The 144179-nt window shown below is 39.7% G+C and overlaps 3 protein-coding genes and 2 long non-coding RNA genes across 11 annotated transcripts; 3 read left to right on the forward strand and 2 right to left on the reverse strand.

Moving 5' to 3' along the window:
• Positions 1 to 2317: 2317 nt before the first annotated feature.
• On the reverse strand, positions 2318 to 26579 carry TRA2A (transformer 2 alpha homolog). 3 transcript variants are annotated; one of them, XM_063153212.1, is made up of 8 exons: positions 26371 to 26579; positions 17355 to 17488; positions 15652 to 15811; positions 12986 to 13174; positions 4781 to 4896; positions 4240 to 4347; positions 3476 to 3543; positions 2318 to 3297 (listed from the first exon to the last, which is right to left on the reverse strand). In XM_063153212.1, the coding sequence occupies exons 1-8, from the start codon at positions 26404 to 26406 to the stop codon at positions 3287 to 3289; spliced, it is 822 nt and encodes a 273-aa protein (XP_063009282.1). In that variant the 5' UTR covers positions 26407 to 26579; the 3' UTR covers positions 2318 to 3286. The 3 variants fall into 3 exon arrangements, with proteins under 3 accessions (XP_063009282.1, XP_063009274.1, XP_063009265.1); XM_063153204.1 differs by having other exon boundaries at positions 4240 to 4344; positions 15652 to 15817; positions 26371 to 26577; XM_063153195.1 differs by having other exon boundaries at positions 15652 to 15817; positions 26371 to 26577.
• On the reverse strand, positions 18192 to 26362 carry LOC134416511 (uncharacterized). Its single transcript, XR_010027287.1, has 2 exons — positions 24668 to 26362; positions 18192 to 23758 (listed from the first exon to the last, which is right to left on the reverse strand). It is a non-coding gene; the product is annotated as an uncharacterized LOC134416511 (long non-coding RNA).
• A 132-nt stretch (positions 26580 to 26711) lies between the features above and the next one.
• On the forward strand, positions 26712 to 28668 carry LOC134429528 (uncharacterized). Its single transcript, XR_010030599.1, has 2 exons — positions 26712 to 27687; positions 28185 to 28668. It is a non-coding gene; the product is annotated as an uncharacterized LOC134429528 (long non-coding RNA).
• Positions 28669 to 31965: 3297 nt separating this feature from the next.
• On the forward strand, positions 31966 to 47615 carry CCDC126 (coiled-coil domain containing 126). 4 transcript variants are annotated; one of them, XM_063153237.1, is made up of 4 exons: positions 31966 to 32043; positions 42684 to 42809; positions 43434 to 43834; positions 46018 to 47615. In XM_063153237.1, exons 3-4 carry the CDS (start codon positions 43597 to 43599, stop codon positions 46197 to 46199), a joined length of 420 nt encoding a protein of 139 aa, XP_063009307.1. In that variant the 5' UTR covers positions 31966 to 32043; positions 42684 to 42809; positions 43434 to 43596; the 3' UTR covers positions 46200 to 47615. The 4 variants fall into 4 exon arrangements, with proteins under 4 accessions (XP_063009307.1, XP_063009315.1, XP_063009323.1 ...); XM_063153245.1 differs by having other exon boundaries at positions 31968 to 32043; positions 42679 to 42809; XM_063153253.1 differs by lacking the exon at positions 31966 to 32043 and adding an exon at positions 32345 to 32559 and having other exon boundaries at positions 42679 to 42809.
• A 6578-nt stretch (positions 47616 to 54193) lies between these two features.
• FAM221A (family with sequence similarity 221 member A) lies at positions 54194 to 63122 on the forward strand. Of its 2 annotated transcripts, none has more exons than XM_063153266.1 (7): positions 54194 to 54293; positions 55815 to 55988; positions 56506 to 56696; positions 59287 to 59493; positions 60300 to 60410; positions 61245 to 61333; positions 63030 to 63122. In XM_063153266.1, the coding sequence occupies exons 1-7, from the start codon at positions 54238 to 54240 to the stop codon at positions 63087 to 63089; spliced, it is 888 nt and encodes a 295-aa protein (XP_063009336.1). In that variant the 5' UTR covers positions 54194 to 54237; the 3' UTR covers positions 63090 to 63122. The 2 variants fall into 2 exon arrangements, with proteins under 2 accessions (XP_063009336.1, XP_063009343.1); XM_063153273.1 differs by lacking the exon at positions 54194 to 54293 and adding an exon at positions 54592 to 54733.
• The last annotated feature ends 81057 nt before the right edge of the window (positions 63123 to 144179 follow it).

Raw genomic sequence — 144179 nt, forward strand, 5'->3', positions numbered from 1 at the left:
AGCTCAGTATTGCAACCCTCCTTCAGCTTCCAGGCAGCATATGTGCTGAGCTGCTCCCTGGCTGGCAAAACTTCCCAAGCCTGGACAACTACAGGCCACAAACGCCATACACTGCAGAAAGTAGCCACCTCTCGCTCTCACTTCCTGTTATCCTGATTCCCTGAGCCCGAATGCCTCCCTCAACCCACACTGCAGCCACTTCCCATGCTTTTGCATCTGGCTGCCTCACTGCTTCTGCACACTGCTTTCCATAATCCACACAGAATGATCCAGGCTGGAAAAGACCTCTGAGACCAAGTGCAACCTTTGACCAATCAGGGATGGTGACTCCACAACCTCCCTGGGCAGGGAATCCATTCCAACATTTAACCCTTTCTGTCAAGAGATCAGAATGCCTGACCTGAATTTCCAGAGGCACAGTTTGGGGCCACAGTCCTCTTGATGTATCACTTACAGCCTAGAACAGACCAACCTCCAGTTCTCTACAGCCTCATTCAGGCACTTGTAGAGTGATGCAGTCACCCCCGAGCCTCCTTTTGTCCAGGCTAAACCCCCTCAGCTCCCTCCGACACTCCACACAAGATTTGTGCTCCAGACCTGTCCCCAGCTCCATTGCCCTTCTCTGAACACACTCCAGCACCTCAATGTCTTTCTTGAACTCACAAGCCCAAAAATGAACACAAGATTTGAGGTGTGGCTCTCCAGGGCTGAGTAGAGCAGAACAATCACTGATAAATCTTACTGGCCACACTGTCCTTGATCCAAGCCAGGCTGCTGCTGGCCCTCTTGGCCACCTGGGCTCACTCCTGGCTCACTCTCAGCCAGCTTGTGGACCAGCATGTCCAGGTCCTTTTCTGCCAGGCAGCTTTCCAGCCACTCTGGCCCCAGCCTGCAGCACTGTCTGGGGCTGCTGTGACCCAAGTGCAGGACTTGGCACTTTACCTTATTGAACATCAGCCTGTCCAGATCCTCCTGCAGAATCTTCCTACCCTCCTGCAGATCAGTGCTCCCACCCATCTTGCCATAATCTGTGAGCTTGCTGAGGGTGCACTCAATCCCCTCATCCACCTCCTGAGACTGGCCAACAGCTGGATGTGGCACTATTCCCCTCCACCCTCTGGGGCCAGATATCCAGACAGGCTTTTTATTCAGTGAAGAGTGAGCCAGTCCAAACCATGGGACTACCAGCTTTTCCAGGAGAATGCCATGGGAGACAGTATCTATAAATGGCCTTGCTACAGTCCAGGTAGACAAGATAAACAGCCTTGCCCTCTCCCACTCAGTGGGTCACTGGGTCATGGGATGAGATCAGGTTAGTCAGGCAGGACCTGCCTTTCCTAAACCCACACTGGCAGGGCCTGATCCCTCAGTTGTCCTGTATGTGTGATGGCACTCAAGACAGCTGCTCCATAACCATCCTGGGCACCAAGGTCAGACCAATAGGCCTGTAAGCTCCCTGGATCCTCCTTGCAGTCCTTGTGCCTAGGTGTCACACTGGCTAACTCACTGTTTCTGCACACTGCTTTCCATGGTTTGGAAGAACAAAACCAAAATTAAATATACCAAAAGTTCTTTATCTTGAGATATTGGGACTTTGGTTTACAGAGAAAAATTTTCTTAACATTTCCTAATTTGTCTGGATCACCAATTAATACAGGTAAATTCATCAGAGTTGAAAGATTTGGCTTCAGTGTTTCAGTTACTCTGCTTTCAATTTACTAAGAATTTCCAACTGAAATTTATGGTAAGACATCATGGATTCAAAGGTATTGAGCAATAACCAGTTAGAACTTGTTTTGTCACCAATTTTTCTGGCATATTCCATCAAGCTTTAAAGATGTGTGCTGGTGTTTCTTTTAACTACTTCTTAATAGTTCCTGGCACCAACACAGAAACAGCAAATGCAATTACATTTCATACACTTATACTCCTAGAATCATGATAAACTCTTTTGGTGGCCTTCCCTGACAATCAGGATGAAAATTTGCTGCAAGGGCTTTTTGGTTGTATTCCTTTTGGCGTGGCAATATCAACATTCAACCAGCCACTTGTCAGAAAACTAAACAAAGTCAACAGGGTTTCTCTTATTCCACCACCTCACCACAACTCCAGCAAGTGACAAGGATGGCACAAGAGAAAGCTGGACTACCCACCCAGCTTAGCCATCCCAAATAAACACATACTGATTCTCAGGGAAGACAAGGCTCCTGAAAAGACAGGTAAAAGCCGACTTTATCATCCACACCCCAGTATCAAGTACTGTTTAATCGACGTTCCAAAGTGACACAAGACACAGAATGAAAGACAAGAAACCACATTATCAGTGGACTTAACTTTTATTGAGGGGAAAAAAAAAGCTTTACACATAGCTGTAGGTTTTTCCATCCATACTTCCAAAAGTTCAAAAAGGACTGGAAACAAAACTTGCTCCATCATTATTTCAATACCAAAAAATTGGCCATTTTTTCTTTCATGAACAGCAAATTATATAACTAATTGCTATGTTCAATAAATATTTTTCTCTTGCACCAATTAAGAGGAAATATTCAATGAAATACCACAAAGACCCCAGGAATTTAACAATTTCAATTTCAACTGTTACCCACTGTGTAGCAATCCAGAAACTTTTTTCTATAAAACACACAGCCTTAATTTTGAGTGTACAAGGATCTATTCTCCCAGTCAGTCAAATACCAAACTCTGATCTAGCTCAAATAGTCTACTTTCAAAGCAACTACTTGACAAAAAAAAATTTTAAAAATCCTCTGGTTCATGACTATCTAAGCAAATTTATCATTACAGAAAAGACTCAAAGTCATTACTTGTTTATCAAAGTAATAGGTAAACATTTTAACAGAAAGATTAACAAGTTACTTGGAAATGCAGGTTTATGTTAAAGTATCCGAGTGTGTATACTACATATGACATGCAAGCTTTAAAAATATCAATGCTCTCTTCTGATTAGTCAGGAGTCCAACTGTTTTAGAAATAAAATAGGAATGACTTCCAAAATGTATCAGCACTTTGGGGTTTTCTATTTTTTTGCTCAAGATATTTTACTACACAAAAACTACAACAATTACAATATTTAAGAGTATTACAATAAGAAGGGGTGGAAAATAGGAATACTTCAACTGAAAATATGTATATTCTAAATGAACCAAAGACTTGTGAAAGAGCTGGAAGGAGGACAAGAAAGGGAAGATGGAAGGGAAAGCAGTAGGGAAGCTAAAGATCTGAACTTTGTATTTAAAAATCAAGTCCTCAACTGTAACTCTTCTGATCTTCAATAGCGCCCTGGAAAAAACAAAAGGTGACACAATTACTAATTACACAATCATAAACTAACTGTACACATTTTCTCAACTTAACTGTGCCCAACTTTTTTTGCTTTCACATTCAGAACTCCCATTGACAATTCATGTAACAACGTTTATGTCAGCCAGATCCTGTTTATTCACTTGTATTTACTTACTTGGACTATAGGAACGGGATCTTGATCGCGATCGGTATCGACTATAATAGGGCGATGGTGATCGTCTCCTTTAAAGGAAATTAAAAAAGAAACCAAACAACATCCATTATGAAAGGAGCCTTATTCACATCACTTCTACAGAACAGAACCACTTCCTTAGCACTGAAAGACTTGGCCTGCATGAATGATTTCTGCTTTATTTGGCTGTGGCTTATGGTCATTTAACAAATGCTTTTATATTTCTCTATTTGATGTGTTTAAACTCTAAGATATTCCCAGACAAAGAATTTAATAAACTCTCACTAGCCTTACAAACACAAAGTGCTTTTCCAGATGCCTACAATTCTTGTTGAACAACATTCTCTGAAACCAGATAACTTTCAAAACAGCAAGATGGTTATGAAATGTCAAGCATTAAAAATCCCATCTACAAATAATCCCTTTTTAAACAGCAGTGTGTATCAGCTGTCCCTGGTTCTATATACAGCATAGAAAAATTAGTTCCCTTTTTATCTGTCCACTTGATTCCTGGGATACATAGTCTACACCTCCTTAACACAGCAAAATTAACCCCTTGCCCAACAGAAAAACCAAATTACATAAACACTGAATATTCTGACTACTTCAGTCCCATAAAACCTAAGGGAATGAGGCTCTAACACATAACAGACTTGTATGCAGAATATTGCTACAAACTGAGTACGTTTTGTCATCTGACTTTCCAACAAATCCACTGTTACAGAAATGAAATAAAGATAAGGTACCTGTATCTGTAGTCATATTCTTCATATCTGTCATATCCTCTGTCATACCCCCTATCATAGTATGAGTCCCGGCGACGACCCGCTCCACCGCCACCACCTCCTCCACTGCTATTAGGGGAAAAGAAAAAACAAAAACAAAACCCCCTTCATATATCTAGTCTTCATCTTGAGTTAAATTATTAGGTAGATAAATATAAATGATTTAAAATATTTATAAGTGGTCTTGTAGTAAATCAGACACTTAAGACTGTATCACAAAAATATACAGACAAAGTAGTTACATAAAAACACGTTCAAAATCTCCCAGAAAAACGAGGGATTTGATGGTAATTCCCATCAAAATCAAAGGCAAATGGGCACCTTAGTATTTCAGCAGGCTAAGGATACATTAATTGATCATGCTGGACATTATTTTTTATTAACAGGTCCTTCAATATTTCTACAAATCAAGATACAATAAACAACAGTAGGATTTAAGAGGTGTGTGTTAGTAATTTCTTGAAACAGAATCTAGCATTCAGTTTAAATCCACCAAACTCACTGTGTTGGCCTGCCCATGTAGATGCCTGGGGTGGGTGTATGTGCTCTTTTGGTGATTGAATAATCCACTCGAATCCTTCTGCCATCCAGCTCCATTCCATTTGCATGCTCCATTGCCTGCAGGAGAGACAAGGAACAGGGATGTGACATCTGCAACCTACTGGTAACTATGGAAGGCTATGCACAAACACATTTTCCACCAGAAAAACAAGCCCGGAACTGGTCTTGTTTAGACTGGTTACTAGTGCCCCACTGTGGCGACTGGCTCATCTCTTGTCCCCATGCCTGTGTGCCGGTGGTGTTACAGGGCTGCACTGGGGGGCCGAACTAATGCGACTCTCAATCCTGCTTAAGGGAGCACAGGCTAACCACTAACACAGCCACTCTCCCTAGACTTTATCTTCTACCCATCTGAAAGGCAAACTGAAAGTCAAACCAGCTTTTTTCTGAAAGCTGCATCTTTCCCAGCGCCGTCTCTGCCCCAGAGGGGACGGGCGGATTCAAAAGCTGTGCAAAACAGTGGCTTCCTGTAGGGTGCATATGGCCGGATTACTGCTCGTCGGCTGCCATTTCATGCTCTCCCAGCCTCCTGCCATCTCCCTTACAAGGACCTACTTCAGCAGAGCTTAGTAAAATGGCGGGTTCAGCCTACATGGATACCTAATTACAACCTTCCTCCCCACTCCCTCTCACAATAGCAGCTCGCTTAAGTGATACACACAAGGCTCTGCGCTCAGACGCCCGTGCCTTCAGAGCTGCCCGCAGCCCCTGCACGCACTCGCTGGGTGTTCCAGCCCCAGCTCCTCCACTCTGAGAATCAATACAATGGCCTTTAAACTCAAACCATCAAAGTAAGCTATTCAAAGGAGCACAGTGAACTTTTGAGATTTACATTCATGCAAAAATAACCTAAAAACCCAAACCCCAACAAATCCACAACAATTAATTTTAAAAGCTAATGATGGACTTGAAATGGTTTTTTTTAAATTTGCTTTTTGAATTTTAATAGCTTTTGTTATCTGCTCCCTGAAATACCAATACACACCACTTACTTCTCAACACTAAGCACAGCACTTAGTCCAATACATATTATTTCAATTTTTCATGTCTGGAGAAGAGACGCTGTTACAATCTTGAGTTAAAGAACATAACCACTTTGCTATTTTTTTATCTACAAAAAACAAGACACAACCTCAAAACATGAAGGTGGCTCTAAACAGAGAACTTTTTTTCTTCTTTTTAATAATAAAGCATTTATTCAAAAATCTCAACTCTAACAAGAGCCTCACTGAACTTAAATACAAATTGTAAAGGAGATACAGAAACCTGATATCCATATGATTTAACTGCTGTGTCCAGACTGGAGGTGACTGATGATCACTGATGTATTTATTGAGAGTTAGTATTTTAGTAATGCTGTTTGTGTCCATACTATATCGCCACCTAGTGATTTGTATTCCTGTACAAAACTAACTACATTTAGCCAACTGCAAGGCACAGCAAAGAGCATTTCAAGTCTTTCAATATACACTCAGGTATATTTTGTGACTAAAACACATTCCTCAGCTTTAGTCTTCTAGCCTTAACACTTTTTTTTCCCCAAAAGGATGATATAAATGAAAATAAATCTGTGTGTGCATCCTAGGAAAGTGTGTGCGCACAAGCCTAACAATGAAGGCTGCAAATATCTGGCTGAAAAATTACCTCTGTGATGAAACACATCTTTCTGGAAATGCAGTAAGTTAAACTGTAAGAAATTTTCTGCAGCATGGCATTTTCAAGTCCAGTCAACAACTTTCAGAATAATAAGCTTAGCTGACAAGCCACCTCAAATACAGAACATCTGGCGTGTTTGTCTTATTCAGTTAAGCCAACAAACACCTCTTCCAGAGGAAGAATTCTTTGACAGAGGGAGCAGCATAGAGAAGACCAACATACCAGCAAGAGAAATGAAGAATTAATTTTGAGAGCTGGCTGTTTGTTTTAGAAATACCAGGAAATGTGTTACATTTCAGTGTATAAAGATCATGGTTACCAGACTGCACAGAACTCCTGACACCCTAGTCATAATATCTAATGTCCTACCAAATATTAAAACATTTTCCTTTTACAGCTGTTAGCAATAATTGCCAACTAAAAAATTTTAAATAGAGAAAATCTTTAATAGATAGACAAAACCAATAAAGCCTCATAGTTCTGACTGCAGCCCCAAACAGGAAGGCCAAAACCTACAATTAATAGTATAGATCACTCATATTCAGTAATTAGCAACTGGAAATTGCTTCTAAAGAGAAGATTCTCTGCACCACTCTTAACTGCACACCTCTGGGTCTCTGAAGTGCTTATGCTGGCATTATTAGGTAAGGACTGCTGCAAGATGACAAAAAGCCCTCTCTGAAAACCTGAGTTCATGTAACTGATACAACAGTATTTATTTTGTATGAAGGCTGTAAAAATATGCAAGTGATCCTAATCACTGCTGCTTCTGCGCTTTATTGAAAGTTAAAGTAGTTTACAAGAAAGCTTTGGGGTTTCACAAAATTTTCTTACTGCATGTCATATTCAAAACAAATTTCACTTTCCTTTTCTTGATGGTTTTGGGTGTGCATGACAGCCATGTTAAGAATATTTCAGTGTCAAAGAGAAAAAATTACATATTATCTCTAAAAACGCCAGATTCTCAAATACTGTTCAATAAATTCTCAAATACTGTTTAAGATGATGAAATGAAACTTTAAAAAGAAAGAAATCAAATAATATTGGATTTTAAGACACACAATACCCTCTTAGAAACAGTCAACAATCTATTTTTATTACAACCGAGATTATTTTCCAAATATCTGAATGTTGTTAAAAGACTTGCATGGCCTTTGCAAGAGGGCAGTACGCAAGAACATAGCATTCCTATAAACATATAATAATAATTCTAGTTGCAAATTCTATGGAAAACTTGATTTTTGTAGGCTAGAATACACACCTACATGTTTGCAGTCAGAACACAGAACTAGGACTGGGAATGGCATAGGTTCAATCTTGGATCACATTTTTAAAGTTTTGGAGTTTTAAACCTTCAGCAGACTATCCATAAGAAGAAAACTGATTATCTATAAGGTGTTATTTTTACCAAATGGGCAGTTCCCGAACTACAGTATCATCTCCAGTCGCTCAAAAAAGTCAGAAAGCAATAAATTTAAGAAAGATTTCAAGGTCATTTGATATTTAATGCAATATGTACTGTTTTCTATATGTATGACCAATTAGGTAGATAGAGTAAAACAAGTTTGGAAACACAACTTTTAATTAAATGCGCAAACTTACATGGGTGGCTGGTATTAGTTAACCAAGAATTCACTAAAAAAATTAAGATAACTATTTCAATAACTTTCAATCACTACAAAGTTAACAACATACAGACTGAATATGCTTAAATAGCCAAACACAAGCAGTTTATATTGTGACTTATTTTGAAAATATGTTCTCACAACTTAAAAATAACCTCCCAAAGTACTGCCTTTTTTTTTCCTCACTGTAGTTTTGGGGGTTTCTTTGTTTGTTTTTTACTCGAAGTTCTTGTCTATTGCATTTAATGACACTGAAAAAAACATCATCTCCATTCCATCACAGGTACAGCAAGGGATGAAAGACACAATGGATTAGATTCTCCCCTCCAGTAACTGATTACTCATTCACTTCTGGATTTACTGAGAACAACTGAAAAAAATTCTGAAAAAACAATCTGATGGAATTAACAAAGAAACTTATCTTTTTACACTTGCTGCAGTCTGCCAAGTTCAATTCGAGTATCCATTTCACTTTCAAACAACATTCAATTTACATTCTCTAGTTTGAGATTTCAATGACAACTTTTAAACATATACAATTATGAGCTTCAGCATTGATGGATTCAATGTATTATTTTTAAAGCATACTGTAGAGCTTCACAGTCAAGAAACACAGGATTTTAGAGAACCAGAATGAAGAACTGGATGTTTCTACAAGTATTAGCAACTTCATGGTATTTCAGAGTCTCCAGAAGTCTGTAACTTGTAATTCCAAACATCTGAGACCTTCTAGTGCTCTTTTCTGTCTGGTATATCAAGGGGTTTTTTTGATACCATGAACAATACTTAAACCATTTTTTCAACAAGCCATGGGAGTTTTGTTCAATAACATTGGTTCTAAGCTAGTCTGCTTGCACCACACATTTTATGTTTTTCAAGTTGAACTGATAAATTCCATTATTATTCTGGTTTTTGGCAACTGAATGATGTTACTGGTTTGTGTTGATCGTTAATGAACAGCACTTCAGAAAATGGTTCTGAAAAGATGCTCAAAACTTTCTGAAGAACACCTAACTAGCATTAGAAAATTCCATATTGCCAACAGCTGCTGTAGCTGATGCTTCTTAGATGAGTTCCTCCTACAGACAGTACATTCATAGTAGCCTCAGTTGAAACAACTAACACTTCACAGTCTGAGCTACTGAAAAGTTGGTTTAGCAGCATATGACATCCCTGGTAACTGTAGTAAGAACCACGTCCCTAGAACAGCCAGCACTTTTCACTCATGATTTTCTCAACTTACTGTTAAGTAAAACCCTGACACAATCAATTCCTCCTCCATCAACCTAATTTTTTTCTCATCCTAGTACACAGAAGTTAGTAATCCTCTTAAACACAGAAGGAAAGTCCTTACGTGATGGGCAGATGAATATTCTCTATAATTTAGTGAAAACATTGCAAAACAATATTACAACACTGAAGACTACCTAAGAGAGTGTGAGAAACAAGTCTTGAACAGATGTTTACAGATACTGCCCTTTGCATGGTGCACACACAAAGGACTTGCACATTCTGAGGACTTGGAAAAGGGTGGCCAAGACAAGACACTGCACCACCTAAGGCAAAAAAGCAATACTAAATATTTTTAAAAAACCAACAACTTCTTGAAATAAAATAACTTTACAATAAATTACACCCACTATATACCCATTCTAAAAACAGGCACATAATGACAGAAGCTTTTCAAACAGGCTTTGAACAAGCTGACAGACAAGAACATTGGCAGAGCAAATCCTCAGGTTCCCATACAATCATTAGACACTCATCAGTTGTTTCCTAGACATCCATCAGTCCTTGACATGTACTGTCTGCTATCACACTTTGAACTCAAGACAGTGTCCACAGCATCTTCAATATGGATCAAACCCTAAGAATCCAGTAGAGTGTTATTTTGCAAACACTATGCAATAAAAGACATCTGATGGAAAAGGAACCTTCTGTCTGATCATGAAGTTTCATCTTAACCTTGGCAGGGTTTCAAAGAGAATAGAACATATTCTACAAGAAATCTCCTGGACTGGACACATGCTTTGAAAACTTCTTTCTCAGTCCTGTTGTAGTGGAATGTCTGAAGCTACTGTGATGCTTTGGCAGCTTCTCTGTGTAGTAGTTATCAAAAGCGAAGCTTCTGTTCCTCTTTATAATCAAGATGCTCATGAACAGCTAACAACAAGGCTGCTATGGTGTCATAATCTGAAATTTTAGAACAGTTAAAGTAAAAATACACTTTAAAACTGCCCCTTCTGTATTTTTAGGACACTGAGAAGTATCACCTTTAAGAAATGCTATTTTACATTGTCTTTGGAGTTCCAATACATCGATCTAGTTGACAACTTAAAATATCTTTACCACCATATGGCCACTGCACAACTTGGTTTCAGAATCACCACTCACAGCAACACTTTACTTCAATAACTGATCCAGTTTGTAAAAGTGGTAGGATGACAAAGATCCTGAGGGATTTTTAGCTGCACGAGAATCCATGCACAACTGACAGTAATTAATCTTTAAATTATGAAAGCTTAAACATACCTACTCACAATTAATTTGATGTAAAATTTTAGTATTACCTGTATTTCAGAGCAGGTCTGCTGAGAAGCTTCCCTATGCTAGCCTTTCTGAAGGGCAATAGTAGAGACTATGAAAAATCCAACTTTTTCTCTAGAGTTCTACTCTCATTTAATCCATCTATCTTTATATGGGGTTGTAATTTAGTTCAATATATCATCTCTTTATTTACATGTTTTGGATGTTGAAGGTTTGGGATTCTGGTTATGGTTCTTGGTTGGTTGGAGTTTTAAAAATTATTATTATTTTTAAGAGGAGTTAGTTACTCAGAACAGAAGTAATTCAAGTGTCATTACCTTTAGTCTGAAAAGTTGAGTATGCATATCTTCCAAACACAGAATGCTACATTTCTTTCAGTGTTCTTCTACAGAAGAAGAACACTGCAAAATTTCACACCTACAGCTGTCTAGCTATATGTCTGTATATACCTACTTTATATATCTCCCCTTTTTCTACACCAGCTGCCACTTACTGTCATCTTCAAATTTGTCCTCAAGGTTCATGAAATAAGTCAAATAAACAAGTTTTGCTTCTGTCCTTTTTGCCAAAATATTTCAGTTATTTAAATTCCAGGTATTGGGAGAGTTTGCATCCTTTCCCCCTTTTCAGGCACCAATCCGTTGGAGAAAAGAAAAATGGGTTTAATTACATTCCAAATTATTTTGGTTCCTGCTTAAGGCCCTAATCTTTACATCTGTATTTCTGAATGGAAGTAACATCTCTTTTTGATTTCCTTTGCATTCCAATTTCATAGCATCTGCCAAAACAGCTTTATGCTAAACAAATTACTTCATGCTATTTACATGGAACATTTTCAGAAATGCATGGTATCACGCATGACCATTGCCCATGGCAACCAGGGAAAAAAACCTACCTCTAAGGACATATGAAGCTTTTTAAAAAAAAAAGAAAAGAAAAAAAAAAAAGAAAAAAAGCTGTACCAGCAGACAAGACTGGTACATGGATGTGCCAAGGAATACTGTGCAAATATTTCAGATGCAAAATGTTTTAGAAAATAGCCACTTTTTCAAAATCCCAACAAATTCAGTGTGCAAAGAAATACAAGTCTAGAAGTGAGAACAGAGCAGGCCATCAAAGACAGCTGGATATACAGCTATCCATCCCATTAGTCTCTCGATCAACCTCTCCAACTGAGACTGCAGGAGAATACAGAAGGGACACTAAAGGAAGCTTTGTGTCCTTTTACTTACCTCTGTAACTTGCAACAAGCACACATATATACATCTACAAGACTACTCTTTCCATAAACTGATTCTGGATCATACCAGAAGTCAAACACAAGAACTTAGTTCAATCAAGTAATCCAAGTTTTTTTTTCATTTAATTATCATCAAGTAGCAGCAGCATTCTTATTTGTCAGCTCCTGATAGGTTCCAGAGCTGTCATTCTCCCTGCCTTCAATACTAAATGATCTATAAAGAGAGGAGTCGTATTTAATATCTCCTTATAAATAAAACCTGGCAAATGCACACAGAATCAAACAGCACATCTGCCCAAACCTATTAATCCATGAACAAGATGAAGTCTGTCCCAAAGAAAGAGATGCACACAACGCAGACCTTAAGTAGTTTTTAGAGGGTGTATTTACTTTTAATAGCAACTTTATCTAGGAATTTCAGTAAACGTGGTAAAGTTCACGGTATCATTATAGGGACAAAAAAACTACTGCTTAATGTAAATTGTGGTGGATCATAACACAGGCTGCTGTTCATATTCTTTGATTCTTTCCTTACAGATCTATTATACTAACAACTCTGTCTGGCTATTAACAGCTACCTGTTAAACAAAAGGAAAGCAACTGGCCAAGGCACAAATTGAGACAAACCCCACTGTTTTTCAAATGTACAATAACATGCCTAAAAGGAGAAAATACACAAGGAATCACCAGAATTTTACTTCAGAAAACAACTTAAAACTTTAACTTCCAAAATATCTCAAAAATACTTGGGATATAGAAGCCTTAAAGATTTATTTGCATTTTGAAGTAACAGACTAAAATCAAAGTCCAGAGCTCATTGGTGATTTAATATGATATTTAATATATTTAAGATATTGAGCATAAGCTTATGCTCAGTATCTGCCCATGTACCTGAACTCAAATGCTTCATTTGTTTAGAACTGCCACATTGCTTGAACAAAAAGATTTAAAATTAATCTCAGTGTGAGAATGTGCTAGTGAATACACACTCAAAAGCTTGTTGTCTTTTTTTACAGACAGTTAATGAAGATAATGCATAAAGAGCACACCTGAAAAAAGTAGCAAAGCATGCATTTACCTCTTTAGAGTCATCAATTCTCTCAAAATAAACAAAAGCAAATCCTCTTGACCGTCCAGTCCGCTGATCATAAACCACATTGACACCAGTGAGAGGTCCGTAACGGGAGAAGACTTCACGTAAATCTCTCTCAGTAGTGTACAAACTGAGACCAAACACTCCAAGACAGGTATTGGGATCTGGATTAGCCTGGTAACACAAATGTTCAACTCAATTAGTTTTATTAAACCCATTAAGCTTTCTCTACCTTGCACACCTAAAGATTGCATGGATCTCCAATAAACAATTAGTTTTCGTCTCTAAAAAATTATTAAAATTTGAATATTCTTATATCAAAAATTATAAATTATAAAAAATTTAATCTGAAGAAAACTAAACAGGTAATACACAGTTTAACACATTAACAGTTATCATTCTAATTGTAAGATTGTTTCAAAAAGCAACTACTTTCAATGGTTTTAATTTTAGAAAAAAGACCACCAAGACAAGTTTCTCATGTTGGTAAAAAGCAGTCGATAAAAATTAACATTCTGATATACAGAAAAGCTACAGAAGAAGAGGAACCCATGTTACTAGTATTCATATTTAAACTACCAAGGGGCAGACAGCACACACAAATCCGTGCTGCAGACAGGTCAGCCAGCCTGAACTCCCACCTTCAGCCCTCTTGCATGGTCATCACAGGCACTGTGAGCGCACACTGCCTCCAGCTGCCCACACTGCATGGGAGCACCTGAGCGCCTAAGCACAGGCAACTGAACTATCATCTAGCTCCTACTGAAACTTCCTCCACCTCAGCATTTCCTATCCAGTATACTGAAAGTCAATATTTACACTTGTAAGTTAATCTTTCCACTTGTAAACTGGATGAAAGGCACCCGATTCTTTCATCTAGAGAGCAACAAGTGTTGAAGGCCAGTTCTGTGAAACTGTAATCCAACAGCATGCATGTTTCTTTAGCACAAAACTTCACTCTCTATCATGATGTGGGATACTTAAAAAAATTCACTTCATCTAGACAAAGTCAAATATGTAATAGTACAAGGTACAAGTTGTCTTTTAGGTTCAAAATTTCTTTACATGCCAGAGAATTTGTATCTAATGCCAAATCCCCTGTAAGATTATTTTGGTCAAAATGTTTTTCATGTTTTTCAGTTAGGTGTCTGGCACCTGTACTACCAGATGCGGCAATTTAAAACACCAGCAACAAGCACAGAGATTTATTGTTTCTGCCAAAATAACAACTAGAAGCTGACACAACTGAAAGTTGTATTTCAGTTTCAGTAAGTCATCTATGAATTATAATTTATGCCTCAGTGCCTGCTTTTCAGCCTGATTCAAAGACTGAAAAGGTTTAGATCTTCTGTCATATTTTTTTCAGCACATTTGCTCAGGAACCTATTCTGAAAATAAGATGCCTGCACTATTCATATATTTGAAATTCCTTTCTTTCCATTTGTCAAAGTTCAAACTTCTGTTTTAAGACATGAATATTCTGCAACTCCACATTATAGCTAAAGAGCACAAGACTTGGCAGTTTGTAACTCAAAAGTTTGAACTATACACATCAAGATTTGTATTTTTTACTCCATATTTCAATGGCACTGGCAACTATACTAATTTTATTACTAAAATCCTCTAAGTATAATGAAATCTGTCATTTAAACAATTGTTCAGGTAAATTCCTCCCCACATCCATACCTGTTGCATGTTTTTAACATCCCTCTTACACTTAAACCCCATGAATTCTTCCAAGGCAAGAGACTACTGAGATCAGTCTGCAGACCCTAAGTGCCAAGTGACAACTGCATCACCACCACTGGAAGGCCTAAAATGATTGTGGATGACTAAAGGGCAACTTCTGTATTAGGTTCTTGTACTGCCTCCCATCAACCCAGTATGCAAGCTCTCTCTACAACAAAAGAAGTGGCAAAATTGCTTTCCAATTCTCAACCCCAACCACTCTGCTGTTACAAAGAAGGACACAAGGAGAAATCTCGGAATGACAGGATTAGTATTTTAGATTTTGGTTGGTGTAGCTATACTTCCTCCTGCTCATACAGAGACACCTCTCATCTATATTTTGAAAGACTTACTGCACGTCCTTTCCACAAATGTAAATTTTTCTAGTCTACTATAAAGATTTACTTATTACCTAATAACACAAGGCTTTACTTCAAGGTAAATCAAATGAAACAATCAGAAGCCTAAAATCACAAGCAACCTCCAACATATGCTCTATAAGCAAATAAACACATGGGAATTTCCTTCTATGGATCCCTATGTCAATCTTATCAATACTTTCAGGTTGCCAGCATACACAGATGTGGTCTCATTTTTGTAAAGGTTAAATAATTTTTAACAACAACAAAAAAAATCAGAACAGCTTAACTTCTAGAGCTGACTGAAGCCAAATGTCACCATACGTGCACATACTGACTTTCAATAGAATGTTTTTCAATTAAATTCTACAACTTCCCTGCCAGTTAGTTGCAGGTCCAGGAAGTAAGGACAGAGATTGCACCACACATACCCCCACTCCCATCCAATCCCTGTATCCTCCAGCGACAAACCAGCAGGTCAAACTCAGCCTGCAGTAACCTGGGCTACCCTGATACAAGGAGCAATTGTTGTGTCGATACTCAGCATTTCTGAACATGACATACTCTGCTGCCAGTGTGCCTTCTCCTGTTGGACATTGGCGAGTGACTGCGGCTCCTGCGCCGCCGGTACTCTGGCGTGTACGATCTGCTTCGAGAGCGTCGCCTATGGGAATGAGAATGGGATCTGGAACGGGTGTAACGTCTGTGCGAATGTCTTCTGGACCTGGATCTTCGACAAACAGAGAGCCTCCAGTCAGGGCAAATGTGTATGGCCATCATTTATTGAACTCTAAACAGTACATCTTCTAGAGAAAAATCTTTTCTTAGATGGTGTCTACAATATTAAACCCATTAAGCTTTTTCTACCTTGCATACCTAAAGATTGCATGGATCTCTAATAACCTGCTCAGTAGCACCATTTTTAACTCTTTGAGAGTACTTCTGACATACACTGAGGATTATATTCACAACAGCTTTCAGCAATTTCAGAGTTTAAACTTACATCAGCTTGGCTGTAACAACTGCACAGTGGCACAGAAACTAGATATGCCACACTATAAAGTACTATTTTGACTGAAAAATTGAAATATCTGGCAGGACTACAGTGCTGCAATATCTACAAGTAAAGTTTGTCTAGGCATGAAAATTACTCCAGACCAAAAAAAAAGCAAACCCCAAACATCTGCTCTAATCCTCAAACACTTCTTTGCAAATGCCTTGCTGATAATAAGCTGTTTAAAACAGGTAGGTAATCACCTGGCTAAACACTGCAAGAAACTGTAACATGAGTTGAACTTCGGCAATTCAGAGCACAGCAACTCTTTCAGTTGCTCTGGTATAAAGTGTATAGATGGAGAAGATGTATTACTGATCTCTCCCAAGAACTGGGAAGGAGAGACAGCGTTAAGACTATTCCTCTTTCCCTTCTAGTGCTACAAATGCTGTTTCCTGTTTTCTCTCATGGTTGGTAAAAGAAAGATTCAGCAGCTTTCCCCATTTTCATCAATATGTTGCTAAAAGGGAATAGAGAAGATAGGTAACATAAACCAGGTAATATTTATGGCATATTTAGAGAAAAAAGCCTAAGACATTTCTCTTCCGATCCATGCAAGCTCCATCAGACCTGAAAGCTATAAAGCTTTACCTCCACACATCCATACTTGGGGTAGAGAAGGACAGAGAAGACATGTGCAGCATTGAAAAATGAATTTAAATCTTAAAACTCTCATAAATTAAGACTGCACTCAATGCAAGACATAGTTTTTGATTATTTTTTTAAAGCCTCCAATGAAAGAATGTCCAGAACATTCACAAACACTGTTTTCCAGTATTTCCAATAGTTAGACAGCTTACTCTTTTTATGTAACCCTGATGCCTTTGCACCAGGTCGCACTTGACTTTTTTTACTTCCCCCCTAAAGGAAAGGTCCACACAAGAATTCCCCCATAAACAATTTCAGGAGAAGGAAGCAGCTTCACAAAATTGAAATGCAATCCATTTTCTATCTTCTGGAAGAGAGAAACCTACATATTTCAGCTGTGATTTCTACATTGCTACTTTTAATTATAGTATTTTCTCTATTTGTACCCATGAAATCATTTCCCAACTTTGTCCGCCTGTATGAGCACAAACAGGCAAATTAACATATCCCTGTTGATACGTCCCAAAAAATTTGTAATTTTTACAACAGAGGAAAAGAAACTTCACCAACCTACCAAAACAACAGCAGTAACACTGAGCTGACATGAATAACTTTCTGAACTTACCTTGATTTTGATCTTGACCTAGAGTGCGACTCAGAGTGTTTGGAAGCCCTCGATGGACTGCGAGATCCTGACCTGCTCTCTGATTTTACACGAGCAGGACTCCCAGCTGGAGATTTTGACTGGGAGCGAGACTCCTAACAAAAAAGACAGTATTAAAAATGGTATTGGTTGTGTAAATGCCTAACTCCTAACATTTAAAGTACAGTAATTCTATTATATTGATTGCTCCTGAAAAACAAATGGTTAGGCAATACCCTCCAAAACAAATTTCGTTTTGCTAACCCACTGTTAATATTGTATGCTTGCCTCAAATAGGTCCCTGCTTGAACCAGATCACCAATTCTCTATTAACTAAGTAATCATGCAAATTCATCTACAACTTGATCATACAGACACTGGAACATAAACCATACATTTACTTAACCTAGGACCCATTCATTCTTCCAGATTCTTTTAATTCTACTTCACTCTTGCTTTCTACTTTTCTTCATTCTTCATTGAGTTTTTCATTTTTCATACTTCGTGTATTCTTCCCCAATTCAAACAATTCATTATAGCCTTAAAAAAATATTCAAGTGCTTCTATCTGACCAATCTTCTGTTCAATTTTTTCCCCCATTCAATTTTAATTTTCTGATCTTTAATACTTTTCATTAGCCTTCTTTTATCTTGATTTATCTTCCACATTCTTGGAAAAAACTCTTCAATTTCTTCACGAACATTAACCTTAATGGAAAAAGAACATTTAGTATATTTAAGCACGTGGGGATTATAAAACTCTGCTGGAGTTCAGATGTTATCTACCAAATTGAAAAGCCAGCAGGTAAAGTGCAAGAAACTATTTTATAAAACAACTTTTTAAAAAAATTATCTTTAAAACTGTATAAGTGTCTATGTTCTAACAATAAGCTTACTGAGTTCTCAGTGTTTTACTGCATTTGCAAAGCTACCCTCCTCCCCTCTGAGATTTTTTTGTAAGATACATAGATACACTAAAAACTAATTAGCACAAATATATTGAAGCGTTGATATCAGTGATTCCCCCCCCTAAAATAATAACTATGTGCTTCTCAGTATTAAATATCCCAAATTTTACTCCTACAGATTACTAAGACATTCAATTCAACAGAATGGCCAAAGATTTCCAGTCAAAACCTATCTATGCACATACTTACTCACAAAACACATGCATATAGGTATAAGCAAAATAAATTATTATTCTTGCTACTTTTTCTTCCTCATTGTTATCCTGTTTTCCTTATATAATCCATATAAACTAAGATGTAGAACCGTATAGTTAAAGCAATCCAACAGAAGTAAAAACAGGAGGGGTTTTTTTCTTGCATGGTAAGGCACACAAGAGAAAAACTAGGAAAACAAGCAAACAAAGAGCAGGTTAGGATTTCCTCACATTTTATAGTGTACAGCATTTCTAGGGAGCTTAGCTATAGAAACCCCTACAGAACAGTATGCTATATACATTTGTAACTTCACAAAACACTTAATGAAAAATGCATACCAAGTTCCCCTCCCACAGGTGTCACATTTCAGGTTTATTTGCACGATTTCTCCGTCTGACTGTCTTCATAATTTTTTCTCTTTCTTACTCTATCCCCTTTGTCCACATTTGCAGTTTCTTTTGCAGTTAAAATTCTTCACTACCTTGGGCTGGGTTCTTTTTCAAAGATGCTGTCTTCATATTTCCAGACAGTAAATTCACCAGAAATAGAACCTGAGAAGCTCCTTACTAACAATTATTGCAGCCACACTACCATTCCCCTTTACCTCAATAAAAAGGACAAAGGACACATGGAGAATGTCACCTACTAGGATGACAGGCATTGCCAAACTTTAATAATGAAGGCAAAATTCAAAGCTTGGCTGTGAATGGCAGCCCATACAAGCCTTACGAGGATAGCTATGTACTGAGCTAACTACAGGACTTCACTGAAATAAATTATGTACATGCCTGTAAATATTACCAAATTCGGTGGCTTGACATTTGGAATTCACTGTTTGCAATAAACAAAAATTTCTCTTATAACCACTAACATTACTTTTTTATCACCTCGCCTCTTTGTACTCTTCAATGTCTGACAGCCTCCTAAATTCTTCTCTTTATAACTCATCACTTGCAACAACTGCCAATTTCTCTGGGAACTATTTGTATTTCTCTCCCTAGTAAAAAATGATCAGTAATAAAGAAACACATTCAAAGTTACATCAGATTTTAAAAAACACCCTTGAATATAAAAGACAAAGAATTCACCCTCCTCAGACACTCCTTCTTCATAAGGATACTGCATTGTCCATACTTTTTACATCTGAAAGATCAATTCTTGAACGGGAACTCTGGAAACTAGAACAAAAATACAACCCCCACCCCATCCCCAGATCCTGCACAATCTATAAGTGTTGGGAGGTGCCAAAAGTACCATGGACACAATTGCTCAAGTCAGCTTAGTGTTCTTAGCTGTTCAACTGAAGCATCTTACAATACCACCCATAGAGTCTTTAATAATATCAGCTATGACACCAAATCTATATAAAGTTGACAAAAGCAAATATTACATACTTCCAAATTAACCTATATGAAATTACCTGGTTTAGTCCCTTATGGGTTATATTCACAAATACACAACTTGAAAACTGCTGTGACAGAGGGGACCATGTAAATTCTCAGAGATTCTGACCTTCCTCAACCAAGTAACTGTGGATATAAGCTGCAGCTGAAGAGAGATTACCTGAGAGCAGTTGCACACTGTCACTGGGAAGCAATTACATCTCATCTTCTAATGCAACATAGTTCACCTAGTTACAATTCCTACAATGCTTCTAAAGGAGACTGAGAGAATCACAATAACTTGCAAAAGTTTAAGGACTTAAGGATGATGCTGAGAAAGTGCCTAGTAATATTTATATCAGCAAAACTACAGGCAGGGATTAAGGGATTCAGAGCTTCAAGGAATCACCAAGAGAGATTTTAGAGAATTTTTCTTCTCTACTTACCACTATAATCAAACAATTAGCAAGCTGTATATTAGTCTACACCACAGAACAACCCAATTGTTCTTCATGAACCACTTATATCCATTCTGCAATATGTATGACAAAAGTACTCAACACTCTTAGTATGTCATCTTTAACATAAGAAAGCAGACAACTCTATTACCCCAATGCACTGAAATACCTCAATTTTGTACCAGCTTAAAGCAACCTATGCATTCTCATCTTAGCTCTGTTATTACCACAGAAACTAAATATTGTGTAGGAGAGAAAACACTAGAGTTGCACTTTGGATCGTCAGCACCACTTTCTCATCTTTCTGTCCTAAAGACCCTTAGTCATTCAAGGGCCACAGATGAGACTCAGTGTAAACTCAGCTCCTCATCCCACCACCTTCCTACAGACAGTACCTATCTTAAAGCCTTGGGCTTCCTTATGCAGCTGTCCAGTCACTACTTTCACCCTTGCAAACTTGTAGGCAGATAATTCACTATCCCCATGTCAAACTATCTAAGTTTGCTGCCACTAGAGTCTGCAGGAAAAGAAATAGAACTTCATAATACTCTTCAGATCAGACTTGTCTTTCAAAATAAACCCTGCATCTGCCACTAACACTTTTCCAGGAAACACCTCTCCCCAAAACACCAAAAACCCACCCACACAAAAAACCCCAAACACCCTCCCCCCTGCCAAAAGTAATTACAAAAAACTGAACTCAGTTGTAAGAGTGTGCTTCTTCAGAGTAAGATGTAGTGGTTTCCTCAAATACACACCAGGAAATGGGACTAATGATTCACCAAGAATTGGAACTTGGAGCCAAAATTGTAGACAAACACAAAAATAAAAAAAATTTGCAGATTCAGTTACTGATTCTCTGGATTAAATGCTTCTAGCTGCGCATTTTAAGAGAGTACTGAGGAGTATTTTAATCCTTGTTATCTTCCTTCATTCCCAGGAAGTAACAAACCAAAGTGATGTCTCCTCCACCCCCACTACTCCATGATCACATAAACCCCAACACTGAGCAACTACCAACAACTTCAGATGATCCATCTGAGCCAGGCATCAGTCAGTCCATGTATTTCATCCATACTGATAAAACTGCTTAACTGATCAAAAAGTTCTATCTACCACTTAAATTCCTTGAGTCTTTCAAAAGAAATCCCACTTTCCAATGTCATTACTGTTTTAAAAGCATTTAAACACTTCTATACAGAGGAGAACTGCAGAAGTCTTGAAGAAGTACTTTCCATTTACCACCCATCAAAAGAAGGTATGATAAAGAACACGGGGGGGGGGGGGGGGGCACCCACAACAAACAAAACAAACAAGTGACCAACCAACCAACCCCTTTGTCAAACCAACCAACCAAAACAATCTCATGTTCTTTCACACTACTCTTCTGTCCTGAACTTGTCATTCCTTACCCTAACTCTCACCTTACAATTTCAGAGTATGATGAAAGGCTATTAAAATTTAGAGTGAGATGCTAACTAAAAATAATGACATAAGTTTAAACTAAGCTTTCTATAGCAAAGCATGGGAAAAAACCCCCAAAATATTAAATCCCACAGAAATTTCAGGTGAAATTCAATTGACCTGGAGTGAAAAGAAAAGGATAGGACAAGTGGTCGAGCAATACCATTTCCAAAAATCTTGTTAAAAACTCCTGCCCAAACTAAAAAAAATAAATGAAGTCAAACTCTATTAAAAAGGGACAGAAAAATATAAGCAGTCAAAAAAGAAACATGAATTTAGCAGCAGCCCACATTCACCAGATAAAAGTGTTAAGCTAGTGACATCCCATTTATGAGGACAAGATTATATTTTGGCAGGAATCTACCAACCTTCTTTGAAACTCAGAAGTTAAATCCTTTTTGTTTCATACTGTGATCTGTCATTATACTAAAAAAAAAAAATGGATCCCTTAATTAGCTAATCTTCTATGACTATGTCAATAGTACACATAATAAGCTTCTGTATAAAAAGCATCTTTTAAGTTGCTACCTAGAAGACATGGATATTTTAAAAGTTACTAACATAAGCAAACTTTATGTATTTCTCAATGATCCCACTTATGAAAAGAAAGAAAAGGCTTCAGCAATAAACTTTTTGAAATTACAAGCTCATCTTCTCACTGAGGCTTGAAAGTCACCTCTTAAGGGAGGGTTCTGTAGTCATTCCTCTACCAGACACGGAAGACAGCAAAAAAAACGTGTTCAAAAGGAGCGGTTTTCCTAGCTGGCAAGGTCCAGAACAATGCAAAATTTATGAAGCTTGATTAAAACAATAACAATGAAAAATCAGGCTTGCAGAAGAAAAGCCTCACACACACTGTCATCAGCCGCTGCAGGGCGATCACAGCACTCTCCAAGGGAATGCACAAGGCCTGAGCACCAGCAGTCCATTGTGCTGGTGTTTGAAAAGGTGTGGGAAGCAACATTCCTTCCTTTCCACAGAGGTGGCAGGCTGCCACTGCAGGAGAGGTGTAACACAATAGCTAAGCAAGCCCTTGGGGCTTTTTTTGCCAAAGAAATAATCTCAAAGTTGATCAGTTGGGTAATTCGTAGGTATCTAGGTATTTTGCATCCAAACTTCAGGAAGCAAACACAAGGCACTCTCCCAGCTGAACTAACCCAAAAGCCACTTGTGTACCTGTGAAATCTGCACCCTCCCTTCAGCAGGATGGGCCACGTGCAAACCGCTGCATTTCTTGAAGTGGTTTATTGCATTACACTATTTATTCCACTGTAAGACCCTGCACACAGCAGCACCATTAGAAGGAAGCCAATCAATACAGAGTTGTAAAATGGAATTTTACCTTTGTGGTGATAAAAGGTTTTGCCTATGTAGACAAACAACACATTAATACTGGAGAAAACTACTAAACGGTTAAGATTACAGAAATTAAATGTTACCAGAAGCTCAACAGAAAAAACTGATCAAAGTTTCAAGTGGAGCTACTCAAGTGCAGGTTTGTTCAGACTCCCTTCTGTTCATTGCTCTGGGAAACATCTAAAGTTGCACCACGGATTGAACACCAAATAAACAATAGCCTAATAAAAAAATAACAAAAAATATGAAAGGAAGTAAGAGTTACCTGCCATCTGACAGAAATAAAAGATAAAAAAACCTCATTTGTCTAATCTGCTCACAAAAAACATTCAATGGTGATAAAATACTTTGATGTTTCCAAAGCCAAGTCACTGGATAAGAAACACAATTTAAAATATTTTATTATTCTTAATGTCCATAAACTTAGCTCTAGCACATCCACTGTATTTTTAATTCCTCTGTAAATTTCTTTCTATTAAATCACCTTGCTTGAGGAGGGGGCTTTCTTCTGTTCAACCAGGCACAGTCTTAACACAGAACTTGCTTGAAACAAAGTTGAACTTGCTTGAAACAAGTTGAAACAAAATGACAGAAAACCAGAGCAGATGTTGATTAGTCTGAGCATATTTGATAAACATGTGCTTTAAAAAAAAAAAAAGTCAATAAAGGAGTCAGTTCAAGAAGGAAAAGCTCTACAATGATTTCACACACAATACTTTAGAAATGGAAGTTTTAAAGAGTACAAACTAAGCAATTTAATTGAAAGTTATTTCCATCATTATTAATAGCCTATTCAGACAAGTTAATATGATTTTAAAATCATAAATTAGAGGCAAAGCACATACAGTATCTTACTGTTGATAAAATTAGCATTTAAAACAATTCTGCTGATACTCAACTTTCACTGAAGTGCTTTTGGGACAACATGCATTTACACAGATGAAATATAAAAGACCTTAAACTAAACTTAAAACACCCTTCCTCTCTCGCATTCAGTTTTTAAAAACACATCACACTAATTAGCACTTAAACTGACAGGGGGTGGAAGAATTGAAAGGGTACTCAGAATTCTTATTCGTGCCAAATTCCATGAAAACAGGTTCTTTACAAACTTCCTTGCAGTTTCTGCAGTTCTCTCTCTCAATGAAAGCTTCTGCTTTCCTCTCAGTGCCCAGTGCCTGGATGCAGCAAACTGAAGCAGCAGGACATTCAGTGTCTGACAGTCCTGTCTGACTGGGAATAGCAGACTAAACACTACAGCCTCAAAGTTCTAGCTGCTTCATTTTATGCCTGTGAGCACTTCCAATGGAAATAAAAAACAAAGCATTACTCTGAAATAGAGTTCCTTATTTCAAGAATGTTAGTACCATCACAACAAAGCAGTATTACTGAAGAAAAAAAAAAAAAACAGAAAGGCTTACAAATGTTCTTCAGTAGAACCACAAAACTCCCAACTAGAAATCAATCAAGTACCTGCCATTATGCTCAGGCATGCCTTATTGATTGCGAATTTCAGTGTAGGGAGCAAAAACAAACGAAGTTTTCCAAATGAACACTCAACAGAGTCAGCAGTTCTTTCCAACAGGTAAATTTTCCATCACAAAAAACAAAAAAAACAGAACAACTGATAAGCAGAAGTCACAGAAACTGCTACTGTAGGACTTTTCAGACTTCATGCTCTCTCACAACATTTTACTTCTACATCTGGAAGGAGGTGGTGTGCAGAAATGCTGAAAGTCCAGAGCTGTAACAGCTTTGTAACAAAAACAACAGACCCATCAAAGAGCCCAATACCGATGTTCTGACAACTAACCTAACTCAATTTCTTTCCTCACAATAACCCACACTAGGCATACAGACAAGAAAATAACCCTTAAAGTTACAAATCTTGACTGTAAAATGGGAGATTACTGTCATCTTAAAAAAGAGAAAAAAAGCAACCAAGCACGCTCACTGCTCAAGTTTCTGAAACTTAGCTGTTTCCCCTTCAAAGATCTGTTTATTTACCCCAATACTGCTTAGCTACCCAGCCACCTTTTGTCCAAGCAATCAACACAAGGCAAGGTTTTGTTTACCTCACGCGAGGAAGCAGCAGCAGTTATTGCATAGCTAGGTAAAGAACTTGCAGTCTATAGATTGTTTTTTAATCACCACAAAAATGGCAACAATAGTAATGCAAAAATAATTTGTGGAAGGTAATGCCGTTTTTCCAAGATTTTATTGCTTGTTTCCCCAGACAGCAGCTATGTATGTAACTGCAAGGCTGCTGTCGCTGGATCATCAGAGTCACCAAGGGGATGCTCAGGTGTTCTTCTAAAAAAATCTCTTAAAAGAACAAACAAAAAGAAAACCTCTGCAAAATTAAAAAAAAAAAAGTAAATTGTGATGGAGGAGCACACATTTTGTTCCTGTTTCAAGCAGCTTCTAATCCCTGCTTGCCTTGATCATCACTAAAAAAAAACCCCAAAACCACAAAAACAATAAAAATGGAAGGGACCTGTCACACGTGTACGTGAAAACCCGCAGCCATCAGAGGGAAGACACAGGCCTAACGAGGTTACAAAGCCACAGCAGCTCGCTGGAAGCCTTCAGCTGCACGATCGATGACTTTCAATGGTTTAATAACGACGGCCGGAGCTCCCCAGTGGCGGAGGGGGCCCGGCCCGAGGCAGCTCCCAGCCAGGAGACACCGCTCCCCTCGCACAAAAGGACGCGCGGCTCCCTCCTCTTTCGGGCGGGAGGAGGCCCCGGCGGCCCGGCCGGGGAGCGGGAACGGGCAGGACAGCGACCCCCGGGCCCGGCGGCAAGCAGGCGGCTCCGGACCGCGGGAAGGGAGCAGAGCAGCGGGGAGGAACCCCGGGGCTCCAGCAGCGCTGTCTGCACAGGCTCAGCCTGCGCTGGCTGGGCAGGGGCCGGCCCGCAGCACCGGGAGCCGGCGCCCTCAGCCCGCCGGGGCGATGGGAGCAGGGACCGTGTGAGGAGAGACGCGGGCAGCGGAGAGGGACCCGGGTCGTCACCCACGGCCCAGGCAAGCCTCGGGCGCCCGAAGGAGCCATTTTAGAGCCAAGATGCGCTGCCCCCACCCCCGCTAGGCCCGAGGACGCCGAGTGCCGCCACCCACCGCCCCCGGGTCCGATCCCCCCCGCGACACGGCCCGCGCAGGGGAGGCCACTCACCCTCCCCTCGAAGTTGTTCTCCTCCACGTCGCTCATGTCGGCAGAGTCCTGGCCAAGGGGCTGGGGCGAAAGGGGGACGCTAGTCCCGATTAGCAACAACACCCACGGCCGCTGTTACCGCCACCGTTACCGCTATTGCCGCTATTACGGGCACTACCACCACAACCACCTCCCGCCCGCGCCTCCCGCACCGCCGCAAAATGGCGCCGCCGCGGCCGCTCCGTCTGCGCCCGGCACCGCGCTCGGGGCGGGGCCGCGCCCGCCCATCACAAAGGAGGCGACGAGCGCTGCGGGGAGACCCGCCGCGCATGCGTGCTCCGCCGGCGCGGGAGCGAGCGCGCTGCCCCGCGGCCCCGCCCCGGCCGCCAGGTAAGCGGGTGTTGCTGCCGAAATGCGGAATTTGTAAACAAATGTTCTTAAGAAAGGATGTTCTTTGATGTCTGATATTCGTGAGCTTTCAGGCCTAATGAGTAAGAAGGGAGATTTAATCCCTGAAACAGGCAGCTGTCAAGCAAGCGGTGAGTGATGTGCCGGCGTTAGAAGGACAAATTAGCTGTCGGTAGAATTGCCTTGTCAAGGTTCAGGGCTGGATATGTTTCAATGATATCCGACCTCGGGGGAGGCTAACTAAGCCTGGGAAGAAGGAGTTACCACTGATAGTGGACACAAAGAACGCAGAATTCACGGGCCACAAGAACATGCGTCAGAACTCCCGAGATAAGGAAGAAACTGCTCAAGAGAACTTGGCGACAGGCTAGAAGGTAATTCCGGCAGGGGGAGATGTGTGACCGACTCACGGACCACCGACTCAAGGGAAGAGAAGCACTGAGCATGCGGGCTCATTAGCATGAGAAGCAAGAGAGTAATTAACCAATGGAAGATAGACTACTAATTAGTAAGAGAAGGAGGGAACTTGTAGTCGATGAACATTAGCGCTTTTGTTGCTAAAATGTATGGTATGATAGAGAGAAGTTTTGGGAGTCGTCGTGAAGGCTTTGTGGATTTCTCACCCAGCAGCGCTCTCTGTGCAGAGCTGTCAATAAATCAAATACCTCGACTCTGTGTGTGGACTGGCCTCTTGCACACCGGCTGAAAGGACCTTATTTGGGGACAAGGCGGGGCACCCCTCCTGCACTCCACGCACCAAGGCCTTCTCTCTGCTACGAGGACTGCTCCTTCACGCCATGAAAATTATCACCCTGTTCCTCTGCCCCTCATCTTTCACCTCCCCCAGCAAGTTCTCCGGGGTTCTGCTCCCGCGGTGCAAGGAAGAACATTTATATGAATGTGTTTATGCAACCATATGAATTTCTGTGGGTCTGTGTCATCAGGGATGCTATGTTATCACAAGAGGATATTTAATATGCAAGGCTGGGGGGCTGCTTTTGTTGTACACACATGGAGGTAAAGTCACAGGATCCAGTCTTGCGTGCTTCTACGAAACCAAGGCCTAAATTCTGACTTGCAGTCATGAGAATTGCATTTTAACCATGGTTTTATTAAAAGCTGTATCCTTTCTGCTCAGTCACCTCAGAAAGGTTTCCCTGATCCTGTACCCTGTACAGTTTTGGTGCCTCCTCCTCCGGCATGCACCAATAGCTGGTACCTTGCAGGCATTTGAGACCAGGTATGCAGTTCCTTAAGTCAGAAAATGTCCCAAGATGATGAAACATCTAAACTTGCTCTGTCAGTGCAGGAAAGCACTGGGTTCCCAACAGGTGCTTTGTCCCAGTGGAGACATCACACGAACAGTAGCCAGTGGTCACCACAGCTTGAGGTTTTAACAGAGCCTTGACATGCACTCTTCTTTACAGGAATGGTTCTGCTTCTTCCTGCCTGGACCATAAATGGTGTTGGTTGTTTTGTGCTTCTGTTGTCAATGGAAGGCTGGAACGGTATATACCAACCATTGCTCTTTTTCCTTGGTGATTCAGAAGCAAATAATCGACTGAAGAGTAAATTATCTCACAATGGAAAAGAAGGCAGTATTGAGGAAAAGTCTTCCTTGTCATCTAGGTCTGCAAAATATTTAATTTTGGGTAAAAGTTTCTTGCACATCACTTACTTAAAAAGTTGCAGTCAATTCCTTAGTCAGTTCCTGTTCAATTACAAATAAATCTTCATTCCTAGGAGGTTGGCCTGAGTTTTAGCCTCTGCTGATGTAAAAAATAATTCTGAATCCATGTCATAATGTATTTTATAGCAGCTCTACTCTGTTCAGCTCTGGTACATAGATTTGTTCATCTCCCTTTTCAACTGTAACTTTACTAATAAAGTACTTATTCTACTGCAAGATCACTTACTGTTCTGGCATATTCTGATCCTGTCTGATGTTGCCTATATTCTAACTACAGGAACAAAAAGGAATGAGCATGAAGGACATGCTTAAATTGTGAGGTGAAAATACTAATCGGTTTTCTACCATAGAATGGATCACCAAAAAAAATGGAATATGAAGGACCCACTGAAAATACATAATGGTTACACTAAAAAAAACCAAAACCAAGCAGGGGAGAGAGGAAAAGGTCAGGAGAATAGAGAACAGGAATACAATTTTTGTTAACATGTACATGTATGAGATCTAGTTACAGTCTATAGTAGGAGTCCTAGTAAAATATATGTATTGTATAAGTGGCCTTGCCCCAGTCCAAGTTGTTCTAAATGGGCTGCAGCTGTGATGTCCTTAATTGGGTGGCAGCTGTGGCTAATGAAGATAACTGGCATAAAAGGGGGTGGGTTGGCCCGTCAGGGAGAGCCTTGGAGGAGCCCTGATGAAAAAGCAGGAACAACACTGCTATGAATAGCTGCTTGTGAGAAAACCAGCCAGAAGGTATGGTATGATAACAGCAATAGAAGATAGGACAGCTGAGAGCTGTGGCAGCCTGAGCGCTGGCGCTCTAGAAATATAATACAACAACAGTCCACATTGTGATTTCAGTTCCTGAGGGTTAGACTAGACCTGATGCACACATTGAAGACATTTGCATTATTCCAGCAGAATTTTTCATTCCTGTTATCTTAAAATGTTCTGGCAATTGAACCTAAAATAAAAATGGTGGTTGCTGATACCAATACCTATTTTTCAAAAGTCTCAGAAATTTTACATTTTGAATTGAAAACTACATGCTGCCTTCACCATTTTTTCCTGTAACTTATCTGCCTTCATTGTTCTTTACAATGACTTTATAATGACTTCACCTGAGTTTCCTGGACCTTAGAGACAATTATTATTTTATACTATATTTTAGCTTTCACTATTTATTAGTTAGACTCCAAGGTTGGTCTGGGTCTTTGGGAGTGTCTCTCCTAAATGGAAGATGGTTTGGACCAGAAAACATCTAGAGCTGGCCTAAAGGATACCCTAATATGACATAATTATATGTTCTTCCAGCATGCCTTATAGAGGTTTTTCAAGAAATATTAATGCACTGGTTTAATACAGTAGTAGCTTTAATGCAGTAGTAAGTATAGAGTATTTGTGATTTTGGAAAAAAATACGGTTTTGGGGGAAAGATAAACCCAGATCAGGCCCATTCCCTGAAGGGAAAGGATATAAACAACTGATAAGGGATCAGGAAGAGGGAAAAATAGTGGTAGTAAAGCAAGTATAAAGTTGCATGTATTCTTATCTGCACATACAGATTATAGGATTGTCCTGGTTTAGGACAAATTAGGGGAAATCTCCAAAAGGGAGCCCCCTAAAACAAAACAAACCTCCAACCACCCCTCCCCCAACACCGGGTTCGGGAAGGAATTTCTCGGAGGAGCAAAGTGGAAAACAAAACCTATTTATTTACAAGTAACAAAAGAACACTCCCCAACACAAGAAAAGGAAAGAAACAGACTGTGTGTGGTGAGGGCGTCAAGCTTCTCTTGCAAGCTCCAGGTGTCCTGGACGTCTCAGGTCAGGTCCGGAACCGGTCCAGTATCTTCAGGGGAGGGTAAGAAAGAGGGAACAAAAGAAAAGAAAAAAAAACAGCGCAAAAAGCAGAAAGCAAGCAAGCAAAGCGGCTAGCCAAGCCAAGCAGCAAAAAGCCAAAAGCCAAAAAGGCCTGGTCAAACACTCCCCCCCTCTCTTCCCCGCCACAGCAAGACGGCCGGGGGGGGGAGGAAGAGAGAAAAGGCACAGCTGCCAGACACAACACACGATATTGGGATAAAGGCTGTCAACCCACGACAAGGATTAACTAGTTAAACCAGAAGGCAGAAACTATGCTAATCTCGGAGCATAATGACTACTGTGCTGTTCTCTAGCCATTACCATTTAGCAGTTTAAACATGTTAGGAGAGGAAATTCTTAACTCCTATTTGAAAAGGACAGGGCAATAGCTATGCAAATTAAATTTGAAAGGGCTGTCTACAGATAATGATTGGCAGGAGAGGAATGAAATAACATTGCAGCAGCAACCTAATTCTGGTGGGGTTTTTTTACTTATTATTATTTTGACAAATAATACAGGACACTGTAACATACCTGCAATCCTGGGCTTTTATCTACCCCTTGAAACAATACCAAGAGTATTATTACCCACAAATATAAGAACTATATAAACACTTTTAAGGTTCGATTTTTGTATGCCACTGAAAAGAAACACTGTGCTTGGTATTGTTTTGTCATATAGTTTTTATCATACATCTCAGATTCATCACCTGCCAAGAATTTTGTCTGTATCCTTAGGTCGAGGCCCCTCTGATGTATCACTATTCCTTTTTCTAGAATAGCATCACATTTAAATGCTGACTTTTCCTGCAGCTAACGTGTACAGAATATGCAGGTTGAAAAGCAGAGAGAAGCCGTGTGGCCTCTGACGCATGCTGAAGGGATGGAGATAAGGTGACCAACAGGTACTTCTGAATGCTATCAACTCTGTCCAACGTGTTCTTTACTTTGCCCTTAGGTTCACCTTTCCTTAACTGGTACCAGCTTCCTTTAAACAGCACCTTGCAGGAAGAGCCTGGGGTGACTCTAGCGCAGTCCTATCCTCACAATGAATTTTATTTAGATGATTATCACGGTGAGGGTGGGAGGCAGGGGAGGGGTTTATGTACCACGCCACTCACGAACAATCAGAGAACCCTTGGGGTTGGAAGGGACCTCTGGAGATGCCCTAGTCCACTCCCCTGACAAGGCAGGGTCACCTAGAGCAGGTGACACAGGAGTGTGTCCAGGCGCCTTTTGAATGTCTCCAGGGCCGGAGACTCCATGACCTCCCTGTGCAGCCTGTTCCAGTGCTTTAACACCCTCAACGTGAAGAGTTTCTTCCTCATGTTGAGGTGGAACTTGTGTTTTAGTTCACGGCCTTTGCTCGCCGTCCTGTCGCCGAGCACCACCAAAAACTCGGGCACCATCCTCTTGGCCGATAACTCGCCAAGAGTTATTTTGAGATATTTAAAAACACTGATGAGAACCCCTCTCAGTTTTCTCCAGACTAGACATGCCCACCCCCGTTCCGCAGCCCAGGGCACGGACGAGCACAAACTCCCCGCAGAGCCGCGGGGCGCGGAGCCCGGCCCCTCACGCCGCTGCCGCCGCTCCCTCCCGCCGCTGGGGGGCGCCCGCGGCGCCGGGCGGGTGGGGGGCGCGTCCTGCGGAGGGGCGGAGCTTGGGGCGCGGGCGGAAGCGGCGCGCGGGTGCGGGCCGGGAGGAGGCGACGGTGGAGGCGGCGAGCGGAGGTAGCGCGGGGCGGCCGGCGGGGGGCGCTGCACGGGGGTGAGGCAGAGGGGGCGCCCCGGCAGAGCCCCAGAGCTGCGCATTGGGCCGGGGCGGCGGGACTGTGTGTGTTGGGAAGGCCCGCCCGCCCGTGTGTGTTTTCCCGGGGGAAGGGCTGGGGGTGGCTGCAGGCTCGGGCGGCACCGGGATGGCGCAGGGCGGCTGCGGCTCTCCCGCGCCCGCGGGTGCGCACCGCGCCTGAGCGGCCGCCTTGGTCCGCCCCTCCTGCGGGAGCTGCGGGACGGGCTCGGCTGCCTTGGGGCGTCCTGCGCGGCTGTCGGGGCGGTGAGCTGTGCCTGGGCGCTCCGTGACCCAGGGCGGTGATGCAGTGTCCTTGGGTGGGCAGGAAGCGGCGGAGCACACGAGGGTTTGCTCGTTTCCTTCGCCGCCCTTAGCCGCGGTCTGCCAGGCTTAGGCTGTGGCTGCAGTGACTCTGCAAGATCGATGCCTTCTGCTGTAAAGACGTAACTCCCAGACAGGTAAAGCATGGTTAGAGTGATGTGATGGAACTCACGGGAGGGAAAAAAGTCATATTCAGGCAAAGGCAGGGTCCTTTACAATGTCAGGTTAAGTGATTTTCCGGCACTAGCAAGTCTGCGTAAAAAAGCCCAAAACAAACGGGTAAATATTTCGCCGGAATTGGTCTCGTTGGTACTATTGAAGAAATAGGAAAAAGTAATACTGAATGAAGGCTGCAAAATTTGAAACATGCCGTTTTAGGAGATTATAATATATGGAATTTTTTGACGGTAAGAGTTGCAGAACAGCGCTTCCTTCTTACAATATAATAAAATTGGTTTTATTTGTAATCTCTGATGTTTTGACTGCACTTACCTTAGATTTTGGTAAACATGTATAGCGTACTATTATCTCTGCCTTATTTCGGTAGATCTGTTCATCATTCATTATTAATAAACTCTCTTTTCGGTTCCCTAACCTAACATGGTAGCATTCTGTAAATTTTCTTTTATGTCTCTTGTCATCTAAAAGATACTGACAACTAGAGTGCAGTGTAATTTCTGTGTTTGTGTGCCACAAAACAAGCATAGATAATTTTTGTTTATACTATGACATGATGTGGAGTTTCCTTAGAACAGTTCAGATTGGGTTAACTAGTTTTTTTTGGTTCCTGTTTTGGGGGCTTTTTTTGTAGTTCCCCCCGCCCCCCCCCAGGTGGGTGAACTGGGGTCAGATGGATGGATGTGTTTTTTCACTGTGAAAAGTGATCTTTGTAAGAATTGCAACTTTTTATTTTAAGAGAGCCCTGAGAATGTGAACATGATGTACATCCTTGTGTGCATGTGTTTTGTCCTGACTGTAACGTAGTATTGATTTTGGAACAAATGTAATGAATTGCTGCTTTACTCTCATGAGACTATCAGAGAAAGGAGACAATATGAAGATGATATTAGACTGTGAGTAGAGTAGTGCCACAAGCAGTGTGATTGCAGTTTTAGACCAAATGTAGAAATTTATTGTTATCTTTGTTCCTGTTTTGACTGTAGATACCCATATGTATAAAGCCTAGAGTCATTCTGACCTCTTTTTGGTATTTTAGGTGTTAAAATCTGTAGCTGTTTAATAGGTACTTGGGAGCTCTAGAGTATTAAGCAATTATGCTGGAATTCCTTTGGTCCTTTTCCTAAAGATTTTTAGTGTTGGAAATAAAAGTACTTTCTTTCCTCCTCCTCCTCACCCCCCGCAGCTTTTTCTTTTTAAAGCTTTTGTAGTATCTGCTTTTAGAGACTCCTTTTGGCTGTTATCGCCTTGAAGGAGGCATTGGTATCAGCTAATCACAAATTGTGATGTATCCTGGGGGACTGGATGTCATTTAGCTGCTAAAAGTAAGATATTTCCCCTGGAGTTCGTGATCACTTGTACCTTTTCCAAGAATAGTAAAGGGGAGTAGTTCTTGCATCTTGCATAAACTGTAAGTAGGATAAATGCATGCTGTCAGCTGAAATTGTCAGCTGTGTAGTCAGTGTATCTGAAAACTAGTCAAGTGTCAAAAATAGCCATTTTCCAGTTGCTGTCAAAAATCTGTGAGGCTCAGTCACTCAGATGAGTCTGTTTTTCCCGGTACAGGTTTACTGATAAAATGTACTTTGTATGCTGTTTGTTTATTAACAACCTCTTTCACCTGCGATTTTTAATTTGTGCCATTTTATGAGCTGAGTTTTCTCAACTGAACATTATTAACAGCCTCTTATGTTTTCTTCTATGGTTTACTAAAAAAACTTTATGAACTTTACGTAAAATAGGTATGTTAGTATTTGCTTATGTAATTTAAAAGATTAATTTTGGATTGCTCAGAACTGAATGGATGCTTTGCCCATGTAAAATGGGGCCTAAACTGGAGTTGTAGACAAGGGAATGTAAAACTTATTCCAATGAAATTGGTTTCTTCAGTAATACTGAAGAAATAGCAGGCTACCATGCTGTAAATAATTCAGTTAAATTTCTGGGTACCTTTCCCTTGATGTTAAGAATAAAGTATTTTGCAGTGTGCACCACTGAGGTGTTACAGTTAACTAATGTCTGTCATAATTCATTGCAAGCTACATTGAGCTGCAAGTCAATCCAAAAATAAGATTGTAGAAGAAAAGAAATCACTTTTCTTTAATATTTCCTCCAGTGTTATTTTTCTGAAATCTTCACCTGGGTCAGCCTTCTGGGTAAGAGCATGAATCCAAAGCCTTGTCTGTATTGCAGTTTTGCCATAGAGACATAATTTTCGTGGACAAATTCATAGGCAGTTTGAATTGTACAGATTTCTCGAAAGAAAATCAGGCAAGTTAAATTCTCCCCAGTGGAACAAGTGCTTTTTTTGTTGCCATTCTACAGGAATAGTGTTTGTGTGGTGCGCTGTGTGTGCATGTGTGAGCAGTGGCAATCTCTCCCCCACTGCAGCTGTCACTTTGTTAGCTGTCTCTCTCCTCTTTATTCTATTTAATGACTCTTGCCTTCCTTTTAGGTCTCTTTAAAACGTTCAGTGAAAATCCCTCTCTTACAGTAACCTACGTGCATCATCTTGTGGGCTTGGCTCGCTGTAAAACTAGTCAAAATTAGCTAAACATGTCAGGAGGAAGTTTTGGAGTCTCAGGGGCTTTGGAAAGAGGGATACGAGGACAGCTGTGAAATTTCACAAGGGAGTACTATGGGGTACTTGTCGTAACCTGCAATTAATAAATCGTGGCAGTGTTACTGGGAAGTGAGAAGCCAAGAAAGAGCCTTGTGCTCTGTCATAAGTGACTCTTCTCAAGGAGCAAGGGTCCTACAGTGACCTCAGTGGTGGCAAAAAAGCATGAAGAGAAAACAGAGAAAAGTGTGCCAGGGAAAATTAAGCTGAGATTTTTTTTTTTATTATTCTTTTCACTATTATTATTTTAAAAAATCTGATACAGAGATGTAGAAATGTTTTGGGGCCCAGATGGGCCCAGTGGGAGGAGGGCAAGTTCAGCAAGTGTAGCATACTGTCCCTATTGATATACTGTCCCTATTGATATCTGCTTGCTTTAATTTTCTTGCCAAGCCATTTCCCCTCTCAAAATCTTGAATGTTGGCTGACTGCCCACAGGCGAGGAACAAAGAATTTCTGTTTTTAAATGGTTGGTTTATTTTAGAAGCATTCAGTGGCAGTAGTAGGAAAAATAAAGGGGGAAGGTGTTGAAAAAAAAAAAAGATACTCTAAGGTACTTAAGAAGACTTCTTAGACACAATGCAAAATGAAAATAATTATTGGTAGAAAGTGTGAAACAAAAGCAATTAAAATAGGAATGAATACATTTAAATGGAAACAGCTTTCCAGTATTTCTAAAATACTGACAAAAGGTGGTCTAGTGTTTGGGCTCTCAGATAATTTCATACCAGAGCTGCTGTAAGCTTGCTGTGTGGGTTTTCAAGTCAAAAGCAGTATGTTTGTGCTCTCAACTCAAAGTTCATCTACAAGACAGATTGGCGCTGTTCTTAGAAGCCTGTAGGAGGTAAAACCTTTCCTGGTGTAAGATATGTTTGAGGTAGTCCCAGCAGCTCGTCAGCAGCACTGTGCTTGTTGAGCTGTGACTTTTTTTGCCCCATATTTCCTTTGGCTGTGTTGAGAGACAGGAACTGTTAGGAATATGCAAGATTTTTCTTCTTTCTTTGTAGAAGAGTAGGTATTTTTGGTAGTTACCCATTTTTGCTATTGCCTTAAACTTCATGTTTCTTTCACTTGGAATATCCATTAAAGATGTTTCCTAGGAGGCTGGTAGCAATAAGGCAAAAGGGGTTTTTTTGCGTTGTTTTTTTTTTTTCAGTATGCCAAGATACTTGCAAGTCTTGGGCATGTAGAAGCAGGGAATGAAGGAACACATGCTCTAGGAGAAGCTATAGAGATACATGTCCTGGAAAAGACAAAGGCACACTCCTTTGTGGCATGCTCTGAAAGTGGTATCAAGCTGCTAAAACCTACAGCCCAGCAGCCTTCATAGTGATAGGGCAGCCTTTTTTGTGCTCAGAGGTATGCCTTCTTACCTGTTCTTAAGATAGCAGCATGTTTTATAGTATTGATATTTTCACATGTGTCTAGCAGCTATTAATAGCAATGGGTGCTTCTATCTACTCATCTGTGATGCAGTCTGGAAAGACCCTTGAGTTTCATCACTTTTGGTGGGCTGTGTTATGTCAGGCATTGCTGATGTTTTGTCAGTACAGATCCTCTTTTCCCTCTCTGCTGTGATATTTTTCTATTGACCAAATTTTACAGCAGCAATAATAGGAATACTTGAAGTGCTGAGAGTAAATTTTACCAAAAGACAGCTAAATGTGGTTTCACTTGTCTGGGAACTGGCATTGCTGTTAATGGTTGGTTCCAAGTGGAATATCCTGCTCTTTTATGGCACTGTGCAGCTGTCTGAGTGAACCTGATTAATGAACCTGGGAACCAAAGGACAGTCACCAGGAATATGGATGTGCCAGTACAGGACAGTAGTCTCATTGGTCTCTTCTCAAGAACTCCTGTACTCATGAAAAAATGAGGAATGTGCTTCTTCCTTACACACCAGTTTTAATCAGAGCTGTGTGTAAACACTTCACTTCTCTGGGCTCCTCTTGGCCAGCTGCACCTCATGTAGATTTTTCATCTGCTGCTAAACCAACAACCATCTAAGACTGCAAATTACCAGAATACAAACATCATTTTTGGCATTCCAAAAAGTCTCAGCATGTGAGCTCCTGGGCTTCTAGGTGCTTACTTCATTGTCTCAGTCTTTTACAATTAATTGTCTAGTGTGTATTTTCTGTACTGTTCTGCTGTATGTCAGTCATTCTTTAGACTTCCCATTTGCATTGCTTCACAGAACTGGCTGGGGGTTTTCCAAATAACATAGAGCCAGCTCTCAGAATGGTCAGCACAATTGATTCCTGTCAGCTGAGTAATGCTCAAAGTTTTCTGTGGGAAAATTAGAAAACAAAATACTTTGGAGGTCACAGAGGTACGTGGGTCAGAGGGTGCGCTCTGTAAATAGATGCAAAAAAGGGGAAAATAGTAGAATGGAGTTTGATGCTACTGTGGAATTTTTTTTCCTGGTATTCTGTAATGCCCAGTGATTCTTGTCTTCCTGAAATGTTTGCTGGAATAGCAATGCAATGCTATTGCAATGAGGTATCACTGCATATTTAGAGGCAGTTTTTTGCTTACTGATACAGTACTCTCTCTGTACTGAGGGATGTTTGTTGCCATGAATTTAATAGTAATTTCTTGTACAGATGTAATTCTACTATGGTAATTTAAAATTGTTAACAATTTCATAAACTTTTTGTACTTCCACTGAGACAGTAATAAATTCTAACTTTGTACTGCATAATTATTTTATAGCTATTATTAATGTCAGCTTTTATTTTTACTGTCCTGATTTCTGTCTGCTCTATTGCGAGATTTTTTTTCTGCTTACTCTTTAATTGGATGTGTGCCTCAAGGACTATGTATGGCTTTTTTTTTAAGCTCTGGGTAAATCACTTATTTTTATGCAGTTTCTCTGATTGCCAAACCAGACCTGCTCTTGAATGCACAGTGCCATGTTGTTGTTTATCATAATTTGAAAGCGAGGAACTGATAAATATTGTGGTAGTAAGTAATAGATGGAGTAAATTCCCACTTATCAGACCTGCCTTCCTAATATATGAGTGCATTAGAGACTAGGTCTCTAGAGTGTCACTGAGGAACTACTGCCTTAGTATTTGAGATTCTGTCTTTCAAAATATATGACCAAAGAGGTGACTTTATTGGACTGTATCTTAGTAATATTCTTTTCATTGCATTTTTCTTGGCTTTATTCTTAAAAGTATTTTTGGTCTTTGAATCAAGTGGGTTTCTCTTAGGCTTTGCTTTTCTGTATTCTTTGCATCTGCAAACTGCTTATTAATAACAACCAAAAATACCTGATGGACCTGCTGCTTTCTTTTTCTCTTACAAATAATTACCATCATCTGTCCTGTACATTTTTCAAAACTAGAAGGTACACAGATAATCTCTGCAGGATAGGTTTAAATTTGCCCTGCAATTGTTTCTAGTGGTCTAGGAGGCTGGAGTCTCTTGGGCAGGCTAGAAAAATGCTGATGAATATGTGCCAGTCTTTCATGGGCCAGTTGACTGGCAGAAGTGGCAGGGCTGTGAACTGAAATAAGCTTTTAAGGATTTAGGTATGCCTTGTTTTCCTGATAACCTGAGGTTGTTTCAGAGCACGTACAAGGTGTTCCTTTGCATTATAGGCCATTTAATTTTTGCATTGTATGTTAGTACAATCTCTTGTTTTTTCTGGGAATGAGTAAAGAGGAGAACTTTGCAACAAAATTCAAGGATATTTTGTAATAGTTTCCATGGAGAAGGATCAGTAGTCAAACTGAAGTCTGATGCCAGTTAAGTATAACTTTGCTATATTGTGGAACATATAATGCATTTTCTGTAGCTCTTTTTTAATCTTTGCTCGTTTTATTTTGTGCAGTCAATAATATAATTTATATATGCCTGATTTTGAAATACAGGTGTACAGGATAGAGATGTGATTTTATTTTGGGGTGGATGAGTGCTTTAGTTCATTGTTTTGTTGCCAGATGGATGTCAGTGTTGTGGTACCACTGGACAAAGTTGTATCCACATTGGTAGGTTTTTGGCAGTATTTTCCTTAGACAATCAACAGTGAAAAAAGCCAAGCTGTTTATATGTCTGTGAAAGGCAGACCTAGTGTCAGATCCTCATTCAGGAATTGGTTGTAGCTCCAAGTTCTAATGCTGCTCCTGGCTTGGGCTTGCAAATTTCAGGATAATTAAAATATGCATGCTGATTTAAAGTACTTTGGGAAACTGGCACTTGAATTGGTTACTTTAGGCTGCTAATTGAAAGGATTATCTGGAAGACATTATTTTCTTTGTGGATTCTTGGATTGCCATTTTGCCTGCAGTTAATTCAGGGGGTTTATTTGATTTGGGTTTGTTTTTTTTTTTTTTGGGGGGATTTTGTTTCTTTTCTTTCTCTCCTCAGATTTTCAAATTTTGTTCTGGTTGTACTGCTTCATCTTCATGGTTGTCTGCCTTTTGTCTCAGTCTCTGTGATTGGAGATGGATTGGAATTGCAGAAAAGTGTGGCTCTGATGCATCCTTTTTCCTGTTGCTCTCTGCAGTGCTTTGCCTTTGCCACAAAAGTCCCTCAGCTGTGGTTGGAAGAGTGGTATGCCAGCATTTCTAACCAGGATAAATCAGTGTGAAAAAGGAAGTCTCAGCTTCTTTTCCTGCTCAGGGAGTATTTCCAACTCAGCATATTGTGTGCTTTGAGAATATGAGGGAGAATAAAGGTCACAAAGTACACTTACTTTCTTTCATGTGTGCTGTTATCTTTTGGGATACTACCTCTAAATTACTGAAAACAGAGGTCCATTCTGAGGCCAAGTTTTGTTGAAACTATAAGTACACTTCTTGTACAGAAGTGCTGACCTTTCAGGGCAACAAGAGGTACAAGAATATCCCAGTCCATCCATCTTAATGTGCTGATTCCGTCTTAATATGTGCTCCAATACTCTTTTTTTTCCTACTTCCAAATCATTGGGGCATAAGCTTACTTTTTAAATATTTTTTTTAACCCCAAGAGTGTTGCAGGGAGTGTCTTATGAGTCACTAGAAGTGCATGCACTTCAGGGGGAAAGAGGAGACCAGATCTCCAGAACTTTGAGATTACACTGGAATTCATGAAGAGGGAATGGCCTTTAAAAATGTGTAGGAAAAGTGGCAAGTACAAATAGTTCCCTTCATTCTGGTAAACTTTGCTCTGAGTTCCTTTGCCTTGTGTCAGTATATGGGTGTTATGCAATTTCCCAGCAGGTGAAGTCCTTAATTTCCATTAGTTTCAGTAGTCAGCGTGTGCACTGTGAATCAGATATACATGGTCATGGCCCAGACTGCAATTCCTGCTGCTGCTTGGCAGGAGTTTATTCAATCTGTTCCTCTTGGCTAGACCTCTTATCCTGGCTTGTGGTCTTATTTACAGTGTGATGGCAGAGTTATTTCTACTCCAAAGGACTGCAGTGATACTGTCTAAATGCTTCAGGGTGAGATATGGCTGGAGATCTGCAGAGAGGTGAACTCAATTTAAGTTTTGCAAGAGCTATCTGTTCTTTTCAGTGTTTTTGGTTTTTTTTAATAGAAGTAGAGACTGTTGGGAATGGGGTTTGGAACTCATGGTGTCTTCTTGAGAGATACTGTTTGGTCTTCTGAGCCATCACTTGAATACTCTTCTCCTGGACCTCATAATGTTTTCCATCATTTTTGATACTGTTCAGAGATTATATAGATACATAATTATGTGGGTGCAGTTTATCCTTTAAAGTCTGAGTGCAGAGCTGTGGATTTGGCAAAGAGCTAGGGAAAAGAAAATTTGGTTAGTGCATGTTAGGGAAGATCTGTTTCAGGAAATCTTAAGCCACACAATTCCAGATATTTATGCTATGGAATGTAAATTTTTATTGTTTTCCCACTTATTTTATGTACTTAAGACAAATTAGTATCTTAAAACCAGTTTTAGGGGGATTAAGCACATTCCTTGAAGAAAGTATGTCCCACTGCATTTACAGTGGTGTCATTGTCATATTTTCTGAAAAGTCTCTTCACCAGGATTTCTTCTCTCTGATAAGCCTCAGAGAAAAAGGAAAAGAATATTATCTCATTTGCTTCTCCCTGTTTAGCTGCTTTGGAATGTGGTTGGAGATTGTTTAATTTAATGACCAATCACCATCTGGCTGTGTTGGGATTCTGGAAGCAGTCAAGAATTTTCAGTTAGTATCTTGTTAAGCCTTCTGTATGTATCCTTTCTCTATTCTTTAGTATAGTTTTAGTATAGTATTCTTTAATATAATATAGTAACATAATAAATAAACCTTCTAAGAACATGGAGTCAGATTCATCTTTCCTCCCCACAACAGGGGACCCTGAAAATACCACACAGTGAGCTCAAATTACTGTGTGTTGGCTGTCTGTCCTTGTGCACAGTCACACCCCACGGTGGAGGGTGAGCTGTTCCTCATTCCGTGGCTTGGGATTGCCACTTGCACTGGTGCACCCAGCAGTCAGTCTGTGTACTGGCAGTGGCTGCCATATGGCATTTCACACACAGCTGGCTGTTACTTTACAGCAAGTAACCTGATGTCGTCCCTGCCTTGGGTTAATCATTTTCAGAATAATTTAGATATGCATGTTGATTTTAGAGCACTTGAAAAATTTGCCACTTGAATCAGGCACACTGGCCGGCCTGTTGAGGGGATTATGTGAAGGGTAGGGACAGGCAGGGCTGGCGGTGCCACAGACAGGGGGTGTTGGCACAGGGCCGATGGAACTGGTCAGTGCAGGGCATGACAAGTGCCATGGAGGCAGAGTTAGGGTTAGATGAGAGCTCAGCAGCATGAGAAACTTGGTCTCAATATTCTGATACAAACTGGGGTGTAAGTGCCACTACAGGAAATCTGGTGAGGAACTCTATTACATGGGTAATTTCAGTCCAAAAAGTGCGTGTGTCAGGTAGTACATGGGGAAGAGCTGGGAATAGCGAGGAAAAATGTAACTACTGTGTAAAATGAGTAGCTTTATTTGGATGAGGTTACATTATAGAATTCCTCTTTTAAGAAAGTATTGAGTAATTGGAGTAGTGTCAAATTGGAGTGTAGTGTCAGAGATGCATGAAAGATGAGAAATATGAGGTATGCACATGGAAAGGGTCTAAAAATGTGGGATCTGTTTGAGGTGTAAAAATTAGTAATAGAATGATGCCTGTAAATACATGTACGATGAATCTGGACCATCTGTTATCACTGCCTTATAACAAAAGAAGGAGATGCTCATGAGATTCTTACCAAGCTTTCTTTTAAAAGTATTTTTAAGTCAGCTCCTGGGCATTCAAGTGTATGTATTCATAATAAAATGGAGAGTATTTCTATGTTCTTCCCTAACAATTGCTTGAAGTTAGGTTTGAAAATGTAGTTCTGTTTTAAAAGCATATAGCTTGAAGCCTTTGATTGCACCTACTCCACAAGTAAATGAAGATATCTTCAATTTTTTTTTAAATCTTTTTTTTTTCCCAGTACAGATATCCCTGAAGATGTGTGGCTCAAACTGCTCCAAACTGTCTGAGCATTTGTTATTTAACTGATGAAGCTTTCCTACCATTTGCTTTCCTCCTGAAGCCTTCATCTATTGAAGGATGGGTACTATGGTAAGGCATTTTTTGAAGTCGAAGTAAAATGCTGAAGTGCAATGTGCCAATTTGTTTTGGTTTTATCTCTTTATTCAATAATAAGACATCACAACAAATAAAAACCTTAATGGTGTACAGAGCCAGGAGAGGAAGCTTTGAACTAGCTAACCAACCAAGAAACATCATTCTATGTGTTGTCTGTTCACACTTGTGCTGTACTTGAAAGTGAAGAGTAAGAATCAAGTGAATCATTTCACAACATCTTGTGCCTAGATGTATGTGTATAACTCATCACAGTATTGTACAGAAATGTTATACAGGTCTCTTCTAGATACTGCATCTTCTTTCAAATGCATTTGAGTGTAATATCAGTTTAAATTCCAATATTTAAAATACTTGTGGTGCTTTGTGGAAGCACAGAAGTTTTGATTTTTGGAGGATAAAAATTGGTAGAAATAGGAAGAGGAAACCCTGTAAATAACAGGTGAGAAGGAAATATAACTGAGCCTGAACCTCTAAGCAGATAAAAAAAACTTGTTTGCTAGATGATGCAATAATACCATATTCTGAAACTGATATTTGTTCTTGATCTCAACAACAGTAGCAATTTTGAATAACCAAGTGGTTCTTTACAAATTTCAGGAATCAAGACCAGCTGAAACATGAGAAGATATATTCAAGATGATCCAGCCAGATCTTTCACTTCATAGAAATATTATTGTTGTTTAATATGTAATATAATTAGACGAAGCCAAAATCAGTTACTTTTCTTGAAATTAGGACGTGCCTGTGGCCTTCATCAGAAATGTTTCTAACATTTTCAAGAAAAAATATGTCCCAGAAACTGAGTATGTTTTTACTAGTCTTTGGAATCATTTGGGGTTTGATGTTGCTACGCTACACTTTTCAGTATCCAAGACGCCAAAGCAGTGCTGAGTTGCGTGGACAGATATTAGATCTCAGTAAAAGATATGTCAAAGCACTGGCAGAAGAAAATAAAAACCTGATGAATGGTGGTGGTGGAGCCTCTATGTCTGGATATGGTAAGAGGAAAAAAACCATACTAGTTACTTGAATATATTACTTTCCTGTAAACTGTAAAGTTATCAATTTTCTTTTTTTCTTTTTAAGTAGTATATGCTCTTCAGGAGAAAAAAAACTTCTCTGTATTAACTGATTTGATTTTAGTTTATGCAGTGAAGTTGAAGATTAAGATGAGTCGCAAAATCAAGCTCCATACGTGAAATTTTTGCTTTCCAGGATTTTTTTAGATCTCTTCAGGTACATGAATACAGTTTCTTACAGAATTAACAGCACATTTGTCTTTTTTCAAATCCTCAGCTATTGAGGAATAAGCATGTGTTTGATACAGGGACGAAGTTTTATATTAAGTCACTTCGACATTCCAGATTCTTCTAGTACCTTATTGCTGACTTCCTGCTTTTATTTATTGAATTTTCTTCTCCCTGAAAAAGCAATGAAAAAGGAAGATACTAGTTGAGTTTGTGGTCTGGAGACTGCAAGGCAATTATGAATTTGGCAAAATCTCTCCTTGTTTTAGAAGGAGCCATAATAGACAATGTCCCTTGTCTTGTGAGCTATAATACTTGATGCATCATATCTCTGATTTGCCTGTCTTATGAATTTGTACCTAACTTGATAAATAGGTTGCCAGTATTTACTATCTTATGAAATATTGAAAAGATAACTAAAATTGTTTATTTTTAAAAATAGTATTTCAAAATATGTAATGAACTTTGATCCCCTTAAGATTTACTTAAATGGCTCTGCCTGTTGTGGGATGCCCTTTGCAGGCCTTTGGTAAGAGTGCAAGCAGCAAATATGTGTCTGAAGTCTTTTTGCTGCTGCTAAGGAAGAAGAAAGCAAGTCTGTGATGACAAGAAGTGCAGGAACAGCCCAAGAGGAGTAGGAGACTAAAAAGTGTTTAAACCTTTAATCCTTTCATTCTTAAAATTATTTTTATCACAGTAAGAGACTGCCTTCTCTTCCCTGTTTTCTCCTCCCACTTTTTTTTTTTTTTTTGTCATCAAGGACTTCCTTTACTGTGTAATTAGGTTTTTCTGTCATTTAGGGCGTATTTCCAAGTGAGACTTGTCTTCTGTGTTTTTTCTGGAGTTTGATATAAACTTAAGTCATATCTTGATCTACCTGCTGATCATCAGAATTAAAACTTGGCAATTCCCTCCATCAGCTTGTTGAGCACAAAATGATACTACAGAGTACACGACCCACTCTCTGTACATGACCCAGACCCTGCTCTGGCTGGAATTGTTTAGCAAATTTTTTTCTTCAAAGCTCACGTTACTAAACAAGAACTAGAGGGAGGTACTTAATTTTTTTTTTTTAATTTAATTTACTACTAATTTTTAATTTTATCTGGTTTACTCCTGTTTTTTTTCATTTTGATGCCTGTGATCTTTCTCCCCAATCTTCCTGCTTAGCTAACTGATTAGAGGGCAGTGGGTAGAGACCGAGTTTGTAGATTTCTTCATGTGTAAGGGGAATCTTAACAGCTTGTAAAACCTGGTAAGTTTGTTAATGTTTTTCAAAGCTGAAAGAAGATGGTGATTGGCAACAACATAAATAGTTTTTTATTGGGAGGTGTTACTGTTTTTTTGTTCCTGATCATGAGAATTTTTTTACCATCTTTTCTCTTATTTTTCAGTCAATAAAGATGTAAATAGATTTTTTAACCCTTGCTTTATAGCTTATGTAAGAAGCAGTAAGAAAGATAGCTTTTAATGACAGCTTTTCTGTGGGCTAAATCTGTCATTTATGGGAAAGCTATTAGCTACCTTTTTTATGGTGGTAAGTATTTAGATATATTCTCTTGCATCCAAGGCTAAAAGATGACATAGCTGAGTATTCCAATGCTGCTGTCTGGATGAAATTTGAAATAATACATTTGAGTAGCCACTTCTAATGTTCCAATTAGTGTTTTTGCTCTTATACTCTAATATTTAATTGGCTGCCTTCACAGTTCCCTGTTATGATGGTATCTCCCTTCCCTAAAATAACAGATTAATGTTATTAAAGAAAATTTAAACAGCTGTTTAATTCTGTACTTCTTAATCAATCTGCACTCCTCTCCAAAAAGTATGCTAGGGAGAATAGCAAGTCTTAAGATGTGAATGTGTTGAAATGGCAGTTCTTTTCCACACAGAGTAAATAACAGGCTGCAATTTGTTTTTTCCATTATCTTCAGCTGATCTTAAGAGAACAATTGCTGTTCTTCTGGATGACATCTTACAACGCCTGGTGAAACTGGAAAACAAGGTGGATTACATTGTTGTGAATGGCTCAGCAGCAAACACCACTAATGGAACTAACCACCAGGTGCCAGTGACTGCAAACAAACGTGCAAAGCCAGCAAGCAACATCAGATAGCAAACAGGCTGCTTCGTGTTGCTGCACCATTGATGGAGAATATTTAAGATAAGCTTTTTGTCTCTGGCTAGGGCAAAGCAGTAGTTGACTCTTAAGCAAGCATAAACTATAGTATTCTACAACATGCTTGGATCTGTGTAGGCCTAACGTGCTTAGGTTCTCAAAGCATTATTTCATTGCCTTTGAGCAGTGCTTCTGAAGTGATCTTTGTTGTCTCTAAAGATATTTTGATATGGTTTGATGTAGTAGGCCATTGGATAATAACAATACATGGAAAGCAATGGGAAACTTATGGGTAGATTTCAAAATATATTTATTTAAGTATGAATATAACATATCTTTTGGATAGGTGAGCAATATTGTAGTTTATTCATTTTTTGTGGTCTGCATTAAGCCAAGGTAACTGAGGAAAATGTGTTGCTAAACAGATGTTAGAAGATGTGTACACTTAAAATATTTTCTTACTTATTTACTAAAACAATATTAAATTGAGGATAGCGTTGGTGGTAATATTTTAAAATTGTGACCCAAAGAATGTCTTTATTTGCACTATCTGTCAGAATAGTTAAAGAGAAGTTACTGTATATTTAAGAAAATTTATTATAATAGGAAATCATTATAGGTAGTAACACTGTCCAGGTTTATCTTTATGCCAGAGGTAGGGCAGTTAGATTATGAAAAGCAAATCATCATCTGTGATATCTTAGATGGTTATTTCATAAAAAGATATTTAAGTGTATGTATTTTGTAATTGCAGATAAAATTATTTAAGTGATGGAAATAAGTTTTGAATATGTGAATATAGTTTATTTTTATTCATTGTTGTTTGTTTTAACATTTTGATGCCTTGCAGTTTGTGTTTAGTATAGCACACCATCTCCCTGAATTGCTTTCTTGATCAGAAGGAAGAGCAATGAAGGGAATCAAGGCATCTCTGCATTTAACAGGGGTATGTGTACTAAGGGTGTCTAATCATGGAATAGTTGAGAACCAAGGTAATGTTTGCCTTATGTCTAAGTCAGCCTTACAGCAAAGTGAATTGCATGCAGTGTTGGGTGCACTGTATCTCAAATGTTACTGAAATCATATTGAAGTGCCACTGAACCTGTTTTTTAAACTGTACTGAATGTTTGGGGGGGACAGACTGTTCAGGGACTTTTGCCAAAAGTGTCCTGTAAATGAAGTTTTGGGGATGAGTAAAACCAGAGGCACTGGGTGATATACCAGGCAAAGTTATGTGGTTTTTTTCCTTTCTTCTGTTTCCCTGCTTATATTCTTGATGGCTATAAAGGAAAATACAATTGCAATCTTAATTAGTACTTAGTATCCAGATGATTTTTTTTGTCACATTGTGTGTAAACATGTACTCACTTCAATGCAGAAAGAGAAAAATAAATTTTTAATTGTACTTGTAAATGTTCCTGGGTTTGTTTGTTTGTAATTAAATGGTCTTGTCATTCTTGCTACATGTGCTCTGTCAGTTTCTGGATTGGGAAATTGTACATCTGAGTTTTAGTAGTGTTCTTTCTGGTATTCTTCCTTCTTAGTCACTGACTTCTGCTCTTGAAATTCTAATGCCCTGAAACTTTCCTCAGGTTAGAGGAGAAAGGGGAGAAAGAATTGAAAATAAAATAACTGATTTAGATCTTTAATGGCAAAGACTTCACTGTTTAACCTAAGAGTAAAGATCTGTGCAGAACTTCTTTTGAACCTGCAGGTGGACAATGTGAAGATAGATTTTTATATCCATCTCTCTCTCTCTATCTCTCTATCTGTCTGGTTTTTTTCCTAGATATTTGGTTGTTACAAATTGAAACCTTTGTGCTATAAATACGTAGTTGTTTTCAGAGTAGCAAAACTAAACTTCAGGTGTGCAGACTAAGGTAAAAAAGGGTAAGGAAGGGATAAAGGGAGGGTCTCAGCTGACTTTCCTGTTAACAGTAGTAAGAAAAAATCTGCATGTTCTAGCCTGCAGCCTCTTGTGTAGGACTTGTGAGAGGTGTGGCAGCCCTACCAAGGTAGGAGGTTGTGTAAAGAACCCAAGGGCTTGTGAAGAAAGCCTGCAGAAGGCTACAGCTTAGCCCAGGTCCAAAATGCTTGATAGTATCACAGTTTTTGGTTGTGTTGCCAAGCATATTTTTCTTTTCTGAGCAATATTTAAGTAGTATTTCTGCTGCAGTTTTTATGATGCAGCTGTGGATTTCCCATTTCAGATGACATCACAAAACCTCCCAAAGTGACCTTATTCAAGTCTTGTGTGTATGGAATCTCCTTATGGTTGGTTGGTTCTTAGGCTGGATGTGGTTTGGGATATTACTTCCTTTTCTTTCTTCTATTTTTTAGAAGGCAGGAGGACATAAAACCTCTTATATAAACAACTGCTGATTTGGGGCATGGGGGAGTGTTTTGGTTTTGTTCTTGAAATCTTTTGGTAAATTAGGGGATTTGAATTTTCCCAGCTGTAATTTGCCTCATGTGTGTTTATCAGCTGATTTCTCTAGGTAATTGGCAGTACTTCTGTGCCTCTAAGTGATTGCTTAATGTAGGTAGCAAAAAATGACAAGGTTCACTTCCAAACAGAAGTTCTAATGAAGAAAAATGGAAAGAGAAGAGTATATATTCATTGCTGTCTAAATAGAAATAGCCTGGGTCTCAATACAGCCCTTGAGTTCTACAATGAAATACCTGGCAGGCAAAAATCTTGGGGAAATTGTCTTTATTTGCTCATCTTTTCTGTTGCTTTTCTCATCTAAATTGATAGTTTTGAATCTCTGCATAGTAATCTTAATGTAATGAAGATAACCAAGCATTTTTTCACAATTGTATGTGAAGTGCTGAGCATTTCCACATTAAAGAACTTTCGAGATTAATGGATGGACAGACGCTCCTTCTAAAAACACTGATACAACTCTTAACAAGCTGCCTATGCACTGTTGAGATCACAGAAGTTTGCTGATCTGTTTTAAATGAAATAATTTTAAAAATACAGAAGCATGGCCCAGGATGTACAGGTTCTTGTGTTTAGTGTGGTGAAACATCAGTATCCTTGGCAGCCAGTATTATGCATCACATATTGCACAGTTGTCTGTTTTTCCAAGTGACTGCTAAATCCTTTTTAATAACACAATCATTTAAAGAAGCTGACTTGATAGATCTGAATTCTAATTAAAAATATTTGCTAATTCAGACGTTTCCAAACAACATCATGTTTGTGATGTGTGCAAGTTGCTTTAGCAACCAAGCTCCTCCTGTGCAGGTACATGTTCTGGGGGTGTTTGCTGCTGTCACAGCCTTTGTTCATGGGAATGCAGAAGCAGAGTAAATTTGGATACCTCTATCAAGAAGTTATTTAGAAAAATGATTGCATAAAATGCAACATTCCAGTTTATTATGTTTTCTTGAAAACCTTTTAATTCCTAAAAAGACACTGACTTATTGAATTAGCTGAACATCTAAAATATTCTTATGTAAAATTGGTGTGGTATTTTTAAAGGTGATATAAAACGTAAATTAGCAGTTAATCCAAATATGACCCTCCTTACCTAACAACTGTGCTCTTTTATAATTTTGTACTTTACAAAACAAAGAGTCTGCTATTTTGGGGTTCAATTTAGTGTATCTGATAGCATGCCACCTTCAAAGGCAAGAACAAAATGGGAGAATTCCCTTTACAGCAGCCAAAAAAGTGAATTAGACTTCTGCTATGTTTTTCATGTGTGACTGGTACTGAATGGGTATTTCACTAATCTCAGTTTACTAGGAATCATGTACACAGGCATTTGAAAATAGCCTTTAGGTTATTAAAAGGAAGTCAAATTTTAAAAAAATCGCATTATATACATTCATGCATTCACATCTCTTGAGCACCAGTGGCATTACATGCTGCTGAATTATCTTATCTCTGAGTGATCTTAATTACTACAACTTTCTTAACTGTGTTTTCAGTACCTCCAGCAAAAACTTTCATTATTAATTGATCCTTGCTTGCACATGAGCTTCCACATTCCCTGTGGCATTCATCAGCTTACTTTGTCAGTTGGTGTCTAATCGGGTTCTGGTTTTCTAAAAGCAAAACTGAAGGAAAATATGTTTACATTTTAAAATTCTGTAAACTAGGCTTAATAATACACAAACTAATTTTTATTGTAGCATAGTATATGGTCATGGTTAGAAGTTTATAAAAGCGAGTGCTGCTTGCATTTGTTTTCAAGTATATTGGGATATTGAGAACACATGTGGAGGGAGGAAACAATTTGATGGAAACTGTTTCTGTTATGCTTTACACCTCTTAAATTCTTCTTGCTTTCAGAAGAGATAGTCAGATAGTCATTGACCAGATCCATAGAAATAGAATGACTGACTACTACTTCAAAATGATGACTTGAGGTTTAAAATATTAAAACAGGTTTTTCCTAAATTAATTACTTTTGCATTAGTGAAGTGCCTATCTTCAATTTATAGATGTTTCACTGAGAATAATTTTAAGTGCTTGTCAAATTTGTAAGGGTTTAAAAAAATATAAAGGGTCACACGTTTTATTGTTAACAGAGGGTGTTGAGAGAGACTGTCAACACCCTGTGAAGCATTAAGCTGTTGCCTTTGATGTGTAGGCAGCACCTTAGGTCTCACAGAGCTGTACTGTAAGTATGTGTCCATATGTTCAACCCACTTTGATGTGTTCAGAGATCTTGGGCCAGCAGTATCCGTATGCTGCATCACAACTCCAGGAGGTAAAACATGCCATCTGGGTTCCTGGTCCTTTTACTTACCTTGTGTCATGGCTTCTCCATGGCAGCAGAAAGCCTTTTTTTTTTCCCCCTGCTATTCAAAATTATTTGGTAGTTTACAAAATAATCTGTTTTGAGCAATCTGTAATGAATTTTATTTTGGCTGTCTATTAACAATCACCTAGAAGGGATGAGGGACAGGAATGGGTTATCTAAATTCAAAATATATTCCGATACTCCTGCTATGACTGTAAAAAGAGTGTTTGAGATACCTTTTGTTGGAGATACCTTTATTAGCTAAGAACACCATTTCTGGGTTACAAAAGTACCTTTTATATCTGTAAAAGATTACAAAGTACCTTTTATATCCCAAGTAAGTCTACTGATCTAGGTTTGGATCCAAGCAGATCTTGTGAGGGTCATATTAGCACTGGGTGCTAATAAACTGAACACTGTCTGTGTTGCAAAACTCTTGCTGTGAAATCTGGGGAAAAAATCCTTTATTTTTTGATGGGAAGTAGTTCATAAGACAGATGCCTCAGAAAAAAATTACTTGATTTCCTAATCTCAATAAGTTCTCACTGGCTGTTCATGCATAAACACTGACATGAGTGACATATAGACTAACATTTGTACCCCTCACTGAAAACTGCCTTATTATGAAACCTGGTTCTTCTCTCTGAACCCAAGCTGTATTTCAAGGGGCTGTTTCTAACACAGATCTTGCACAGATGAGGCACATCAACCCGTTACACAGGAGCTCTGCTCATTCTGTGTGAACCAGGCTTGCCAGAGCTCTTCCCCCCACCGCCACACCTCCCCCTTTATTGGCAGGGCTGGGATCTCTGGCACCAGCAAAATGTGCATACAGATAAGGTATCTCAGAGATCTTCTGTTTTGTGCAGCTCCTGTGGAGCAATGTGTTCCTCAGTATATTCAAAGTCTGTCTGCAGAGCTTCTAGTCCTGCTTTCAAGGTCCCCTTTCCCCCATCTGTTTCTTTTTTGAAGTTTTGGTCACAGGAGGAATTTTCCCTGACAATCCTGAGGGTTTTGGTGTGATTTTATTTTCTTCCACTAGCTTACTTGAAGACTGCAGTGGGGATTTGCTCCCTTATCTTCCTGCCTTTGAGGGTGACCTGTTTGTGTTCAGATCTCAGTGTGAGAGGATGTGTGTGTTGTGTTCCAGTGCTGCCTGCTCTGCTGAAATTTCTTATACATGTGGCATAGCCACAGGACAAATGCCCAGACCATATGCCCTATCACCTTATTTGGATACTGAGAGTGTCCCTGTTGTTTCATCTCCTTCTGGGGGATGTTTTGGCAGCACATTGCCATGATCCTTGTGACATTCCTTTTCACCACCTTCTGCTGCATTGCTGGTGGCTTCCCCAGTTCAAAACTATGTAGAGATTTCCCTGAATTGCTGAATATTTTTTTTTCTTTTTCTTTTCTGTTTTTGTTTTTAATTTTTTTCCTCCAGGGAAGTATCATTGTATGGTATGGAAAAAGCCTTTCCTCTTGGATCTCAATTTGACAGTCTGAAGGCTCATAGCTTATGCTAGCAGGCAGAGCACAATTTAAATACCAATTTCCTAAAGCTCGGATAAGGAAAACGTACTATATATTTTTTTCACATATTTGATCACTTTGTGGCCAGTCTGTTTGTATCAAGGGGAAGCAGTCAATTTACACAGAGAGTGCGGTGTCAGAAATAGCAACCTGTGGTGGATTCACTAAAAACACATTGGAGGAGTTGTTCCAATATGGTTACATTGATTGTGGCATATGGAGAGGAATTGGGACTTGCAGGTTGCCAGTCTAAGAACCATCTTTGGTTAGAAATGTTTCCCAAATTTGGCCTTCTGTAGTCTTGAACTACGAGCCAAACATATTTTCTAATGGAACGTACATTTTATTTTGTAAAGGAAGAGGAATCGGTGACCAGCCAAAAGTACCCCTCACCTACCCACCAGAAAAGTGGGGTCTAAACAGAGGCAGAGGGCAACGTGGGTGCAGGGCAGGCACTGGGAGGGCTTGGGTGCTGTGCTGGGTGTCTGCTGGCACCCAGGACTGTGCGTGCCCTTCTGAGGCACTGCACTGGTGGGTGTGTGCGGCTGTGCCCTGGCACTGCTGCCCAGGGAGTGTGTCTGTCCCAAGGGGCACAGGGAGTGACTGCCTTCCTACAGAGTGTGTGCACACTGTGTGGGTCCCGTGCTTGACATCAACCCCCTCAAGATTTGAATCAAACTTTGCAATTTTTTTTTGTTGTTAATCAGTAGCCATAGCTGGACGGTTATGGTTGAGCAATTGCATTGTGAACGTTGTATGCTTGGCTAATTGTTTGTTTTAAGGAAAAGAGAAGACAGTTCCAAGATGAATGGACTGTCTGGATGAGAGCCACCAGCAGTGAAGCCGGCAGAACTGAGCAGTGACTGTGGGAAGGGGAATTCCACCTGTGGGCGATCATGACCACCTGCTCAAAAACAGACCCCAGACTCAAATGGGCAGAACTGTGCCCGTGTACTAATTAGCATCACCAGAGGTATGACTAGCAAATAGGGGGCTGAATACTAATTAGTAGAAAAATCGTGCAATTTGTAGCCAATTAATGCTTATGCCGTTGTTAAAAATGTAATAAACAGTGTAAAGTTTTTTATGGCCTAGCCTTTTGTGGGCTGCCACCTAGCTCCCTGCTTTGCACATGAAGCAAAGGTGCACCTCGCCCCGCTGTGCGCCTGGAAACGACAACACCACAGCCGGGACAACACCCGGGGTGGGGCTGGCTGTGCCTGGCTGGTGGCCGTGCCTGTGGGGCTGGCCCTGCTTTTGAGGCTGGCCGTGCTCTCTGACCTGGCCGTGCCTGTGGGGATGGCCGTGCTCTCTGGGCTGGCCGTGCCTGTGGGGATGGCCGTGCTCTCTGGGCTGGCCGTGCCCGGGTGGTGGCCGTGCCTGTGGGGATGGCCGTGCTCTCGGGGCTGGCCGTGCCCTCGGAGCTGGCCGTGCCCGGGAGCTGGCCGTGCCCGCGGGCCCGCACACGCCCGTTCCTCAGCCGCCGGTGCGGAGCGTGCTGCGGCCAGCTGCCTGCCTGCGCCCGCCTCCCCTCCGCTGCCTCCGGGTGCCTCCCGCCTGTCCCCCGCCTTCTCCCGCCTGTCCCCTTCCGTCCCCCACCTCTCTCCTGCCTGTCCCCCGCCTTTCCTCCGCCCGTACCCCGCCTTTGCCCCGCCTGCCCCCGCTGTCTCCCGCCTGCCGCTCTCCGTGCGCGGCCGGGCCCTGCCCGTTGCCAGCCCCGCGCCCCGGGCGGCCCGGCGGGCATGGAGCGGCTGCAGGTGGATGCGCAGGCCCTGGAGGAGTACGCGGAGTACCGGCGGTGAGCGCACGGGGCGGCGCGCTGGGGTCGCTGGGGCGGGGGACGGGCGTTCCCAGCCGTGTCGCATCCCCTGCAGCCGGCCCAGCATTCCTCCCGGAGGGATGGCCGCCTCTGAATTGGCTGCTTGGGGGTGTGCGGCGGCTTCGTGGAGCCGCATGCAGCCCCCGCCGTTCGCTGTCGCAGCCGGAGGTGCCGTGGCTGGTGTGCCCCGGTGAGGATGTGCTGCAAGCCGTGGCTGTCAGCGGTGAAGTCACGCATCGTCCCTCGCATCCAGGAGGGCGTGAGATGGGCTGTGAGAGGCCATCTGGCCTACCAGCGGCATCCCGCCCGCGGCAGGGCGCTGGAATTAGGTGGTCCTTAAGGTCCCGTCCAATTCAAGCCATTATTTGATAATCTGCCAGCCGTACTGCTCCTTCAGAGTACGAGGAATTCCGTGCATCGTGAGTTCCAAGTTTTGCATTGTATAAATCCCTTACACTGCTGCGTGTCTTTGCTAGTCTTGTCAGGGCTTCTCTCGAAAGGCTGAACAAAAATAAACACAGTCGTTGTGCTGAGATGAGATCTTAATTTAGTTTAGGAAAACCTTGAGTAAAACACCAGAGGAAGGCACAGTGGCATTTCTTACATAAGATGTGCAGTGATTCAGTGGGTGTTGGCTGGGTTGACATGCAAATGGTAGTGTTGTGTTGGCACATTATTCTGGTGCTCTGCAGTGCTGGCAGTGCACAAATCCACAGAATATTTGACAAAGAACCACTCGTTTCGCATATTTTAGCACATCCAATAAATAATAACTGAAATATTTACAGACATTATTAAAATCATTTTTAGCACAGGTAAGTGCTGCAGTTAAGTCTCAATTGTATTTTACGTATTTTATTTTTTGTCCTTAATTAATTCCATAAATGCAGAATTCAGATGCTGCTCAGGAGTTCCAGGTATTCAGTGACCTTGAATTTGACCATAGTGATAGCTCAATTGAGAAAACAGCATAGTCTTCTTGCAAATCAGAAGACAACTTGGATGTGATGTTTGTTGCTTTGATGGCGGTGGGGTTGCCTGCTTGCAGCTGAATACTCAGATTAGGCTAAGATTAATCTCCTGACACGAATTTGCAATACAGTTGGGTGTAGATGGGTGAAGTGACTTGCCACAGGTCAGTCAAGAAGTCTGAGGCAGAGCTGGCTGGTTACATGACCCTTGATACTCATTGTATTTTTTTTTTTCTCCAAAAGAACCCCTGCTGTGTTAATTTTTCCTTCTCTCTTAGAATTGGTTTTCAGTCCATCAGAGCAAATTTTTTAAAAGAGCATTATTCAAAAAATATTCTCTAAAAATCAGCTATAGTTCTGTTAAATTATTAGAAGAGTAATATGAAATACAAGATTTGTTTTGCATTTACAGATAAAGTTCTGTTATATATTTTAAAAACTCTGAAAAAATCTACTTTTGTTTTTATTTTCTTATGGTTTTTTTTTTGTTTGTTTTTTTTTTTGGTTTTTTTTTTTGCCTTTTATCCAGAATTGTAGGTGATGATGATGGAGGAAAGCTCTTTACTCCCGAGCAATATGAAGAGTACAAAAGAAAAGTATTACCAGCTCGGCTGCAGAACAGGTTGTATGTGAGCTGGAGATCACCAACTGGCATGGACTGTAAGCTTGTGGGACCAGAGACACTGTGCTTCTGCACCCACCGGTGGGTAGCTTCCCTCCTTTCACACTTTAAAGTTTTCAAAAATCAGGAAAATGTGAAGTATTCCCAAACACATTAAAGTAGTGCATTGGCAAATTTATTTAAGGTTTATGGGTTGAGAAAATTAGGTTTCAAATAGCAACAACTGTTTGTAAATGCAAATGTCAATATATTTTTGAGACCAAAATGGTTTTGTAGTCTCGATAAATTCAGCTGCAAGGCATGAGTTAATGTGGATTGGATTGATTCTAGTAGTGCTCTCAAAGTGAAACATAAGGATATGTGATATTTCTGTGATGAATAGATGCAAAACCACCTGCTAATATGCATTTAATTGAAATTTCACAATTAAGAGTAAATTACTCTCAAATTTAAAAAAGGTAAATACTCACAATTAAGAGTAAAAAGTACAATTAAAGCTACTTCTAAACAAAACTTGTGAAGTGAATAGTAAGCTTTTCAGGTAGTTTTCTGATAAATACCAGCCAAGTTATAAAAGTCATTACTTTTCCTGTTCTAGGTACAAACAGCACAAAACAGACTACGAGGAGCTGCCCAAGGAGCGCCCCATCAGCGTGCCCTGCCGAGTGAAGGGCTGCCCGTGCCAGTCCTACCGCTTCGTGCCCCTGAACGGCTCCCAGCCCGTGCGCTGCCGCTGCAAGCACTTGGCGGAGCAGCACAGCGCCGCGCCCGGCTTCCCCTGCAACGCCTGTAAGCCAGCGCTGCGGCATTCCCGGGGGGAAACCCGGCGGGAACAGCGCCTAGGGAGCTGTGCTCTGTGCTCTGCCCAGGGCGTGCGGGGTGCGCTGCCCTTGGCACCGTCCGGGAAATTAATCCACAAACAACAGAGGTCTATGTCCAAAAAGGAGACCGAGGAGTCGTTTTTTGGCTTTATTCGAATAAGGGGAGAGGCCATGGGGCATTCCCTTGAGATCTCTCGTATTTTTGGAGGACGCAACCTCCTTTTTATCCTGATTTCCCGGCCGCATTTCCCTTCTCTCTTTCCCCATTGGCTGAGGTACTTGAGAGGTACAGACTCCCGATAAGCCTAATACCAAAGACTTCCCTCTAATGTATAACTCTCCCTTTTAATTTTTAATTCTTGCAGATTTTAGATGTTTTTCTTCCCCATTGTTTCTTTCATCTTTCAATGTCTAATTTCCTTTATCAGCAAACCTAAAATTTGTTTGTAAAAGCAAATATCTTTTTCCATTCATCAATCAGTGGAATCCTTCCCATTGTTTCTTTTATCTCCCAGTGCTGGTTTTATCTACCAGCAAACCCACAGCTTGTTTGTAAAGACAAATCTGCTATTCCTCTCATAACCAATGTGTGTTTTCATGCTTGAGAAAGGATGAGAAGTGGGAAGGAAGACATCACCTTTTGCACAGGAGGGTTTAGAACAACATCCTTAGTTTTGCCTGGTCCTGTGAAGGAGTTTAAGTCCCTGAATGCTTCAGATAAGTGATTATGGAGACAGATGCCTGAAGTTACACACTATGAAAAAATCCTGTTTGCAGTTTGTCACTTCAGCTGCATGCACGTGCCTTTTCTACCTGAACTTGGTAGCTGGGAGAGAAAAGTGTTGATCTCCATTCCTCTATTGCCTAGCTGTATAGAACATTAATATAATAATAAAAATATATTATATTTTAGTATAATTATATTATATAATAATAATAACAACAATAAATATATTTTAATGTCTTTTCTCAAGTCAACAGGAAGTAGTACTCTGTTCCCAAATAATTCTATTGCCAGCATTCTAATGAAGTGGTTCATGACCATAGAGATTGTGGGTCTAGAAATGCAAATGGGAATGGAGTTTCAGCAAGATCTTAGAGAAGGGATGAAGAGGAAGCTTTTTGCTGCAGTTGTTTGAGGTTAATATTATGAAACAACAGTAATTATTAAACAGAGGAAATAAATAATGCATAAAGATCTTTTAATTTGAAACCTCAAATTACATAAGATGAAGATTTTTTTTGCTAGAGTTCTGCACTGTTATTAAATTTCTTTCATGGAATGTCTCTATTTTGTACAGAAAAAAGTGTAAACAGCTTTTGCTGGTTGAGAATCATATCCCACAGAATAAACCATAAAATATGTACATGACAGCCTTCCAAGAATTTGCACTATGTAATGTGAAAATCTTAGATGTGCAGTTGGATAATTCAGACTGAATCCATAGAACACAGTGTTTTCAATATTAATATATACAATGTCTTTTGCTTAGTGTTTCTCAAACACTTCTGAGGGCGTCACAGATTTCACAGTGAAGTGCCAAGAATTACTTCTATTTTGGACTTGTTTTGTTTTAATGTAATGATATCAGTCTTGTCCAGTGTTGATAAATCTAAGATGACAGATAAGTTATAACTGGAAAACTTAACTGCTTGTTGCTCTGTATATGTTGCATATACTGTACTCTGTGTCCAAACATAGAGTTCTGTTACTGAGGAGTGCCCAAAATAATATTAAAAAACCTTTAACATTTTCAAGAATGTGATCAACCTATTATGAAAGACTTAAAGAAATTTTTCACAGTGCTCCACAAAATGAACTGTGAGCTGGGACAAGGGTGATTTGTATAATGAAACATTTGCAACATCACTTCCTCAATTTCTTGGTCACATCATTGCTCCAGAGGGGCTTTGATGACAGTTTTAGATGCAGCTAGGGCAGACAGGTCACTTTACTCTGTTTCAGAATGTCACATAACATTTGTATGACTATTTCAATTCCATCCTGTGGCTGAAGGTTAAAAAAATCCCTGAAAGTCAGTCTAATGATACTCCTGTGTAGAACCTATTTTTTGTTGCTTCCACAGTCTCTATTTGCTACTGAGAAAATTTTGCTAATTTTAAAAGATATTTAAATTGTGATTTGTGTAATAAGTTGTGGTATGATTAGCCCTGCAACAATGATATGTGCTATACATGGAGGGAATTCTGCCAAAATGCTGGCAGGTTGTCAGCTTTACCCATGTCAGAACTTTTATTTTTATTTGTTTTAAATGGATGGAGAGGTGTGTTGCTATTGACAATAAATACAAGTTGCAACATAGGAAATGCAGTTAGACATCAGAAAAGAAAATTCTGATCCAGCATTGGTCCAGGCTGCTCAGAGAGGTGGAATCTCCATCCTCAGAGGTACTTGAAACTTGGCTCAGTAAGATCCTGTGACTGGATGGCCCTCATGATCTAATCCCAGGAGTCATTCCTTCTCTTTTAAACAGCCTTTTCACATAAGCTGGGTGCTTAAATCCCATCACCATCTCACTAATTTTTATGTTTCTCAGGTTCCAAGTGTTCAGGCTTTCACAGCTCCTTTACCTGTGCCTGTGGTCAGCCAGCATTTGCTCACGAAACAGTTGTGGAAACCAAGGAGGAGCGCTTAGCCCAAGGAAAGCCCGTGGGGCAGGATGTTCCTTACGCTGCCATGGGAGGACTGACTGGTTTTAGCTCTCTAGCAGAAGGCTACATGAGGCTTGATGACAGTGGAATAGGTACGTGCAGCTGAAATTTTAATTCTCCACCTTTGAAAAGTACTAAATCAAAATAGAGTTTCAAAGTTTGAAGGCAAATTGGATGAATAGGTGTAGAACTGCAGAAAGACTTCCTTTCCAGCTGTCCTCAAGGTTTTAAGGGATCACATTGTCCTACTTACTGTAGCGAGTTGATAAAAAAACTCTTTTCCAGCTATTCTGATGTTCAACCCAGTTGCTTTTGCTTGAAATGCAGCATATCCTTTAGAGAGAACCTATAACTTCTAACACTTCCTGTAACCTAGTACTTCCATGTTCTATTTATGTTAGTCCTTTAGCCTAATACTGTCCAGGTATTTCTTGGTTATATATTCACAGCATTTTTGTTTCCAAACTCAAAGGTTAATAGCTGTTCAGCATAAAAAATAAGAGGTAGAATTGGTAGAACTTTTAACACACATGTTAGTTGATCTCGATACTTTTTCTGCTCTGTAATTTTGTGTCATTTAGTAATGCACATGTTTTGTCCTGAAATACTGTTTTATCTATTATTGCCACATACCCATTATTTATTTTTTAAATTCTGATCTGGATTCCTGAATTTTTCTGAAGTTTAGAAACGAAAACATAACTGTAGTAATTGAAGAAACAAAGCTTTTCAATGCCTTTGAAGCCATCCTTGTAATGCTTTAGTTAACTCCAGTTCATGGGGTCTGCGCTGAGAGTTGTAGATATGAATCTGTAACCTTGTTCTGACCCCAGCATGTGTATTAGGACTGTATCTCCTGGAGTTAATTATTGTTTCCGTTCACCTTATTTTCTGACAGGTGCTCCTTCTGCTGAACTTTTAGAAGCCCCAGTTACTAGCATGGATCATCCATTTCTAAAAGCATTTCAGGGACCTTCCAGTTCCGCTCAATCCATGCCACAAATAGCAGGTGATGTATAAATAGGGTAATACTGTTTTACAGAAAGAACTTAATATATAATTAATTGATTTTATTAATGAATTGAAGGATGCTCAGGGCATTAAAATGAATATTGAAGCTTTGCTATGGGGTAAGTTAGTGCAACATTCATGTACTTCAAATGCTTAGAATAACTTAACGCTTGTTATTTTTGCTTGCGATGTGTGTTTTACCTGAAATTATTTTTTTCTTAGTACTTGTTATCTTTCCCATCAATGATATCATGTATTCATTGGATCAGTTTTTAAAATTCTTAATTTCTCTTAGAAACTCATCATATCTGAATGGGTTGTACATACTCAGCACAATCCTGTGAAACTGCCTTGTTTTCTTTTAAACTTTTAAAATCTAAACTGTTTTGCTATTTTGCTTGCTGGCTTGCAACAAGGTTTTGTTAAAGAGAAAGCTGTTCTAGCTTTGTGAAATTCAAAATAGTTTTCATTGCTTTGTAAATCATCAGAAAATACGGACAGATGTTACAAATATTACATTGTTTCATAGAAAACATCAGAAAGCTTTTTCTATGTGGGATTATGGATCACTTACACTTATTATATGTCCCTTATTTAGTACAAAAATGTACCAATAAATATAACAGTTGAACTCCTTTAAAACATTTATAGTATTTGCAAGCCTATTTGAAAAAGGTTTCTCTTTGGTCCCAAATACTGGGTTTTGTACTTGTCTATAAAGGTGAGTTCCCATTTTAAATGGGTTTTGCCAAATGTAAAACATAACTAACGGAATAGCAAGTATCATTAATAAAAAAAGGGTTTTGTTTTCTGTTTATGTTTTGTTTTTCAGGTAGTTCAAGTGCCACAGGGCAGGTTTCTCATGGAAAACAATCAGAAGCTGATGACATGGCTTACTTTGAAAAACGCTATCAAGAACGGGCAAGTTATTACATTTATTGCTTAATTTAAATACACTTTCACAAGAGGATATCTAAACCCCATAAATGTATGATTTAAGTAGCATATAAATGCATTATATTATTCCTTCTCAATTACTGGGAAAGCTAGCTTCTTAACATAAATTTTAAAGTACAGTTATGAGCTACTATAGGATTTCAGAGGTCAGTCATGTGTAGGATGGCATTTACCTTAACCAGGCAGATTTTAATTCAGGTAACTCTCTGTTACAGAAAACCAAAACATTTTACTATGTGACAGAAAGAAACAACAATGCAGAGTCACAGAAACTCCCTTTGACATTTAGGACTAGGTGTTTGTTACCTCACTTATACAATTCCAGACTGTTTTTTTTTTTTAATGACTGTCTGTGTAAGTTTGGCTAAATTTGGTCTGTCTTTCTTAGATGATCTGTATCACCCTCTTAGAGGTGCCTCCTCCACCACACTATTTTTAGTTTAAATGCCCTGTGGTGTAGGTTATTCACATGTTTAAATACCTATTCTTTTCTCACATTACCCCTGTAGCTCCACCATCTCAGCTGAAGTATGTCTCAACTGTTTATGAATTCTTTTGTAAAGCAATGTTGCATAATTAACTTTTAAAATCTAAACTGTTTTGCTATTTTGTTTGCTGGCTTGCAACAAAGTTTTGTTAAAGAGAAAGCTGTTCTAGCTTTGTGAAATTCAAAATAGTTTTCATTGCTTTGTAAATCATCAGAAAATATGGACAGATGTTACAAATATTACATTGGTTCATGGAAAACATCAAATTCAAATTTCTCTGTTTCTTTTTCCTCCTGAGATTTTATTTTCTTTGCAAAAGGTTGTAGAAATTTTAGATAAAAACCTCATGCCTCCAAAGGGGGAAAAGTGATTTAAAATGCATTTTTGTGTAGACCAACAACATTTGCTTAGCAGTAAGTTAATTTGTAGACATCCCAATGAGGTCGTGTTTCCTTTTGGTATTATTTTATGATGGGAAAAAGCATGTTAATTCTTTCTTTCTAGCATTTTAAACAGCAGTGAATGTGTTAGATGGGATGCAAAAATCTCCACATCCCTTTTATATAATTACTCTAAATATGATTTCATTCACTAGTATAACAGTACTTGAGCCTCTAAAACCAACAGATGTATTTGTTTGGATAAATAGTCTTACTATAAAATGACAGAGTGAAATGTGTATGTGTTGATAAATTTTACAATGCTACAAGAGCCTGTGGTGTAGAAAAAATCTTACAGGAGGAAGTCATGGCCTTGTGGGTCAGCAGGGAGGCTCTGAGATGAAGGTTCAGCACCCTTCCCATGTGGTTTTATGTGTGCTGGTTCACCTATCTGTGTCTGTTAGACATCTGCAATAAAACTGCTCCACCTTCCATTGACATGGAGATAAACCCTGGACATTCCTGAGGCACACTGGCTTTGAGGGATACTCAAATACCTGAACTGCCATTAGCAGAGATAAGGCAGCCTGGTTTCCTTAGGGAAGGAGCTGCAGCGCCATGGAAGTGCTCCTTTGTGAGCAGCGCTGGGTTGGGATAATAATGTTGTGTACCTTTCTCCACTGGATGTATCTCCCTGGTAAATTTGTGACTGGATGTAGACATTTAATATTGCATTGTTAGCTGATTTGCAAACAGTGTTTGAGCCACTGCTGGTGTCTTTTTTTGTTACAGCTGAAAATGGAGAAGGCTGCTAAACAGAAAGAGAGGAATCCAGTGCCATCAAAGAAGTAATGAGATTAATAAATAAATACTTTTTATTTGGCACATTGGTCATTATTGCATGAGTATTTTTCTCTGTGCCTACCTGCATAGCTGTATTTATTAATTTATTAATTATTTTTTTTCCTTTGCTGAAATTAATTTTGAATTATCTCATGGTAATAAAATTGGTTCTTTAATCAATGTGTTTCTAATCTCCAGAACTGCTACACAGATATTTCTTTGAAAATGGAGAACCATATTTAGAGAGTTGCAGGTCTGAGGGTTTAAGCTCTGAGAGTTTAAGGTCTGAGAGAATAACCTTGTATTTATATATTAGATTGTAGGCAATAGATATGTTATATATTAGATTGTAAGAGGGCAAACAAAAGATGTCTTATTCTTAGACTTTTATGATACATCTTCTTTATTTGTAGAGTCCTTTAAACTCATCTTGGTTATGGGTTTTATATGGTAAGATTTGTTCTGTTAATATTGACATTTTAATATGTTCTTTAAACCTTTTCCGTCTTTCTGTTGATTTCATCTCCTTGACATAAAATTCAAACATACCCTTCTTCTCTCACACTTCTGTAGGCTCCATTCTTGCCATCATATAAATGTTTTTTTAAAAATATCACATTCTATCATTCTATACACTTGCAAACCCACTTCCATGCTTATGAGCTACTTGAAGGGATCTTGCTTGTATACTTTATCCCAGATTTCTCTAGTGGTGCTATTCCCCCAATTCTATTTGTCTGTTTTACTATCCATAACAATTATTACACTAAAATTCTGAAAGCCTTAAGTGGCAATAGAGATGTTATTTATAGCATATAAAGCAATAATTGCATGCTGTTTGGTACGTAGTTATTTATCCAAAGTTTCATCATGTCTAATCCAACACTGACTGAATCACCTCAGGGAGATTTGCTTTTGTTTTCTTTGTTCATATTCACAGCTGTGGCAACTTATGTTGCATTAAAGGTAGTGGACAGGAAAATATAAAATTGTGAATGTGTGGTGGATGTATTCTGCAAAGCAGCACAGCAAGAACTTGGTACAGAATAACTGGCAGAGAGTGCAGCTTAGGAGGCAAAAGCAGAGCCTGAGTTAACTGATTCTGCTTTGAGAACAGAGAGGTGTAACTCAGTTTCTTCTTAAAAATACCTGGAGGTGTCTCTTGCACTGGAGAGGAGACCTTACAGGAAGTGTACTGAGACTTTACAGCAAGAATTGGGAGAAGCCTGCAAAACTTTGTTTTCCATTGGAGAGAATGCCTGTTTGTGCCTGATGGGCAAAGGAAAAGAGGTGAGTTTGAAGGCATTTACTGCAGGGCAACTTGGGTTTTGTTCAGATATCACCTGTGGTGTGGAGGTTCAGTTTTAAGAGAGCCTTTAACCTTTAACTCTGACCTATACTGTCCTTACTAGAGATGCCAATCAGAGAGACTAATCTGTTGTTTTAATTTAAATGTATAATGCATCAAAGTCTCTAATTAATCTTTTAAAAGTACCTGTACTGTTAAATTCTACAGTTACAAGCTGCTTTAGCCTAATAAATGAAAGTACTCATTTGAGCTCCCTCTTCTGGCCCTGGCAAGCAATCCATTCTACCCATCCTCTGCTTGGTCTTGAAAATAAATGGGGTTTTCACAATGTAATCACAAGAAACCAACAAACATAAATAACATTCATAAAGAAAAGTAAAAAAAAACCAAAAACGCTAAAAATAATTTTTCAAAGAGATTATTACAAACATAATTGTGGAAGTTTACTCTAGTTTCCTACTTCTCCCTGTTACTACACCCATTGGGGAATGCAGCTCTGGAAATGTCTGTGTGCGTGTTGCAGAAGTCAGCTTTCTCACAGCAAAATATTGTTAAAGAGAGAGGTTACAAATAGTTACAAAAGCTTTTATTTTGTGTTCCTTTTGATACTGAGAGCATATATTCTAGGAAATAATTTATTGCTTTACATTTTGAGTTGACAGTATTTGTCTGTTTTAAATGTTAGCTCTGCCAAATTCAGACCTACTAAACTGTACTTTAATAATCAGAATCTGGTTTTATTAAAGTAATTTAAAAAAATATTCTGTGCTTTAACTTATTTGCTGCTTCCACACTAAGGATATAAAAAAGTTACTACATTTATTTAGTAGTATTTCTTTTTAGTTGGAAAATAGCTTGGGTCATAAATATATCAATACCATTAAATACTGCTTAGGAGTTCTGACCACTTTTCACTCATGTTGATGATGTCTAAGCAAAAGATACTTGCTTTCCTTACTAGAAGGCATGTTTTTGACTTCTTATTATTTGCATAATACTTTTTTTCCTGAAACTTTATTGGTATCTATACATGAAAAACCAGGTACAATATATCTCATAACATTGCTGGCTGTGAAAACTGGACACTGTTGTCATATCTTAAGTGAAATTTTAATTTATCCTAAAAAAGCAAGAATTATTTTGCAGGATCAATATTGCAGCCTCCAATTCTATTCAAAAATTTCTTTATACGTCTTTTAGAAAATATATTTTTTTTTAATTATAAAAGCAGAGATCAAATGCTAGTATGTGTGCCATTAGCAGTGTTCATTAAATAAAGAGCTGGATTTAACAGGTACTTGATGGTTTGTTTTCCTGAGAGCAGCCATGAACTTTGAACAAAATATCATGGGACAGATAAGTTACCAATTCATCTGTGTGATTTATTGGGTGGTGGTATATCTGTCGTTCAGCTGGAAGCATTAACTGTTTCAGAGCCTAGTCCAAGGAGTCAGGCACAGGGAAAAAGGTTTGTTCTCATGCACATGAGCTCTCTAAGCTGTTAAAGCCTAATTGTACAGGCCCCGGGCTTAAGTGCTTAAGCATGTCTTATTTTTAAAATAGCTGGCTTTCAAATCAGTATTTTGCCAGCATTATAACATTCCTTGAGTGCACAACAGCATTTTTCCTCTAGTTTGGATCATCCTGTGGAAAGGCTCAGATGTTCCTTAGCTGTTAGGATAGTGGACAGTGGCCAGTGATCCTAAGTGGAGAGCAAGGAGCTGCTCTCCATTCTGTGTGATTCTGATCCTAAATATAAACCCCGTCTGTCTCTCTGAGGTTCGGGAGCGTGGGGAATGCGATGTGTGAATTGACAACCAGGGATGGCATCCGTGCAGTGACTTTGTCAAGTTGTCAGTGTCTTTGTAGCATGTTGTGCATATTAAATGACTGCCAGGTCTCATGGTTGTATGTCCCTGAGCCTCTCTAGAAGTAATTTATAGCCATGTAAGTAGTGATAGTATTTGTTCTTAGCACAAATAGAATGGAAAAAAAGAACAAAGGTTTTCCAGTCTAGAAGACCTTACTGTTATGGGTTTTGTTTGTAACTAAATAAACTCTTTTTGTCTAGAAGCCTACTCTTGCCTTGGAGCTTTCAGCATCTCGCTGAAGGAATCATTAATTACTTTACACTGATTTCAGCTCTGATTTTCCATTCACTGTACCATGCTGTCTGGCATGGCTGGGCTCTGATCCCTTGGGCTCCTTTAGTCACCTCCCTGGGGAAGGACCCAGGCTCAGCCATAACCTGTCCCCTGTGTGATGCTGTGTGACAAACAGGATGGGAAACTCACACAAAGTTTATTAGTTGAGTCACGAGGTGCAGAAAGGACCCCCTTGCTTTCTGAACTCCTCACAGAGGAGTCTAGGTGAGGCTGGAGCCAGGCTTAAACCCTGACTGAGACAACAGTTTATGTCTAAAGGATTATCCACGTGCTATTGAAGCTTTGTACAACTTTGTCCCATGGAATTAAGGATGGCAAACCAGATATATTTGTGTAAAATATTTGTTGTGATAATGATTAGACTAAAATATCTTGATCAGAATTATCTACTCCACAGGCAGATGCTATAACTATTAGCATAGTCTAATTCTCTGTTTTTAAGCACTATTGAAGCAATTATGGCAAAGTTAGCAAAGCCAATTAATAAGTAGAGATTTGTAGGGGGATACAGTATGGGTAAATGAAGGTGGTATAGAATGTAATCTTATCCCCCAATGAGTTGCAGCTGGACTAATTACTAAAGATTAGGAGCAGGCCTGATCTTAACAGGCCACACCTGCAGCCAATAAGAACAGTGGTATAAAAGAGTGGATTGGTGGGAACTGGAGTCAGATGGCTGCTGCAAGGACCGGGATCAGTGAGTGCTTAGAGGAGATGCCTATGAGAAACATCGAGGAGGTATGAAACTCTGGGGGTATGAATTCCTTACACTATAATGATAATAGCACTCTTGATATATAAGACAACAGAGATTGATGTTACTGACTCATGCCAAAGACTGTAGGCAAGTCTCTTTTGCTCAGCCTTGAGGAATAACCTTGATGGGCACCTCCAAACCCAGGGGAGGATCTCCATACACTCCAAGAAGGGGGGTGCCAGAAGAGCCCTGAAGGCCATTAAAGATTGGGACTGATCAGTCAGAAGTCTTTAGCTAGCTGTGTCACTTCAGCAGCTTTAGATAACTTATCAGTAGTATCACTTTTCCCTTCTTTTATCAGGCACTTCACCAGGCCAGCTACATCTTCACCTTACTCTCAGGATGTTTAATTTTGGAGCTGATGAGTCAGTCTGCTTTCAGCATTATTCAACGCCAAAAGCAGCACAGATAGCTTTGCAAATAGGGTATTGTTCAAGCTGGTTTACCCCATTCTAGGCAGAGTATCTGGTTACACACAGGCTGAGCACATTCAAAATTATTTGATTCTACCTGAAGTGCTTAATCTTATCCTCCCTCCCCCAGCAAGTTTCTGTATAGGTGAGAACAAAAGATAGCATTTAATTTTGGAAAAAGAAAAATCTAATTCAGATTTCAGAATTTCAAGTACTGTTGTTCCCCTTCAAACTGAAATCAGTTATACTTTTCTGTAATGTCAAAAAGAATTGCTCATCAAGTGAATACATGATGAGTGAGAATTTGTTGCACAAATAAGTTCGTAGCTATGCTTTTCTGAATATTTGGTAGGCCAAAAAATAAATGAACTTAGGGCTAAAATATTTGCTGTTGACTGAAGAGTACTGTAGGAGGCAGCTAGAATCCTGCTGGGAGTGTATCTCCTGCCCTAAAAGCATCAGTTTTTATGTAGATGGGCAGAAGGATGTTGAAAGAGGGGAGTGAGAAAAAGTAAAAATACCCAAACAATGAATAGTTTTTTTTTAATGTGAGGGTTGCAGCAGGGAGAGGGGAAAATCCAGAAGGAGTACCACAGGCTGCCTTTCCTCTGTGGTCTGCTGGCTAATTGGTGTGTGCATGTTGGTCAGAATCTGTGTGCTTTGAGCCGACTGCTGGAGGCAGTGCTGCTTGTCCTGTCCCCAGTAGGAATTCAGTGAGGTGGACCAAACTTTTCTCATTCTGCTTATGGAATAACTTTTTCTAATAAAGGGGGTTTTAGATTTAATAATCATAGGTAATTCTCCTTTGGGTTCTTATTCAGGCATTGAGACTCATTTAGAGTGTCTTCTTTAATATTGTAAGGTACAGAGTGTAGGAGTGTGCTTCTAAGGTTAACAAAATATTCAGTTGCACAGACGTTTTCTTTCCAGCTCTGAACTCTGGATTTTTCCTTTGAATTACAGGTAGAATGTTGTCTACCAAAAGCCATATTTCTGGAATTGACCTTGTTTTACAGTGGTTCAGATACTAAGTTATAAGAGGGGAAACTATGCTTCTCTTAGCCAACCTAAAACCCAAGTCTTCCATGTAAAGAGAATGAGGAGTATGCCAGAACTGCTGTCTCCTCTTTAGGATACCAGATACATGCTAGCATTTGTGAGGAAGGATTGAAAAGTAAGATCTGCATACTGCTAGCTGGTAATTAAGCGGTTAAAAATGTTCATTGCAAACTATTTCTCTGAGGTACATTACCTGTCCTGATGTGATTCATTAACTCTTGGAAGAAAATGAGAGCAGGCTTGCAAATGCACCTAAATTATGAAGACTGAAAGCTTAAGGTGGGGCATTACTTGTCTCAACAGCAGTGAGACTGTTTTGATTTAATTTTTGGCTGTTATAAGCCATCAAACACCTATGAAAAATGACAGCTAATAACTTGTATGGTCTCTCCACACTTCAAATGTCAGGAGATGTAATGACTTCTTGGAAACAAATTGTGCGTTGACAAAGGCTTGTCCTGAGACTAATGCAGTTTTTGGCAAACCTGGTTTTAGAAAGGTAAGTAGCTTGTATATGTGCGGAGTTTGTTTTTTATCTGGATGTAAAAGCTTTAATTCTATGCAATCACTTTTCAAGGTACTTGTTAATCTTTGAATATATTGTGGGTTGTGTTCTCTTTAAGAACTGTTGGCTCTCCTAAAGAAAATACTTGTTTTGTGTGAGCAGTTTTGCTGTACTTCACACTTCATTGAAATTATGGAAACGCTGTTTTGGGTTTTTTTAACACTTAGGAAATACTACAAGAATGGTAATATACAGAATGCTGAATTCTCTTTCTTCGTCCAGTATACATTATGGGATTTCTTTAATGAGAGAGCAAAACTTTTTAAGAGAACTGGTTCTTTGTTCCAGCTCAAGAAGCAAAAAAAGATCTTTTAAAAACTTTTAATGTTTAATGTGCTGGACAAAGTACTCTTGAAAAGACAACAAGGACATATTTAATAGCAGTTCTATGACAAGCATAAAAAGGATGATGGCAGCTTTGGTTTTGAATGTGAACTATGGATAATTTTGCCTATTGCAACTAAGCCAAAATTAAAAGATGTGTCTGAACTTTTAGTGTGTGTAGGTAAATGACTTTGTACATCCTTCTTGGAAAAGGAAGAAAACAAAACCTGCACATTTATTTTGTGACTGACCTGTTTCTTTGTCATGTGTATTAAGATGTCACTGTCAATAAAATGTTGTAGCAACACATTAAGAGAACAGGTTGTTGTGTAATGTGTTGGTATTTTTCTAGTCACAAAACTTTGATCTATTGTTTTTTGATTTAAGAGGATTATGTTTTTGAAGCATTAGCATATATTTTTATGAGAGATAAGATATCAAATGCATTGCTTTTTTTTCCCTGTAATTCTGTCAGGATAATTACAGGAAAGTGTAAAAATATCTGTATTCCATTCCACAAACACCAGTTTGAGGTATGCTTATGGCATTCTTTATCTTTTTATTTCCTAATTTCTAAATTCCTAATTTCCTTTATTTCCCAATTTATGGCAGCTGTTCTTCTGAAGACAGATATTGATACAGCAGGAGATCAGCAGTGAATAGGCAGGAACTGTTTTATTAAAGTTTTTAATTGTATGTCAGTTCTACATACAAAACGATAGTAATAAATGAATCTTTCTCTTTTTGAAACCTGCAACATGAATGCATTTTAAAACAGTGAATAACATGGGACACACATTCAAGTGACCTGTAATTTGAAAAAATTGTAATGAAAAGACTGGCAAACATGACAAATTTACAAAGTGCTGTTTGTATCTCTTGATAAAGAGATTCATGAGCGATAGTTAATGTTGGTAAGAAATGTAATTTAATTTCAAAACTTCTGTCTGATGAAAATGGTAGGCTTTGTGTGACATGTCAGCACTGATGGAAACGACCTGAAAGAGCTGCTAATCAGCGTTAGGAGACTGATACAGAGGGTTAGTAGTTCCTATTTAAAATGTTAATGTCTAGAAAGGTCCTTTGGCATGGAAACATCAGATTACATTGCTGGTCGGGAAGAAAGTCTTCTATATTGCCTCTCAATTGCAGCCTTTAGAGAAAAAATGTTGCCAGCAGAGATCTATTCTGTTACTTAAGTTTTGTCACTAAGCTTTTAGACAGATGCCACTGTAAGAGATTTCACTCAGTTCCTTCCTCCGAAGGGCATCTGGCCTTAGTATGGACTATTGTGTCCTCTGCAGCATGCTTCTGTTCTAGTAGCTGTCAGTGCACGTTTCTGCAGGAGGTTTGCATAATCTCCACGGATTTCTGTGTTATCTCATTAAGCACTATCAGGTGACTGTAGAAAATTTCAAATTCTGAATAGACCAAACATGTTTAAAATTCCACCAAACTTGCAATGTCCAAGAGTTGATGAGAAGTACAGGCTCTGGGCACTGCAGATACCAGCAGGTCTGAACTTAAGGAGGTGTGACCAGGTGAGTAACAAATTTTAAAGCATTTAGATGATAGGATGTGTAATAGATGCTTCCAAATACCAGCACAGTGTTCCCCAGAGGATCCTGTTTAACTGAAAGCAGGGCAGGCTGGGAAGGACTGTCTGATCTGTTGCCATGGGTATACTCTAGAAATTAAATGGTTTTGTCAAAAATGGTTCAGGCTGTGCTGGGGAAGTGATTTTTAGAGTATTATTTGCCTCAGGTCTATTTCTATCTGACCCAAGTTTTTTCTGGTGCTGAGGAAACAAAGTACCTCTGCTTCTTCCCCTTTTGAGGGAAAAAACACCTCCCTTGGTCACAGAACCGAGAGATAAATTCAGGTGCACCTGTGAGCTGCTTGAATGCCTGGGTGCTGTGCAAACTTTTGGTCCAAAGAGAGAATAGCAGGTGGGAGTAGGAGCCCTGCTGCACCTGGCCAGCACTGAGCATGAAAGGCTCAGGAGCTGATGGCAACAGGACTTTAAAAAGCTTTGAGCCCTTCCGAGGTACACTGGTGACTCTTGGACAAGGTCTGCTGATGTCACTCTCCCTTTCAGGGACGCCTTTCACTGCCCTAAGAGCCTGAGAGCCTTTCAATGCCTCTTCAGGGATGGGCACTGGCACTGCCCATGCTGCACTAGCCCGTGGTTTGGGAGCAGAAGCTGCCAGAGGAGGAGGCAGGAGGCTTCTGTCCAGCTTGCTCTGTCTATCCATCTATCATGGGCTTCCAAGAGCCCTTGTGTATGGCCTCATCCCCGTGGTCCTATTGACATTGCTAAATGTGACTACTTAAAACAGATGAAAATCTATTGTCAATTCTCTGGAGTTTTGTGTTTGCTTATTTTTTTAAATTATTTTTTTAAATCTTTAATAGTTTTTATTGCTTGAGGTACCTTTTTATTTGCTTTCTCTGTGTAGCTTTCCAGACTCGATACCTTCTACTCTTAGTTTTCTGCAAAACTAGCTTGTTTTCATATTGTATTTGCTGGGAATGTAGGAATGATGAATTTGACTCTGTGTTTTCAGATGGCTAATTTATTATTTTATAATACTATATTATATTGAAGAATACTATACTAAAGAATGCAGAAAGGTTACTTACTTAATGTTAAAAAGATAATAATGAGAACTCGTGACTTCCCAGAGTCCTGATAGCTTGGCACTGATTGGCCAAAGAGTCAAAACAACTCACACCAGAATTCAATCACACAATCACCTTTGGGCAAACAATCTCCAAACACATTCTACATGAACGAAACAGAAGAGAAGCAAATGAGATAAGAATTGGTTTCCTTTTTTCTTAGGCTTCTCAGCTTCCCAGGAGAAAAATCTTGGGTGAAGGGGTTTTTTCAGAGAATGTGAATGTAATTTTCAGAAGTGGCAGGGTAATAAGAAGAAAACCCTGCTAATAAAAGAATAATTTCTCACAGATATCCTGCCATGTCTTGGGTGCATTCCTCAGTCTTCCAAAACCTTTTTTACTTTGATATTATGAAGAAACTGGTAGCTGTCAATTCTTGCCTTTCCCAATTTCTACATGAATAATTCAGTAAGCACTCGGAGTGAGTAGCTGCCAGCTCAGAATTTTACTGGAAACCATATATTTGGCCCAAAGTAAGGCAGTAGAATGTCATAGGACACTTGGTATAAGTGATCTGATCAGTTTAGTTGCTGGGATGGGAGTATATGAGAAGATGGGAGTGAGTAGCTAAAATATGGATTTTAATTCCTCTTTTATCAGCAGCAGGCAGTACTGGTACTCAACAGAAATAAAATACATGTGGGTATGTGTGTATGCTGTGGTGGTGGGAATTAGGACATTCATCTATAGAAAATGGTTCATTGGTAGTGTTGCTGCTTGGAGAACTTGCTCCTCCTTGTTTGATTTCCAGGGACAGATTGTTCTTATGTATCTTAGTACAAGATTTTGAAAAGAAGGAAGGGGTAGCAGCTTGTAAGTAGAGGAGAAGATATCAAAAAGCTTTGTTGAAAGCGAAGGTTGCGGGACATGAGACCTCTAAGCAGATTTTGCAGTGTTTTTAACATCCATGTAATTTCCATAGGCTTGTCTTCAAGGCTTTTTGAAGGTATCCCCTCTTCATTTATCTCTATTAAAAACTCACTGTACACAAATATGCATTGCAAAAGCAATCTTGCCTACCAGGACAGACATATTATGGTGCTTTAGCTGTGTGGGAATGTAACAATGTGTGCTTATATGAAATAAAGCCAGCTATCACAGTTTGGAGCAAGCTGTTAGGGGATAACGGGTTTCTCTGCAACTTGTAATTACACTGACAAGAGGTGCTGCTAAGTTGGCAGATACAGCTGTTGTCAGAAATCTTTTTTAGGAGACTTGTCCTGCAGTTGCTAGGATTGCCATGGCAACAGGCTGCTGAGGAAAATGCTGGTGGGTGGGAAGAAAACCGTACTTGGCATTCAGAAAGTTGAGATGGTGTAAGGAGTATAATGTTCTCCAAAAAAACTTGTTTAGGATTTGCTAATGTTCCATAATTTGAGCTTTGGGAACATGTTAATGAATCACCTTGGGGCACAGCCTTCCACATACCAGCAGACTTTCCAGTTCTGGTTTGAAGTCAGATCACTTAGGCAAGTCTGTGCTGCTAACAAATACTAATATGAAAAGAGGTGCTCTTCAAAACAGTCTAAATTTATAGCAAAATGCCTCATACTGAATTATTTTGATACTTTGATCTGCCCCATTTTTTGAGTTAGAGTTGTGAATCTGATTTTCTTTAAAAGGAAGAGGGCTTTGTTTTTTTGGCACTTAGTATTGAGGTACTTTTATGTACAAAGCTGCCCTGACTGGCCTGAGCAGGGAGCAGCCAGCAGATTTTCTGTCCCATTTCTGTGTATTTTGCACATCAGAGGCATTTTTGAGGTAGCACGCCTGGAAGGAAGAAAGCTAGGATGAAACCAAAGCCATGCAGGTGAGGATGGAGTTGGTGTGGGGTGTAGTGCAGCTTTGGTAGTGTGTAGTGTCATCACAGTACTCAGAGATAAATTGCTTCACATCACTGTTTTTTGTTACAGAAACAACTTTTAGGGTAGGGATCCCAAACACCAACCCTAATGTGCTTTGGCTTATTTAGTAGATGGGAGATCTGAGCTACAATGGACCTTGAATTGTATTGGACCAATTGAATTGGTCTTGTATTGTAAGATGTTGTAAGATATAAGTGTACTGTAAGATGGTTGTTGAATGAAAAAGAGTTTTGAGTTAGTGACTGGGAAAACACAAGGAGTATTCTGTAATTTTTTTTTCCCTACACAAAGGAAAAACCAGATTTCTGTGTGTTTGGCTAAAAGTTCCTAAGCATCACAGAATCACAGCAGTTGTGGAATTTTAGGGTATTTCCTTAACTGCTGCTTTATATAAAGGATGCTTTTGTTTCTTTCTGGCACTATCTGAGAAGCACAGTACTTATTAATAGTTACTGATACAGATAAAAAGGCTGTGAATGGTTTTAAGTGTGATAAACAGCAGAAATATGAAGGGATTGTGTGAAAACATGTTATGTTTGCATGAATTCAGAAGATGTTGTGCAAACAACAGAAATGGAAGGAAAATCTGTCAGTGTGGAAATCCCTTCGACACCCCCAAACCTGGACTCGCATACAGCTGTTTCTTTTTCTTGCAGACTAAAATTAGTCATAACCAGCTTTGATACTTGCTTAGCTTTTCCAAGAACATCTGTTTCTGCATAAACCAGACTGTCATTGCATGGATCCTCCATCCACTGAAGATGAAATGTTTGTGCACTTCTGTGCAAATGAAATTTCCACAGAACACAGCTAAGAAAAAATTCTTGAAGTAAGGAAATGTAACATGCAGTCTGATGATTTTTTAAAAAGACTGGTGTCTACAAATTTTGGTTACTATTTTGTGCTGAATGCAAGTAAATTACTTTGAAAGAAAAGGTGGATATTCATTTAAATGTGAGAAATTATTTGCTCACTGCTAAAAACACTAGGGTAGGCAATGATTTATTTTAGAAGGCTGATTTGTGGTGGTACTTAAAGCACCATCATAAGACTATGTGTGCACGTGTGAAAATACAGAATTATTGCAGTCTTTCTAGTTTTTTGGCTTGTTTGTCTGTTGGTATTTTTAGTTTTGCTTTTTGATTTATTATCATACAAGTGAGTCTGAAAAGCTCTGACATTTAAAGACTGTTTCAATACCTAAAGAGGACTTTATAAAAACATCTCTGTGGAATGGGAGCAAGAATTTTAAAATTTAGGTTGCCCCTTGAGGGATGTAGCCTGATGTGATGTTTGGGCTTTTTTTTTGGGTCAAGAATATTCCTTATTTTGTCTTAAGAATACTCCTTGTAGGAAGGTCAGGCTGGCTGTACATGGAGTGAGAGTTTTGCTGCACCACTTTGAGGTGTGGCAGTGATGGGAGTGAGGAGTTTAATGAGATCCTGGACTTGATCTCCCTGAACTAATGGGTAGGAATTTTCAGCCAGGGAAGAAGAAATTCCATATTTTTTTGAGACCTGCTAGAAAATGGGGAATAGTTGGAGAAATGCAGTACTGAAATGAGAGGAAGGAAATTAGCCATTAACCTTTTCAAAACTATTAAAGAAAATAAAATTCTTCTCATTGGTTTGTATGTCTTTCTAGGCATTTTGTTAATGTTTTGAGGAGGGCCAGCTCTGTGTGTGTTTATCTCAAGTTTTCAGAAGTCTAAACTGTGGTCTGTGTGTTAGTAGCACTGGCTGGCTGTTGTGACTCTGATGTATCTTTCCCTGGCTTTGTTGAAACACTGCTCCAAAAATGATAAATAATTCATAGAGAAGGAAGCATCTAAGAAAACTGTTGAAAGCTTTGAACAAACTCTACATACTTATATTGAAACAAAAATTTGAAGTCTGGCTGCTAGGGTGAAAGCATTGAAGAAAAAAAAGGTATGATTTTTTTCTAAAATAGGACTATAATCATTGCCTTGCTTATCTCTTGAAGCCATGCCTGCTTTTTTGTTTCTCAAAAGTTTCATTTTCTTAATTTTCTAAGAAAGATGCAGTGTTGCATGTATGGAGAGGGGAGTATCTCCCAAAAGCATGGCTGAAACCCGGTCTTTTTTTGGCAGCTCCTTTTGGAATTTGCACTATCTGCCTCTCAGTGCTTATCAGATGACTTTGGTTCCCTTCTGCCCCTCTACTGGAAGAGCTTTCAATTCCATCTCTAAGGAAGATGCCCATTAGTAAAAGCACCCAGCTGCTACAGGCAACCGGGTATCAGAGCTCCTGGGGTGTTTGCATTGCTGTGAGAGATGGATCTCTTTGGGTAGCCCAAATTACTTCTCTAGTTTTAAAAGAAAAGACAAAAGTTCAGCGGGAAGAGGTTTGATATAGAAGTGGCTTCAGCTCCTTTAAGAAGTAAAGTGTACATGGGTATATGTGTGTGTGAAAGATTAGTGAAAGGACTACCAAGAGAGGAAATAAGACAAAAGGGAAATTAGGAGCAGGAGGGAATTGCCATGTGCAGCCTGGTCAATACTGAGGTGTAGTGAGTGTATTTAGACAAAATGCTGCTGCTACCTTTTGAAAGAAACTAATGTATTAACATAGCAGGTGTAATCTGAAAATCTGTAGGGTCAAGGGGCCTGAATAGAGTTAATTTTTAAACTGCTTGAGTTGTAGAAAAAAAAAATCCTGGTAAAATGTTGTTTCCTTCTTACAACTTAGGCATCACACATAGGTACAGTTGTTTTGGGGAGCAGTTCTCACAAGCCATAAAAGTGGTTACAGAAGTTTGTCTCATTGTTTTGTGTTCCTTGGAAAAATTGCAGAAGACTTGGACAGAGAATGACTTAATGCAAAAAAGAATTGGACAGAGAATGACTTGAGTAAAAAACATTGGACAGAGAATGACTTAACTCAAAAAAGGATAGAGTTATGTAAAAATGTGGTATGTTGGAATTATTTTTGTCCTAAAAACCAGACTTTAACAGCTATTTACATACTTTTTTAGTTTTATGAGTAGCTGGACAGCTTCAGCACTGCATGAAAACATCTGTCCTTTGCTGGGTAGCATGAAAGGCTTTGCCACTTTTGCCACAATTGATGCATTTGTGGACTTTTACTTTTTGTGCGTGTTAAACCTCGACTTTTTGTCACCCTTGCTTTTGTAAAGAAATGTAAGGAAATCAAAGCATGGTAACTGAAAGGTTTTTGTCCTGAAATAGTTAAAAACCTCTTCAGCCGTGCAGATTCAGTGCCTGTTTACAAAAGCAGGTGCGCTCCCCTTGGGCGGAGGTTGGGATGGGGGAAGGATGGGTTTGGATGGGGAGAAGCTGCGGGAGGATGGGTTTGGATGGGGGAAGATTCGGGAGGATGGGTTTGCACACAGCGGGAAGCTGCGGGAGGATGGGTTTGGACGGGGGCAGATTCGGGAGGATGGGTTTGGGTGGGGAGAAGCTGCGGGAGGATGGGTTTGGGTGGGGAGAAGCTGCAGGAGGATGGGTTTGGGTGGGGAGAAGCTGCGGGAGGATGGGTTTGCACAGGGCGAAGATGCGGGAGGATGGGTTTGGATGGGGAGAAGCTGCCACCTAGCGCATCTTCTCCGGAGCCGCAGAGCTGAAGGAGCCCGCCTGCGCTTTTGCGCCACCATAAAGCTGCGATAAGGATGGGGCTGCGCTGCTTCTGGGAGCTTTTGGCTGCCTGGTGTGCGGCAGGGGCCGTGGAAAGGGATGGGATGGCAGCGTGCATCTGGGACAGTGACAGCAAATACACTGCAGCTGTTTTCAAGTATAGCTTAAACTACTTTAAATGTGTTTGCTAAAGAAGCTTTGCTGTTTTATACTGAATTTGACAGCTTGTGAATGGAAAATGTGAAAAAAGCTAATCACTTGTTTTTAAAATTTTAAAAGTTTAATAGTAATCAAATGGTTATAAAAATAGTAATGTAATTAGAGTAATAATAATTTGGACAATTTGGATTAGGAAAATATGAGACAATAGAAACAAAGAGTTAGGGACAGTCTGGGTACCTCTTTCTGGGCAGCATAAACCTGAAAAAGGACACCCGTTAACAGAGGATTAACCATTATAAACAATAGCCTGTTGCATATTCATACATCTCACACATGATGCATAAATTCCATTCAAACACAGGATTCTGTCTGGTCAGTGTCAGCTTCTTCCTCTGAATCCTGATGGCATCTTCAGGACTGAGCAAGGTGGGAAGAAGTTCATTTCTCCTGATAGGAGAGCAATGAATTCTCTTTCTCTGAAAGATTTAGGTGTCCTGCGGCTGCTCTCTGGTGCCAGTACCTCATTCCTTTCTTAAAAAATATCTCTCATACATAGTTTCTACTTTAACATGATGTTATAACCTAAACTATATTTAACACACTACTTAAAAAATTCATGCAGCATAACTTTCTAACATAACAGATATAATATTCATTTTAATATTTGCAAAAAGCCAATCATAAAATATGCATTTTTCACAGAAAACATGTAGAGCATGGCATACACTTGATTGCTGTTGGAGAAAAGAAATTATTTCTTTTGCTAAATCCTGATTTCAATGTTTAACTTGATAACATTGAGGTATGTGTTGATGAGCAGGTGCATTTTTAGTGTTGCATCCTGTATGGGGGAGTAGTGTGCAGAAGCTTCTAGGTTGTGAGGCAGGGCTGTTGAGGGATTGACTTTCACAAACTTTACTGATCTCGCATGAAAGAGCAGCAGTTGCAGTTTTCTGGAGATCACAGGGGTGATTGAGCTCATTGGGGTCCATAACCCATGCTCAACAACAGTCCCTGAGCAAAGCAAAGCTGCCTTGGAACTTGTTTTCACCCCATTGACCAGTTTGGTTTTGATTCCTGCTTGGTTTGGGTTTGAGGCAAAGGGAAAGAAAATTATTAATGTGGACCAGAGTTGGAACAGATTCAGTGGTGTGACTGGGGAGTCCCAAAGGCATTAATTTGACAGAGGAGATGATTTCTTTGGTGCCGTTCTGATGACAGTGTGTGAGAGGTGGCTTGGGATTTTTCTTTTGTTTTTCTTTTTTTTTTTGTGTTGAAACAATTAGCATTTTTGTGTTTCCAACAAGTAGCATTCTTCCATGATAAACAGAATGAGAAGTGTCTTTGTTCTTGAAGACTACTTGAGTGATGTACTAAATTGTTGAAATATTTGACAGTCTGGACATTGTCACCTGTTTCAGTTGTGGATAACCATGAAGTCATGTCTGTATGATGCATCATGTCTTACACTGCCAGAATACTTGAAATGCTGCTGAAATGAGCTTACAGCACTGTGATGCTTCATATATTTGTGTAGCCCTCTTGTTTCATGTTGACAATGTGTGGCCTCAAGTGTGGCTTGAAAACTATTTTTATTCAGGAACACCAGAGCCCCCACCCCATCTCCTCATCCATTCTGACATTTTTCCTGGTTGCCTAACCTAAGGTGCAAATGAATGATGACATGAAATCTTCTGACTTTTCAAGAACATGCCGTTGTAAAAAAAGAAAAATCCTGCTATCTGAAGTGGGGACGTGATTACAACAATCTCACAAATATTCTAAATGGGGAACAATGAAGAAGAGAGGAGTTCTGCTGAATGTCAGGTGTCCCCCAGAGGGTCTGAGTGCTGCAAAGGCTATGCAAGTGCTAATGAGTGTGGAAGTGTAGAGCTCCCTGCAGAATTAATGCAGTTTTCAAGATGACTAAGTAGCAGCTGGAAGCAGCCCATCTTCAGGCTCTTGTGGAATTTGTCCTGAGTACTTTGAAATCTTTGGTAGGTGAAGGATACAGAATACAAGTTTTGCTGGCATCATGCTAGAGTTGTCCTGTTTTTATGCACAGTGTAGTGACTTTTTCTTTTGCTGGAACTAATTTTTAAGTATCTATTTTCTGTGTTGAACCATTCCACGGAATCTTGGCTATGAAGAAATGAAGAGAACAGAAGAAATGTCCAAGAAGCACACAGTAAAAAGTACTCTGCCTGTCATACCCACTGGAGTTACACTGACTGTGGATAGGCAAGCTAATATTTTTGATAGTGCAACCAAGTGTGATGTCACTGATTTTGTTTCCAGCTCAGTTAAAATGAAGTTCATGCAAATTCATTGTACAGGAAGCCCAGTGAGCCCAAACAGATGGATGAGATGGCTGGCTATTAAACTGAAGCAGACTGTTTAATTCTGCCTAATCTGTCATCCTAACTGTCAAAATTGGCTTTACTGAGTTAGATGTTGCTGTTCAGTTGCCTGAGCAATGTGCTCTCCCTTCAAGATCCCCGAGGTGCTGCTGCCCTCCCTCACTGCCACAAGCCTCACTTGTTTTGAAGCTCTTGGAGCTGAACATCTTGTCTTGCCTTGGGGAAACCTGGTGCATGTCAAACAACCATCACAGGTGTGAGTAAACCAAATGAAGTTGGAGTGCAGAGTAAATGGCATTATTTCAGTTGTCATGGCCTGTGCTTTCTTAGTTTATGCGGGATTGTGTCTCTCCTGGATACTGTCCCAAAAACAAAGATGAGTGACTGGAACATTTGTTCTTAATCAAGTACTTGTAAAACTTATGTCTTGGAAACATAAGGAGATAATCAGTGAGCTGGGATATCACTGGGACATGGTGTGTATGAAAATAACAAAGACAGTTCTCCTCGAGTGGAAAGGCTGACAAATAATTTCAAAACTAATAGAACTCGATGTAAATTCTGTGTCCAAAGAGGAATGTAGTGGTGCTGACCAATTTACCAGCTCTCCTAGGAAATGTTGCTGAGAGGATGGCAACTTTACAGATAAAATAACAGGGGTAATTAGAAATTCCCTTGATTGCAGCTCAAGTAGGTACTCACAGTAATAGAGTGTAATGTACATACTGATTTTTCAGACACTGTGGCGTTTTTCTGTGGATGTGTCCGCTAATTTGTGATTTTAATTTTGAAACATATTGGAGATTGTAGTGTACGTATTCAGTTTTTTTTTTTTGATGGTGGTAAGAATAAAAAAAATATATTTATGCTAATGTTTAAAAAAGAGGAACTATTCAGTTGCTCATTAAAATAAAAAAGTGGTGGAGGATGGGATAATTTGAACCATTGAAGGATACAAGTTGATGCCAGAGCTAGCTTTAGCTATTCCATATACTGCAAAGCAGGAACTTGCATTAAAGGGAGTCAAGACCCGCTCTTGTGGACTTTAATAAGCTTTACTATGGTTATCAGAAACAAGATGGGAAGCTGGCATGGAAGGTGATATGACTGAGTCTGGTGGTTGGTTGTGTGAGGTTGTTTGCATGTTTGTGTTTTTTTTTTTTTAAATTGTTTTTTAAAAATAAATTAAATTTTGTAGTTTGAAAAGCCCTTAGCGATTTTAAAGGAATTTAATGCTACTCTTTGCTAGTGTGAAGAGCTTGCATCTTTGTAAAGCAGACTATTAAAATGCTGCCTGTGTACTTAATGCTCTGTGAAGTTATCTAATGGCATTATCTCAGCCATTAAATGTCTCATGCACACAAGTTGGAGGGGGTTTGTCCTGTGGCTCCCAAGCCATCTGTTGAGCTCCTGGATTTTCATGTAGTCATGTGCAGACTGATAAATTTTCTCTAGTGCTTGAACTGGTATTAACTGGAGTTTGCTTGCCTGGTTAAATGTTCTGCTACATTAAGTTTCTATTCCTCTAGTTTTTAAAGTAATATCCTGCAGAAATCTTGTCTTGGAAAGTGTTCTTCGTGAGATGGGATCCTTATTATTTTTCATGCAGTGTGTTACAGTATTTTTTTACAAAGTAGCTCTTGCCTCATGCAGGAAGAACAGAAGGAACTCTAACAGAAGCGTGTACTTTTGGTCACCAGAGATGCCCAAAAGTGCAGGAGTGCCTATTAAATATTTTCTGTTGCTGTTTCATATTTTTAAGTGTTGAAGGAATAAATTGTGTTCACCTTCTATAGTAGAACATAATCCACTGGCTTTTGTTATCCAGCCCATTAATGTCTGGATGAATTACAGCAACTGTTCAACTGCTAATCCAAGCTTTTAGAGCAGCGTGTGCTACAACTTGGGGATTTATTTTTAGTTGGGGTTTGTCCATCTTGCAATTTCCAACCATTGGATCGCATTCTGCCCCGGTTTGTTACAGGTAAAGGCTTCTAGTCAATCTTTTGTGGATATTTAAAAATTCCTGATGAAGTCCATTTCTAAGATTTCACTTGATAAGCTAAATTTAGAACATTTCCAAACCTGTGTTTTTACATCCTTATTTAAAATGATCTGCAGATACATTTATATTATATATTGCTTATTGATAGGAGATGTTAATTTGATTGCTCATCAGCTCCATGTGAAACTGGCAACTCTTGGTAACTCTTCTGTTGTGTCTTTTTGCCTCACTAATTTTGAGGCAAGTCTGTGTGTGTGTGGTAGGGAAGAGCACACATGTTGGGACACTGTGTTAGAGGTACTTCAATCACTTTACTTTTTATTTTTGGAGATGAATGTAGAAGGGAATAGCAAATCTTTACAGCAAGTCTGTAAAGCTGTAGGGAGGTCTTCCATGTTCAAATATATTTTTCTGTTTCTGTGGGCATGTTGGGTTAAGTCACAGTGAGAAGAATGTTGCAAGCCTGCTTCTGAGTATGGATATTTAACTTCCTTCATCCATTTCAAAAGTTTTATTTTTGCTGAGCCTTATAGGTACCTTGTCTAATATGAAATAAGGGGTTCCTCTAACTAATTCTACCAGTCATTCAAGGGAGATTTTTGGTTTTTATTTCTGGAAAATTATCTTTAGTTTAATGACCTTTCTGCTGATAATCAGTAGGGAGTTTGCAGGTCACCTTCTTCTCCTGCTAGAAGGCAAGAATTCCTTTTTATTCCTGAGAATTCTTTTCCAGTAAGAAACCTTTTGTAGTCTGACTTTGTGGATGTTTTTTGGATGTATGGACATGTGAATAATCCAAATTCTAAATTCTATAACAGAATCAAAAACTGGAGGACAGCTGGGACATTTTAAGCTTTCTGTGGCAGTTAAGACTCACACTGTTATCAGCAGTCATGCAGAAACTCTTCCCTTAGTTGTCTGATCATGTAGTCATGTTTTTACTCTGTGAAGCAAGGCAGTCAAGTCATAGGAGCAGAGGTTAAAAAAATTTGCTTTTTCACTAATTTCTCGTCAGGTGCATATTGTGTTATGTGTAATTCACAAGGATTAATGCTTTTTTGGTGTCAGTTTCTAGGTTATTTGGGTGAGAGTTTCTGACTTGCTTTTCCTTCTGCATAAGAAGGAACAGATGAATTGATTATCAGGTGAGATGAGCTGCAGCAGAATTTGTATTCAGCAGTGACAGAATCAATTTTGGAAGTGGATCAACTGCCCCTCTCTGAGCACTCAGGAGCATCACAGGTGGGGAAGTTGCTCTGATCAGTATTGATTTTGAAACACCGAGAACCTGTTGAGGGTGTTTGCTCAGTGTGGAACATTTTATAGTTGGAGACCTGGCAGCAGCAGGTGAAGCTCTAGGTTACACTTCCAAGTGAAGCTATACACCTGTAGCTCTGAACAGAACTTTGGATCCTAGTATTCTAGATGTTTTATTTCCAGGGGGGAATTATCATCTAGATCCTGGATTTGAGCATTAGCTTTTATTTTATGGTATTGTGTTTGGTGACTGACAAGACTTCACCAAGTGCAGAATATTTATAATTCGAGTGTTAATGAGAGAATCTGCAATTAAAAAGTCAATGCAGTTACCCTGTAAATTGTGGTACCGTGTTGCTTGGTTTGTTGGATTATATGCTTCCCTACCAAGAGTCTCTTTTCCTCCCTGGAACCCAACAACAGAAAATAGGGATATGGATGGGGAAATAGGCTCCATAGTGACACTAAGAACTTTTGAAGAGGACTTTGCCAATAAAAATTTTACTGGCCTTTACTATTAGAAATAATGCATTTTAATTAGAAATACAGATATAAATAATAAATAAATTAGAAATAATGCATTTTCTTTTTACTTCAGAAACATTATTGCCCTTAATTTTGACTGTGCAAGTGTGTGTGGAGAGGAAAAATTTTATCAGTAGTTGGGCAGCTTGTCTAAATTGTATAAATTGTATAAATTCCAGAGATTTATTCATCCACACATATATGAGATTGCATTCTTATGAATAATCACCAAGGTTACAGTCTGCATGTAAGTTTGTGCAAGGTTGGAGCAGCAGTAATGAACTGAAGCATTCAAATGTTCATGGAATTACTCAATTTCCAATGGAATAATTTTTCAATGCCATTAAAAGAAATGTTTGATACACTTATATTTTTTAAATGATCTGATGTACAGATTGGTATCCAATTGGAAAAGATTCTGGATAGGTAGCATTCCATGGCTCTTTATTCCTGGAGGCTCTGTGAGCATCCTGCTCCTTCAGATGGAGAAAAGTTTGATGTGTTGTTTGTAGGTTGTTTTTCTGTTTTGGAGTTGGTTTGGGTATTTTTCTCTGTGTGCATGCTCAGAGGTTATGCTGTGCAAATCCACTAGGTGGTAGGCATTAAGCATCTTCCAGATAATTGTACAGCAGAGAAAGTTAACAGTGTTTTGCAAATATTTGAAGGGGTACTGAAATACTGCTAGTAAGTGTGTTGGTTGAATTTTGAGGTTCAGCTTAGCAGGGTTTGGTGGTCGTCTCTTCTGTTAGGAGCTGGAACCTGCTTCTGCATGCTTATGCTGGTGAAATTGCTAGTGTTTTAGAGAACTGTGTTTATAGTATGAAAAGTAAATGGGAAGAAATAGGACATAACTTACAGGATTTTTTTCTTTGAGGACAGTCTGGTGGAATACATGCAGATACTCCTCTGGTGTGACTATTGCCATTATTTTTGTAAACAGAGTGTGTGATATTGGATATTAAACTGTTACTGATCACTTTTCTCTGCTCTATTACCCACTTTGGCTGCTGTTAAATGGGCTGATTTTTTTCTCTCTCCTTCAGAGTGTTCCATTTGAACCTGGCTATTACCTTGCCCTGCCATTTTCTACCCATGTGTATCCTGGGGTATTGAATCCCAGCTATTAAGAAAATGCAAAGGAATTATTTAAATAGTCTCCATAAATACAGCACAAACCTCTTCCTGGTACTTACTTGTAGGGAAGCATATTTGTACAAAGCTCATGCCACTTGGCTCAGTTGAAAATTGCTGTTTGAACAGCTGATTGTGTGGAATGAATGCTGTTCATTGTAGCAGCTCTTGTTATGAAAGCAGGTTTATAATTTTTATAAAGTATTGTTTGTTCTGTTTTGGTTTCATTTTTTTTTTTGTTTTTTTTTGCCACTGTATTCAGTAATTACAATGTGAGGAAATTCATATTATTTTGGCCCCAATCTGAACTTTGCTGTGGTGTGTCTGTGGTGCCAGTTTGGGTTGTGGCATCATCATGCATGGTTCTACAAAACTGGTTAGATTCACTTCCTCACCTCCTCAATACCTGCAGCCCTCAGAAAGGAGAGGGCTGTTCCAGCCTCTGGTGGTGGTGCCAACAATTTTACTTGGTGTTCCACCTGGTTGCTCTTACCTCTGCATTTCAAGGGTCAAAAGGCTTTACATTCAGAAGCATTCCTTGGCTGCTCACCTTGTCTCTTAATACAAATTCACTTTGTTTTCTGTTTCTGATTTTTTTACTGAGTTGGAGTAGTTTATTCAAACTCATTATAAATTGAACTCCATTTGGCTCTTTATCCGGATGAGCAGGGCCAAATCCGTTGGGGAGAAGTAACAAGAATACAAATAACTTCTTATGAGCTGTTCAGCTTTTTGTGGTGTATTTTTCTTTCATGTTTTCAGTTCAAAAATTAGAGTAGATGATCTCTGTGTGAGATTCTTTTGTGCATTGCATTATCTAGCAGACATACTGGCACTTGATCTCATAAGAAAGTGGAATGTAAAATAAAGTAAAATATACTTCACTGGATGCAGAAGGAGACTTTTGTAGTAAAAGTAATTTTACACCAGTAGATAGTGCTAACTTTTTCTGTGATAAATGAATCTTGATTTTAGTAGGTTATATGTGGGCACAGAATTCATCAGGTATGCAAACCTGGTTTTGTTTGATTCACTTGACACACAGGAGCTGACAGCTTCTCTGGAGATGATGTATGGTCAAGATTCTGAAGCAGATGACTCAGGAGGTATTTCACCAGTTCTTTGAGTGGATGGGTGTTAAAACAAAGAAATTAATTTGTGTCAGAAATAATACGGACACAACTCTGCAAATTCTTGCTGACTGGTTCAGTGACATCTAAAAGGTATGAAGAGCAATCAATCTCTCCTGTTGGTGAAAATGATGAAATGTGGCACTGTCTATCCACGCTTGTGAGGCATAGGCATTAGCAGGGACAACTGTTTGTGGCAGGGAAATTGTGCGTATGAACAATGGCTCTAAATCTCAGAGTCTCCATACAGAGGGAAAGGTAATGCATTGAGGAATAGAGTGTTAATTTTCCTTTATTCTTGGTGGAGTGAGCTGGAGTTTATACAAAATATGTCCTCTCAAAAGCAAACAGAAATGCCAGTGTTTTTATGCAAGTATAATTTTGGGTGTGCCCTTCCACCTTGGTTGTGTGACTGAAACGCTTTAATTAGTTCTTTCAAGCTGCCTTTGGAGAGGAAGATTTCAGATTTTAAAAGGTTCTAGCTTAAAAAGGTTTCTTGATGAAGAATTACATAAAGAGCAGCCAGTCTGACTGGAAGTGATGTAGGTACAGGCAGCAGACAAGTACATAATAGATTTTCTTTCTCATTGAAATACTAAGTGTGGAGAATTTATACAAATGAAGCGCACACCATTCTGCATTCTGATGCTCTGTCTCAGTCTGAGTTGGAGGAGGTTTGGAGCAATGAAATTGACTGCAGCTTGTTTGTCTTAAAAGGAGATGGATGGCGCAAGTGGATTACCATTCACTGAGTTCTGCTTGTAAAGCAAGCATAAAGTAGGGAGGTAATTTAGAGACTTTCCTACCCCTGTGCTTAATATCTGTGTTTTTTCTCTGTTTAGGACTCAATCTTCCTGGAAAGACTGTCAGCTGCTCCTTCTCCATTCCTGCAGGCCCAGCTCCCTCAATCTCCTTCTTGTCACTATTACCCATAAACATTCAATTTGTGTCTGCACAGCCTCCCTGCCCGTGTGAGCTGTGCATAATCACAAGGGTTGTGCCCTCTCATGGGGAATCAGTTTTTGCTCTTGCATTTCATTGTACCCAGAGCATTTACTGTAGCCTGATGCAGCAATTTAGACTTGGTGCATGTCATGCAGAGTATAATGTTAATGAATGTAATTACTTACAGCTGTTTATAATCATGTTGGTTATTAGAGGGGGCAAACAAACATGCAGGTGGGTTTCTGTGATTGAAATTCTGAGGGGTATTCTGGATGTAGAATCAGCCATGTAAGCATGGCTGAAGTTTGTTAGTATAGTAACAACTTTGGTTTACCGATTTCAAATCTGAATTTTTCTGCAAAACCTTCATAGGTACAGGAAGTATACACAAATTTGGTATGGATTGGTATAGCACTAGTTGGTAGATCAAGGAAAAAATTTTCATGTATTCTTTGTCACTTCAACTTTTGCTGTGCAATTTTTGTTGCAATTTAACCTCCTTTAAAAAAGGGTGAGCAATTGTATAGAGGAAATGCTCCTTTGAAGTGTTTCCCTTCTCTTTATTTTAAATACATGCTCCTCTCCCTCTTTTTCTGAAATGAAATTAATCTACTGTAACACCTGTGAGAATCCATGCAATAGGAAATGCATAGGTTTGGGTCAGTGACAGACAAGGACAATTTCAGAGCCTGTGTGACTCTTCCAGCATGAATATCCAGGCTCTCAGGAGCAACACTGTTTGAACTCACTGTTCTAACTCACTGTTCAAGTTGGTTTTTTTGTTGTTGTTGTTTTGTTTTGGTTTCTTTTATAAGTTTGTTTTGTTTTTTGGGGTTTTTTTTGTGTTTTTTTTTTAGCTCCTTTAAGCTTAAGACAATAAACCATTTTCACAATATTTAGTGGAATGCACAAGTTTGAAGGGTACATGAACCAGGTGGGGTTTGCAGGTTTCTCTTATGACTGTGTATCTTGCCTGTTAAATACAGCACCATATTTCTATTTTAGTTCTGGTTGCCAGTTTAATATCTCTTCTTCTGCAGATATGAACAACAAAACCTTTACTAAATACAATGCTCAGTGTAATTATAAGATGATCTTATCGATTTTTCTCTATTCCTTTCTGCATTTTATAACTTGAAGTTATTTCTGTCTTTTATGAAAGTACTTATGGTTTCCTGGTGAAATCTTTAACCTCATGCCACACTTGATAAACTGTGAAATAGATCCCAGGATGTGTTTTCATCTCTGCCAGTACCATGTAGGAATGGAAATATTGTGTGCTGCTGTGAGGGCAGCACTTGTTGATTTTTGACATGAAACTGAATAGGAGGGGGATTTTGACTCTTCTATGGTTTCATATTTTGATAAAAAGCATAATGAGATTAGGAAAATAAAAGTCAATCAAGGGAATTATTAACTCTATTTTTGCCTGGTGAATCTCAAAGCTGTTAGTTCTAGAAATTGTTATATTACCTAAGCGTGAGGTGAGATCTGATCATGAATCCTGTTTATATTTCGAGGAGGTCTAACTCTTTGCATTTCTTGCTTGTTTTTGCTGTCTGATTGCTAACTTCTTATTTTCAATTGCATGGCTGGTTGCTTGGGCAGGTTTGGGTTTTTTTCCATTCTGCTCTTGGAAGTTGTAACCTGATGCCATAAGAATCTTCAGATTCAGGGGAAGTGGTTCTCAGTGGGGGTGAAATTCTTGAGTTGGCTTAACTAAGAAGTATTGGGAAAACTGGTTCTTCCTTCTCTATGTGCTGAGAGGCTTTCTTTGAGCTTTACCAAGTTTTTGTGTATGTGCTGAAAATACACCTGAAAATTTTGTTTGAAATAATGGGATTTCCTCTCAGGGTCCATGTGTATGCAAAAATTGACTTTTTCCAGTCCTAAGAGATGAACACTTTTTCATCACTTTCATTTGGCATGGGAGAAGTGTTCTTGCCTTACCAGTACTCTTTTTCTGTGCTGGTGTGAGCCTTTTTTCAGTTGTTTACATTTTCCAATGAGCATTTCCTCCATTCTCTTTGCTCACTCTCAGGTACTTGCATTGTCTCTGCAATGGGAGAGACAATGTCTCTGCTGTGCCAGAGAAGGGCCATTTCAGTAGATATTGCGTCTGTCCTTTGATGTGGCATCATAATAACAAAAAAACCAGGAGTTTAGCTTGTGAGTGCTCTTGGTGATAGGACCAGTGGCTCTCACTCCTTGTGTGCTTTAATATTCCACATCTATTTAACTGTGCTAGTCTTAAAAAACTCTTCAGTAGCATGTGGAATATGAAATTGGACTTCTGCATAGAAGTACCAGGCAGTTTTGTCCAGTTGAAACTCTTGGATGAACTCTAAGACTTGCTAACTTCCCTTTTTGAATATCTATAAGAACAGAGAGAAAAATCTGATAAAATATTTTTTCCATTAATGATGGAATTTCTCAGTCAAGGTTCCACATCTTAAATGTTGGTGTGTATAAAGAATGATTCTCAATCTTTATTCTCTCTCTAACTCAATCCAGGAGCATGATGAAGCACAGAAGGGAGTAATTATGAGTACTCACAATGAAGCCATATACGAAGCTCAACATGAGCAAAGTGTAACCACAGAATAGATATTGGCCAGTGTTGAGGTGAGTTTATGCCGTATTTATTTCTAACCCTTTTTGATGCAATTTCTTTTTGGTAAATATTCATTTATCTTTTCAGAAGAGAGTTTTAGGAGTATTTTGGTGATGAGAGATTAATTGGGTTAAAGCTTCAGAATCCCAGTGGTACATTGCCTTAGTCAATGCTTAGTTTCATATATTTAAACACAAAGATACTTTCTTAAAAAATAAAGCAATAAAAGCTGGAATTGCTAGATTTGTGACAAAATCAGTGGTATGTAGCTTAAGGGCTTTAAACAGAACATTGGTTTTTCAGAAGACTTTTAATGTAATTGAAATTAAACACAATAAAAACCCTCTTTGGTGGGGAAGGACCCTGAAAAGCTGAATTCGATTAGGCTCCAAGCTGTTTCTTTAATGCATTTGAGTGAAACATTAAAATAAAATAGAAAGATTTAACAGTTTCTGATTTTTTTTTCTTTTCCTCCTAGTTTAAAAAACCACGCAGAGAAGTTGTTGAAGAGAAGACATGTTATTCACTACTTATTATCTGTTAAGAAAACTGTGAAAAGCTTAAAGGCCCAGTTAAAGTGGAAGCTGTTTGAAAAGAGCAAATTTTATAGTGTTGGAATTTTTCCCGTATTGTTCAGATGGTTTAAGAAACATTAATTTTGTCTATTCCAAGTAAGAGGTAACTATGTAAAACAGTTTGTGTCTTCTGAATTAAATTTTGCCTTTAAATGTGCAAGATTTACAGGCCCCTGAGACCAGACTTGAACAGTTTAAAAAACAAAACCTCCACTAACCAACCACCAAGGGAAAAAAAAGTACACAGACTTTTCTGTTTCAGTCTCTAGCCATAATGTTGTGCTGTGCTTTTAACTAATTCCCTCTGGTGACAGGTGCTGTTCACAGCATGAGCAGTTTTTGTCCAACTCCTTCTATTGTGCTGGTTGCTTTTAACTTTGTTGATAATGTGTGTATCTTCTCCTTGGTGACAGAAGTCAGAGTCTGTTCCAGCTTTCAGGGTTCCCCACTATTCCTCAGAGAGCTTCAAATAAGGTAAATACTACTTCAAAGGAGGTAAATACTACTTCAGCTTCACTGCAGTTGGCTTGATTGTACATTAATTATTCTGATGATGATGCTTAAGGAGAAAAAGAACCTTTGCCTCTGAGCACTGTAAAGGGGCAGCAAGCTCCCAAGAGGGCTTTAAAATAAGATGCATTAAGGAAACCTATTGGAAAAGGATTCTTGAGTAATGAGGTGAGATGAAGAAAATGCCTGCTTACTGGAGAAAAAAAGTGTATTAATTATGGAACTTGGTGTTCCTGGTAGATTAATGACGTCCCTATGACTTTTATATGTGACCAGCTAATTAAAATAAATAAATAAAAAGCTCTTTGTCTTAGGAAAGAAGTAGGCAAAAGACTAGAACATTTGGCTTGTCACATAAATAAAGGGAACACCTTTCTCAGTGATTAGGTTTTCAGAGATTCTTGTGGGTGTCCAGGAAGGAGACTGAGTAAAATATGCATTTGAGAATACATTCAATTCCAGAACTGCTATATGGAAGCTGTTTTTAAATCCTGATGTAGTAGATTAGTGTTGCTTGGTATAATAGCAGAATGAGAATTATGCACAGACTTGGTTAATCCTAATGCAGTCTGATGATTACAGTGATTTTGATTTTGAAATGACATAATACAACTTCTCTTTTACTTAACATAAAAATCAATTCCAACTGTCACAGACAGGGAGTTGTACTACTTGTTGACAGCTGAGTTTTCTGAAAGGTCATTCTAGGTACAGGTGGTGTGATTGTGGAAAGTACAAGAGCTGAGCAAGACTTACAGGTATGGGCTGTGCTGAAATGAGCAGCTCATGGGACAGAGCAGCAAAGTTTCACTCACGGTTCACAGCCTGGATCAGGTTTGTGCCTTCTCTGCAGGGGTGTCAGTACTGCTCAGTGCTCCTTCTTTCTGTGTGGTCACAAAAGGATGGAGCTGGGAACTGGTGTGCTACCAAGGGCTCCTGCCAATCTGCAAACTTGTCCCCTCCAGTCTGGCTGCCATCATGGAAGGGGGTAGAAACTCAGGGTCTGGCTTTTATTGTACCAGCAGCCAGTCCCAAAATATGTTGTAAACTGGGAGGAGGGAAGCAACCAGTAACAGGAAGGCAGAGAAGAAAAAATAGGCAACCTGGCAGAATGAAATTTTTCAAATCAGTGCTGAATGTCTTTTCGTATTTGTATTTTTTTTTTTCTGAGAAATTTTGCAGTTTGTATTCTTTGCTGCCTAACAGTTTCCCAGTGCATGGTATGCCAGGAAGGAGAAAGCACCCAACTTTGCTGTGTTAGGTGATGTGTTGGACAGCATCTCCTCCACCTCCTTGTTGTATTCGGGCACTGAATTGCTGCCTCCCCAACTCAGCAAAGCTCCCAGATTTGAAAATCCACAAGCTGCACAGCAAGTGGTCATGTTCCTATGCAGTGATTTTACATGAGCAATTTATATATTTGATCTGGTTCTCTGAATAGCAGCTGGAGCCCCAGGTACATGGGCAGGTCTTTGTGGGCAATGCTGGCAGTTCCATCATCCCTACAGGGATGGCTTCAGCAAAGCCTCCTGTGCTGCTGCGATTTAAGAACAATTCCTAACAGAGATGTCAACTGCAAGTTGATGGGTACCCACCATTGGCTTAGAAGATGATGCTGATTCATATAAAAGTCACTCTTCATTGTGTTTTATTCCCCATTTAGAGAGCAGTTGCTTCAAATTAGGTAGTTTTTGTATTTGGATAAATGAGTGATGGAATAGATTAGCTAAAGTGTAGCTTGATATCATAGGTGTTTATAAATTATTAATGTGGTAGGATTTAGTTAGAACACTTTTGCTACCATTATTCAGATCTTGCTCTGCTCTAGACGGTTTTTCACATAGAAGTGAAGACAAAAGAAAATGTAAAAAAAATCAACAAAACAAAAAACCAACCAAACAAACCCAACAAAACCAATAAAAACCATCAAAAGCATACCACCAAAATCAAAAGGAACAAAGACAGTTTTACAAATGGCTGATTCTTCTAGAAGAGACTATCTGGGATAGGTATTCAGGAACCTCATCCAAGTTTGCTGGGTGAATTTCAGATGGCTCCACCTGTAACAAATGTTCAGCTCAGACGTGGTGTAGCATTGATCATTTGATGGAAAATTCTTAGTATTGTGATCAGCAGTTGCCACTTTCATGTTGGGCATGTGAAATTCTGTTCTCCCTCATGCTATAGCAGTGCCACTTCAAAAATGCAGACAGGAATTTTTCAAGGGCTCTGCTGATCTGTGTCCCCAGAACCCAGCACTGACTAAACACATTTCCTTTTGCTGTCTATGTGATCTCTCAGGACAGAGGCATTTTCAGCTTTACCTGCAGGCAGTGTCTGAAAAATGCTGTACTCATACATGCTTCTAGGCAATAATGAAGACTGGGGGATTTTACTTGGTTTATGAGTACATAGTTCATATTTGTTAGACAGAGTGTGCTTATCCCTCAACATTTCTTTAGCATAGAAAACTTGGGCAGGGACTTTTCAGTCATATTTTAAAAAATCTATTTCTTTTGACCTCTAAGAGGTCAAAAGATCTTTCTTCTGACATTTTTTTCCTCTTGTTTCAGTGTAAGGGAAACTTGAGCCCCTTGCCTGTTTAACCCTACTGTAAAATTAGAAATGAAATCTTTCCTTGCCATTTTTTTTGTATCAATCCATTTTCATTTGGAACCTGGTGAATCTCCTTGACTGATGTTTGGTTTTGTTAAACTAAAGGGGTAAACCCACCAGGGTTATGTATTATATATCTTTTAATTTACAGCTTTGCATTCGAAACGAGGAATTTGTCATAAAAAGAAGATGGAACACATGAGGCAGAGGTTGTCACGGTGTGTCAATTGTCAGATGAGGAAGGAAAGGCTGTTCTTGTATAGATGTGGTTGGTTGGATTTTAAAGTGAAATATTTGATTTGAAGTGCTGGGCTGAAAAAATGTTCTTAATTGACTATTTACATAATTCTGGACAGCCTGTACAAATAACAATTGAGAAGGTAGGAAGCCCCAGAGTTCTCTTAATATTTAACTCAGATCTCAGAAGGAGCAACTGATAATTGAATGATATTGTGTTATAGACTTGGAGAATGAGTCGTGGAGATTCAGCCTCAAAGGAGATATTTGTATTAGAAATCTATTTTTTTCTGAAGTCAGGAAGTTGACTTTCTTCATCCTTCTTAATACACAATGACTTCACAGTGTTTGAGCATTATTAAAGCAGCCAAATTAAATTTTAATCATGTAAATGCAGATGAAAACGTGCCTTTTATTCTTTGTTTGGTGTTTCTTTTTTGTGCAGCAGTTTTTCCTGTGCCTCTGGAACAAATCTGCAGATATAAGTGAGCCCTGCATGATACAAATTGTTGATGTTTTAATTCTTTTTACTCTCAACTGTTATTCTCTGCCTGCCTTAGGACAGCAGCTGGTTCTCCTTGAACTCTATTTGCAGACCCTTTTCTAAAGCTTATCCTTGCCCAGGATCTCAGTGACTCTTGGAGAATAAGAAGTAGATCTGTGTACCTTCATGCTTCACAATTTGGCCCTCCAGCTTTGAAGTCAATCTTCACTAACTTACCTTTCTCTTGGATGCCAATCATTAGCACATAATTTTATAGCCTCATATCTGTGCATTCTTTGCCTGAATTGTCTTTCCTTAGATTCAGTTTTTGTGTAACTATTTTCTATAATCTTTCAGTCTCCTGGCCAGGAGTTAAGGCCAAATAATAAAGCCCTCTTTCTTAGTTAAGCTTGTGTATTCATGATTTGCCAGCTTTACAGAGAAGACTGTTTAAGCATGGAGCTAAATTACAAGAGTTTTGTTAATTATGAGCTTGATGCGTCCTGTTTACTGTGTTTGGGTTAAGGAAATGTCATGATCCAGTACCAGGCCAACACAGCTGTAGTGGCTCCAGTGTCCTGGCAAGGTAGCTTAGGTATCACTGCATATCACCTACACAGTAGATGATATGCATATAATCTTGGTTTTAAGATAACTTTCGTGCAGTATATGTTTTAATAGTTTCACTTTGACCATTTTCTGCATGTGAGAACATTACTGATAATGTACAGGACTGTCTATCAAATCCTTCCACAAAATTATTTCCAATGTGACACTACCACAGAAAACAGGAGAATAAAACATACAGCATTTGAGCAGGGAAGCTATCCTGTAAATAGTGTATCTTATTGCTCATTAGAGTTGATGGATTTTTTAATTAAAAATTAAGTGAATCTCATGAAACACACAATACTATAGGAAAGAAGATTCAGTACTTCATGACTGAACATTAGGGCCAGCTAGGGGTTTTAAACGTATTTCACAAAACTTGTACAGAACATCTGCCCAGAGCAGCATTCAGGATTGTTCATAATAATCCTTAGATACTAAAACCCCCTAACTTTCTCTCATGTGTAAGGAAAGCTTCTACTTCAAGGATGTAGAAAAGATTACTTGGGACATTAAAATAAGTTGCTTCACTTCTGCTTTCCATAAAAATTTACTGTGATAATGTTCTCCAAATAAGGTCTGAAGTACACAAATAAAAATTTTAATGGCCAGTTTCAGGGTATTATGCTTCTGTGTTGCTCTGTCACAGGTACTGTCTGAAGTGCAAAGAGCTGCTCTTATCTCCCCATTAGTTCTTATAATTAATTAATTTAGCTGGTGTTGATTTTAGCAGGGATTAATAAGTTTTACAGCTATTAATAAGAGCAAATTTCTTTGACTTGTTTTATCTGAAGAAAAGAAGCATTTGGTTTTGACTGTGTAAGGTGATACAATGCAAATCAACACAGCACTGCTGGCAGTTTTTAAGGATTCATTCTGGGTGTGTGTACATGCGTGTGCCCCAACCACTAAAGTTCGCCAGAAAGCAATCTGTGCTGCCTGCAGAGTACAGAAATACAGATGAGAGTTTTACTAAGAACTGTAATACTAATAAATATCTTTCAGCTGTTTCCTGGGGAGTCTTTTAGACCTCTGGCTGTTAATCCTTGTCCCAGTTCTTGGGGAAAATCTATTTTGCTTCAAAGTACTTTATCTATAATCAGCTTAGTCAGAATTAATCTCCATGCCCATCTGCAGGCTCCTGACAGACTGGTAATTTCCCTTCCATCTCAATCTCGTGCCCAGAGGAATGGCACACTTGTAAGCAGTAAAATTTTTGTTATTTTTAGCAAATGTAAAATTGCCACAGGAAAATAATGTAAGGCTTTAAAACAGGGACATTAATGTTGGGTGACTGTAGCAAGAGCAATGTTTAGCAGTAAGATCTTGCAGCCACTCATTCAGCCAGACCAAGATTCAATGTTCAGTCTGTCTCAACATGCAGTTTTGTAAGTAACATCAAACACAAGGAAATGGAGCAAACACGATGAAATATTGTCCTACTTCCATATTCCTCATAGAATCAATTTTCAGTTTCCTTAGTGTGAGAAGGGGATATTTGTTGTTGACAGACATTTGACAGTATCTTGAAACGCAAATACTCAAGAAGCTGTTCAAGCTCTTCAAATGCTCAGATTTCCTTCACTTTAATTTTAAGTGTGTAATCATGGTTCACTCCTGTATTTCTTTGCATGCCTTTGGATCCTCTTAGCTAGAGATTTTCCTCTGAGTATTTACAATGTTTTATAAATATTGAACAACCCTTTATGCCTGCAAGATGCACAGTTTTCAGATCTCATCTTTTAACCCAGATTTCATGTTTCTTGGGAAGTGACTAATTCTCTGGAGCCACTCTGATAATTAGTGCAAGTTGGAAATGTCTTGTTTCTGTCTTCAAGTTTTTGACTACTTGTGTACAATCCCTGACATCCCATATCCTTCTCCCTGGGTGAAATAGGGATAGGTGAGAGATGTACAGTTATCTTGTATTTTGCTGTTAATACTGACCCAGGTCAGAGAAGTTCCTGGCTTGGAGACAGTGAACAAGCAAGCTTTCCTGTGTACAAATTCTGTTCCTGTTGAGTTCTGGTAATCTAGATTTCTAGATCAGCATTTGAGATTGTCTTTCTTGTAGTCCCCTTACCCAAATCCAGCATGTGCTCTTCCTGCTCACAGCTGGTATTTATGCATCTGTGTAGAGCTGTGGATTTATGTTTTGTGTATGGAGTCTAGTGCTGCTAATGTGCAAAGTATTTAGGCATGTAATCCCTTCTGGTAAATCCAAAGAGCCCAAGTGTAAGTGATGGCAAAATAGCTGCTGTTGATTTAGAGTCCATTACTTTGTGTTCTTCTCCTCTTTTGCTCCTGTAGAGAGATAAAGCAATATGCCAAAAGTTAACAGAAAAAGTGACAGAAGGTGAATGGCACCTGTTTTATTTGCTCTCAATAGAAAGACCAACTTGAGTATTTCTGTAATTTATAGTAGTTAAGTGAATTCATATTTCAAAATTTCAAACCTTCACATTCTTCTGGCTGGCACTGGGTTGACAGACCTGGTGCTGAACATTTGCTTGAATTTCATTGCTAATGAGCACTATGATGTTCAGTGTTGCTGTCTATTTGGAATGCTGTGGTACCAATCTTTTGAAAGCTTTAGGCCCTAAGAACTTACAAGATGTGCTCATCAAATGCTTGGTTGTGATTTCTAATCGAGTTTGTTTTGCTTACTGATGAAACCCTTCTCCCTCTGTTTTTAGGATGATAAAGTTAAATCACTTTTCCTGAATTTGTTCTGCTATAGCAGACTGATGCCTGAGCAGGTGCTGAGGAATGATTGCCTCCTCACAGCTGATGTGATTCCAGTTTCACTGCACCCAGGTGAAGAGTAGGAGCTGCATAAAAAACAAAATTCTGAGACAACAGATTGGAAAAAAAGTGCTTAACTGAGGAGAATGGAGCAAACCCTACTCAATAGATGAAAACTTTTCCATCAGGTGTTTGAGTCTTCTGTTTTGAAATCATTGGCCTGATCTGAAATATCAAAGTATAAAGGGTTTGGTAGATGCAAAAATTCTTTGAGATTATACAGGCTTCACTATGTTTTCTTTTCAGTATATTTCATTCTAATTAAATATTTGGAGTTATAAGCGTGATTTTACTTGTATTCTTGGTTTGCCAGTCTTTTTCTTTACTCTTGTGTAGGCTTTACATTTACAGAGACCAGTCCTGTTAGATGCCAGAGATCTTTAAGATGAAACTTTAGTGAGTTGGTTTTTTTATTGAGTTTTCTATCCCTCTTCATGCTCTAAATCCAGATAACATATTCCTCTTAAAGATGTTCTAGGATATTATTTTTTTGCTGAAGATTACTTTTTATTGCATAGGCAAGTTGTTCTTACAGTAATTGCATTCAGGATTTAAGTAAACTCCCCAATATTCTGCTTTGAAAACTGATAAAAGAAATGGTGAGCACCCTTCCTCTTTTCTGTCTTTTTGCCTTTGAAAAAAATGCAATTAGTTTTCTAGAGAGCAGACATTCTTCTAGTTGCTCCTTTGCTGTGCTGCTGCCAACCAAAATATTCTACACACACCTTTGCAAAACCTGCTGTTTACTTGCTCTGTGTGCATGTATCACCTGCTATAAAATATTTTTTTTTTGCAGAAGCTATGAGGGTGTGATTTTATGAATGAGTTTGTTTGGCTGCAACACTTGGCTGTTGATATTTCTATTGAAAAATTCTGTCAGCTCTTTATCTGTACAGGAAATTGTTGTTTATCTTTAGGGAGCTTTCCTTTCTTCTCAGGAAGGAGCGGGTCAGAGTGTGCAGTGTTGCTGTAGCAGTATATTTAGCCTCTGGGTGTTGCTCTTGGACAGCACTGTTGGCAGACTGCTATTTTGCAGGAGACTTACTGAGGCTGCTTGTTGTTGGATGAAGAATGTCAAAATGCAGTATGTAACAGGCAAGCAGCAGCACCAGGGGAATTGGGGAGCCCCCAAGTACAATGATACAGTCCACAGTGGGTAGAAGATACTCTTGGCAGACTCATGTTTGACATTATTCTTGGTTTTTTATCCTTAAACCAAAATTAGATTTTTTTATAATGGAATAGTGTGTAAGATACTCATCCTCTTTTCACTGTATGATGCTGATTTTTTGATTTCTGTAAAGTGTACCTAACCAAAGACAGTAAAATACTGGAAGTATTTTTATGACATACAAAGTATTTTTATGTAGAATTTTTGGGTAATGTGATAAATATTTTCATTACAGAAATCACAGAAGAATAATAGCTTGTCAATTTTGTCAATAAACATTTAAGAAGTTTTGTGGAATGCTTTCCAAATACTGATTGCATTCTTTCCCTATTAACTAATATTTTAATAATTTCATTATGAAAATTCTCACTCTAATTTCAATGACAGTTAAACACTGAAGAGAGGTTAGACTAACCTGATTGTTTGTATCATGCTGTGTAACAAATGTTAGAATAAACATTTGCCTGCTCTGGAGTCCATACAAACTAAAGTGTACTTAAATGCCCAAATTGTTAACCTTCTTGCTTTTCTGAAACTAGAAGTCAGCATTTATGCTTGTTTAAAGAAAAATAGATTGCAGATCATTCAAAATTTCTTTACCACCTGTAAGTATTACAAAACCTTTTGTTATGCATGAGCCTTTTCTATTTGAGTTAAACATTGATTAAAGTTTTAGCGTCACCAGTTCTGTTTGTTTCTATGTTGACATTTCTCTATGGTAATTTTGTAGCTCTGGCTTTCTTTTCCTTTCTTATTTGCCGGAGGCCTTAAGAAAATAGGTTGGTTCAGGGTGGTGCTGCACAGCTCTCCTGCCAAAGCTGAATGCTAATGTATGGTAATGGACTGCCTGCTGTGTGCTCTGAGACAGCTCTTTCAGCTGCATCTCTTCTGGCTGGAAATGGGAAAGGGGTGCTTGCAGGACAGGGAGGGGAGGCTGAAATGATCCTGTAGGAACTGTCTGTCTGCCTCCTTGCTCACTTGCTGCTTCTTCCATGAAGCCCAAAGGAAAGTGGCATCACTCTCCCTTGGTGTCTTCAATCTGCAGCTTGGAGCAGGGTCCTTGCACAGACCAGGATGGTGAGGGTCTGTCATGGTTTTTGCTTTATTGGGAAGGAAGTTGTCCAGCCTTTAGCAGTTCCATCCCTGCAGTTCCAGCCCTGGCACTGAGAGCTTTCTTTGGTGAGCACTGTTACCTTTGATACTTGTTCAGAGTTGTGTTCTCTCCTCACTCCTCACCTTGATGCTCACCAGCTGTGCCTTGGAATCAGCTTTGGCTTTTGCCTAGTACATCATACCCAAGTCACCCACTACAGCTGCCTTCTAGGGTGTAGAAATGGTGACAAAGTCACCTCAGAGGAAATGCTCTCTTCAGGCACCTGCAACCACTTCCTCTGGCTCTACCCAGCCGGCAGACCTGCCACAGGGCTGCTTTTCTTTGGGAAGAGGAGCTCTTTCAGCACACTGGGAGAATATCAGCATTTCTTATCTCCATGGTTTAGGTGGAGCAGGAGGAACAATTTCAATTCAGGAGACTCCTGAACTGTTCAATACCTCCTGTTCTTCATGCCTACCTTAACATCCATAATAACATTACTATGTCTTTCCAGGCAGTTTGCTGCTCACTTCATCAGTACTTAATACTTGTGCCTATATAGTTTTGAGAAGGGACAGGGTGAGTATTTTCTACTTTAAAATAGATTTCTGCTAATTAAGGGTCCTTCTAACTAACACTCACTGGTATTTTAACAGTTTTTTTCCTGCATGTATGTATAGCCTGCAAGTTAAATTATATTCCTTCATAGGTAACTGCCTCAAGAACTTCCCCTAAATGGGCAAAGATTGATTTCATCTGCAGTCACCTAATTTCCCCAATTTGCAAAGAAACTAGCATGAATTTATCCTGATTTCAAATCAGGGGTCTGATAGCTTCCAAGTTTTTGACTTTCTAGACTGTGATGAATGTTTGAGAGAGAGCCTGATCTTCACATAATTTAAAACCCTGGTGAAAACTTTCCTCAGATTTCTGGGTGTGTGCTGACAGGCACTAGGACAATGTGCCACAGCTCCTGCAGCAGTTCTCTTGGACTGTGTGTTTTTCACAGCAGACCCACCATGGCTAGATAACTTTTAAATAGTCCTAAATCTTCTGCTACCACGTGTGGTGATGGCATGTGGGATCAAGTGCTGGAGTCAGGTTTGGTAGCTTTAGATTCAGGGGCTGCAGTACATCCAGGACCACACCACGTGGAAGGCTGAGTTTAAATGCTGAATTGGACTGTTTGTAGATATATTTTAGTATGTTATATATGCCTAGCATTTGTGTGTTCATGCTCTATGTTACTAACAGGGGGAGAGAAATGAGATTTGCTCTGCTGTGTGAAGATGTGATCCTGGTTTGTATTTGTCACCTGTTGTGTTGCCAGCAGCTATTCAGCTGCCTGAGGGCCCTGGGTGAGACCCCCTTGCCCTTCCTGCAGTGCAGAGATGGGAAAGCTTGCCAAAACTGCCTGACATGCCTTTCTTCTCTTGTGAACTTTCAGCTGTTCAACTTCCCTGCAACCTTAATAATTGGTAGCATCAATACAGGTCAAACAGACTGGACCTCTTCTGTCTCATCTTGGCAGTCATGGTGTGGACCATAAGTTTCTGATAATGGTACTGAAGTTTAATCTGTCATCTTAGCAGCCCTCTGGCTTCTTTCTCACCTCCTTTTCTAACTCCATGGCCTGTTTCAGCAAAGCCAGGAGCTGTACCACCTGGCATTGTTACACTGGGTACTGACAGACACGACAGCTCTGGAGAGAGTCCTTGTTGGAAGTCAAAGAAGATGGTGAAGGTGAGCCTTGGGGCTTTGAGATGCAAGACGACATTCCTTTGGATGCCTCAACAGCAGATTTTGCCCTTATTTGATGTGTCTTGGGTTTTCTTTTCTCCCAGATGTGGCCCCGCTGCTGGTGCTGCAAAAGTGCATGTTACAGCCTTGGGTGCATGCATGAAGGGACACATACATCCTCCTCTCCATCACGTACTGAGCCCTCCATTCACTGCTGCAGCTTTTCCTTCTAACCAGATTCTTGACAACTTCTCTTCTGTTCCCTCTCCCTACTTTGACAATAAAGTTTTTCTGTTGCTCTCAAAGACAGTCTCTTGTGGTGTAATCAGAATCTGAAGTTCTGTGAAATGCAAGTTCTTAATAGTGCTGCCTGATGTACCCTGGAGTGGGTTAAGTTATTGCCCTGCTCAGGTAGCAGTAGAGTAGACACAAGGACAATCCTTGAAGGGGAATGAGAGTTATGTACCAAGCAGACAGTACTTCTGGTGTCTTGAAGCTCCGTAGAAAGATTTTTAAATGGCAATTAACACACTTCAAATTTTTATGCTGTATTTGCATGAACTGTGGTAAATTGCAAGCTGAGCAAGTCCCACCAGCTGAAACACTGAATAAACACACGAGAAGCCTCGTGCAGTGTAAAAGTCACATGCAGTGTGAATCTGTATAGCCAGCACAACTCAGAGGGTTTCTTTGTGTACAAGTGTTTCATGTTCCAGGATCGATTTAATCTCCCTCAGGAGAGAAAGCAGGAGAACTCTTCCGGAGCAAGTAGACTGAAGATGGTTTGGTCCTACTACTGAATGAAGGCTGCGCTCAAAGGAAAAGCCCCTGCTGACCTCTAGCTCAGGAGATGCAGGTAAAGGCTGATGGAAACTGAAGTTATTTTGAAAACCCTTTTTTTCCTCATAGATCTTGGTTTAAAGTTCAAATCTGCTGTTGGGAAATGCAGTTCTCTTCCACAGCAACTTTTCTTCCTGCTAATTTAAGATGTTTGTCAAAATGGCGATTCCACAAAAGCCAAGCTAAGCTCTCCTTGAAGGCTGATTGGGACTGGCAGGCACAGTTAAAGCCAATTTCCAACATATCACATGAAAGATAGAAATATTTCAAGGTTTTTCTGGTTGCACAACAGTATGTTTACACTAATGCCTTTTTCCTAATACTTTTTTGAAACATTTTGTTAACCAGAGCCTGACTTTATTTTATTACAGTGACATGTCTTCAAAGCCGTTACATTCTTGAGGCATCTTTTGCTGTTGGGGCTTTATAGTTCAGTCACTATGACTCAACAGACTTTGTACTTCAGCATTAATTCCTTACATTTCCTCTACACACATTGCTATTGTAGATAGTGTTCTCTTGGAAACACTGTTATTTATTTCATGGTGCCATTTGCAAGTAGCGTGACTGCTAATGTACGTAAACTGTGAGGCTGAACATTTGGGTATTTTGTAGTGATTTGTCTTTTTCTCTCTGACTTAATAATAGACTTCCAGCCATGTGTGCTGCAGATTTTCCCACTGTTTCACTAGGGAAGAGCTATTCTTTAAAGATAGGATCAAAAATCTCACTCTTATTTATAGTCTTCTGTTCCTACTGCTGCAGACAGAAATGGTGTGGGGAGCTTGGGGATATACTGGATACCAAGGACTTGGTATTTGAAAGCCTCTTTTTCCTTGGTGGTTATTTTTGTTTCAGTGAAAGTATCTCTTAAAAAAGACAGGTTTTGATGGGAAGCTTAATAAATATGCTCTGGAACTTGCTCTAAGTAGTTCATCTGAGGAGTACTTGATAGTGCCTATACATACCACCCATACGCTATTTCAAACACAAGGAGTAGGTAGTATTAGCTCCTGCTGCTCGTAACTGTACCAGAAGTTGCACTTTTAGTCCTTTGCAAGAACACAGTGTCAGGAAACAACCTATTAGTGCTGTTAGGTGAGCCAAAATGCTGAATCTGGTTTATTGAATACTTGGTGTATTGAACATTTCCTAGTCAGGGCGTGCTGACAGGCTGGCAAGTTGTGTTAATATCTTAATACCTCAGGGCATTTATAAAGTTAATCTTTTGACATTATTATTTGCTTTTTGGCTCAACATCATGACCAATTTTTTTATCTTTTAAAAGTTCAGTTTATGACTGTGATTTAATTGATGATAACTACAAATTATACTAGCTGCAAAGAAATAAATAAAAGAAATGCAAGTACTATAATTTGGGATGTGGTAATCTTAGTAGCTTGAGTCATGAATTTCATCATCTACTGCAGTTAGTATAATTTTATGATTCATAAATCTATTCATTTCTTTTTTTAGTGTGTCATCAGATAAACAGCTCAACAGTAAAGTGGCAGAATTGTCTTGTCTCACCCCAGTTGCAGGAGAGAAGGCAGGTCTGATTGTTCCTATGTATGCATAGTAAATCTGTCCCTCTGACCTCTTAAATCTGCAGAACAGCTTCCTGTGCTTCAGTGCAGCACTAGCTCATTAAGGCATTCAGATTACCGAATGACCACTACTTCTACCTAAAATTTATAGTTTGTACAAATTGTTTAGAAATGCATTTGTTCATTTGCTGAAGGTGACCTTCCACTATGGATCAGTGCACAGACACTTGCAGAGTGATCCTGGGCTGCCTTAAGCAGGAAGCCATCAGCATTTGCTTAATGTTAAGTCAGTGCTACTGCAGAAGTAGTGTCAGGCCCTCAAATAGCTGATGGCTCTGATTTAATTACAGAAAATGTGCTTTTTCTGTTACTCTGTCGATTCACTTACAATTTAAAATCCTCAAGTGGTGTGATGTGTTTTGGAATGTCCTCTCTTTCTAGGTGCCCTGCCAGCCACAGTACCTGCCACCTACTAAACCTGAAGTTTGAAAAGCCTTACAGAAAGGATCAATCTTTAGATAGATAGGTAGGTAGAGACACATTATTAAGTCAGAACTTGCCTTACTTCATGAGAATAAATTTGCTCCAGTAATGTTGCTTTTTCAGGAACCAGTGGTGAGAAGAAACAAGTTATGGGCATATAAATGTGTTATATATATATATATATATATATATATATGCATATATATATATTACCAGTGTCTTTGAACTCATGGTCATTCACTATAAATCAGTATCCTTGGTTCACAGAATTGATGAGGTTGGAAGGGACCACATTTGATCATCTGGTCCAACCTCCCTGCTTGAGCAGGGTCTTCCTAGAGCACAGGATTGTGTGCAGATGGCTCTGGAATATCTCCAGTGAGGGAGACTCTCTGGGTAACCTGTTCCAATGCTCAATAACCTGCACACTAAACAAGTTCTTCATATTCACTGTTTCCTGTGCATCAGTTTCTGCCCATAGCCTCTTGTCCTGTTTTTCATCATCACTGAGAAGAGCCTGGCTTCATCCTCTTGCCATGCTCCTTTCAGATGCTGGTAGACACTGATGTATAAATAAGCTTATGCTAAGGTAAATGCCTTTACAGAGTGACACCAAGAAGCAGCACTGACCCAAAGCCTGGGTTTTAAAAATGCTTACCAGGGTCCATCTCTGCCATGTGTCTGTTCATGTTTAGGGCAGCTGAAACTCTCCTGCACTGGCAGGCATGCAGGTGCTCATTTTGGTATCTGTGTTTAGATTCCTCTGTGACTGCTGCTTTCTGGTTTTCATTTAATTCACCTACACCTCTGCTCTGTGGGGCTCTATGAAAAGAAGTTCAATCGTGCCATTGGAAAAGATATGTTAATTCTGGAATAGTCCATGAATTATCAGCCACTGTATAATACCTTTGAATTTTTCACTGTTTTTACAAATCTTAGTATGATAACTCACTTTCATTTGCATAACTTGCTGTGCAAGGGTATGTCACTTCTAAAGAACATGCAAATATGTATTTTGACCTTGCACTGGTCATTTTAGTAGCCTAAAAAACAGATCAAATTAGCTTTATCAAGTTAAATGCCCAACAACTTCCACATAAAGAATTGGAGAAGACAGAAATTTTTAAGACTTAAAGCATGTCTTCATGACTTCATTCATATTCATTCATTCATGACTTCAATGCTATGTTCTGTCATTTCAGTAAAATAACAGAGAAACTCTTTTTGGCCAAGGTACCTTTTCCAGATTACAACATCAGTCATCAAGGAAGAATAAAAACTCACCAGAGACAGTTTAGAGAGGAGTATAAGAAAGTCAGATATTTACAAACTTGGATCTATGGGCCAGTAAAAAGACTTGGGTAAAGAGAGGGTTTAATTCTTCAAGGAGGCAGAAATCTAGAACAGAGCTGAACAAAACGGAGTTTTTGTTCCCAGGTCTTTCCTTTGGGGATAAATGGATTGAATTTTACAGAAAAGGAAGTTAAGTTAGATGTGGCTTCAAACTGAGAATAGGTTTAGATCAGATGTTACAAAGAAATTCCTTACTCTGAGGGTGGAAGAAGTTACCCAGATAAATTGTGGATGTCCCATCCCTGGAAGTATTCAAGGCCAGGTTGGATGGGGCCCTGAGCAAGCAGGTCTAGTGAAAGCTGGTGGGGATTGGAACTAGATGATCTTTAAGGTCCTTTCCAGCCCAAATTTCTCCATGACTCTATGATATTAGCAGGAAAAAGCCCATTCTAATTCAGCATAATTAAACTCTGGAATATATGGCTTTGTCACTACAAAGTGAGATGAGGTATCTGTCTGGCAGAGTGTCACAGATATGTGGTTACTATTGAGTAACTATATGTATAGTTACTACTGAGTGGGGGCTGGGCTGGAGAGCTCTTTTCTGTTCTACTTGGCTCTGTCTTTTGAAATTTTTTTAATGTATCACTTTGCCTTAAGCCATCACTGTCAGGTAGGTTAGTTTCAGCAAGAAAAAAATGTGTGAACTTGAAGTACCTTGAAGTCAGTAAATTAAAAAGAGGAAACCTGTGCCATAAACTCTCTGTTGCAGATAGTAGGGAACAGACACCTGGGTTAACTGCATGCAATTCAGATGTGTCAGCCCAAGGGAGCTTGAAAAGTGGCTGACATTTTTTCTTTTATTGGAAGCTGAACATGGGTTGCTTTGTACTAAAGGCAACCTGACATTTGCAGGGACCTGCAGCACTCAAATTAAATGGTTCTACTTGCAAGGATGACTTCAGCAAAGTCTTTCTCCATTATAAGGTCTTGTTCAGTACATCTCTAAATCAGTTTTAAAAGTTTTTAATCTATTTTATGCAAAGACCTGTTGTCCTTAGCTGGCTGACAAATCCATCATTGCAAGCAGCAACTCTCTTTTGTGTCCAGAAAGTTACTGGTAGATGATTAGCAAGATACTGAGCTTTGTTTGGATACAAGATCCTCATCCTGTTGGACAACATTCTATTTAGAGTGTGCTGCCTATATATCTTTCACAGGGTAAGACCTGTCAGGTAAGACACTGCCCTCTGGTAAATTGTCATCAGGCTGGGCAGGAAACTGCATTTACATCAGTGCTTGTATGGAACCCAACTGCCTCCCAAATATCTGCTGTAAATGGGACTGACTTTTTCCCTTGGGAGAGTTTGCCAGAATCTTACAGGCTGTTTTTATGCCTCTTCTTTTTTTACAAACTACCTGAGAACAAAAATAGTGTATTTTTCTATACAGGTCTTAATTTGGTGTTGATTTCCCTTTACTGTGCTTGTTTGGCACATCTGCTGCAGAGGTACTTAGGTTGATCCAGTCACAGCTGCCTTCAGACAGAGAAATAAGCAGCAGAAGGAGTGGAACTTCTGAGAAATACACCTCCAGCCTTTGTTCAGCTGTTCCCGGTAGGAGTAATATTAATGATAATACTCAAGTATGATGCAAGCAGACTTGTTTTTTAAAGGGAGCAAAGTGTTCCAGACCATTAGCTCATACTGTATTTTTGCTAACAGCCTCTTTCTCAGGAAAACTGAAGATCAGAGGCTGAGGGGGAGTCCTGAACCAGGAGAAGGTAAAGAAATCCACCTCACTCTTTGCAAGGTTGGAAGGGGCAGCAGGAGATTGTCTAGTCCTATCTCCTGTCAAAATCAGGCTCAGCTACAGCAGGCTACTCTGGGCCATGATCAGTTGGGTGGTAAATATCTCCAAAGATGCAGACTTCAAATGTCTCCATGCAGTTTGTTCCATTATTTGATCAGCTTGACAATAAAAAACTCCATTTTCCTAATGTTTAAATGGAATTTCTTGTATTACAGTTTGTGCCTTTTGTGTCCTTTCATTAAGAGTTTGATTCACTTTGTTTTACACACCCTTATCTGATATTTATACATTTTGGTAAGATCACCCCTAAGCCTTCGAGTTTTCAGCTCTCTCCACCTCTCTGTGGCAAATCCTCCCTATCCATGTAGCATCTTCATGAATTTCTGTTTCATTTTCTCCAGTATGTCCATGTTCCTTTTGTAGCTGTGAGCCTTGAACTGGACCTCATGGTCCAGAGGAGTCACCAGTGCTGAGTAAAAGGGAAGGATCAGCTCTCTCCACCTGCTGGGGATTGGCACAGGCAGGCGCTTCCCCTCTGTCCCAGCAAAGGGAAGATACCCCCTGAGATTTCTTGGAGGAGGGGTTTGGATGGATTGCTGTGCACCTGCAGAGCTGAGCAGATGTGTAAGTACTTGGAATGTGTTTGTGATATTGGTGGCTGATGGGGGGAAGTTTGAATCTGAAAATACTTGGTGTAGTTTAACTGGAGGGAAAACCTTTTCTCACTTTCATGACAAAGGACGGCTGAGGTGATCAGCTCTGTTGCAGGTACATTCAGCAGCTAATTAGGGGATCATGGCAATTGGGGGGCAGTTTCCTGGACTGGGAAAACCCCAAGCAAGCTCAAGGTCCCACTAGGAGCTGGCAACTTGTGCTGGCAAGTCATGAAGGAGAACAGGAGTAAGAATGACCACCCCACTCCAGAAAGGACAGCCCTGGCCCTTTGAAATTTCATCCTGGTGTTGGAAATGTTTACAGAACCGTACATACTAATATAATTACTGAGCTCTGACACTTCAAAACAACCCAATCCCCCCATGGCAGATCTCCACTGCTGGATGGTGAATAGCAGAAACAGGGTCTGATTGATGCAGGCTGAGAATCTTGCCTAAAGTGAAGCATCACCAGCATTTCTGTGATGAGCACCTTGCTTTGGTGTCCAGTCTGTAATTTCATATTCTGGAGAACACCAAGTCCTTGGGGGGCTGATAGGAAGGAGGGGGAGGTGGAGTGACCTGGGACCTGGGAAATTTGGTACTAGGCCAGGGTTCTTTCTGCTATGTATTGCTGCCAGCTAAGTTCTGAACCACTGTTCAGCCAAGTTCTTGCTGAGGATCAAGTATTCCTGTTCTCCAGCAGACTGGAAAGGGACAAGCTTTGAGTACTCCTATCCATAAATTCTACCTAGGAGGTAATGCAAGGTGGGAAGTGTGCTCTGCAGCTGTGACCACTGACAGATACAGCAGATACAGTCTGCTCTTTACGTTCTGCAGAGTCCCAGACCTTGTGGCTGGTGTGTGAGGTGATCAAAGCCTTCATGTGTCATTCTCTTCCATGTGTCATCAGTGTTGCAGATGCTTTTCATGGCAATCTTGCACTGGGGCTAATCATTATGGGTTGGAAGGCCAGCTTTAGAAGTGCTTTGGACGCTGATAATCAGATTTCTAGGCCGAAATTGCTTTGAAAGCAGAAAAAGAATGAGAGCTGACTCCTGTTAAGGAAGCTGTCCTTGAAAAGAAACCGTCTGAATCTTCATGTACGTCTCTTGGCTAAGAGTATGCTTGAGGTACCTGATACTTATTAACCTTCCCTCTATGACAAAGTACATAGGTATTTTGATTCCAATATCTTATTATTTATTTAAAAAAACATGTGTTTTTTTGTAGTATATGGTCAATCAAACTCACTGACAGACCAATCATCTCATGACACTTTAATTGTTCTCCTTTCATTATGAAAATAAAGAACTCTGTGCAAAATCTCCTGCTATAAGGAAGGGCACACACATGTAATTATAGGATGCTTTTGGAGTTTAAAAAAAAGAAAATTAAATGACTAATACATTTTGCTGGTGAAATTGACAGCTGTAACAAACCTGCTTCTCTCATCAGCTGTAAGCTTTTATCCCTGCCTTGTACTAATGAATAAATCATCTTATTACATAAAATTACATTCTAATTGCTCCCATGTCAGTCTATTTCAAGTTAGACCTAGGCAGTAAGGTTCCCTTGGTGCCTGGGTTTTCCCCTTCTGCTTGATTGCTGAGCAGTCACATTTACAGTGCCTGGGAATGGTCTTGGAGAAGAAAAAGTGGGAGAAGGCAGGAGACAAAGGGAGAGCAGGACAAGAGAGCATATAAAAGAGACAAGGAATGTAGGAGACATGAGAAAAACCTGAAGGAATTATTGAATGGAAGAGCCAAATGAAAAACACTTAAAAAACCCAGTGGGATGTGAGTGGGAAGAGAGGGAAGATGAGTCAAAACTACGGCAAACCTTTCTGTGCTACGCCTTGTGTGGAGCAGCTCGTGGGAGCTCTTGGTGTTGGCTAAACAGCCATGGCCATTTCTATGACAGCAGCTTTTCCTCAAGCTCTGACAAGCTGTTATCGTCTAAGTTCTCCTTTTCCTCTCAACTTAAAATATTGCCTGGAAAATATTAATTAGTCATTTAGTACTGCAGAGTGAAGGGATGTGTCCCCCCGCCCCTCCACATCTTCAAGAGGAATGATTGATTCTCAGATAAGAGAAAAAGGCAATTTCAGTAGGCTTGCTGTAGGAGAGAATGTTTCCAAATTAATTGTAACTAAATGACTTGGAATTCATCCTTCAACTACCAACAGGCGGTATCAACTCTCATGTATTGATTTTGTTTGGGCTGATTAGAAAAAGGACAAAGTGCAAGTGAGACTCCCCTGGACAAAAACAAGTGCACCTGTATAGAAATCATGCAACTTTAATTAATTAGTTTAATAACTGATTTAATTGGGGCTTCCTGTTGTAGATAATGCATTTGGAAATGATGGTGCAGCTCCTAAATTACTGATGTAATTATTTGCAAAATGGAAAAAGTAGGACTTCTCGTTGCTCTTCTAAGATGTGCTAAAATGACATATAGAACTTTTGCTTTTGTTTCTTTTCATAGTGTGAGATTATCTTGCCTACCCCATTTTTTATGAAAAACTATAGAGTACTACAAGGATCGTACATTATAAACAAATGAATTTGATGAACTGAAGCAGGGTGATTCTTTGTACTGTTTTGATTGTTTACCATTCTCTTTTGTAGGTTGTCTATAAAATAGATTTATCTTAAAATCCTGGCAATTGGAAGAAAAGCTGTCAATGCTAAACTTGCAGCACCCTATTTTCTACCTGATATTTCTGGGTTGTTTTGGAGAAAAGATGTAACATTTTTGACATACCTAATTTTTTAAACAAAAGTGCTAAACAAAAAGAAGACTTACATCAAGCAAAACAAGCCATTTATTCTGCCTTTCCAGTACATAAAAAAAAGGAGATCATAACCCTTTCTTTTTTTGTTTGCTGAGTCCCTGCCTTAGAAGACCCATATTACTGTAATTTGTTCCAAGAAAGAGTCCCTTAGCAGAGGCTGCACAAGGAGTGTGTGGGATCCTTGTTTTTATTTTTCTTTTGAGCGTGGAAACAAATGGGCAATCATTTGGTTTTGTTGGGAAAAAATGAAGTGGGAGTTCTGTGTCTTTACAGCACCGTGAGGCAGGAAAAACCCAAACAGATGAATAGAGGTAATTCCAATCCTTGATTACTTTTCCTGTAGGAATGCAGGCAAGGGGGTTTAGTAGAGACCTAAAGGCAAAGGTTTGTTACAATTCCAAACTCAAATGTTGTATTATGTTTTTCCCTTCAGTTTAATTTCCATCATGAACATTATATTGACGGAACATTGTGATTTCTGGGCATTGCTATTAAGGTTTGCTTTTGATTTAGAGTCTTTCAGATAAAGTGGGTTTTATTTTTGCTTCTATTCCCCTTTGCCAGTTTTCTCCTTTTTTGCTAGTTTTCTCCTTCTGCTACCCATTGTCATGATGTGTTTATCACTTCCAGGTGACAGGCATGCTTGGTATCTCTTCTGGAGCTGGGAGATTTCCAGAGAGAGGTCAAAACTGTTCACTTATGAGAGCATTTTATGCAACTATCCATCCATTTTTGGGCTGCTGTGTGCAGTTGGAGTTAAGAACTCATAGGCGCTGATTTTACACACAGTCCTCTTGGAGTGTAAGCAGCAGGGGGACTTCACAAATGGACATTAATTACCATGGGGAATGCAGTTGGTACCCTGAAATGGTGCTGGTGAGAAGTCCTGTTAACAAATGAGGACAGAGGGATAGGCTATGATGTTACAGTGTGCTGATTCTGACCTGTTAGTTGGGGTCTTTGGCCAAAACCAACTGAGCAACATGGAACTGATCAGCAAAGAATACTTAAAATCTTTAAAAGGATGAGAAAAAAATTTGGGATTGATAATGGCTGGAAAGAGAGATTAAAACCAGAGAAATGGGATAAATGGGTTGTGAAAGAAGGATATGCACAGAAGAGTGAGAGTGAGTTAAATTAGTAAGAAAGGGTGGATGGCCAGTGCAGATCTGTTTGGATTCCCATGTAGGAAGTATCTAAGGAACTGAGCCAAATGAAAGAAGAGCATTTATGGTAGACTGTAAGAAAAAACTGTCTAGAGGCTGTTTTGAAGGAATTCAGGTGGTCAAACATGAGATGGTAGGTTTGGATGGGCTGTGGTGCTGAAGAAAACTCTCTGAGCAGGATGACTTCTCCAGGTTCTGAAAGAGGCGGCAGCAGGCACTGGTCATGCATGGGTAGAGTCAGCAGAGAGAGGATGCTGAAGATCTGCAGTTCCTTAACATCATATGAAGGAGTAAAAGAGGAGTGGAGATGTGCTGTGGGCAAAGGGAGAAGTGGTACAAAGGCTTGAAAGTTAATCTTTGGAAAATCAAGATAATTCCTGTACAATGTCTAACAAGAACTGCATCTGAACACTACACGTGCAAGCGCAAGACTGCTGGGATGTCTAAGCTGTTGTGGTCACTTTTTCCATGTGAAAAGAAGCTGAACTGAATGCAGATACAGGAGGAAGAGAAATCTCAGACTATAAGGCATGTGTGTGAAGACAGACCTGTGAACACCATCTTTCTGCTGCATGTCAGTAAGCCTTGGCATGATTCAGGAAAACAGGATTTATTCCCAGGTGCAGAAGAAGCAACTACTTTGAGATAGAATCAAATACAATTTTTATTTTCCAAGGAAAATAAAAAATATTTTTCCAAGAGCCCTTTAGCTTTCATGTTTTTGCCAGTTTCTTGAAGTGGGTAAATTTTATATGGCAGAAGGAGCTGATTCACACATCATCCAGAAATAAGAAAGTCTGCTCTGCTGAACGTGTGGCACTAGTAATGCCAAACACCAAGATTAGGTCTGCTCTCCACATTTTCTGTTCTTTTCCAAAGGATGACTCTTAGGTGTTTGTGATTTACTTGCAGTGTTCATTAGTAACCTTCAGGCTTTGGGGTTTTTTTGTGATTGTCCTGTGTACTTGATTGAAGGTCAGATCTGAGCAAGAGCCCTTATTGATTTCAAAAGTGCCAAGTAGAGATTGAAGTTTTTGCTCTCTGTGGGGATGTTTTTCCCATTGTGAGTCGATGGAAGCACGTGTGCAGGCTGCAGTGTGAGCACAGCTAATCTTGGACTGTCTCAGCAGGACTGAGGCAGCACGGGGCTGAGAGCAACGCTGAGAATTTGGTGATTATTGAACAGAAGGTGGCTTGAGGAATATGGAAACTGCTGCCATGATGACATAAAGGAGGGGAAAACCCAGACCTAAGCAGTTAATGAAATGGGAAAAAAGTAGCAATGGGAACAGAGATGAATTGGTAAGAGTTTGTTTAAACAAATGCAAGAAACCAGCTGCTGGGTCAGTGTCAGTGGGGTGTGCATTAAGCAGACTGAGTGGGAAGTTGATAACAGAGGAGAGTGGTGTTGCTGAGAAGAGCTTAGTGTGCTCTTTGTCTCACCAGTCATTGAAAGGACCACAGGATCACTTTCTCTGGAGATGTTTTTTTCTTAGAAAAGGAACTGTAAAGCTCTATGAATGTCAGTCAGGTACACCAACAGTCGCTGCCATTAAGTGGGTAGTCAGATCACCAGAGAGTTCTGCTAACACAGTCAGCCAAAGTATGCAGCTTAATTAATGGTCTGTGCATTTTAGTTACTTATACTGAAAGCTCTATTAAATATAAAATTTGCAAATCTGGTTTTGTTAAGAGTCCCCAGCTCATTAAATGTGCAATACCCCAGGAGATGCTTTTTGTCCAGATTACCTGTGTATCAGGCTGGCACAGAGAGAAACTGCTGGTACAGAGCAGCAGCTGCTGGGGTGTGAGTGAAGTGTTTCCTTTACAGCTCCCTTGGAGAAAACAGCCTGTTGGAACCTGAATTTGGGGTGGCAAATTAATAAATGAATATTAAAAGGTTTTTTGGGGACAGGGCTGTATGGGATAGTTACAGAGCTGATAGATGTGGTTAGTTTTGCTGTCTCACTTTCTTTGGATGCTGTGACAGTCATGTTTTGTTTTTCAAAGCTGTAGCCATACAGTCTGTGTCAAAATTGAGCATATAATTAGGATGCAGTACTTCATTGTTGTACAATCTCATGTTTTTCTGATTGCTCTCTGCTCTCTGCTGCTGCTTTATGGACTTTCATATTCTCTCTTGTTGGCCTGTGAAGACAACTGCATGCAAGGATAGGAGCCTACACCAGCAACAGTGCTTTTGTATGTAATTTCATCACCCCAGACAGCACTGATCTTGTACTGCTTTAGAGATTCTTCATGTGCAAAAGCATTTGTGTGTCACTGGGGCCAGTGAGAGCCAGCCCATCATCCTGCACAGGAGAAGGAAGTGGTCTGGACAAGATGAGACCCCCCAAGAGCATTATGAGTCCCCTGACCATCATGCAGGTAATGAGAGCCCATCTCAGACAAGCAGCAGCAGCATCCTTTGGATGTGTGCCCACATGGCACATGCTGGCTTACTTCCCACTGCTAGCTCATGAACATGATTTCTGATGCCCTTTTACAGTCTCTGCTGCTTGTGGATGCTGGAGTGTGGCAGTGAAGGACAGATGGGATGGATGCTATGAGCAGTGGGGCCAGTGAGGATGAGGTGAGATGGGAGCAAGTGAGACAGCAGAGAGAGAAGGGGCCAGTAGATAGGAAGAAAGATGGCAGGTAAATGTCATTCATTGCTTTCCTTTCAGGTTTCCTGATTCTCTCTTGCTGAGCCTTAGAAGGGCAGTGTCATTTTAGTTTGTTTCACGAACTTAAAAAAAAAATAAGGATGAAGCAAAATAATTGAGCCTGAATCTGCACTGGGACCTGGAATCCCCCCATTGATTGATGGAGATACCTGCTGTGAGGTCGGCCATGTCACCTGGAGAAGTCCCATGACTGCTGCGCTGCTCTGTGTGAAACAGCATTTAGATGTGCATTTTTGTTTATAAAGCCAAATTGAAATCAAGGCTCTCCTTTCCCCTTTTGTCCCTGTCCCTGGATGGGTATGCCTATCCTGCCTGCTTCATAACAACTGCTTGTGTATGTGCCCTGACAGCCATTTTAGCTCTTTCTTCTTTCTGTTTTTAGTAACAAGAGCTGGGTTAGTTGTTTCATCTCATCCTGGCATTTTTGAGACTTGGCACTTTCATACATCTTGCTGTGTCCCCTGTCTTTTTTGGCTTTGCATTTGCACCTTTTTTTCCGCCTTAGTAACCTACTCACATGTTGACATAGCGTCCAAACAAGTGTGCCCTACTGCTCCCCAGTAAGAGGCAGTGTAATTAATTTCAGAGACCTTCCACTGAAAGAAACCCTTGCCTTCCTGTGAACAAGGAGAGCTGTTCAATTATACTGGAAAGCTGCATGTGGGCCCAGGCTGAGACACCCCCTCCCACTCCCCTCCCAGCCCTTTCTGAAGGACTGCTGTATTGTCATCTGACAAAGTCACTCATTTCCAGATAATTGGCTTTTTAAAGGGCATCTATAGGACCCAAATAACTCCTGGCATACTGTTTATACCATTGGCCTGCCAGGTTAGCAAAGGTTAGACTTAATTGCCTCATTTATGGCTAATGCATTCCAGTTTTGCTGTTGCTTTTTCTCTGAGGATAATTGCTCAGACCTGTATTTTTGTTTCTGAAATCTTGATGAATAAAAACAAAGGTCCTGCTTTGTGAATTCAGATGCTGCTTTTATTGGGAGAGACAGAGGTCATATAAAACTCTTATGTTTAGGAAGTGACCACGTCTGTGGGTGAGAGGTTATCCTGGTGAGCCTTGCTCAGCCCTTTGACAGCTCAGATTTCCCACTGTGCCCCATCGTCAGACCTCTTTGTGTGGTGCACCTCATTGCAACAGAAAGCAATTTCCAGGTAAATTGTGTCTAGCACTGCTCTTCTCAGTCCTGTGCACAGATGGCCTGTGAGTGCAGGGCTGGTGCAAGGGATGCTCTGCAAACACAGCTCTCCTGGTCACAGCCCGTGCCTGAACATCCCCACATGGATGGAGGCTGGTGCAGGGACAAGAGGAGACACAGAGCACCTTGGGGATAGTCTAGCGCTCTGCAGAATTAATCCTGATGTTTCTACAAACACATTTTGTATCTATCTATCTATCCTGTGTGTCTCCAGAAATTTTACTGGTGAGGATGGAGCAAATTTCTGGCAGCATATACTTCAGTGTCCTGGCAGTAGTCACTGTCCCTTCCAGCACCAGGTGATGTTTCTTTTTTGTTAGGAGTAAAACAAGAGCTGCAGACTTCAGTGCTTCTGTTGCAGTTTTGTAAAGCCAACACTCTACACCCAGCTTTTGGGTTTTGTTTATTTTGTGGTCAGGGTAGTTCTGGCAGCAGGTTTTGAGTGAACAGGTCTTAGAAAACAATGTCATGGCTGTCAGGAGGGAACCACTCCAGCTTTCAGTGACCTTCTGAGGTTATTGAGAGCTAAAAAGCGACAGCCAGGAGAAGAGCCCTCTGTCTCTGGCATCCCAGGGCATCCTGAAGCTGTCAGGGATGGGGATGGGGTGTAGGTTTAGTGTCCATTCATCATGGGCTTCACATGCTCAGAGCTCTGAGCTCACTTCACACCAATGACAGAGACACCAAATTGTCATTGGCAACCTTCAAAGCTTGGTTTGTAAGTCTTCCCTGGATTAATTCCCATTAAATCACATTCTTTTCATAAAGAACTGATCTTGATTGACAGCCTTCCTCATAAAAATGCCTCCAATGTTCTCATGCATATGGTGAGAGAGGATCATAAATTTGCTGTAAATGCTTTAAAAAGTGAGAACGCTGAGTGTCAGCTGGTGCCCAGCCTTGCCAAATCTGTGCAAAAGGAGGAGGGCACTGGGTCTGAAGATTAGCAGTTAGCTTGTAGTGGAGACTGGTTTGGGGGATAACCATCACAATACATTTTTGGGAGTGTGTGTGTTGCACAAGACTGAAAGAGAAAGTAATTAAGGAGATAACTTACTCTTGGATGTGATGGATCAACCATTGTTCAAGGCAGGGTTAAATGTCTTTATAAAATGTGTATTATACTTCTGACAGAAGTGATTAGTTTAGTACTGGAATTTCTGGTGTGGACATCTTCAGAGAAGTGTACTTCTGTTCTTGGGGATAAATCCCTGAGGAAAGGTCTCAGGAACTCTGTTGTGGTCGCTGGCAGCATATATAGAAAGGAAGGAGAGATGAATACACAAAGACTGATCACAAATGCCAGTGAACACTGGATTTCATTTGCCAAAATTTTAAAGGATGTTGCTCATTCCGCTGGGCCAACTCTACGCTCTGTTTCTTCCAAATCACCCGCTTTCCTGAGGAGAGAATAACAAACCTCATAAACAATTGGTTATTTTTGCTGTAAAAGCAAAGATGGTTGCACCACTCTTTAAACATGTAGTTTTCAGTCTCAGCATGAAGATTGTTTTGTTCATAACATTGGAAGAGGAATTTTTTGCTTCTGGGAAAGAAATGTGAAGCTGACTACAAATGGTAGTTTAAAAAGGAGCTCCTTTTTTAGCCACTTGAGAGATGGTTTAAAGCAGTCAAACAGATTATGCTTTTATTCTTGTTTTATAGAACTAGCAAAGAACTTTTTAGCATAGTTTGACCTGGAGGTTTTGATCTAATGTGAGATAAGAACCAAACTTTTAAAATGGGTTTTGATGCTGCTCTGAATGAGGGAAAATTCTAATCCTGACCTAGGAATGGCTGGTTAAAGGTGGTGTGTGTCCTGGAAGCCAGGAATTAATGTGAATCCCTGTGCCCCCAGGGTGTGCCTTAGTGGGAACCCTGGTTTGCACAGCCTGTTTTCCCCCACCATGGTGCTCAGCCCTGGCTCATGCACACCTGTGGGGCTGCCTGTTTTCAGAGAGCTGAAATGAACCCTGAAGGTCAGAGATGTGCTCCCCCAAGATCCCATCCCAGCAAGACTGAGCCCACATCAGGAAAGGCCACCGAAGGAAAACACCAATCCAATAAAGCCATGTGGCTAGCTGGACCTGGGTAATTAAACACCTGCATGCAGTGATTGCAGGACTAATTACTGCAGTCAGAGCAGCCTCTCAGTGCAGTTGTTTTCAATCAGTGCCTCAGCAGATGTTTAGAAGAAAACAGCTCAAAACCCCACCTTCACCCACCTCTTTGCACTGATGAAACTTTCAGCATGTTTTTATCTTGCTCTTCATCTCCTTCTCTCCAATGCCTAATCTTAGAAATGCTGTTTGACTTTGGATGCCAAAATCTACATATTGAGAATTAAATGAAAGCCACGGAGATCCTAAAATTGTATAAAATGTTTGTATTGTTCTTGCTGAGCTCAAAACTGCAAGCTTATACTGCTAAAGATTTAAAAATGGAGAAGAAAGAAGTACAAGTGCTATAACTTCTTGCCAGGTAGTAAAGGAAAATATTTAGAAGCAAATGTTACATTTCTCTGTTACTATTCTGGAAATCTTGTCTCTGGATTCAGTGCTCGTAAAAGTCAGTGATCAAGCATTGTGCATCTTTGGTTTCCATCAGGCTGTATAACATTGGAAAAAGATGTTTTCTGTGTTTCTGGCAACACTGATCAATATAGGGTTGCTCTGGAGAGGACTGGAAAGATTTCATTCTGTATACTTCCATTTAGATGATCTGCCTCATGGGTGCTCTCCAGAGCATTATTAGTACTGATTATCCAGTTTTCCTTGATCTTAAAGTAGTTAGAGACCTTCTCAGTTTTGAATGAGAAACAGCAGCACTATTTGAATTTGCTGTAGGAAGACCACTGTTAACAAAATAATGCTGAGAATAAAGCAGAAAAACCTGGGGATAATACTTGAGGAGAAGAAATAAAAAATAGGGCAAAACAAAGAATAGAGCCTTTGGGAAACTTGTGCAGTCATACTTCATTTGGATTTTCTTGAGAGAAATTTTCTACAGCCAGAAAGTGGAGAAAGCCTTTTATTTATTCGTTTGTTTGAATATCACCAAATCTAAACTCTAGTTTGCCTATGGAAACCCAAACAGGTTATTTTTCCCTGAGCATTTTCATACTTCTGACAAATGACCAGTCTTCAGAAGTGCAGAATTTTGTGGTCAGACTTTAGCTTCAGTCCTACAAAAGGGCTCAAAGTGATCAGAATAATAATTGGTTTCTAGCTGCAACATTTTAATGTTTTAATCACACACCAATAATTATTTCATTTTATTTCCTTCCACAAAGCTGCCTGAAATGTCTCCAAATGTTGCTTAATACTGAAAACCAGAGTGAAATTAAGCTCCCGATGTGGTATTTTTATATGACTATGAAAATTCTGTCATAAACGTGTCTAATTCTCCAAGATACAGAGCAGTGCTTGCCACAGTCTCTTCCATCTCAGTCTTGTTCTTCAGAATTAGAGATTTTTCTTTGCTATGGTGTAGAATATACGATCACATCAAGATGAGGAGGTTTCCTATCTAGTGGATGCTATATATAGCAGTAGCATTTACCAAGTTTCACCTGAGGAAGCCTTCAAAAGATTTACTGGATCTCAGTGCTCCTTGTGACAGTACAAGGGGATTTATTCCAGGTATGGATGACAAATTTGCAGAATAAGGCATCTGTTTTTAGTGTGGGAATACACACTTGTGGTGTCTCCACCTTGTACAGTTCAGGACCATTTAAATATAGGAAAATTAAATCTTCACATATTCTCTACTGAAGTGCCAATAAATTTGCATTTTTTGGAAAAGATATTTCCTCTCCTTTCTGACACTGCAGATTCACCAGCTTGTTCTCCATTTCTGCTGTCTGCAAGTCTGGATTTCTCCCAGTTACACAGCAGGTTTTTGAAACCAGCAAGGACATTATCTCCAAATAACTCCATTCTTCATTCTAACTCATTTCTTTCTTAGAATGCTTTATATAATAAACCTCATGCTTTGCCAGAGTTTCCATTGCCTCACAATGGAACTGAGAACTGAGTGCTCAATCTGGTCTGCACCGAAGTGCCCAAAGCAGGTGTTGGCAGTCAGCTGGTGCAGAATCTGAGAGTGTGGTGCTGCCTCCTTCTGCCTCCTGCTGCATTGGGCGACCATGGCAGGGGTGTCCCCAGTGAGGACACACCAAGGTCTGCCCATGTACCACATGAATGCCTCCAGTGCAGGACACAGCTGACCCATCAGCCAAACAGGCAGTGCATCTGGGAAAATGTGCTCAAGAAAGGGCAGAGAATACTGGACAGGCAGAGGAGAAGGGAATAAACGGTGAGAAACAACTGGGTTCAAAAACAAGGCTGGAGGAGAAGATGCTCCAAGCGCCAGAACAGATACCACAGTCCAGTGAGACCATCCCAGACTTCCTTTACAAGGACTGCAGTGAGAGGAAAGCCATGTCAGAGCAGAGGGAAGATGGCAGGAGGAGGCAGTAGCAGATAGGAACTGCTGTGTGTCCAGGTTTAGAGCAAATCCCCCAAAGGAGCTCCGGTGGGAAAAGCAGATCCAATCGGCCCCTCCCACCAACTGGTCTGGGAGGAAAAAATACCTCCTTGGAGAAAGGTGAAAAAAAAACCTGTTTAATAAACCATAAAACCAAAACAATATCAAACAGTGAGATCCCTTGCCACTCTAAAAGAGATAACAAACTGAGAAAACCCCGGGTTGCAGCTCAGCTCACTCAGCCTCTGATCAGTCCCTCAGTGCTGGAATTGTCGCAGGCCAGGCCCGGCCCGGTGGGCCACAGCTGCAGCTGCCGGTGCTCTGCTGGGTGTTCAGTCCAGAGCAGTTTCAAGATGTCCAAAGAAAAGGGGAAAAAAAAAACAGTCCAGGGAACTTCTTTGCCTCAGCTAGCTAACACTAACTAAACAGCAAAAGAAGAGCTCTGTCCCGCTGTCTGTCTGCAGACAACACAGTCGGGAGCAGGAATGTGGAGAAGGAGTGCAGTGTCTGAAAACAAACTGCGCGCTTCTTCTCTCCCCCCTTCACTCTCTGGAACACTCTTAAGGGTACAAAACTTATTATTCAACATAAACAGAACGAGATGACTGGGGATAAAAGCATCATATAGTCAACCCAGGACATGTGTACTGATCATAATCATCCATCCTCATCTACACCCAAACCTGTTGCTGGTAGAGGAGGCAGGAGAGAAGGAAGGAGGTTGGTTGTGGGGAAGGCAGGGGAAGGAAAGGTGCTGTTTCAGTATTTGCCTTTTTGCTTCCTGCCACCCTAATCAGTAGGCAACAAATTAAGTTAATTTTCACCAAGCTGAGTTTGGAACAGGAAGCAATCTCCCTGTTTTTACCTCACCCCACTATCTTTTTATTTCTGTTGTTGCTGTTTACTCCCCTGTTAAATAAGTTTGGTAGTGCGGAGGGGAACGAGCCAGGAGATGTGAACATCTCAGGAAGAGAATGAGCAGCTGGGTGGGAGTTTGGCTGATTGTTAAAGCTGGTCCATCACACCTGTTCATGTAGGACTGATCTCCCCTTCAGTTCTGGAAAGCCTGGAGTTTCAATGCAGCTCATGGTCCAAAGGATATTACCTAGGGAAACCCGTGAGATTACCACTGCTCTACTCTGTGAGAGTATTACAGCTATTTTCAGCATAAGTGATGCAAAGGCTGATTTTGCAGTTATATTTCTAGGAAAAAGGACCTTTTTTTGGTGTCTTCTGAGGTCTTAGGGCCCACAGATCCCTTAATGGCAATGAAATGGCTGATTCAGGTGATACAGTGCCTTGATGGAGAAGTATTTATGAAGATGTGGACCGGGCCTGTGTGCTGCCCCTGTGGTCCAGGTTTTACAAAGAAATGAAGTCACAATGTTGCCCCAGGTGATGAGACGGTTGCAGTGTTTGATTGGTGCAATTTGGGGGTGGGCCAAGGGAAGAGGAGGACTCCTCAAGTGGATTTCCAGCAAACATCCAATTGATTCTTCTGCAAGATGTAAGATTTCTTCATTTATAGCTTATTCTAAAAGCCTATACACAAACATGGGTTTTATTCTAAAACCCGTGTATGTGTATAGAGAGACACTCTGTTTATGCACATGGGGTACATATTTAACAGAAAGGGCTAACAGCCACTGTGTCACACAATATAACATACAAACTGAATCTACACAGCCCTTGGAAACTGAGAAGGCATCTCAAGGGGAATTTATGGTCTTTGAAGTAGAAATTTTTTGTTTGTCACTGGTGCTTCATAGCAGTCCAGACTATATTATATAGTGTATATACAGACTCTCTATATAATATTATATGTCATAATGTTCCTGACTGGACAAAAAATCCATGGGTGACTTCGGTGAATGTTAAAGCTTCTTCTAGAGCAGTATCTTTGTATTGCTATCCTCACAAATTAATCTGGGTAGCTTTAGTAGCACAGTGTTTCTTTATGGCTATTGCTAAGAAAAAGAAAGATAATTTTATGGAGTCAAGATTAAATTGATGCTGTTCATTATTAGTGAACAACCTAAGATTTGATACATTGGAGAGATTGTATTCTGCTTGCAATTAGGTGAATTTTAAATCTAGAGTTTATAAATTGTACAGATATGCCATTATTTAACATCCATTATTCTAGTTATCTCTTTTTTGTGGCTTTGCCTGTTTCAGTTGCCAAATTTGAACAGTGACATGCAGAAATATTTTTCTCCAAAGGCACAACCAATCTTGTTCAATTGTTCAGACTTTTGTCCCCCAAATGGCACTAACAATCTTTCCTCAGGATTTATCACTGCAGAACACCAAATAAAGTGAATTAATAAATGATCAGGTATTGCATAATTCATATTTTCCTATATTATATTGCTTGTTTAATATGAATCTGTTCTCATTCTTGTCTTTTCTAATTCATGTGTCCCTACCTGCAGACATATTTCAGAGAAATACAAAAAGGTTTAGTCATTTAGGGTTTAGCAAAATTAGGTGCCCAAGTCCTAAAGGGTAATTTCCAGATATTTCCAAGCCTCCTTTGGGACCCAAATGATGAGTGTGTTTGTGGGCTACAGAATTTCTATCATATCTGTCAGTCTCTATGTCTGCAAGACAGGAGACGGTACCTAAAAGTTCTTCTGGAAATAGTGGTCATTGACACTCCTGCCCAAACAATTGGGTAAAAGAGGGTCAGTTCCATTCTGTCCTCATGTATGTGGAGTTGATTGGTGGTTATGAAATTCATCTATGGGAAATGAGAGACCTGGCATGAGCCAGCCAGTCATTTCCTTCCCAGCATCTTGCTCTCATGATGCTGCAGTGGGAATGGCTCTTCCCATCTCTGCAAAAACGCTGCTGGTTTATTTCACTCATGAGAACAAACACAGCTCTGGTCCAACAGTGTGGCTTCTGACAAAATGTGGCTAAAAATCTTTCTCCCCCTAAACATCTGCAAACCTCCAGCAGCTTTAGGAGCGTAGGTGAGTGGGTTTGAATCCTCTCTGATGCCAAGTGTGCAGAAGTCCTGCCTGCAGAAGCTCAGGCAGAGATATTACTGCGCAGAGAGTGGAGGCTGGTGCTGCTCCTAGCTAATGGCTGAAATGGCTCCTGCTCTGCTTTAGAAATAACCTGTTGTAATCTGGAACACCTGTAAATCCCAAACTGATACGGGTATTTAAGATGTGAAAAAGACTGGGCCTGAAGACAGGGTTTCCTTGCTGGGGAGCTTATATGTGACACACAAGTGCTCTGATGGCTGTTCCAAAGGTAATTCTGTTCTGGTTTTCTGTAATTCAGAGCTACAGATCCCTCTGCAGGTATCTGAGAGGAGGCTGCACATCACAGAGTCACTGAGTGGTTGAGGTTGTAAGGGAGATGACCTTTGGTGGTTATCTGGTTCCACTCCTGCAGGTCCAAATGCAAGCAGTTTCCCCAGACCATGCTCAGACCATATTCATCTGAATATCTCCAGGAAGGGGGATGCCACAACCTTCCTCACTCATAACTCTTTTGAAAGGAGCCCTTTCTTTCCATGAACAGTGGTAGACTACTGCAAAAATGGCAATATCTGCAAAGAGCTGATCATCTGTGAGAAAGAATGCATTTCCCACCAAGGCTGAGACCTGACAAAGCACCCACAGGGTAAATTTGGTGAATGGAGCAATGGGTGAGAGACTTACTTGTCTGCCTGCATTGAGGTTCCCAATCCAGAAAGGTGTGTGGCACACCTGATTCCCATTGACTTGCAACGTGCATGAGCATGGAGTTGCATTGTCACCTTTGAGAACTAGATCCCAGATTGGTTGCATTGGTTTTGTGTCAAACTGAATGTTTGGGTAAAATCTGGTAAAAAATAAATCAGATAAATCAGGATCAAAAGAGCTAGTTACTCACTTTTCCTGCTAAAGTGTGGTAGTGATTAACAGCTACAGACTGTTTTACTCCTTTTTAGAAAGTGTTTCTTCTCTCTTTGCCTTGATTCACTCTGAAGGACCTACTTGCATTTTAAACTGTGAAAGGCCAGAGAGCAGATGCTGTCAGCTCTGAAGGCTGTTGTTATTGTATATGAATGTATTTTGAAAAAGTTTTGATTGCTATTAGCCTCAAACCACTGGGCTTTGTTTTTTTTTTTTTTTCTTTTTTTCCCCCATGACATTTTCTATAAATCTATTTGTACATTTTTCCCTTGTATTTTAGGTTTGCATGGCAGCTGGTTTGATGTATGTTTAGTAGTTTCTCTCCCTCCCAGCAAGGGCCCAGTGACAGCTTCTGACAAGGATTTAGCTGGTTGGAAATGCTATTACCATATAAGATACTGACAGCTATCAAAAATCCCCTGTAGAGCTAAATCTGTACAGATGCTCTTGGTCCTCTACACACTGCTGTGAGTGCTGTGGACAAACAGGTGTAGATTACACGCTGTGGTAACAAATAGCTATAAATCATATCATCAACAAAATTGATCCCTTCAGATACAGACTCTGATACCCAGATGTGTTCATGATTTACTGCTTTCCCAGACTCTGGGAGAAAGAGGTGCTCCAAAAGAATCAAGGTTTCTTGATTTTTATCACAAGTATGCTATTTGTTAACTTTAAAAATATTGTTCTCTTCCATTGTTAAATCAAGTTATATTTCTTGTCTACTTTAGCAAAAATGAGCTAAGTTGTTTGGCTTAAGTGATGGTGGCAGTTAATACTCTCCAGCAAATGAGAATAAATCTAATGCTGATAGCTGAGTGCTTGGTGACTCAAGAGAAATCTTGTTTATTGGACTGTAACACAAAACTTTGAAGAAACAAAAAATAGAGAGTTGTGGCTTATCTTAACCCACTCTTAGTGATTCATCAGGAGACTTGTGATTTAGTGACTTTCATGTCAGAAATCAAATAAGAGGCAAACCCTCCCTTACTGAGTGGCTGGAAAATTCATGCCTTGTTTTACAAAATTGTTTTAAATTCAAATTTATTTGCTCTAAAGCATGTTAAGCCTGAATCATTAATTTTTATAACTCACTCATCAACTCTTGCTTTGTTCTATTTTCAAATGGAAAAAATAGCTCAAGCTTTGATATTTGTTCTCTGATCATTTTTATTTTCTGAAATTGGAAGGTGTAGTTTTTTCCCTCTGGATTTTTGTTTGAATTATCTGCTACACATACCTTGCTGACCTTTCAGTATTATAAAAATATAATTTTAAACTTCATTTGCATATTCTGTATCTGCTGCTTTCACGTAAGTATCGAAACAATACTTAGTCCCACCAGGCCTCCCAAATTATACTTACATGGGACATACTTACAAAGTGCCTACAGTGTGTCTTAGACTTTTTCTTCCATGGAGAGACCTCCCTCCCATTTAGCACACCTCCAAAGTTGTTCCCTGGGCACTGAGAAAGACCTTTGGGAGAAACAGTTTTGTGGATAATCTGTAGTTTAGATGTCCCACTGTGTCTGTCCTTCATTTTGTATTTGTTGTAATTGAGTCTCTGCTGTGAGATGGTCAACCTGGACAGAGCCAGATTGTTGAAATATATGTGATTCAAACGACAATTTTCTTCCAAATTCTGCAATTTGTCTTCTGTCTGTACATTTAAGTTTTTAAAAAAATTTTCTGCTAACCAGAAGGGACCCCTGGTGTTCAAGCAGAATGACAAGACATCTCAGGTTGGAAGACAGAAATCATTAGTTAATGAGCTGATGACCAATTGATAGTTTTATGATGATAAATGCAACTCAGATAAGAATTTTTTGCCTCCTGATGTTAATCTCACATACTTGTATTTGGTAACTTGTGCTGAATGCCCCGTTTTTATCAAACCAGATAAACCAGAGAAGGTAGACTGTCAAAGTGTAAGGAAAAGTTATTCATCACATTGCATGTGGTTCTAAGAGAAACGTCCTCAAGAGAAGCTGCACCAAAAGGAGAAGAGGATTTGTGCTGTGGTGTAGTCTGAGAAGTTTTACAAAAGTGATTTATTTCAAATACTAATCTATAGGGATCTAGGTAATATTGATTACCATCACCAAGGATGGGGCATAGAGCAGTGGAACTTGAATAGGAATTGGTGAGGAGATAAGCAGGTGGAAGAGGGAGCTCTGTCCCCCGCTTCCCTGGGCAGGGGCTCCTGGCTGTTCCAGAAACACAAGTTATGAGGCAAAAGATGTAACAAACTGATGTCCCTGGGAGCTGGGGCCTCATGAGCAATGAAGGGATTGATTTCAAGGTGCACTTTGCTGACATCTAAGTCCATGCCATCTCTGAAGCAGTCACCGCTGCCCTTTGTCTGCCTGCCTTTGTGTGCTCCTTTCCCTCTGCCAGCACTGATTTACAGGCAGCTGTGCAGTGACCTGACTCTGTTTTCAGTCAGCAACCTTTCTTCTCAGGGTTAATTTTCAATTGTGCATCAGCTTGTGAGCCTGGGCAGCCAGATGTTTGTGTGACCCAGCCTCTGGCACTGGGCATGAGCAAGTGGCTGAGGACAGCTCTACCTCTCCTGATGAGAATGGGGGTTTACAGCTTCTTAATCCAGCTGTGAAAGTGCACCAGGGGTGGATAGGCAGATGTGCTGGACTGAGGAGCTTGACAGGTAATGGACAGTTTGCTTGGATCTGCTTTGTTAACTTCAGCAGCCCTGCTCATTGTGAGAACTCTTGTGTTGTGTGGGAGAGAGGGAAGATAGAACCACTCAAAATAGCCCTTACACACTAAGGCTCTAAACCATATTTACACCGCTCTAAGCACTCCTACTATACTGCTGGAAAGCTTTTTTTCTCTCAATGAGCTTTGCTATGTAGTGCTTTTAAACTATTTTTATTGTTGTCAGGGGGCATATCCAAGACTTGGGCCACTCTAATAACAAGTTTTAGTTATAATTATTATAAGTGAATTTAAGCAAATCGTGATTAAGCTTTGATTAGTCTCTTTGTGCAATATTTTTAATAAGCTCTTGTACTTAGCATTTTAGCTTTTTCTTAGCTTGTTAACTTAAAGAGAAAAAGTTGCATCTGTAAGTATTGGAATGTCTCCACTGTTGTTTGCCATGCTTCTCTACCAAAGTTCACTGAAGGTGATGCTGTTAAAGTTGGGGCTTTTTTATTTTTGCTTCTCAGTCTTGAAGTCGAAATGCTATTTGCTGGGAAATGTCTCATCATCAGACCTTTGAAATAGAAGCATTTTCTTACCATCTTTTTCTTGTATCTCCACGTGTGCACACATGTCCAAATGGGGTAGTTTGCATGGCTGTGCATTCTTCACTAAAAAACAAGTGATGAAGGATTTGAAGTGTTTTGCAAAGTCTGCTGCATGCATTATTAACCTTGCTTTAGTGACAGCTGCTTAGAGCTAGGAGCAGCCATGAGTGTGTTAGAGAGTAGGGATCTTTGCTCCAGTGTACTGAGTTGTTTATGCTGAACACCCCAGGAAATGGGTAAGGGAAAAGTGACTATGACTCTGCCTTTGCTGAGATTTTACCCTCTGAGATAAAGAGCAAATCCACATTTAAATTTGATTTTCCCACATGTTCTTATGTTCCCTTCATTTCAACATGTCTGCAGCAAAGCCAGGACTGCAGTTTGAAGTTCTGCAGAGGAGATGGTGTGTGGAAGGGCTGATGGGCCACATCAGCATCTGCCTTGTTTAATAGGGGATGGCCAGAGGGCTTTCCTGTGGTTGTGTACACATCCAAGTAAATCTATGTGAAACTAAGTGGCTAGTCACAGGGCTAAAATCCTTGCTCTTAGATTATTCTTGAATGCCTGACTTTCAGGCATAAATCCAGAAATTCCTTTCAGTAAAAACATTTTTCTCCTATTAGGTGTTATAAATGTCTTCATCTCCTCTACCTGCTGAAGAAAAGAAAAAAAGAAAAAAGAAAAAAAGAAAAAAGAAAATTAAATTAAGATTTGTTTAAAATGAAACAATTCATGAATCTGAAGAAGTTGGAAACTGCACATCTTAGTCTGCTGTTTTTATAAGTATTTAGGATCCTTCAGCTGAGCTTAGTATTTTGAATTTAAAAACTAACTGAAATTGAAGAGTAGAAGGAAAATGCTCAGGTTTGAAATGCTTTGTATGCCTGGATTTGAACAATGCAGTGGTAATGCCTGTCATTATAACTTTTTATGCTATGAAAATGAGCAGTTTTGAATTGGTCTGTGAAGACTGCAAATGAACCAAAAGAGGTTCTTCCTTACACAGCATCTGGCCAACAGTGAAAATCACTGCTAAAGCAGGCTTTATTTTCAAAGGCTTATCTATGCCAAAACACAGAAAACCTAAAAGCAGAAAAATCCTTTGCCTGCTAAGCAGTAGATCATATTTTTGTTTGAGGATGTGCCCAAACTTCAGGCTGTCTGGAGCAGGGAAGTTGCACTGGGGGAGGTGTCCTGACATACTTGCCCAGTGCTTGTTCTGTATCAGAGGCATCTGCTGCTCATTGCTGTGGGAGTCAGGATGTGAAGCAGACAGCTCTTCTGTCACATTCAGAGGGGCTGTTATTATTAAACAAGAGGTTACAAACCTGGCTAACTTTGTTCATACGCTGCGGGCTTTAAGAAGCAACAACTTCCAAAATGTGTCCTCCCTCAGAAACTGTTTGATAGAAGAAGCAAGCAATTTTTCTGTGGGTGTTTGTAATGCTGCTGTGACTGGTAGAATTTGTTACTGGCTGTCCTTGTCCTGTAACATTTTTTTGCAGTTGAAGCTTTGTCAGAAAAATTTCTATCAGCTGAGGACAGACAGTTTATAGACTGTGGTGTTACTGCCCTGCAGCATTGCTAGTTTTGGTTTCCTTTTTTAAGGTAAAGAATGAGATGCAAATGTGGAAGTAGTTTGTGGTAGGAGATGAAGCGTTGAAAAACAAAGAAGTTGAAGAAAGTCTTTGCACTGAAGAGATGAGATTGTAATGAGGGCAGGATGGGACTGAGAGTGGCTAGCTTTTTAGATCAACAGGAGAGTTTGTTCCAGAACTCAAACTAACAACAGCAACAAAACTGTCAAATTTGAAGCTGTATTTGCTTTATAAAGTGGCAGAAAACAGCTGAGAGGCAAGAGAACTGCATTCATAGAGGAAGGCTCATTATGGAAAGGAAGTAAAAGATTAAGTAAGCCACTGCTGATTCTCATTGCTTTGGATGATTCAAAATCCAAGATCTCCACAGTTTATATGCATTAATCTTGCCCTCCCCTTTCCTTCATGCCTCTTGAGATCAGTATTGAACGTACTAGGCAAAGATTTTCTTTAGATTCCTCCTGAGACTGAAATGTGTTGACAAGCTGTATGTGTCAAGGATGCTGACACATGCTGCTGCCTAATAACACCACCAGCTCAGAAACACCACAAAGCTCCTTCCTTAGGCTTGCAGCTCACTTAGAAGACTTGACTGACACTGCTCACTGCAGAATTGTTGGCATCTCTCCTGGAGAGTGACTGCTTCCTGTGCTACAGGCAAACTTCAACCACAGCACACATTTCCAAAACAATTTATAGACAGATTTGGGTGTTTATTAATGTATTTAAGAGATTGAACATGTTTTCCTTTTCTTTTGCATGTTTCCTTTTCCCCTTATGTTTTATTTTTTAAAGACAGGATGGTATTTTCATAAAAGACATGTTTGCTCCACAAAGTTTGTTCTGTTTTTATTTTTTTTTTTTCAATTTAGAACTACCATTCAGCAAGGAAGCAGAAGTCCAGCCAGAATCACCAAAGCTGCCTGGAAGTGAAGAAGGATATGGACTCCAATAGATAAACCCACTGCTTTTACTGTTTCAGTCTGCACACTGGCTTGTGCTTGCCAATTACATGAGTGGAAGTTAGGGAAAGCAAAGTCTTTTCCCTTGACTTTTTTGGAAGTCAAGACTGATTGGTGCAATTTTTAATTAAATGCATTATCCCTTAATTGCAAACAGCATGGAAAAAGCTTGAATTAATGGGGAAGAGGTTCTTTAAATATCTTTTGACCCCAGACCTTTAAATTGCACAAGGGCCCTCCATAAGGGCCCTCCAGCCGGGTTTTGCAGGGTTGGGGCCTTCCTTTTACACCCCCTGCAGAATTTTTCTCTTCAATTCTCTGAGATATGTGAAACCTGATCCTATGAACAAACAGATCCAGCATTTTTGTGGATGCCTGCTCCTGGTAATGGCTGTTGGAAGCAGTGATGGAATATGCCTGCTTCAAAGGGTATTGGTGGTGCTGGCAGGCCAGCACTCCCTTGGTCTTTCTAGGGCATTAGGCCAAGTGCTGGTTTTGGGGCACTCAAAATCCTTTTGACAAAATCACAGGATCATTTAGGTTGGAAAAGACCTCTGAGTTAATCACATCTAATCTTTGATCAACTGGACCAGGGCATGAAGTGCCACACAGAGTTATTTCTTGAACACTTTAAGAAGGGGATGAAGTACTTCAAATTACCACATTTTTAGTTATTCAATTTCTTTTCTTTCTCAGTGGAGGAAGCTAAAAGGCTAATGTTTCAGATGAGACTGCTCTGAGATGCACTGTCACCCAGGTATTGCCTCCTTGATTCCAAATGCTCCAATTTAGAAAAGTCCTAGTATGGCTGTGGCTTGAGATTAAGAAGGACTTGATGCACGCGTCTCATTATCAAAATGGGATTGACATAAAAAAAAAGCAATCTTTAAATAAGCAAAAAAATGTATTTTGTCAAATTATTAATCAAATTATAGCAGTATTATGTAACATCAAGACGCATGTTTGACCTTGAGGAAAACAAACATTAAATGATGTCTGACTGCAGCTGTGTTTTGATGTCCCTTTTTCATTTACTTCACTCTGCTTTTCAATAATTTAAAAGACAAACCCAGAAAGACTTTAAATAAATGCACTCAGCATGGTAAATCTGCCCTGTTTACTCCCCGGACTTCTTGGCATCACCAGCAAACTGAGTTTTATAGTGGCAGCAGCAGGATTTTGAGGCGGAGTGAGAGAAGGGAGGAAGGGCTCAGCCTCACTGCCTGCTTTGCCTGCCCCTGCACAGGTACTGAAGCTCATCCATGGGCTGGGAGGAACTGGCTCAGCCCCTCCCAGGCTCCAGGGAAATTTTGTCTTCTCCAGCATCCTACCAAGTCTGACTTTGTCTTTTTAACATCATCAATAAGAAAGTGGTGATGAAAATTTCAGGCCAGATTAAATTCTCATGATGTACAAGGGAAAAAACATGAATAAACTCACTATTAAAAGTATTTTCCAAATACATATTTTGACATCAGGATCCTATCTGTTTTACCTGAAATGGTATTAACCATTATTATTCCAAAATAGCTTCCCTCCCCCAAGGTTATCAAATCATGAGGGTTTGGATGTGCTAGTTTGTGTGGAGAAGATGATTAATTAGCTCTTCTACCACTGACTACATTTCTGGTGGGTTTTATATTACTGTGAGGTTTTTGACAGGAATAAATCTTTAAACCATGTTTGGTACCCTAGTTGCCTAGTTGCATGATGCTAAATTTCATCTCATTGGCATCTGATTATTGGTAAGACAGAGGGAGGAGCTAGCATATCAACTGCAAAATTTCTTTAATTTTTTGGGTTTGAAAAAGAAATGATCAGTTAAATAACTTCCCTAAAAACAGTAAATATAGCGCTCAAATTGCATTCCCTATATCCTAAATTGTGTTCAAAGCCTAGTTTTACAAAATCAAGGGGAAAAAACTGGTTGTTTTATGAATGCAGCCTTAACAAAAAGGATGGGAAATATGATAGGCAGATGAGGAGTAGCTGTTGCACCTCCTTTCCTATAAAGGAAAGGAAGCTATTTCTCTCTATTTATTTTATCATATCAGCCTTTATACTTTCTGGTGAACTGCAACGAATTTGAGACATCAGTAGGAGTTTATTACATTTATAGCAGTCAGTGCCTTTCCCCCCATTTGCTTGTTTGAAAATGGCTTCTTTGTAGAACATCTCACCTGCCTGAATTTCTTTAAATAAATGTATTATAGGCAATTCAAAGACATAGCTGATAATGGATGTTAGATAATACCTTGGATACTGCAGCATAAATTGTGAGATGACTATATTCTGTCATGATGAATATGAGATAATGATACCTTGTCCCTATAAGAATAACTTATTATTCAGAATGATCTTATGAGCTCTGCGGATTCATGGGAAATAACTTAGTAGAAACCATAAACTATTCAGATTTTGCTGAATATTCTAATCACACTTGCATCATTCTTAATTATGAAGTCGAGGGACTGCCAAGAAAGAGACAGAGGTAGCAAGTAACAGCTCCCCATTAACTCTGTGCTGTTGGAGGGCTGGCACTGTGAATGCCCTTGTGCTGTAAGCTGGCTTGGATGTTTTATGTTCCCAGTGCTCTCCTTAGCACAGCTCTTCCAGATCTCCCACATTGGCTCTGCCCAGCTGTAGCTTTATCACTTAAGAAGGTTTTCCTCATGGATTTGCTGCTTAGGGTGAGTCAACAGAGTTGCTGGCCTCAGTGAGGCAGTAGGACTCAGGTGTCCCCACAGGATGGGTTAAAATGCTCTATCAGAACCAGCTCTGGCTGAAGGCTGTGCTATTTCCTGGTGGCTTTGGCACTCTGCTGTCTCCTCTGGAGGGGGGGAACCAACAGTACTTTATTTCCCATGGAGTACCTTGGCCATGGGGCTCTCGTGTGTCTGGGGTGATAATTGACAAGAGGATGCTGCTGGGAGAGTCAGAGCCTTGGGCACCCAAACTCAAGGTCTTGAGAAATGATTACAGATCTGTGAGACAGATCCTTTAAATCTGAAATGTTCAGATTCAATCTAACAATGTCACCTTTCAATCGAATTCTAGGTTGAAAGGTAAACATTTTTCATGGGAGAAAAGCAGCCTACTATTTAGATTTCTGGTTTTGACCCAGATTACAGAATGATAACACAGATAAACCATGATGCTACTGATCCTTTTTGCAAGGGTCTCTGAAGAAACATATTCTTTAAAGGTGCTGCTTTTCTAAGCATGAGTTGTGTTGCCTGAGGAGACAGTGACATACCAAAGGCATCCCACCCTATGTTTTGTCCTTGGTGGCTCAGAGGGTTGCACAGAAGATGGTATGCTGGGAAGGACAAGAGAATATGTGCAAAAGGAAAGAGCAATACAAGTCTGCAAGTTTACAAGTTCCAGATGATCACATCTTTGTGTTTTATAGTGGGATGTGCTCAGAGGCAACATGATGTACATTATTGAAGGGGTGGGTTTGTACTTTTGTCAAAAACAAGAGCCTCCAGCAATGTTAATGCAGGTTACATGGATGCATTGTGAAATCTCCTACACTCCAATAGAGGTGTTTGTACTACACGAGCCACAAAACAACCAGGAGAGCTCCAGCTGCTCCTACAGCAGAGCAGGGAAAGAGGTTTGCTGAATAGTAAACAAATATATTATGAGACACAGTAAGTGGTGCAGAATTCTCAGTGGTACAGAGTAAATGATGAGAGACATTTGTAGGAAGAAAGAGTTCAGGGTGTAGAGTTTAGGGCTCTGGCTGCAGACAACCAATTCAATGATGTGAACCATAAGCAATGATCACAAATTCCTTTCTGAATATACCTTCCACACACTCATGGATATGGAGAGATACATATTTCTTTATCCCAATATCCCAAATAGTCCCACAGGACTCCTTTCACTGTGAATGTCAACTTTTGCTATTAGCTTTCAGCCTCTTTGCTGAAATTTCAGGGAACTGGCCTTGGAAGTTTAAATCAACTCCAGAGAGTTTTTGTTCTTAAAGTCCATATGGTGAGAGAAAACCTCTCCAAAATATTTTAGAGCCAGGGCTTAAACCTATTCCAGCTGTGTAGACCTGTCAGATTTTGTTCCAGAAATAGTTTCTGCTTAAAAGCGTAACTGGTCTGCACGGTCCTAAATTAGCTTGTTTGGTACATATGGAATTTGGAATATATAATAATGCCAAATTTTACAGCACAGAATTTTTTAAAGGTGGGAGAAGCGCAATAAAATTTCACCTCCTCAATAAAGCTTGAACTCATGCTAGTTCCCTTTTGGCAGACTAAGCAACACATTCTCAAGGAAAAATGTCAAAACCAGTATTTTAAGCTTAGGCAAAAAATTAAAGCAAGAGTAAATGTTATGGAGTACAAGAGTAAATATTGTACTTTTTTATGAGCTCACAAAAACATGAAACTCCCCGTGTGGAGATAATTTTTTGGTGATAGCTCTAGAGGGAAATTTCTTGCTGGATTTTCAAACAAATAGAAGCCCATGCAATCCTGCTTGGCTGAAGAGAGCATGAGAAAAATACTTTGGAGAAATGGAGAAGAGATGGAGAAAATGAAAGAAATCTTGGCGATATTTCCTTCATGTTCAGATCAATTAGAATTACATCCCATTAAGCACTCTCAAACAAACTTCAGGCAAGAGTGTATTTTTAAATATTGAAGTTTATAGGACTTGCTGTGTGGTTATGTATATACAGCACTGTATTTATGTGTATGTGCATGTACCTGTGTGAGGGTGCACGTGTATTTCTGGCTTTAAAATGTCTGCCTGTGGCAAAGCTGAACTTTTATTCCCAGAGCTTTCTAAAAAGCAGTTTCTAAAAATCCTTGATTAAACAGGGAATCTGTAGGGCAAAATGTTTTAGTAAGAGATTAATAAAGGTCTGCTGAGCTCTAGAAAATGTTGAATGCTTTTGAAAGAAAAGGCAATTATGTATATATATGCACATAGTGGACACAAGACTCATGGAAAAATTTGGGAAATGAATTGGTGTTGCAGTACCAGAGGAATAATATTTATGTTCTTCCATTTAATTCAGCTCTAGCTTTCCAGTGGCTCAGAGTCTGTGAAAAGATACAGGTGAGGCCAAGGTCTGGGTCTGAAGAGCTGGCTGAAGAATCTCCCACACTGTGATGGGGACAGGCCATATCACACCAGTTTGTGCTAAGTCATGATCCCTGTGATTCTGGTTCAGCTGTCTTGGGTGATTTCCATGGAGAAATCATGGAATTCGTAGACCAGAGCATCTCAAACTCTACGGTGGTTTCCCTCAATTGCAAGAGACACTATCAACCATAGCAAAGAGCTGTTTGACATCTGGAGATTGATGAGAAAGACACAGCTTCCTGATGCTAGTGGCCATCCACCACACAGCTACAGCAGCTTCAGAACACCTCACATGGTATTTTATAGGAGCAGACAAACACAGTCAGAGTCACCAGATCATGGGCAAAGTGGAGAAATGCTGCTGCCTGATGGAGTTCCAGGACAATAAATGTCAAATATTACACGTGAGGAAAAAATCTACAGTGCACCTAGACAATTATGGGCTTTAATTAATAGGAATTATATTAAAGAGCTTTCTTAAAACACCAACTCTGTGCTTTCCAGTGGTCAGAAAGACAAATAAGCTGTAAGAAATTAATTAAGCAGAAAAGTGAGAACTGAAGAGGAAACATCTTTTTGCCATTGTATAAGCACATGCTGCCCTTGTATCTTGAAATTACCTTACCTAAAAAGAGAGTTAGCTGAGCTAGGGGACAAAAAAGGCACAAAAAAAAATTGAAACAGGAATGACCTAGCACATAGAATACCTTCTGCTTGAGTGGAAACGAACTGGATTGGGACTTCAGCTTGTAAAGAGACTAAGGCAGAAATGAGAAAAAACTACGGAATAACAAAGGGGTGGAGAGGCAAGTGATTGTTTGTTGCTTCTCAAAGAGCATGCAACCTTGTAGGAAAATCCTGTGGTACTGACTGCAGGAAGTGGGACACACACGTTCAGGAAGAACCAGGACACATAGAGAGTATTCTCACATTCTTTTGCTGTTGATCACCAAAGAGAAGAGAGAGGGATAAACAGGCTTCTTGTCTGACATGGTGTAGCTGTCTTTGTGCCAAACCAAGCCATGAATCCAGCTAGTTCTCTGTTCAATGTGAAAATTAAGAATTCAGGCACAGGGATATATAAAAATATTCAGGAATTATGGTTCCTATGGCAAAAGGAATAGCCTTATATCACACATAATTCATTTTAGGTTATTTGGGGTTCAAGTGTACCCTGTAGTGTGAATTTCATTATATCCATGGAATAAGTTTCACATCAGCTTTACCTGTGGGATAAGTGTCGCATCAACTTTACAGTCAATTTTCTCAGAGTAGCTGCACACCCTAAGGGTTAAGGATTTATTTTGTTTTAGCAGTGTGCTGATGATCCCACAGGGTTGGACCTTGAGTTTGATTTTTCTTCCCAAGACATCACTCACAGTCAGCCAGGCTTTGCTGGTGTGTTCGGTGATTTGGTCAGGGGAGTCTCTGCACTAACAGCCTGTGTGATTAAGTTCAGGAGAGCTGGTTGATTTTTCAAGGATCAGCTCTCAGTTTAAGAGTGGTCCACCCTGACAAGCCAGAAATAAAGAAAAGATGGTAAGAAATCTGCACAAGTGAACAAGCAGCTGGTAGAAAAGATGTTGAGAGACCTGCAAAGGGTCACAAAGTTGGTGAAAGGGTTGGAAAATTTGACATGGAAGAGACTGGGAGGGCTGGGACTGTTCAGCCTAAAGAACAGAGGACTCAGAGCAGGGCAATCTCATCAATGTGTATAAATGCCTAAAGGGAGAGTGCAAAAAGACAAAGCCAGACTCTTCTCATTCTTATTTTGTGACAGGACAAAAACAATGGGCACAATTTGAAATACAGGAAATCCACTGAGCTTCCACCCAAACACAAAAACCCCTTTTTTAACCATAAATGTAGACAATGCCAGAACAAGTCTCCCAGAGAGGTTGATGAGATTTTCGGAGAGATTCAAAACCTGACCCACAGTTCTGTCTATCCTGCTGGAGCTGATGATGCTTTGAGAAGGAGATTGGTGTAGATGATCAACACTTTCTGCCTTAGAGATGTTGGTTAAAACATCAGTGTTGGAGCAATTGTGCCTGTGTGAGCAGCTGGCTGCAGTGCAGTCATGCTGCAGCTCTCTGGCAGCAAATCTCATGGAAACATTTGGGGGAAAAACTTTTTCAAAGGGCATTACATGCAGATGTGTCTCCATACATGCAAAAATGTAGTGGATGGATATCTGATGTATAATGTGTCTGAGTTCCTGGAGTTCTGTATCTTTACCTGCAGGGATTTTTCTGTGCAAGAGCGATGTGCCTGCACAGCTGTGCTGTCATCCACTTTCATATGGCTTTGTGTTGTACTGGAACACGTTAATGGAGGTGCCTGACATCCTGCTCCTACTATTCCCTGGAAGCCTATGCCTAATCATAGCTTTGAACTTCTAGTCCTAATAAAATACAGCATTTTCCCCTGTATTTTGATGTATTGTGATGCAAAACCTTTGTTAAAGAGAAGGTGCCAAAGCAGTTTTATAGAAAATGGCTCCATTCAGCCTCCTGAAAAGGTCTTGATTAAAACTGGCTAATGGCAGATAAATAAAATTTTTCCCTTTGTGTGATAAACTTCTGTTTATTGAATCAATACATCACTGTGGATTTTGCACAGGCTTTTTGTCCAGAGATTTTGTAAGTCAATTTTCAATGATAATGACAAATAGAGGCTCCAGGGAATGCTTCAGCTGGTGGTAGAAAAGGAAGACTCCTCTGACACCAGGTCAGCAGATTTCTTTGTGAGTGTTTGTAGCAAAAGAAGAAAGAGTGTTGCTCAGACTGCTAGTTTATCTTGACATAAGATTAATGCTCCACAATTTTCTAATTCATATTTCTGTGGTTTAGAGATAAGAAAATTAATTTTTGAGAGTTCAGTGATGGAAAGAAGATCAAATTTACCATACTTTATGAACCAAAGTTCAGTTTGGGTTTGTCAAAATATTTCATCAGTGTACAGTTAAGGAATGGAAAACTCAAAGGTTTCAGACCTTTACAATCAAACAAGGACAAAAGTTTGCCTCTCCCAGCACTTTCTTCTGAAACAAAAACTGCTCTGATGTGGAGCTGGATGTAGTGGGGATATTTCTGAGCCTGGGAGGAAGGATATGGATGGTATGAATGCTCTGAAATGCAACAGTTGAGAAAGGCAGGGATAGGTAAGTGTTCCACGGGCATTGATGTATTTGTTGTTTGCTGTGTTTTTCCTTTAATCTAAGTTCTTTGGAAAAGCAGCTGAAATCAAGCTGTGAAGCAGAGGCATGATACCCTCTTGTCAAAGAGAATCAGATTCCTCGCCTGAAGTCCTATCCCTCTTAAGGGATGTTCTCTCTCACAGGAATGCATGCAAACAGGGAACACTACTGGGACAGAAACTGCATCTGCCTTTAATCCAACAGAGGAAGTGTTTCTCTCAAGAAGTTTCAGGAAAAAAAGGTGTAGAAGAAAAAAAGAATAGAGAAAACCTCATTTCCCTCTAAAGAATTAGAACTGTGCAATAGGTTGGACACATAATATATATTTTTAAAAAATAAACAAAAAATCCCAAGCACTAAACTTTCCTTTTGATTGCATGTGTATTTTGGTGATAAGGATGCTTTAGCACACCTGGGAGAAAATACTGCTGGAAGAAGCTGCGGGATTTTACTTGAATGGACACAGATCTCTCATATGTACATCCAGAAATGTAAATCCTACCTGGTTACTTCTGAAATTACATCTGGACTTCAGGGAGAACCTCTTGGAACTGCTTAGATTCCACTGCAGCTTTACTGTGATTTTTATTGTACACTAAAATGATGGGGCCAAAAGATCAGGCAAGAATAATCTGAAAAATGCTCACAAGCTGATGTGGAATCAAATTATATATGCTGAAGCTGAAGAACAAATCTGTTGGCTGAAATGTGCTGATTTGCATAAAACCTTGTAATTTCTAAGAAAATTTACAGAGCAATCTCTTTTTATTCTGTGCTGCATAATAGCTTCTCATTTTTATTCAGGTCTTGAAAATTTGGAACAAAAGGGATATGCTGAAAAATAGCGTGACAAGGCAACTTTGCTTGACAGTGAAGTTGAAATTGGCTTGGTACATGGGGTCTTTTCTTTTTCTTTTTTTTTTTTTTTTGAGGGGAAGAAGACAATTATCTCTATATAAATATTTATGCAAAACAGATAGTTACAAATAATACAGTTATTTTGTAAAAAAGAACAAAAAACCCCAAACACCCTTCCTCCTGACATGTACGTTTTGTTTTTTAAAAAAGGGAAATTAAAAATACTTGAAGCACTGTTAGGGCATTTAATCAAATAAATCCAAATTTAGGAGACTTAAACACATTCTGCTCCTTCTGAAGCCCTGTAGAGCAGGTAATCAGTTTGCATATCCCACTTTGAAAACTTCAATTAGACTCATCAAGGGAGACAGAATATGCTATGCTTGCTCTGGGTGGGAGATGTATTGTTTAATGACTTCCTTGTGATTTTTAGGGTAGTTATGGGATAAAGCTGTATTGCAGAAGTCTATTTCAAAATAATAATTTATAGTTTTGTGCGCAGAGAACATGAAGGAAATGAGAAAAAATGATGGGGAAAAAAGTTAATGCTGGAGAAAAGCCATGAGGCTGATCTAAGCCAGAAGATCAAGGAGAGAAGTGATGCAACAGTTTCATCCTAGGATTGCTGTTTACAATTAATTTATTGCTATTTAAATACAAACCAATCCCCCAAACAGGGTGGAAATAAATGCGGAATGAAATTGGAATGCTTTGTCTTCATGAGAAATCAAGGAACGGGGAAAGAGGAACTTTAATTCTCTGTCAAAATTCAGTAACTCCTCAGAGCCTTCACTGCAGCTTGCTGTGGTGCCTGTGGGCCATGGCAGCTGCCCAAGGAGTGGGATGTGCTCTCTGGGCTTTCATGCTCCCTGCGGGCTGCAAAGATGTGTTGTCCTGCTTTGTTCCTTGCTCGTGGTTTGAAACAGTCACAGTGGTGGGAATGAACTTCTGATTTATCTTCCTTTCCACATGTATATATCTCTGTTACTTCCTGCCTTCTCTGATGATTTTGTCTCGTTATATTTCAAGGTCATTCTTCTGATTCCCTCCCATCATTATAGGAGGTGTCACAAGTCAGAGGTGATGGACCTGTACTATTTACTGTGCTTCCAGCTTCTTGTTTTTAAGCTTGTTAACCTCATTTTTTGTTTACCTTCCAGTCCATGCGACCATGAAATAACAATTTAATTTCTTTCTTAGTTCCATATTGATTTAGGCTCCAAGTTTCTACTGATTTGTGTAAAAACTAGCAAACTCTTGTGCATCTAATTCATGAGTAACAGTGTACATAAGAGGCAACAAAGCTGCACAGCTTAGGTGAACATAAATTAGTCAAAATCAGTCTTAAATCTTCTTCTTAACTTATAGTGTCTCTGCTTTAAACTATAAATCCACACTCTCTCACTTCTAGCCTCTACGTTTGGAAGACTTTTCCAAGGCCTCAGATCAAATCCTGTGTTTAATTCTAAGCTTTGGCTTAAATAAATGCAGGTGGTCATCCACTGAACAGGTGGTGGTGGAAAGACTTGATTTCTTTCTTTGTTCATTAGATAAAAACCTATGTTGACTATGTGAACCATTTTGTTAAGAGACAAGCAAATGGAAATATTTTGAATGTAGCATTGTTAAGTGCAGCTGAGAAGTGCAGGAATAATCTCAGATGACCTGAATTTAATGGGATGAAGGGGTGAAGATGGAGAAAGATATTTAATATGTTTTTAGAGGAAGGAGGAAAACAGGAAGGAAATATACTGAGACAAGTGTATGAATCCATGGATCTGATTTTCTTATGGATACCGGAGAGGAATCCTCACTGGATTAGTCTGTTAGCAAATGAACCAGTGAATAGTCACTGGAATGACGTTCCCAAATGACAGGATGGAGGTGATACCTTCTGGAGGAGGCCAGGGGGTTTTCCAGCCTGGCATAGTCCCTGACTCCCTTCTCTCTGGGTGTCTGCAGAAGAAAGCAGTCAGAGCAGATGAGCCTGATCTGACAGGGCCACAGCCAGAGCAGGTTTCAGCTCCTCGAGGGCACTGAGACTTTGCACCCTTGCTCAATAAAACCCATAACAAATTGTTTTCATTAAAAGTGTGAATACAGGGTATGTTCTTAGGAACAGCAATAGAGACCAATAAGAATGAACTGCAAATAATTTAAAAGAGAACAGAACTACTGAAAAGTAACTCTAAATCCTCAGATTTTTTTTATTGGTTTGGGTTTCTTGTTCCAAATCTAGTATTTGTAAATACTACTCTGAACAATTCCAACCCACTGCTTGGGAATTTAATCTTATTTCTCAACTTTCTAGAACATACTTTTAAACTTCCAACAAACCTGGTTTTGCTAGTATGCTGTTTGATTAAAATGCAACAGTAGATGCATAAAAGATATCAATGGGCGACATATCTAAAAAAAAAAAGGGTGTGTGTCTGTATGGATGCACATACATGTAAAATTTATTACATAGGAAAAAGACAGGAGTTTGTCTGTACTGAAGGAGCTATAGAGTATGGAGTAATCAAAGTGTGAAAATATGGAAATTAATGGTCCTTATATCATAATTAGTAATAGAATTATCTTGCTTGTGTACCCTTATAAGTTACGGGTGGTAGTGATCACCAGAGGGAGAAAGAAGCTGAATATTCTGGTCAAAACAAACTCTTACAAATTCCTAACTATTCTATTTAGAATCCAGATGTACATGTGAGAGACAAGACCTGGGAATGGAAGACAAAATATTTTCCCTTATGCACTGATCCCATGGCTGTCCAGACAAGAAGACTGCTTCCTTTTCCCACTCCTGAGCCCATAATCTCCCATAAAAAAATGAGATCATACTCTTCCATCCAGCCCAGCTATGCTTCTTCTCCTCCCTAACTCCTCCTGAGGCCTGCAGGCTGAAAGCATTGCTGTCTTTGGTGAGTCCATTCCCAGGGCTCTGAATCCCCATATAACACTGGCAGGCAGTGGTGGTGCAGACAGGATTTGGGGTAAATCTCGGTGTTTTGGTCAAACTCCCTCTCATTTGTTTACACCAAGAGGTGCTGAGAGAGTGTGCAGAGCATGGTGAGTGCCCCAGGGACTTTCACAAGGCTTTGTTTGCCCATGGGCATTGTTGTGAGAACAGACCTTCCCTGGGAGCAACTGGCAGCAATCTCCAGCCAGCATCATCTCCAGCTGAAGTTAACCTTTCTGAGGAAGGAATTAGTCATTTATGCTCCCTGAGGCTTTGCTTGAACTGCCAGAAATCTCTCCTGCAGTAAGTTGAAGCCATAGCAGTGCCTCTGGGGTGTCAGTTCCCTCCTGGATGCTGGAAGGTCCTTTGTGTCCAGGTGAATCCATGCATCCACCAAGTGGCCCAGAGCTGTGGGTTTGGGCACAGAGACCTTCAGCTGTGATTATGCAAGCTGCAAAGCTTATGTAGGGTCCTTGTGTACTGCCAGTCAGTACTGATGTCCACCTTGCTGAGCACAGTGCGATCAGGACCTGCTCTAGGTGGTTCAGAGCTGTCTTTATGCCTGCAGGTAAACAGCAGTGCCATGTCCTGACTGCACTGAGGATGTACTTTCTTAGTGTGGCTGACTATGGATATATTTAGACTGTTTATATGGAGTGAAACAAAACCCTCTTTAGATTTGGACACTCTGTTTTTAACTAGTGTTTTGTTCAGGCTTTAATTAAAAAAAAAAAAAAAAAAAAAGAAAAAAAAAAAAGAAGAAGAAATAAAAAGATATGCTATCCATTTTGACCAAAACCTGATATTTTTTCTTTAAGCAGAGCTTAATAAATCTACTTCTCTTACGTATGTACATTAATCTGATGTCAGGTATTTCCAGCCCTCCTGTCTTCAGCAGGAGCTGAATTCAAACAACAAACCAAGGCTTTCCCCTTCTTTTCAAGACATGTGGTGACACCACTGGGAACAGGACAGTGTGTGAGATATTCCATAAAGAACAAAATACAGCTTTCTTTTTTTACTTTATGGCAAAATACTAAGTAACAACACGAGTGAAATGGTACATTCAGTGCTGATCAGCAAATGCTTCTTAAAGGTCAGGAAATGTCATTTTATTCGTCTCCACTGTCTATCACAAAGGCTGGGTCGCTGCTCTGCACGTGTGAGAGAAAGATAGAGAGGCTCATTTTGGGGGAAAAAATCCTGAAGACTTTGCTTTTCTCTTTGAGGAGATCTCTATCATCACCCATGTGTATGTTTCAGACCATATTGCTGAAAGCTGGGGTGATTATAAATGTAAATTGCTGAAGGTCAAAACCTTGATGTCCTAGGAAGCCCTAGGCAATTCTTTGGCCAAAACCCATTGCAAAGGTCTCAGGGCAGTGCTGTCCTTTTGAGCATTACTGCACTGCAGTGCCACCAAACCCTCATTTAAATTCAGTCTTAAATGGAAAGAGAAAGAGTTTAATTACGGCATCTTAGTGCAGAGGAGCATTAATTAATTTTTAAGTGTGTCAGGTGTA

Source organism: Melospiza melodia, chromosome 1 (genome assembly GCF_035770615.1).
Source record: "Melospiza melodia melodia isolate bMelMel2 chromosome 1, bMelMel2.pri, whole genome shotgun sequence".
NCBI lineage: Eukaryota > Metazoa > Chordata > Aves > Passeriformes > Passerellidae > Melospiza > Melospiza melodia.

Bases quoted from the DNA above. Each gene is read 5' to 3' on its own strand.
- CCDC126 (XM_063153237.1), top strand. From the start codon at position 43,597: ATGTTTCTAACATTTTCAAGAAAAAATATGTCCCAGAAACTGAGTATG. The intron at 43,835-46,017 runs GTAAGAGGAAAA...CATTATCTTCAG, and splicing joins AGCCTCTATGTCTGGATATG to CTGATCTTAAGAGAACAATT.
- TRA2A (XM_063153195.1), bottom strand. From the start codon at position 26,406: ATGAGCGACGTGGAGGAGAACAACTTCGAGGGGAGG. The intron at 15,818-17,354 runs GTAAGTTCAGAA...TGTTTGTCGAAG, and splicing joins AGGTCAAGATCAAAATCAAG to ATCCAGGTCCAGAAGACATT. The intron at 13,175-15,651 runs GTATGTCATGTT...TTGTGTTACCAG, and splicing joins GAAGGCACACTGGCAGCAGA to GCTAATCCAGATCCCAATAC.
- FAM221A (XM_063153266.1), top strand. From the start codon at position 54,238: ATGGAGCGGCTGCAGGTGGATGCGCAGGCCCTGGAGGAGTACGCGGAG. The intron at 56,697-59,286 runs GTAAGCCAGCGC...TATGTTTCTCAG, and splicing joins CGGCTTCCCCTGCAACGCCT to GTTCCAAGTGTTCAGGCTTT. The intron at 61,334-63,029 runs GCAAGTTATTAC...TTTTTGTTACAG, and splicing joins AAAAACGCTATCAAGAACGG to CTGAAAATGGAGAAGGCTGC.